General features: G+C 32.6%; 8 protein-coding genes across 15 annotated transcripts in view; 7 read left to right on the forward strand and 1 right to left on the reverse strand.

Annotated features, from left to right (window-relative positions):
- Positions 1–518, reverse strand: part of LOC114164275 (26S proteasome regulatory subunit) — a 5,268-nt gene extending 4,750 nt beyond the window's left edge. Inside the window, exons 1-2 of the mRNA XM_028048880.2 lie at positions 263–518; positions 85–145 (exon numbers count right to left, since the gene is read on the reverse strand). Coding sequence (XP_027904681.1) covers positions 85–145; positions 263–403 — 202 coding nt within the window. The 5' untranslated portion in view covers positions 404–518. The remainder of the gene's footprint in view (positions 1–84; positions 146–262) is intronic.
- A 10,750-nt stretch (positions 519–11,268) lies between these two features.
- On the forward strand, positions 11,269–25,225 carry LOC114163215 (leucine aminopeptidase 1-like). The gene is made up of 10 exons (XM_028047389.2): positions 11,269–11,595; positions 11,677–12,094; positions 12,808–13,002; positions 14,260–14,485; positions 17,619–17,745; positions 23,435–23,530; positions 23,699–23,776; positions 24,169–24,229; positions 24,490–24,677; positions 24,949–25,225. Exons 1-10 carry the CDS (start codon positions 11,377–11,379, stop codon positions 25,075–25,077), a joined length of 1,737 nt encoding a protein of 578 aa, XP_027903190.1. The 5' UTR covers positions 11,269–11,376; the 3' UTR covers positions 25,078–25,225.
- An 8,499-nt stretch (positions 25,226–33,724) lies between these two features.
- Positions 33,725–38,694, forward strand: LOC114164860 (AUGMIN subunit 8-like). 2 transcript variants are annotated; one of them, XM_028049630.2, is made up of 7 exons: positions 33,736–34,265; positions 34,366–35,866; positions 35,960–36,079; positions 36,441–36,560; positions 36,642–36,731; positions 37,058–37,165; positions 38,339–38,694. In XM_028049630.2, exons 2-7 carry the CDS (start codon positions 34,535–34,537, stop codon positions 38,381–38,383), a joined length of 1,815 nt encoding a protein of 604 aa, XP_027905431.2. In that variant the 5' UTR covers positions 33,736–34,265; positions 34,366–34,534; the 3' UTR covers positions 38,384–38,694. The 2 variants fall into 2 exon arrangements, 1 of the variants encoding a protein (XP_027905431.2); XR_014984731.1 differs by lacking the exon at positions 38,339–38,694 and having other exon boundaries at positions 33,725–34,265; positions 36,479–36,560; positions 37,058–37,171.
- A 4,210-nt stretch (positions 38,695–42,904) lies between these two features.
- On the forward strand, positions 42,905–45,245 carry PUP5 (purine permease 5). Of its 4 annotated transcripts, none has more exons than XM_028049164.2 (2): positions 42,905–43,497; positions 43,979–45,245. In XM_028049164.2, exon 2 carries the CDS (start codon positions 43,984–43,986, stop codon positions 45,040–45,042), a length of 1,059 nt encoding a protein of 352 aa, XP_027904965.2. In that variant the 5' UTR covers positions 42,905–43,497; positions 43,979–43,983; the 3' UTR covers positions 45,043–45,245. The 4 variants fall into 4 exon arrangements, with proteins under 4 accessions (XP_027904965.2, XP_027904964.2, XP_027904966.2 ...); XM_028049163.2 differs by having other exon boundaries at positions 42,905–43,341; XM_028049165.2 differs by having other exon boundaries at positions 42,905–43,178.
- A 3,057-nt stretch (positions 45,246–48,302) lies between these two features.
- Positions 48,303–52,932, forward strand: LOC114163898 (uncharacterized). The gene is made up of 10 exons (XM_028048277.2): positions 48,303–48,389; positions 48,599–49,602; positions 50,771–50,855; positions 50,976–51,071; positions 51,178–51,330; positions 51,431–51,538; positions 51,665–51,784; positions 52,014–52,139; positions 52,495–52,578; positions 52,682–52,932. Exons 2-10 carry the CDS (start codon positions 48,620–48,622, stop codon positions 52,805–52,807), a joined length of 1,881 nt encoding a protein of 626 aa, XP_027904078.1. The 5' UTR covers positions 48,303–48,389; positions 48,599–48,619; the 3' UTR covers positions 52,808–52,932.
- Positions 52,933–54,142: 1,210 nt separating this feature from the next.
- On the forward strand, positions 54,143–79,697 carry LOC114164015 (DNA-directed RNA polymerase 3B, chloroplastic-like). 2 transcript variants are annotated; one of them, XM_028048464.2, is made up of 19 exons: positions 54,146–55,040; positions 55,698–55,901; positions 55,980–56,113; positions 60,887–60,956; positions 61,420–61,478; positions 61,793–61,910; positions 62,147–62,260; positions 66,855–66,986; positions 67,095–67,511; positions 67,842–67,892; positions 70,637–70,707; positions 71,004–71,088; positions 71,186–71,338; positions 71,902–71,976; positions 72,617–72,706; positions 74,363–74,410; positions 74,486–74,600; positions 78,731–78,834; positions 79,049–79,697. In XM_028048464.2, the coding sequence occupies exons 1-19, from the start codon at positions 54,273–54,275 to the stop codon at positions 79,157–79,159; spliced, it is 2,919 nt and encodes a 972-aa protein (XP_027904265.2). In that variant the 5' UTR covers positions 54,146–54,272; the 3' UTR covers positions 79,160–79,697. The 2 variants fall into 2 exon arrangements, with proteins under 2 accessions (XP_027904266.2, XP_027904265.2); XM_028048465.2 differs by lacking the exons at positions 71,902–71,976; positions 72,617–72,706; positions 74,363–74,410; ... (1 more) ...; positions 78,731–78,834; positions 79,049–79,697 and adding an exon at positions 71,706–71,858 and having other exon boundaries at positions 54,143–55,040.
- Positions 79,698–82,974: 3,277 nt separating this feature from the next.
- Positions 82,975–90,839, forward strand: LOC114162252 (phosphatidylinositol-glycan biosynthesis class F-like protein). Of its 3 annotated transcripts, none has more exons than XM_028046082.2 (9): positions 82,975–83,231; positions 83,317–83,382; positions 83,487–83,529; positions 83,922–83,976; positions 84,228–84,276; positions 85,742–85,809; positions 85,993–86,101; positions 88,774–88,915; positions 90,507–90,839. In XM_028046082.2, exons 1-8 carry the CDS (start codon positions 83,031–83,033, stop codon positions 88,885–88,887), a joined length of 705 nt encoding a protein of 234 aa, XP_027901883.2. In that variant the 5' UTR covers positions 82,975–83,030; the 3' UTR covers positions 88,888–88,915; positions 90,507–90,839. The 3 variants fall into 3 exon arrangements, with proteins under 3 accessions (XP_027901883.2, XP_027901881.2, XP_085522264.1); XM_028046080.2 differs by lacking the exon at positions 90,507–90,839 and adding an exon at positions 89,698–89,942; XM_085666138.1 differs by lacking the exon at positions 90,507–90,839 and having other exon boundaries at positions 82,978–83,231; positions 88,774–89,151.
- A 10,813-nt stretch (positions 90,840–101,652) lies between these two features.
- LOC114162877 (uncharacterized) lies at positions 101,653–107,753 on the forward strand. Its single transcript, XM_028046865.2, has 5 exons — positions 101,653–102,113; positions 104,954–104,990; positions 105,266–105,502; positions 105,602–105,649; positions 106,570–107,753. The coding sequence occupies exons 1-5, from the start codon at positions 101,815–101,817 to the stop codon at positions 106,849–106,851; spliced, it is 903 nt and encodes a 300-aa protein (XP_027902666.2). The 5' UTR covers positions 101,653–101,814; the 3' UTR covers positions 106,852–107,753.
- The last annotated feature ends 7,348 nt before the right edge of the window (positions 107,754–115,101 follow it).

The raw sequence follows: 115,101 nt of genomic DNA on the forward strand, positions 1-115,101 counted from the left end.
AAGAGAATACAGCATCAGCACGTTGACGCTTGTAAAGAAGCAATTGAACACAAACAACAGTGGTTCGAAGCCGAATCAGCGAACCTGCAAGGCGATGTCGTTCGGCTCGAACAACGGGGATGTCGATATCGGAACGAGGAAAGCCCTAAAAAATGAAGCAGCGGCGTCTCGTAAAGAATGAATGAATCAACGCTTATGCAAAGCTTTGGAATGAATAGATGGTTGAAATTAGCGGAGTGAGAAAAGAAAGAGAAGGGAAAACCTCAGAATCGACAAGACCGCCGGAGACACCAGGAGCTCCGGGCTGGGAGAGGCGAGCGATGATGGCGTTCATCTCCGCCTCCAGCGCGCTACGCTTGTCCATGAGAGACATGGTTTCTGCCTTCACGTTCGTCGCCACCATAGTCACTTCAAGAGAAACGATTTTTCGTTGTTCTTCTGATATAAAAATGAATGGTACAAGAACTTCTCCCTCTACCTGAGTAATGATGAACTGATGTATTTATCTAGGGTTTTCTTTTTCCCTATCCGTGCAGAGTTTTTTAATGGCTTTAACTTGTTAAGGAACTAATTACTTAATCATTAGTAACCATCACTTTAATTATATTCTTGTTATATCTGTTAATAATTAGTTTTTTTTTTAAATAAAAAAAAAATAAATACTAAATCAAATGAGAAAAATTTAAAGATACGTTTTCTAATAACTTCTTACATGCTGAATGTATTTACTTTGAAATTTATTATGAGGGATTTCTTTTGTGAGCAAATGAACAGAATATGAAATATGAAATTCTATCTTACAGCAAATGTCCATTTCAATCGGTTTAATTTAATCATATTTTACATTGTTGATTTGTTATTACATTGCAAATGACATTAGTATCAACTTTTAAACTCATTTTGTATGTTTTCTATAAAATGGTGTGATCAAGAATGAAAACACCATTCTCCTTGAAGCTTGCCACTTCCACGTGAACCCTTCCAAAGTATTAAAGGTAGAAATAAATGAATAAGAGACTTCAAAACTCATAACTCTAACACGAAAATGCAATATATTTCATCTCACGCAAAATTTACAAAATGTGAAAAAATTTGACCACATCAAAGATGGGACCTAATTAAGTTGTTTCTTACGAAAGTAAATAGCCTCAACAATCATGAATGTTTAAAGGGACAACGAGTTTTTGACAACCACTATTACAACCTGGCGTGGTGTTGATCAAATATTTCATTCTCAATTATTTTGATTTTTCATGTTGGCAAGGGAGGCGGAAAGGGTTTGAATGAAATCTTTCTTTAAGAGAAAGGAGGAAGTAGAAAGACAGAAAGCAAGAGAGCACCATCTAAAACTAGAGAGCACCATCTTAAACTAGAGAGCACTCTCTTTGTCATCTTCAACCGTTTTTTTTTTCTTCTTCTTCTAAAAACCCCTTTTCTTCTCCATATATTTTTTCTTCTTCAAGACAAAACCTCGGACGGTTGCGCCTTTGTATCCATTGTCGTCGAAAAGAGAGACTTCTTTTCATCTTTGTAGTGGCGTAAGGTTGTGGTTGTCCTCTGTTCCTTTAGTTGGTTGGTTGATGGAAGTTAATCGGGATCACTTCTACAAAAAGTGCATGGTGGCAAGTTTTATTTATATTTTTTTGGTGTTTTAGTGTACTGCGTATTGGTTGTAATGTTTCCTTTTTTCTATAAAAGGCAAAGACAAATATGGTTTTTCATTTCAAATGTTGGTTTAAGAGGTTAGGGTTAAGTAATTCTATTATTTGTTTGGTTCTTGTTGTCACTAAAATGATGTTAATGACATTAACTTTATTATTGTAGTTCTTGAATTAAAATAATACTTTACTAATCCATTATCGACAGCAGGTGCTAAGTATAATACAAATAAATGCTAACTTAGAATACATGTTTTGCATATGGAATAAAACCTCTTAGCAAATCAGAGGAAGTCTTTAGTTTAATCTTTTTTAGTATGGATGAAACTACCTTCATTTATGAACATGTTAAATTAAAAGAACATGAAAAACTAAATCAATCCATTGACAGACCTACATGCTTACTCAAAAGACCTAATTGATATTCAAAATCTCAAATTTCAATATTTTGTTTATGGACCATGAGTGTGTAGTGTGTTCATTAAAGAAAGCAAACCCTAAACCCTAACATGTATTTATGGAAAGAAAAGATACATGTTTATTAATGAGAGTAGTGTATATGTTTAACATGTTTGTGTATATGAATGACCTATATGTTAAATAATTTTGACAAATTAAAATTATTTTAAAATTTTCATAATATTTTTAAATATTATAATGTTATCTACTTTCGCAACCGAAATCACGACGGGACGACTAACAAAAGAAGAAACGAGTTTAAAAAGATATTGGAGTTGCCACTATAGTTATTCTAGAAAACTTTGGAAAACTATGGAAACCCATGAAAAAAAAGCAAGTCTGCAAAAAACCAGATTTTGGATTCTGGAGTCAGTTACGCGTAGAGAATGTGTTAGCACCCTACAACGCCCTTCCGATGACAGTACTTTTAATTAAAAATGCAAAGTTGATGTAGTTTTCAAAATGTTAATTTTCCCCAAAAATAATGAAACAATAATATTAAAAAGAAACAAAAATATATTTTGTTTTTGGGCCCGACAAGGATTGACTTTGGTCCTACGTATTCTCATTTAAAGTGGGAAATCAGGGTTATATAGTTCTTCAAAAGAGATTTGGAAAACTATTTAGAAAATGATTTGATTTTTTTTTTAGGTGAACCTGACAAGAACTGACCTTACTCCTACGTATCTCACAATAGAGAATTAAGGATAACGTAGTTCTTATAGAAATTGTTTGTTTGAAAATATTGATATTTTTATATTTTGAAAATTTTACATTTTTTTTTGTATTTTTTAATTACTTAAAAAGAGGTGTCACATGAAACGAACTGTCGGACAAACACCAAAACTATTTTTGATATTTTTGAAAATAAGTGTTACACGACGTGAGCGGCCAGACAAACACCAAATGAGAAATAAAATATTATTCATTTTTTTAGATTTTTTAGATTTTTGTGAATTTTCATGATTTTCAGATATTTTGGTTTTTCATTAAAAAATGTGTACAAAAAAATGAGACAAAAATAAAATTAAGGTAAAAAATAACAATAAAATAAGATAAAAGGATGAAATAAATCAAAGTAAAATAAAATAAAAAATATATACTTTATAATTCAGACGAAATTGAGTGTTGACACTTACGCAAGGTTTCGTATGTAAATTACATACGAAGGTTGTTGTAGATAAATTATTTATGAATGTTTTCATAGATAATTTATGTCAACAAATTACCTACAACAATTTTCTTAGATAAGTTACCAACGAAATATTTCTTAAAAAACTCCAATTGTAAATTTTTCACGACCATTTTCGTAGATAATCATGTTTGTAGGTTATTCATAGATAATTATCAACGTCTTTGTTTCATTGATAATATTCGTAGATAAGTGATGTACGAAACATATTTTTGTAGATAAAGTTACCTACTAGCTCAATACCTACGAAATTTGTTTCATGGATAATTCATAGATAACAGAACATCCTACGAAAATTTAGTGTAAATAATAAGTTGATTTCTTGTAGTGTGTACACCATTGCCACAAATACAAGGTGTAAAGAAGAAGAGGGATGAATGAGAAAAAAAGTTTTCAAAAGAAGACGAGTTGAAGATGAAGAGAAACATTTGAAGAAAATGAAGACAATGCTTTCTAGTTTGAGACGGAGCTCTCGCACTTTCTGCCTTCCACTTCCTTTTAAAGAAAGATTTCATTCAAACTCTTCATACTTCCCTTGCTAACGTGGAAATTCGCGAAAATTGAAAATGAAATGCCCAATCAACAACCACACCAGGTTGTAATGGTGGTTGTTAAAAACACATTTTCACACTATCATTTTCCTAAAACAAATCGTCGCCCTCTATCTTAGGTGCCATGTTACACCCTCACCTTCTATTTTTTCTTTGTACAGTAAACATCAACTCATCATTTCCTATAAACTAAAGATCGTCAACATATATGCTTACAATGAACATGTTGTCCCTTTTGTTTTGTTTAACCAAAAGAGTATGCTCATATTCAAATTTTTTGAAACCTTCATTGACAAAATATGTTTTAATATGGTTATACCAAGCACACAGAGTTTGTTTAAGCCCATAAAGCGATTTCTTTAATATGTACATTTTTTCTTCATTCCCCTTCTCAACATAACCACGAGGTTGCTCAACAAAGTCATCTTAAACTAATTTTCCATGTAAAAAGGCAGACTTCACATCTAGTTGATGTATAGCCCATCCATTTTGTGTTGTGAACATGATTACCAACCGCACGGTCTCCATACGAGTTACCAGAGCAAAAAAATTTGTGTAATCCACACCATAATGCTGAGCATATCCTTTCACTACCAGCCTTGCTCTAAATTTGTCAACTTCTCCCTTTTAATTCAGTTTAGTCTTATAAACCCATTTTACTCCAACTATTATAGCTCTTTTTAGTCGATCAATTAATTATCAAGTGCAATTTTTCTCAATTCCCCATTTTTTGCATCCATGACATTTCTCCATTTGTCAATATTCACAACTTATTCAAAGGCAAATAATGCTAAGTAAAATACAACCTTTTCATCAAGCAACCTTTCACCATGCATAGTCTCTTAGCCAAATTGATTGCTTTATACTCCCCCATTCCACGGGTCCGTTAGAATTTTCTTGATTAGTGGCAAAAGACTCTTCTAATTGTTCATCAACAACATCTTCCTCTACAGGAGATTCTTCTGAGACCACATTTTCACCATCTTCCCATTCTAGCTCGCATTTAGCAGTTGACTCATGTTGGTTGTCCCATTTCCATTCTTTATTTTCTTCAAAAACTACATTTATGCTTACTATAATCATTTGTGGGATAAGATCATAAAGTTTGTATATGTTTGATTCTTCGTTGATTTTGCGTAAAACACACCTCAAACTTTTCTCATCTAGTTTAGATCACAAATTATCAAGTACATGAGCATAAGAAACACAACTGAAAATTCTGAAATGTTGGACTAATGGCTTCATTCCACTTCAGGCCTCTTCGATTGTTTTCTCCTTCATTGATAATGTTGGACTACAGTTTAACACGTGCACAAACCAGTTTACTACTTATGGCTAGAGAGTTTTAGGTACTTTCTTTTATGATAGCATGTTGCGAACCAAATTCATGATTGCTCGATTCTTGTGTTTTGCAACACCATTTTTATTGTGGTGAATATGCAATTGTCAATTGTCTTTGCACTCCATGCGCATGGCAAAAATTGTTGAATGCTCGAGTTGTAAACTCTCCACCACGATCTGCGTGCAACCCTTTGTGTGACATATTTGTTGCTTTCTCAACATGTAACTTGAAGCTTTTGAAAATAGTAAAAGCCTATGATTTTTTTGTCAAAAAAATTAAACCTAAGTTTTTTTGGTTGAAATCCTTAATAAACGAAAGCAAATACCTTTTATTGCTATCTCGATGTTGTTTCCCCACCAAACAATCTTTAAACAACTTAGAGGGAGGCTTATGCAATGGTAAACCTTAAACCATACCTTTTTGTTGGAGAATATGTAAACCTTTAAAACTTAAGTGCCTAAACCTGGAATGCCACAACTACATTTCCCGTAATTGTGTTCAAACAAGTGGGTGCTATAGGCAAAGAGATGGTATGCAATATAAACATTTGATTCGATGACATATTAGATTTCATAATCAAACCTTTTTCTGGATGATATATTTTGTATTCGCCTTGCTAAAATACAATGCTTAGCCCCTTCTTCAACAAAACAAATTTCTAGGAAAAGAACTTAACACCATATTTTATGTTTTGTTGGAGAAATAACCGCAAAGAGTTCAATAAGTTCCTTTTGTCACAAAATTTCCTGTAATCCTACAACATGTGGTACAAAACGCACAATACAACATGGTTTTTTCTCTATTAGGAAGCAAAACAACATCGAAGGAGATCCAAAAATAAACAACAAAAAAAGATAAGGAAAACCTCAGACCTTCACTTTTTAAGGATTTCTAATCACTCACCTCGTATCGATAAAGAAAACAAACTACAAAGGGCACTTTTGAGAAGGGAGGTGGAGATGAAACAGACAACTGTTGACAAAAAGAAGAAGATGAACATCTTCCTCTAATAAGGAATTTTGATGATGATGATGACTTATGAAGAAGTATGGAAGACTTGATGATGATGCATGGAAAATGTTGAAGACTTAAAAGAATGCTTCGATTCAAGAGATTAATTGAAGACTTAAGAGTTTAGTTGTTTAAAGTCTTGTAATATGTGTACATTATTTAAGATAGTTAAAATAGTAGGTCAAGAGTCAAAAGGCAGAACCCAAACAACAGAGCACTGAGAGAAAATTCTTATTTTTACAAAACGCACTGTGATAATCGATTATCACTTATGATAATCGATTATCATAAGTTTTCTTTTAAATTTTTCAGAAACTGCTTTGAAATAATCGATTATTTCAGAGGATAATCGATTATCAGTACGAAACAATGTTTTTCAGAAACTGCTCTGGAATAAGCGATTATCACTTATGATAATCGATTATCTATGGCAGTTGTGACTTAACCTTTCATATTCTTAACCTAATTTCTAAATAGGCCTCTATAAATAGAGTGGTTGGCTTCCATTGTAAACACACAGAAGTTAGAGAAGTTTGAGTACTTGAGAACTCTCTGTGGGAAGGCTTTGAAAAACCTAGTGTGGGTAGAGCGATAACTTTCATCAAGTGGGATCTTGAGTGATTGAGTGCTGCTGCTGTTGCTAGGAGAAGCCGATCATCCTTTGTGGGATTCAAAAGAGGTGTTCATTCCTTGTGTGATTCAAGGAAGGTGTTTTCATCCCTTGTGGATTTCAAGGGAGGTGTCTTCATCTCTTGTGTGATTCAAGAGAAGTGTTTTCTAAACCCTAATATTTCTTATCATTGATTTAAGTTTGGTTTATTTTAGTGATTTAGTTAATCTCGTTTTTGAAAGATTAACAACTGGACGTAGGGTCTTTTGATCCGAACCAGTATAAATACTTGTGTTCAATCTTCCTCTCTATCTCTTTATTTCATCTATTATTGTGTTATAAAGAAATTAGTTATTGATCTACTTGATAAATTTTGAAAAATTTTAAAGTATTAATTTTATTATTCAAAAACCAATTCACCCCCTCTTGGTTTTGTCCGCACTCTCAAACATTCCGCTGCGCGATACCAACAAACTACGAAGGGCACAAAGGGCACTTTTGAGAAGGGAGGTGGAGATGAAACAGACAACGACACTTTTCTCCCACTTTTGTTAGTGATTGAGCAACAACGATGTAGACAAAACTGTAAAATTTGTACTACGGTGCACCTTCTTGCACAATGAACAACAAAATGGAGGATAAAAAACAAAAGCCTAGGGTTTCGTAAGCGATTCAAAGGATTGTGGAGAAGAACTATGCAAATCAAACCGTTGCTTAGTCTCGGTCCCTAACCATCGAGCATTAGTAACAATGAGAGATGAGAGACTCTTCAACAAACAAACACGCCTCTTTCACTCCCAAACTTATTGATAGCATTGAATTTAACAAAAAAAAAACAGTAAATAATATGTCACAACTTATCACGTCAATAAGTAATAGAAGTTGTAAAAATTTTGTTATTACTATATTATGAATATCCTATTCAACTCAAATTTATATTTTAATATTTATAAATTTATAAATATATTTTAAGTTTTAATTTTAATATGATATTATTTTGTTAAAATTTAATAGTGATTCATATAAAATCATAATCCATTTTAATAATAATTATTAAAATTATACATATATCATCTTTTAATTAAAGATTCACAACATTTATTTCATTAAATAAAAGTATTTTTTCATTAAACTTTTTTAATTTATTATAAATTTGTAATCCAAAAAATCTGATCAAATTAACTCAGAACATGAACAATCCAAATAGACTAATTCGAAATGGTCCTCATTTTCGTAGTGTTTGTTGTGGATGGTCTTTATTTGGACAAAATGTTTAAAATGATCCTCATTTTGACCGAATGTTAAAATGGTTCTCATTTTTGCAATTCGTGTTTTATTTGTTCCTTTTTTGTGACACCATTTAAATCAATAACGAAGCACTGTATAGGTGTAGGGATGGTAACGGGGCGGGACGGGGACGGGTTTCGCTATCCATACTCATCCCCGCATAAAAAATTCATCCACATCCTCATACCCAAACCCAACGGGTATCAAACTTTTGTCCCATCCCCATCCCCACCGAGTAACGGGTATAATCTCGTACCCATACCCGTACCCTGTTCTAACTACTTCAATATTAAATTTTATAAAAGAAAAAAATTACGGTAAAAAAAACATAATATTATCAAATATTCAAGATTAGGAGGATGATTGTTTCTTCCATACCAAATATTTTGAAATAAATTATAATTGTCAACATTTTATATTAGAATACCAAATAAAATTTTATGAGAACCAAAACATTTCTTAAATTTGCAAACTACAACATTGATGAACTTAGTTGATAAAATTAAAAAATATTTCAAAAAAATAAAAAAGAAAAACAAATATTCAAATTAAAATATATTTTAAATGTTTGTTTACTTCAATTTTTAAAATTTTAATGAATCTCTTTTTTATACACTAATAAAAGTTATAATACATCAAAATGACACAAAGAACAAATAATAAACATAATAATAAAATTTTGACATAGATTTTGTATCTTTTGAACTTCAATATATGTTGGATAGTGACAAAAAAATATTCATAGCAATTACATTAAATTTTTATATTGTAGTAAATAAAAGTTATTTATACAATTAAAGTGAAAAAATTACAGTATGATTAATAATGAGTTATAAAATAACAAATAATTAGATAAAATATATCGAAATATTATTCTATTGATGAAAATAAACAATAAATAAAAATATTAAAAAACTAACAAATGTGTGTTTTAGAAATAATTTGAGAGACTATTGAAAGAAATCGCACAAAGAAATTCAAATGTATAATTAATGTATGATAAGATGAAAAATACCTTAGAGAACTAATTATTAAAAAAATTATGTTTGAAGTGCTTAAATTAAATAGAAATATCATTAGTGACCAAAAAATTTGTCATTAAATTACAAATAAATTAGTAATTAAATTGGTCACAAATTAAGTACCGATTCGATCATTGAATCGGTCACTAATTTAATTATCGATTCAGATAATAAATCAAGTACTACCACCAATGACGAAAAATAGTGACTGATATGGGTTACTGACTAAATCAGTCACTATTTCATGTTTTTCTTGTAGTGAATTATTATATACTATTCCTAAATATCATTATATATATATATATACATATACATATATATATATATATATATATATATATATATAATTTTAACCACTTCAAACATAATTTAAAGTGAAAAAATTTATAGTATGATTAATAATGAGTTATAAAATAAAAAATAATTAGATAGAATATATCAAAATATTATTCTACATGATGAAAATAAAAACAATAAATAAAAATATTAAAAAATTAACAAATGTGTGTTTTAAAAATAATTTGAGAGACTATAAAAAAAAATCGCACAAAGGAAATCAAATGTATAATTAAGGTATGATAAGATGAAAAATATCTTAGAGAACTAAGAAAACTTTTCAAATATCAACATATATACTCAATGGTTGAAAAATAACGAAAATTATTTTAATGAAACAAAAGAGTTCTTCAAATTAAACAAAAAATAATAATAATAAGTAAATATTTTTTTTATATTACCTTAAATTGAGATATAAACATTCCCATGTGAAAGGAAAATATATAATAAATAAAAATATTAAAAAATAATATAAATATTCAAATGTGTGGCATAAATTATTTTTAATTAACATACATCATATTTTAACATAATTACATAAAGATTATGATAAGATAAAAAATATATTGGAGATGCGAATGAGTTTCATGACAAACCAAATAATTAAAAGAAATAAAAAATAGAATATATATATATATATATATATATATATATATATATATATATATATATATATATATATATATATGGTTACTTAATTAATTGTGAATATTTTAATAATTTAAACGAGAATAGAGATATGGCGGGGACGGGTATTATGGCGGGGATATGTACATCCCCATACCCATCCCCATACCCAACTAAAAAAGTCGGGGATTCCCCATACCCATACCCATACCTAGTCAATGCGGGGATTCCCCGTCAAAACGGGGATGAGTTCGGACAATACCCATGGGGATGAGTTTATTTGCCATCTCTATACAGGTGGCATTGTTTACGTTGCATTGGGGTGTGTTACGTGTACTGTACATGTGTGGTAATTTAGAAATCATGCAAAACATCACAACAATCCAAGCACAAACAAATCCCAAAATAGAATTACGAAAACCCTAACCTACGAGCAAACACAACCCAGAACACCCTAAACCCACTTACCTTTTTGATGATGATTAATTAGAAAATTGAAATGAAGAGCGCGACTGCAATCCAACGATGAAATGACAAGTATTAGTTGCTTCCTCTGCACATCCGAGCTCAAGAAAGACGAAGATGAAAAAATCGCCTCCAACGATGAAGAGCGCAACTGCAATCCAACTCAAGCCCTAATTGCAAAATTTTTCCCAGATCGAAAAGTTAATGTTAATTAGCCAACTGTACAGTAACACACCCTAATGCAACATAATACAAACAGTGCCATATGTACATTACTCCGTTACTGATTTAAACGGTGTTATAGAAAAATACCAAATAAAACACGAATTGCGAGGATGATGACCATTTTAAACATTCGATAAAAATGAGGAACATTTTAAACATTCTATCAAAATGAGAACTATCTACAATAAACATTATGAAAATGAGGACGAAAAAAGATATTTAAACCTATATAAATTTTAAAATATTAAGTTTAGATTATACTAAATTTACTAGTACAACCGGAACTTATACTTACCCTTACTCGTCATCTGATTCAACACAAATACCCAATTTAGATAGTTTATTAGTGTTTTAGTTAAAAAAAATTTAAATAAAAGTATTTAAACTAAATAGATTGAACTTTCAAAAAATTAAAAGCGCAAAAAACATAGCATTTAGGTAGATATTTCACACTGACCATGGCTACCACAGAAGATAGAATACCGACAGTGACTGCGAGCGTGAGTGCCATGCACTGTCAAGAAAGCCACCCGTCACAACACAATACCACTTTGCCCCACGATAAATAGATAGACCTTCCCACACCCGAAAATGGCTTCCATAGTTGCTGCCTCCTCTGCATTCTCCTCTATTCTCACCGCTCAATTTCTCATTCCTTCTTCCTCGTCTTCTTTCTTTCTCAGAACACTCACTCGAAGGTCCACCGCGCCGTCACTGCGTCTTTCATTCACGTCACGACGACCACTGCACAACCTCATGGCTCACGCCTCCCTTGGCCTCACTCGCCCATCCAACACCGAAACCCCCAAGGTTGAATTTCATTTCTCTTAATTTCAGTTGAATTTGAATTTGAATCGATGCTGACTTGACATGAAAGTGTGGAAATGGAAGATTTCTTTCGCGTCGAAGGACGTTGACGTGGTGCAATGGAAAGGGGACCTGCTCGCGATTGGCGTCATGGAGAAGGACTTGGCGCGAAACGCCGAAGCGAGATTCGAGAACGCGATTTTGAGTTCCGTGGATTTGAAGTTGGGCGGGTTGTTGGCTGAGGCTTCCTCCGAAGAGGATTTCACCGGCAAACCGGGCCAGTCTGTAGTTCTCAGAATCGCTGGTGGACTCGGGTCCAAGCGCGTGGCCCTGCTCGGCCTCGGCGCGTCCGCGTCCACCTTCGCCGCGTTTAAGTCTCTCGGTGAGGCTGTTGCCGCTGCCGCCAAGTCCGCCCAAGCCGGCCACGTCGCCGTCTCGCTTGCCTCTCCAGACGCGTTTTCCGTGGAGTCTAAACTTAACACTGCTTCTGCAATTGCATCTGGTATTTGTTTCTCTTGAGATCTGCGTGTAGCATTAAATGGTCATGTTTGATTAAATTTTTCAATAAACTCTGTTAGAGGAAAACAGGAAGTAGAAGAAAACCAAAATTGAAAGTTATTTGGATTTCAGTTAGGAAATTAAGTTGAGTTGGTGAAAAATAGTAACCATTGACGCTTTTAAGTTTACTAGAGTTTGAGGTGTTGCTTCTAAATCAATCTGGAAAAAAGAGTCAAACATACTACTGATACAGTGTTCCATGGAAACTGAGGTTTGTTTGGATGTTCCAACTGAAATCCTAAGGAATTGAGTTTCTCAAGTTAAAATTAACTTAAGATACGTTTCTACATCAACTTCTGCTGAAGTGTATAAATTATAGGAAACGTGTTTTTCTAGTTCTTGTTCTTTCAAATATGTTGGATTGCATATAGATGAAGGTGGTCTCGAATTTATAAGCCATTTGGTGAGAACAAATTCACACTTTTTTAGAAGTTTTAAACCAGGATCATCATTATGAAAGTGCACATACCTTGGTCACTTTGATCTATGAGTACCATAGAAACAGATTCTTTCCTTGAATCTTCTAGTTAACATAAGAAGCTTTGTTTATTTTACATTTTTTTTTCTTCTTATTAGTGCAAGTTTATCTAAATAGAGCCTATATGTTAATTGAAAGGTTGTGATTTTGAAATAAGATTGAGTTGTGTTGTGTGGCAGGGACGGTGCTGGGAACTTTTGAAGATAACAGGTACAAGTCGGAGTCTAAGAAATCGGCACTTAGATCAGTGGATATTATCGGGCTTGGATCTGGGCCTGAATTGGAGAAGAAACTTAAGTTTGCAGCAGATCTCTCTTCTGGAATCATTTTCGGAAGGGAGCTTGTGAATTCTCCTGCTAATGTGCTAACGCCAGGTTCATATTAAACTAATGTTTATATGTTGCAGATAGGTTAATTTAACTAAACTTCTTAACAAGCTCTAAAAGGAAAGTAAAATAAGGCAAACTTTTGACAAAATTTAAAATTAATTCATATATCTCAACTTTAGTCTTGTATTTTTTATTCATGGGTTTGGTTTGACCTCCCATATTTTTGTTTTTTTCTCTTTTTCTTTTAATAATATTTTTAATGTGATGAGAAATGATAGATGTATTTTGAGGTGTCAGACTAGCTGAGATGTTAAAATACATAGTGATGCCTAACATAAGCTTTTATAATAAAAAAACTTAAGTCTTCACCGTGCTACTTTTGCAATTAAAAAGTTATTGCAGATTGAAAGCTAATACAAGCTACACCATGCATACACATGCACACAAGGTTGTTAAATTCTACTCTTAACGACTTTCAATTTTATATTCCAACTCTATAACAGAGTAAATGAAATAACAATATAAGTCAATACCAGATGCAATGACCGTGATATGTGCATTATTTTGTAGTTTAAGCAGACATGATAAAGATATCAATGAAATTGTAAACTGAATTTCGTAAAATTATTCAAGTACTCCGACAAACATTGGCAACAATCATGCATTTTGAGGCTAAAACCATTTGAAAGTCTTTTAAATTCTGTAGTAGAATCAAGAATTCACTCTGTTAATTTAATTGTACTTGTATAAAAAATAAAGAGAGTAAACATGTTCTTATATGCAATGGTTGTAAGAATTTAATAGTAGATTCAAGAGGTTCAACAACCATGTGTATGGATCATATCATGCAAAAGTGTGAGAAGTTTTAACTTGACCACTTAATGTTGTGTTGACAGTAAATATTTATGCTCTCATTTGACACCCTCTATATGTATGCATTTTTCCTCTTTTTGAAGAGGTGAATTCGCCTTAGAGGGAGAAGACACAAGTTGTAGCTGTTGGTTTGAAATCAGTGGTTGAGATTGTGACAAAATGCATGATATGCACTTGTATACAAATTATGAGCCTATATTTAAATATATTATCCCGGTTTTCTCATTGATGGATATAATTTCTTTCTCTCTAAAGTGAATTTCTCTGTTCTAGGAGCTAGAATATAGACTAGAATATGGATGCACATGCGTCCTTGGCTTTGAAGTAACAGGGCAGTTAGTTGAACATTTCAATGTTCCATTGCTACATGTGTGATATACTTTTGCATTTCAAGGAATTGATGCGTCCTCAATGAATTATTTGGCTCAGGGGTATTGGCTGAAGAGGCATCAAATATTGCTGCAGCATATAGTGATGTTTTTACTGCCAAAATATTAGATGCTGAGCAGTGCAAGGAATTGAAAATGGGATCCTATCTTGGTGTTGCTGCAGCCTCAGCAAATCCTCCACATTTTATCCATTTGTGCTATAAACCACCAACTGGACCTGTAAATGTCAAGTTAGCATTAGTTGGAAAAGGTTTGACTTTTGATAGGTACTTGATTTAACCATGTTTCATTTTATTTTAGCTGCAACAGAAAACATGCAATGAGATTTTCCCCGATGTTATCCTCTGTATTCATTTTGGGATTATAACTCTTATTGGTTATAAAATTGTATATTTTCATTTCTCTGGGTGCTGTGTCCATGGTAGTCAGAATCTTGTTCCACTTTGAAGAATCACACGATTCTACATTTCTGTCATGCCTTAGCAAGTTTGTTCGTGCTTAGAGCTGCCGCTAAGCAGAATCGGTAGATTTGCCGTGTAGAATCTTAAAATTGGTGGAATCAAAGATTTTCCATGTTTTTGTGCGCCGACATATTCCTAAGCTGACTAATTCGTAAGGGCAACATATTCAACTTGTTTTTCAATCTCTTTCTGTAGGATGTATGGCTACTTGTAGGGTCTTACATTCACTGGACCACCTGTCTCTGTCTGGATTTTTTGTTGACTTCTCTTGGAGGCAAACCCGCTGACACTTTGTAAGTATTTTGTGGGTAAGAAAATCAAGCCCACCCCTCATAACTCAAACAAGAAGAAATCTTCTATCAATTCGAACTCTCCCATCTTGACTGCAATTTGTTTGCAGCAACCGTGTGTTTTCCTTTTCTATTTCCATCTGCTAAAATTGTGTCTGGTGCCATTGTCAATCAGAATCAACACTCTCTTCCTTGAATTATTCGTTCCATTTTCATGGTTTGGGGCTGTGTCAAATGCTCTAAAAAACACATGGAAAAATCCATCCATTGGCACAAAGCTTCTTTACCCTTGTGCCCTTCATCCCCACTTTCTAATTTTGTAATTTCCCGTTCATCATTAACATGTTCATCCTTTGCTAAAAGTAAATCCTCAAACTTCTCTTTAGATATCAATGTCCACTTACAAATGGTGACCCACTCTAATTGCGTAACTTCTCATCCTTCTTCCTAACATATTTTTTATATGGCAAATTACTTGTGCTCGATTTTGTTGTGTGTGCCGATTGTTGTCTTCTAGATTATGAATTGTAGTCATGGCTTTAGTTCCTCCTAGTAAACCTTTACCTTGATTCCAGAAGCCTTGACATCCTATTTGCCAATTTTGTCATGACTTTGTGTATGGAGATCATTTTACCTATCCCTATTGTGGGCATGTTTCCTCTCTTTAATTTTTCTCACTCCTCCATGTGACCATGAAAACTCTAAGTGTTGCTCGATCTAAATCTACTTTCTTTACTAACTATGTCAATGTCCCATTCTCCATTAACAAGTTAGATGCAATACACATGATATTTGGGCATTTGATACCAAAGCTTTGGCTTAAGAGGGAAGATTATGTTAACCATGTTACCCATAAAACGACCTCCATTGATGAAAAAGATGTCCATCATTGGTCTAAAGTTGATGCCCAAGTTTGTAGGTTATGAAGTCAACTATTCATCCTTTCTTGAATAGATATTTTTAGCTATGAGACATGAGCCAAGGTTTGGGAATATGCCCTCTAGTGATACTCAACGCCTTTATGGCGTTTGCCAAAATCTCTTGAGTATCATTGCTTCTGGACGTATTGATGGCTCTATGACTGATTACTGTGCAAAAGTTCATGGTCTCCTTCATGACGTCAACAAACTATTGCCACTCCTTCCTAGGATCTTTAGCAACAACAAACCTTCATGTTGTTTGTCACAAAATCGCTGGTGTTATGTTTTGCCTGGTTGTCTTCCTTGGTTGGCTATTGCTCAGGCAACCCCCCTATATCTCTTGATTCTGGTGTCTCCCCCTTTGATAGTTTTGGTTAGTTCCATTACTTCTGTTGTACATGCAAGCAATTCATTTGTTGGTCTCACTTAGTCCACCTCTGGTGACATGAATCATATATCTTTTAACAAGTTTCTTTTCTCATCTCTCTTCATTTTTCGGTTTTTATCCTTTGGCACTGTTTATCATATGGCTCCCAAGCCCATGGTATTGATATTGTCCATCTTCTCCCTTCTCTCTCCATTAGCAACGTCCTTTTGTCTTTAGGTCTCCCTTTGGCCACTCTTCAAGACCACCCATCATTGGCTGCTGCTCAACTTGTTGATCCATTGGACACATTGCAACAATGATGATCCTGACATAGTTTTGTACAATTTGGTATAGCTTATAAAACTTTTGTACATTTACATGCACATGGCACATGCCCATTTTTGCTGCATTAGACTTACAAAGAGTCTTTCTTGTTTATAAAATTAGTGTCTATTAAACTCTAATGTCTCAATATACTTTGATTTGATCTCTCTCTCTCTCTCGTTTTTCTCTTGCTTATAAAGCCTACATCATTAATAGAGAGAAAAGGAAAGAAAGAAAATGAAGGTAAATAAAATAATAAAGCCTACAATAGTAACAAAGAAAGAAAACCTGAGTGAAATATAGATAAACAAAATTTATAAAGCATGGCATCTATGTAATGCAAAATATAAAATATTGTTATTATATTCAAAGAAGCAAAAAATACCATCCTATTCTTCATTGACGCTTCTTTTCCTTTTCTTCATTTTTCATCTATGATACTTTGTTTGTTGAGTGGACCTACTCACCTTATGAATCATGCATGACAGTTGCTGAATCGCAAATTACACAATTCAGTTGCTGTATTGGGGGAGGAAGATTTTCTTGAATCGAGATTTGAATCACATGATTCTTGCTGTTCTAACTATACTGATTTATATTCATTTACCTACCAACTTGAGGGATAGTGTTGTAAATGGTAGATTATTAAGATAACAATATCCTCAATATCTCTATTAGTTAGGAAACAATATTGAGTCTTCCTCCTATTTGTTTAAGCATATTTTTATTCCTTATTTTAGAAGTTTGATTGCTACAAATAGAGGTGATGAAAATGTTATTTGTGTGTTTGTGATTAATAAAATAGTTCTTTATTTCCTTAAGCAGTTCAAGTTTTCCCATTACAATTTGTGGACAACTCGATGATTATAGGGCTACAACTAACATATCAATGTGGAATATGCTGAAATTGGTAGTTTAGGTGGTTTTATTGGATAGATAGATCATGGTGGAAAATGCAATTTCTCCTTTAGCTTCTTATTTTGATTTAACACTATAGTTGTTACAATTTTTCTTTGTTTTCTTTTTTGTTTTATTAGTGGTGGTTACAACATCAAGACAGGACCTGGTTGTTTGATTGAACTCATGAAATTTGATATGGGCGGTTCTGCTGCAGTTTTTGGGGCAGCAAAAGCTCTTGGTCAAATCAAACCTCTTGGAGTGGAGGTGTGATGTTTATATTATTGTTCATTTCTTCTCCTTTTATTGTCACACATTGTTTTTGATCCTTCTGACTTTCAAAGTAATGGTTAAAGCCTCTGCTTGGTAACTAGTTGGTGGTGACTTCATATAAAAATTATAGGATTTTTTTTATCTCGTTTTAGATGTTTTGCAGTTAAGTAATAATTATGAATTGAGTTGCCACTTTTCTATATGATAATCTGTTCTGTTGAATCACTTTTGAAGGTTTTGTGATAGAATATTAAAGGTGTATGTGAGAAGAAATAAGAACTGAGTTAGTTAGTTAGTTAGTCTGTTAGTAGGTTGTTTGGGAATGAAAGTTTGTTTTAGGAAAAGTATAAATAAGAAGGGGGGTAGTGTTGTAAAAGGGGGTATTCGTTTTGTTTTTGTAAGTGTAAACAGGAGTCATAACAGATCCTGTGAGGGGGGAATTGTTGTCTTTCCCTGGACGCATTCTTTGAGAGAATAATAAAAGTCTGTTTCTGTTTCTTTCTGTGTTGGTGTGAGTGAGTTCTGCCCGAGTAGCTTGGGTTTCTAGCTCTAAGAAACCTAACAATTGGTCCGACCTGCCGGATCCAAGGGCCTGTTATCATGGAGGGAAGAGTTGCTGCGTTGGAAAGGTGGACCAGCGAGAATGGGAAGATTATCTTGGAAATTCAAGAAAATCTTCACGAAATCAGAAATATGATTAAGAATAGCAAGAAATCAGAAGAAGGGTCTGAGAAGAGTTCTGAAAATGGGGAGAATTCTGTTAACAACAAGAAAGGAGTTGTAAAGATGATCAGAAAGGAGGAGTCTGATTCTGACAGTGAAGAAGAGGTCCAGAAGCAGTGGATGAAAAGGGTAGAGTTACCAACTTTTGAAGGTAGTGATCCTATGGGCTGGATTGCTAGAGCAGAAAAGTTCTTTGAGATTCAAAATATTTCTCCAAAAGAGAAATTACGATTAGCATTCATAAGTATGGAAGGAAACGCTAGTCATTGGTTTAGCTTCTGGAAAAAGAAATCCAAGAACCCATCTTGGGAGAGTTTTGTCGAAGCTTTGAATAAAAGATTTGGAGGCAAGGATAGGAGTACAGTCTTTGAGAAATTAGCATCCATAAGGCAGAATGAGGGAGTAGAAGAATACGTACAAGAATTTGAAAGATTGGTGGCTCAAATTCCAGATTTATCAGAAGAACAACTACTGGGGTATTTTTTTGCAGGATTACAAAGCCGGATCAGAAGCCAAGTAAAGCCACATGATCCAAGGGATTTAATGAGGGCAATGGAGATCTCTAGGGATGTGGAGGAGTCTCTTAATGAATCATGGGCAGGAAGAACAAACACCTATCGGACAACATCAGCAGCAGACACCAGATTTCAGAGAGGAATGGGTGTGGTATCAAGAACTGAGACTTTTAAAGGGGCTGGAAACTCTCAGTCTTCTCCCAGCAATATGAGTACAGCAAGGAAAGAAGGAGGGGGAACCTCATCTATGGGCTCTAGGACAAGTGGAAATCCAACAACAGGAGGGAGTAAAAACAGGGCAGTCAGAAACTTGCCTTACCCAGAGTACCTAAAGAGAAGGGAAGAAGGAAGATGTTTTCATTGTGGAGGAGCTTTTGGGCCAGGCCACCGCTGCCCAAAAAAAAGCTTGCGAGTGGTAATTCTAGCAGAAGATGAGGAGAATAGTGAGGGCAGAGAGGAGGATGGAGGAGAGGAGAAAATTGGAGTGTTGGAAAACAAAAGAATGGAGCTATCTCTGTTCTCAGCAGGAGGCTTAACGCAAAATAATACCATGAAATTGCAGGGAGATATCAATGGGCGAAAGGTACTAATTTTAATTGATAGTGGGGCGAGTCATAATTTTGTTTCAACACAATTGGTGACAGAATTGGGATTAATGGTGGAAGATACCCCTCCTTACTGTGTCAGATTAGGGGATGGACACAAGAAGCAAACACAAGGGTGTTGCAAAGATGTAGAAGTTAATTTGGAGAATCATGTTGTTAAAGAGACATTTTTCCTGTTTGAATTAGGAGGAGTTGATGTGATTTTAGGAGTGGAATGGCTAGCATCTTTAGGAGAAGTTAAGGTAAATTGGAACACCTTAACCATGAGTTTTAATGTGGCTGGAAAAGTGGTGAACATTCAAGGGGATCCCACTCTGACAAAAAGAATTGTGACACCACAAGCCCTGTTGAAGGAAACTGAAATTGAAGCAATCTCCTTAGTGTGGGAGTTGGGATTAACCAGTCACGAAGAGGAAGAAGGGGGGAAAGGATTGTCAGCCAAGCAGCAGGAGGAATTGGAGGAGGTTTTGCAGGAACATAAGATCATTTTCCAAGAAAAACTGGAGCTGCCACCAAGGAGGGGGATTGATCATAAAATACCTATCAAAGTAGGTGAAAACCCTGTCAATGTGAGACCATATAGGTACCCTAATCTGCTGAAATCTGAGATAGAAAAACAGGTGGAGGAAATGCTGAAATCTGGAATCATCAGGCCCAGCAATAGCCCATATTCCAGTCCAGTCATCCTAGTAAAGAAAAAAGATGGGAGTTGGAGGTTTTGCATAGACTATAGGGCCTTGAATAAGGTCACTGTGGCTGATAAATTTCCAATACCCGTGATAGAAGAGTTATTGGATGAACTACATGGTGCTACCTATTTCTCCAAAGTTGATTTGAAGGCAGGTTATCACCAAATCAGGATGTATGAAGGGGATATACAGAAAACAGCTTTCCGCACACATCAGGGCCACTATGAGTTCTTGGTCATGCCCTTTGGGCTAACCAACGCGCCAGCAACCTTCCAATGTGCCATGAACACAGTTTTGCAGCCATATTTAAGGAAGTTCGTATTGGTGTTCTTTGATGACATCTTAATCTACAGCCAATCATGGGAGGATCACATGGGTCACTTAAAACAGGTGTTGCATACACTGCAGCAGCAACAGTTCTTTGCAAATAAAAAGAAGTGTGAGTTTGGGAGACAAGAGGTGAAATATTTGGGCCACGTAATATCTAAAAAAGGGGTAGAGATGGATCAAGACAAGCTGGCAGCAATTCATCAGTGGCCTTTGCCAAAAAATCTTAAAGCCTTGAGGGGTTTTCTTGGGTTGACTGGGTATTATAGAAGATTCATCCGAGACTATGGAAAAGTAGCAAAACCATTAACACGTCTATTAAAGAAGGGATGTTTCTGCTGGAATGAAGAAAGCACTAAGGCTATGGAGGCTCTAAAGAAAGCTATAACAACAACCCCTGTTCTAAAACTACCAGACTTCAGCCAACCTTTTTCCATTGAGTGTGATGCATCAGGCAGTGGGCTGGGTGTTGTGCTAACACAGGACAAACGTCCTATTGCTTTCTTCAGCAAAGGCCTATCGGACACTTCCTTAACTAAGTCCATTTATGAAAAGGAGTTGATGGCTTTAGTTTTAGCCATACAGCATTGGAGACCTTATTTATTGGGGCAAAAATTTACAGTATATACAGATCAGAGGAGTCTAAGGTATTTGTTAGAGCAGCGCATCACCACACAAAACCAGCAGAATTGGTTGGCCAAATTGATGGGATATGAATTTAATATTGTTTATAAAATTGGAGCATCCAACAAAGTAGCTGATGCCCTTTCTCGAAGGGGGGAGAATGAGGAGGATGACAAAGAATTGACTATAATGTCCATACCATTCTGGCAGGACTTCCAGAAGATATTGGCAGAAGTGGAAGAAGATGCAGAATTACAGAAGATCATAAAAGGGCTGAAAGAGAATCCTGGGAAGCAGGGGCAGTATACTTTAGAACATGGAAGACTTCATCATAAAGGCAGGCTCGTGCTATCAGCCAACTCTGCTTGGATTCCAAGACTGCTGGCTGAATACCATACCACATCTACAGGAGGTCACTCAGGGGTGTTCAGAACTTACAGGAGGATAAGCCAATCACTATACTGGATTGGAATGAAGAAGATGGTAACAGATTTTGTGGCTGCTTGTTTGGTGTGTCAACAACACAAGTACCTAGCATCTTCACCACAAGGGTTGCTACAACCTTTACCCATACCCAATGCAGTATGGGAGGACATTAGTTTGGACTTCATTGTCAGGCTACCAAAATCCAATGGGTATGATTCAGTTTTGGTGGTGGTGGATAGACTAAGTAAATATGGGCATTTCATACCAATTAAACATCCTTATTCAGCCAAGAGCATAGCAGAGGTGTTTGCCAAAGAAATAGTGAGACTACATGGGATTCCTGCATCTATTGTTAGTGACAGAGACCCTACATTTTTAAGTCTCTTCTGGAAGGAGTTATTCAGAATGCAGGGAACACAGTTAAACATGAGCACTGCGTACCATCCTGAGTCAGATGGCCAAACTGAAGTCTTAAATAGAACCTTAGAAACATACTTGAGATGCTTTAGCTCAGAACAACCCAAATCTTGGTCTCACTTTCTCTCATGGGCAGAATACTGGTATAACACCAGTTTTCACGGGGCAGCCCAAAAATCCCCTTTTGAAATAGTTTATGGCAGACCACCTCCTTCCATCAGCAGATTTATTCCAGGAGAAACCATTGTGGAAGCAGTAGCACAAGATCTCATGACCAGAGATGAAGCTTTGAGCCAACTCAAGTTCCACCTCGCAAGAGCCCAAGAGCATATGACGAAATATGCGAATAAACACAGGAAACAATCCTCCATCCAAGTAGGGGACTGGGTTTTTCTGAAAATTCGCCCCCATAGACAGGTCTCAATGCCCACCAGACTGCACCCAAAGCTATCTGCTAGATATTATGGTCCTTTTCTAGTGCTGAAACAGGTAGGTCCAGTAGCCTTTGGATTACAACTTCCAGAAACTGCCAGGATCCACCCAGTATTTCATGTTTCACAATTAAAAAAAGCAGTAGGCACTCATCAAGTTGAGAAAGACCTGCCAGAAGGTTTGCAAGGCAGGACCTCTAATTGGTTCCCAGAGAAGATATTGGATAACAGATGGGGACCTATACCAGGGAAGGAAGATGCAAGACCGCAAGTCTTAATTCAGTGGAAGGATAAAGGGGTAGAAGCAGCTACTTGGGAAGACGTCACAACTATCCAACAACAGTTCCCTGACTTCAACCTTGAGGACAAGGTTGCTCAGCCAGAGGGGAGTAATGATAGAATATTAAAGGTGTATGTGAGAAGAAATAAGAACTGAGTTAGTTAGTTAGTTAGTCTGTTAGTAGGTTGTTTGGGAATGAAAGTTTGTTTTAGGAAAAGTATAAATAAGAAGGGGGGTAGTGTTGTAAAAGGGGGTATTCGTTTTGTTTTTGTAAGTGTAAACAGGAGTCATAACAGATCCTGTGAGGGGGGAATTGTTGTCTTTCCCTGGACGCATTCTTTGAGAGAATAATAAAAGTCTGTTTCTGTTTCTTTCTGTGTTGGTGTGAGTGAGTTCTGCCCGAGTAGCTTGGGTTTCTAGCTCTAAGAAACCTAACATTTTGTTACAGTACGGAGGTGAAAATCTTGTAGTACTGGTATTGATCACTAGTAATCTATGCAGTTGTTTTTGGTAGAATGCTTGTGTTTCTAATGTATCTCTTTAGCCCTTGCATATTTTTTCGGAATAGGATAGTACTTATAGCTTTTTTAAATCCCTTTGCACAAAAAGTACATTTTACATTAGTTTAAAAATCCTGAATGTGCAGGTTCATTTTATAGTTGCGGCTTGTGAGAATATGATAAGTGGAACAGGTATGAGGCCTGGAGACATTCTCACAGCTTCAAATGGAAAGACTATAGAGGTCAGGATTTCATTCATTGTTTTCATTTATACATGTTGAGAGAGAGAAAACTAGATGGAAGAAATGTAGTGGAAAAGCTGTGTATTGGCAACACAATGTCGTCCATTTTATATAAGATGATGTGATAGGCCAAGAGTATGAGCTCGGTTTGATTATTCTCTTTTATAGGTTAATAACACAGATGCAGAGGGTAGGCTTACCCTTGCAGATGCTCTGGTGTATGCTTGTAACCAGGGTGCTGAAAAGGTATGCTGCTAAGAATCTGAATCTACAATTACATAAATCATAATGTATTGGCATATAATTTAATATTTCCCACGTGTTAGATTTGACCAATAATTTAATATCTAATACAATTCTCGAAAATGTTGTAACCTTTCTAATTTGTCCTGCTGAACTAAAGTTCAATTATTTGAATAATGCTATTTTTCATTGTAAAAATACCTGCGTGTGGCGTTCCTCTACAGTCTGAAAAAACATTCATACAGAAAGTACTTTGTGAATTGTGTTTAGTAATGGCTAGTCGGTTGTCATTGTATTTTTTTGAATTTTGATTATGTATTTTGAAACAAGCTTACCACGTGTTAGTTGTGTAGTTTGGTTTTAGAACTCTAACAGGTTGGTTGACTGTTCTTCAGATAGTTGACCTGGCAACATTAACTGGGGCCTGTATAATTGGTCTTGGATCCTCAATAGCAGGTAATTTTTATATATGATCATTTTACCAATATTTGTTAGTACAATAGATGACCAAATATATAGCTGGCAACTTAAACTTATAATATTGTGGGAAAGAGGAGAGCTTGGAAGAACCTGAAAGTGACATCTGGAACTTGTGAAAGTTGCCACACGATGTTGTGTTTTCCATTGTTGGCAATTATTTTGTCATTAACTACTGAACTCATGCAAGGAGTTATTCATTATCAGCTGATTATTGATGCGAACTATTGTTTTCGAAGGTGTGTTTACACCAAGTGACGACCTGGCAAAAGAAGTTTTTGAAGCTTCAGAAGCGAGTGGGGAAAAACTATGGAGGTTGCCATTAGAAGAAAGCTACTGGGAGTCAATGAAATCAGGAGTAGCTGATATGGTGAACACTGGTGGTCGTCCAGGTGGTGCTATTACCGCGGCTCTTTTCTTAAAGCAGGTATGTGCTAATGGAACATTTTATGTTTTCATTTCTCTCTATAAAATAATGGTTTGTTGCTTCTAAGGTACTTATAATATTTAACACAATCACAAATTTTGGTATAAATGCTTGTAATTCTTATTTTGGATGGAGCGTTGTTGCACTTGAAGTGAAACTATTTATGAAGGGACTTATAAATACTGACGCGCATCTTAATTGGGTAGCTTTTATCTGCAATGTTCATGGAAATTTCTGTGAGGGTTTTATAAAACAATTGTGGTTTTTACAGTTCGTTGATGAGAAGGTTCAATGGATGCATATTGACATGGCTGGTCCAGTTTGGAATGAAAAGCAGCGGAGTGCAACAGGATTTGGTGTTGCTACTTTGGTACAATGGGTTTTGAGGAACGCATCTTAAATGCCAACTCAATTGTTGAAATCTTGTCCAATTTTAGTTTGTTATTAATTATTAATGAGCTATCTGAAGGGATGTAAAAGGTGTGGCAGCTTTTAGGTGTATTTAAACATGTATGAATAATGAATAAATACTGTTTAAATCGACTTCAGTCTGTTTGTTAATATTTTTTGCTTCGCTGATTCTAGTTAATGTATGTTCATCCAATGAAATTCTATCATCAACTTAGTTGAGATGTTAAAATTTGATAGTGCTGCTTAAAATAATTTTATAAAAAATAAAAGGTTTTCTCGAATTTTATAATTTGAATATTTTCAGGAATGAGCAGCTCAAAATAATAATTTGAGTTCTAGTATGATTGTGTATAAGACGTTCCAGAATATTAAATCTAACTTTTTATATCTTGATTAGAACAAAATAAATTTATAAAATCTTAAAAGACATTTCATTTGAAGAATTTTAAATTATGCTTTTAAGTTTTGGACTGAGGAATATTAACTATTTTTGGCATCTGAAATAATATTAACAAATCTTGGATTTGACTATTTAATTATTTTTTTTCATTTCTGGATTGACGTTAAAATTTGTTTTCTTCATCTAGTATTTACCGATCCTTGAGTAGCAACACTAACAAAAAAAAAAAAAAAAGTGATGACTCTGTTTATAGAGAGATCACTTAAAAGGCTAATAATAATAATTACACGTCCAAGTAAAACTATATTAAAATATTTTTAAGCCATTTATGATTTCGTTCTTCTTCTTATCTTTCATTTATTAGTCTGTTTTCCTTTTCTCTTTACATTTTGTTTGAATTTGTTTAGTGATTCTCTTGTAACATAGTCTTGTCACGGGGCATTTCTTCCTGTCAAAATGTTGTCATGATAGCAAAAGTTGATCCATAATTTGTAAGCATCAATGGTTTGAATTTGAAAGTTCACTTAAATTAGTGTTTTTTTCACACGAGTCATTTCGTTCTTACTGGAAACTTACAGATAGATTTCATTTGCAAACCAAAACTGGAAGGGAATAACTAATTCTGATGAACGAACATTTTTTTAAAATTAAAACAATTATTTATAATAAAATAAATAAAAGTTAGTTTTATTATAAAAATTATTTATATTTTTTTTAGGATAATGATATTTTGATTCATTTTTCTTTACTCATTTTTAACATACTACTTCAATCACTTTTCAATTATTTATTTTGATTTTTTAAGTGATATAATGTGATGATCTAAAAGTGATTGAAGTGATGAATTAAAAGTGAATAAAAAAATGAGTTAAAATATCATTATATTTTTTTATAATTATAATTTTATCTTTAATTAGTTTTTCAATTTATTTGTAAGTTAATATTAGTGGTTTTTTTGTATTTCAGGGTCCCTTTGACTAGAAAATTGTAAAGTGGGATCTGTTGATTTAAAAAAAAAAAAATGGATCAAGTCGTTATCTGAGAGGACGACTTCCAGGGTGAAGTCGTCCTCCCAAGGCCGGTTTTGTTTTTTTGTTTTTTGTCTAAATGAATGTTGTTGCGTCACATAACGGTTTTTGTTTAATAGAAAAGTGAAGTCGTCACGACTTCACTTTTCATTTTTTTTTAACTTTTCAGTTTTAAATATTTCTTTTTCTTTTTTCTTATTTTATTTTTTAAATATTTCAGATTTTTTTCTTTTTTTAAAATTTAACGGTTTTGTTTTTTTTTTTATTTTTCAGTTTTCGTTATTTGTTCTTTTTAAACTGATTAGTTATCAATATTTTTTAAATTTTTAATTTTTATTTCAAATTTCGTTAAATATAAAAATTATATGGATTGTATTTATAATTATTTTTATTCCTACAATAAAATGAACTTAATAAAATAGATTAGATAATATAAAATTACATAATAAAAATAAACTAAAAATAATTACAGAAACAATCAATTTTTATATCTAACAAAATTTGGAAAAAAAATTAAAAATTCAAAAAATATTGATAACTAATCAGTTTAAAAAAAAACAAATAACGAAAACTAAAAAATTATAAAAAAATTAATTAAAATTGAAAAATAAAAAATAAGCAAAACCCTTAAACTAAAAAAAAGAAAAAAAATCTGAAATATTTAAAAAATAAAATAAGGAAAAAGAAAAAGAAATAATTAAAACTAAAAAACTGAAAAGTTAAAAAAAAAAAAGAAAAGTGAAGTCGTCATGTTACAGGACGACTTCATTTCTCTATTAAATAGAAATCGTTATGAGACGCAACAATATTCATTTTAGAAAGAAAAAAAGCGAAACTGGCTTTGGGGAGGACGACTTCACCGTTGGAAGTCGTCCTCCCAGATAACGACTTGATCCATTTTTTTAAAAAAAAATCAACGATTTTCTGGTCAAAAGATCCTGAAATACAAAAAAGCGAATATTAGTTTATAATTTTCTTTTCCTAACGGTATAGTTTGGTGGAAAAGTTACTTCAAACTTAGTAAGTGGCGCGAAAAAAATTGGCTCCCTCCATTCCTAACTGAAACTGTTTTTTTATTTTTTTTTTTGTGACCTTATAATTTATTAGTTTTCATTTCATTTTCTTGTTATTTTTTAACAAAACTTTTGTGCAATAAAATATGATCAGAACTTTCCCTCTACTAATCATCATTCCCAGTTCATTGCAACAAAATTTCAAAAACACCTCTCATCGGACAACTCATCTCTGATATAGACTCTTTTCCCTCCGTCCAACTTTGGCGGCCTATTTCCTCCTTAGATTTCGGCAGAGAATAGTACGGTTATGTATTCTCTCCGATCGAATTTGCAAAATTTTGTGTAGTTGAAAAAACTTTCGCTTCTTTCTCGTTTTATATGTTTCTTTCAATTTAGATAATTGTTGGTTCTTAAGTGAGTATTGGTCAAAATCACGAATAATATGAAAAAGACGGCGGTAGAATAACATTATTAAAGTAAAGAGCTGATTTTTGAGTTGTTACGCAATTTAATAGGTCTCTTGGATGTATAAAGACTTGAATAGTTATCTATCATAGAAGATTTGCAGTTATGTTTATAAAAAATATTAGAAGAAAGGTATGCAATTTTGTTGATAAAAAGTTGTATGAAAATGTTTGCAATTGTTTTGTAAAGAAAATTACATGTTAAGCGATAATACTTATGTTGTTTTTGGTATGTTACCTTGATTGTTTTCTTGTATTCGGATTGTGGTGAAATGACCTAGAGTTGTTTTTGTGTTACGTGCAGTTTTGGGTGTGTAAATTGTGAGTCTTGGTTTCTTTAAATCAAGAAGCCTAATCACATACTAAAATTAACATTTACTCCTATGAAATTATGTGCTGCAAAGAATTAATGAAGTTACCTCTCTAACAACGTCAGTGTGGTTAGTGGGAATGGTGGTTGTCGTCACTTTCAATTTCTTTTTCAGATCCGTGACAAAAGTTATTCAAACAGATATGTTGGTACTTGTATCAGATGTATGTTTCAGAACATGTGAGACTTTTGGTGAATAGAGTATGTGTTGGTTCTCAAGTGAGTATTCATCAAAGTCCCCCATCAAATACTATGAAGAAAACTGTGGCAGAAAAGGTCTCGTTGGTGTACGGGAGACTTGGATAGTTGTGTGTCATTTAAGGGTTTGGAGTTTTGTCCATACAAAATTGTACGATAAGGGTTTACAACCAAGGGTTTCTAATCAAGGGAGGAAAATGAGAAGTTTGGCAGGTTGAACAATGCGTTCAGCGCCTTTGGAGAAAAGTTGGTCTTGATATATATACTGGCAATTGCAGGTATATTGGCAATTGGTTGTCATCGTACATACATGGCTCCAATAAATAATAGCTTAAAGGGATGGTCGCAAACTCTATATTGAGCTCTGTTGTTGAAGATTTTGAAGTTATGCATTATATAACTTTCTCCCTTTAGCTTGTCTTCCCACGTACTAATGTCTTCTTTCTTAATCATAGTAGGTATAACATCACCCTGACCAGCATAATCATGCATAAACGTTAAATATATTTATTTTTTCTTAAATATAAAATATGTAATGCACATAAACAATAGAATGATACATTACTTTTTGATCTGTCAGAATCATCTCCATATTTCGTTTAGAATCCCATGACTCAACAAACCACAGATCCACAATTCGGACATCAAGTTTCAAAGTCTCCCTTTTTCCATCAATATCCTTGATCATATCAAATTTCTTTGCCATCTAATATATCTCAATAAAATAAGTCAAACATTTTACAAAAAAAAAAACATAATAGGTATACCAAGCATAAAAAATGGCAACTATAAAAAATGAACACAACAACAACATCTAAAACAACAAAACATGTTCAATAGTTTCTTAAAACAAAAATATCAACCTTTTCTTTGACACCTAAAACATTAGAAAAATTGTATCTTTGAGCTTTACAATCAAAATGAAACAAACATAAATGAACAGAGTAAGAAGAAGAACAACAACAAAAAAAACATTTGATAAAAATACAACAAAAAATAAAGTACATCAACAACAACTTCAGTCAACCTTCAACAACAACAATGAAAAAAAAAAGATGAACAAAAAATTTAAAACTTAAGCTGCTGTGAAGAAGAAAAAAGAAGAAGCATTAAAAAAATATCTACGACCCAAAACTTTTGTGAACCTTCAATAACAATCAGCCAACAAAAATAAACAGCCAAAAAAAAATTAAAAACACTTACGTTGGTATGAAGAAGTAGGAAGAAGAAGCAATGAACTTGAAGAAGAAGAAGAAGAAGAAAGAAAGCAAAAGAAGGAGAGGAAGAAAGATAACGGAAGAAGAAAAAAAATCAAGTACCTCGACCACAATTAAAAATCCGTTATGAAAAAAACACATAATACATTATTTATTGTTCTTCTATATTCATAAAGAATATAAATATATAAAAAACTTATAAGATAAAAAAATAATATTTTATTTATCAAGTGAGACAACATACAAGAAATGAAAAAGGATAAATGAAAGCAAAAAATAATGAGTTTATGTCAAACTTTTTTTTTCTTCAAAAAGAAAAAGAAAACATATGAGAATGAGTGATGTTTGTTAGAATAAAGTAGAATATGGTCCTAATATTGATTCCGATAATCAATCATAAACTCATAAACAATATCCCATACTGATAATCATGTTGTAAATACATTGGCGGAAGAAGGTTATGACATAGGGGAGCCATGGCTCCCCCAACCATTTTTTTTTATTTAAAAAATAATATTTATATATTATTATTTTATTTATATTAATTGATTTTTATTTTATTTTATTTTTTACATATTTAAAAAAATATATTTATATATTATTACTCTATTTATATATTATTACTTTATTTATATGTTATTACTTTATTTATATTAATTTAATTTGAATTTTTTTTTAAATTTAAAAATCACATTTTTTTCTCTATTATAATTTCTTATACTTTTTTATTTGGTTTTTCTCTTCCGTGCTTCCATTTCTTTCTCTCATTTTATTTTTATCTCAATTTTCATCATCATTTCCTTATTATTTTCAAAATTAAATTGCACTACGACAAAATTGAAGAGTTAATGAACATTTTGGACTCAGCAATTTCTTCTTGTGAGTAAGTTCATTTTTTCCCTTCTTTTTTTTAATCAATTTGTTTTCCTCTTGTATATGGCTTTTCTATGCTCTAGGCATATCTCTATCTGTTAGAGATCATAAAATCATGCTTTAATTGTTGATCAAACTCTTCTTTGTGTAGATAGAGCTATTTTAGGCTTTGAAGTTGTGTAAGGGAAGAGCAAGATTAGGAATCTACTATAAGGTAAGGGAAGCTAAATCATTTAGAAGTTATTAGTTTTCTTAAAATATTGAGTCTTGCTTTTAAGATTTAATTTGAGGTATTCATAATTTTTTTTTTTTTTTGTAAAAGAATTGACAAATTTATATTAGAAAAAAATATGATAAAGAGTAAAAGAATTTATTCTTTTTTCAAGAGGAAGACTTGTGATGAAGATGAAAAAAATGCATCTACATCGTCTAAAATTGAGAAACTTCATGATAATCTAAATATTGAAGAAAACGAAAAACAACTCTGTAAGGTTCCTAAAGTTACATATAATGAATTTGAAAATACTTTAGAACGTGATCCGGGGAAGCGTCTTCAAATCTGACAATACCCACCAAATCAAATTGATGAGGTACGAATGGCTTATCTAAAATGGGATCCATATCAAATGCATCTAGAAAATTATCCGTTGTCTGGAAAGATGATCATCCAAGAAGATTTCAGTACACATGGTTTAGCTTATTTCCTTCATGGTTAGAGTATTCACCATTAAAAGATGCTACATATTGCTTACCGTGCTATCTTTTTAGTAAAAAACCAAGCGGACGACCTGACTTAGATGTTTTCATTGTTACATATAATTGAGTTTATTTTTATTGAATTCTAATTGGCAATAAGTTGATTGTCGTTAACATGTTTTAACTTTTTGAATGTTTTTTTATAGGTTTTAAAAGTTGGAGGAGCATTTTGACTAAAGGTAACTTTTGTTTTTTTTTTTATATATTATTGTTGATGATAAACTTTATATTACTCTTTCATATATATTATTATTTGGATTATATTGTCATGAGTGCTTATTTTGAATAAAAAATGATGTAAGAAATTAATTTTTTTAATTAAAAAACAATTTATATATAACAAATATAATTTGGCCCCCCTAAAATTTTTGATCAAGTTCCGCCACTGTGTAAATAGTAAACAGAAGCATATCTGAATTGGCCATAAGGATGATATTAGAGCATTACTGATATAGTGATCTTCCTCCTGTAGAGCAGCTTTATTTCTCTTTGGTCTTCTCACTTGATGGGGATAAAAAGAAAGGAAAAGGAACTTGAGAAGTACGTTATGACTCAGTGTGCTCTCAGAAGGGGATTACGACCATTTATAAACTAAATTACTTAAGTTTTAGTATTTCTAATTTGGCCCCTCATCAAATTAGAAATTACTAAATGGTCTCTACACAATATTTATTTTCATGACATATGCCTTTAGCCAAATCTTTAATTTAGTCATATCACTTTATTATTTGGCTTAATAAACCCTACAATTTTTGAAAAACTAAAAAGATAATGAGAAGGAAAATAAAAACTATCTTAATAAATATTTGGTTTAATTACTCTTTTTTATTCTTGTTTTTGTTTAAAATTCACTAATTTGTTTAGTTTCAATTAGGTTTTGATTTATAAAAAAACTAATGCAATTTAACTTTTTACGATAAATTTCGTTAAATATCTTGAAATGGATCAATAATTTTTACATTAAAATTAAAACTCTTAATATGGATGAGTTGTTTTATTGGTGTAATTAACATCATCATAATGTTAATCTTTAGACAAAAACATAACCTAAAGAAAAATTAAACCTAAATATTTTTATTCTTTATTATATTTAATTTTATGTCTCATTATCTATTAACATTAAATGTTGTGTTCTAAAAAAATAAAAAAATACATAATTTAATTTTTATCAATTTCTAAAATATACTACCTATAATTTTAAATATATATATATATATATATATATATATATATATAAATTTTAACATTTTTCATACCATAACCCCTCTCTGCTCCTAAAAAATCCGTCCCTGTCACGAAGATTAGAGTGGAAAGCAAACAAATTACAATAATATATAAGGATAAGTTGAAAGCATGACCAACACACTAAAAGAGTGAAGAGATATCAGTTGTGAAGCTTGTAATTTTACTCTTTAGTAATCCACCTTTTTAAATTCAAATAATTAACCACAATAAAAATTGATTTTCTAATTTCGTCCTTTTAATAATTATTTTTTTGAATTCTTATAACTATTTGGCTAGTAAAAAAAACACATGCATGTATTTGTTTGTGATCACTTTCTTTTATGATGACAAAAAAAAAATTATTATTATTATAATTACAAAAGTAAATTTAAATAATTTTTATAATTTCATTGTATGTAATATTTCTTCAAATAAATTTTTTTATTATAACAGTTATTTTTAGTTTATAAAAATAGTTACATTTTAGAAAAAAAACTGTAAAATTAAAAAAAAAATTACATAAAACGTAAAATTAGTAAAACACTGATTTTAGTTTAAAAATACACTTGAATGATAAAATTAAAAACAAAATATATATACCAAAAGGGGAAATGTCTTTATACAAAAATATTAATATAAAAAAAAGTATACAAATTATTTTTAATAAAAATTATTTATAATTTAATAATTTTTTCTACAATAATATATATATATATATATATATATTAGATATGAAAAATTATATGCCTAACTCGTATGAAAAAAATTTATTATAATATAGTTGTTTTATTTGTTTCTAAGTTGTCTTTGTTGTTATTAAAATTATACAATTAAAAGTAATATAAAAATAGTTAAAAATATAAATACATAGGGGTGGACATGTATCAGTTTATCTGTATAAGGGAATGTGGTTAGTTTTATAGGGATGGACAACCAACCCACTTGCACGTGGACATGCATACCACCTATTATTAAATTAAGAAAATTATAATAATTTCGCCAAACCTACACACAAAACAAAAGCTGTAATTTATAGGAAAATCATTAATGAAACAGTTACTATTTTTGTTTGTCCTAGGAAAAGTGTGCTAACAACAATGTATTAGTTCGGTTCGATCATCATCATTACGAGAGTGGTTTGTTGAAGGAGAACAACAGAGAGGAAGGTGCATTTTTATGTGAAGTGAACCCATTTGCCAGCACACACACAAGACCATGCCACTCTTGTGAGATAAACGAAAGGAGAATTTTTTTTTTTTTTTTTTCTATAGTCCGTACCTTACCCTATGCAGTTCCTCTTACACCGTCCATTGTCCTAGTTCACCCACCAGTATCCCCAATTTCCAAGGGGACCCCTTTTTTCCACTGCATTTTTGAATCCTCCTTTTAGTGCAGTTAAGCGATAACTAACCTCTAATGATCATAATAAGCGTTAAATGCACATCGAGACAGTTTCAGCAAGTTTCTCTCACCCATTACCCCAAATGTTGTTTTCCCTCTCTGGGTTTCACTCACCGTGTCCCGATCTGGTTGGGTTTGAGCTTTATCTGATGAGAAAAGTGAGAAAAGTTCCGATTCTTGGGCGTGATTGGCAAGTTGGTTCCCCAACAGATCTGAGTCTCTGTAAAGATGTGTGCTTTTTGCATTTATCTTTCTGTATCTCATACCTTTTTTGATGGATGAATTCTTTTTCCTTTTGTGTCTGACTTTTAAACTGTGCATTTGTGGCAGATTTGCAGAAAGGATCTCCTTTGTATATAATTTGGTACCATTCTTGATTCTTTGTTCCGCTGAACCCGGAACACATGATTGGCAAGGTTGTCTCTAAGGTTGTCGAATCTGGTTAGCTTGATGAAGTTTTCGATCAATGTGGTCCAATAGGGAAAGTTAGTTAGGGTGAATGGATGATTGTGAATCAGGGCAAGCATCAAGGAAGAGCAAAGCCGCGGAGAGCCCAAGAGTAAGACCACCGTTGGTTCTGGCAGAAAAGAACAATGCAGCCACAACAGCCACCACCAGGCGTTCGACAACAAGGGAAGTTAGTTCTAGATATAGGTCACCTACTCCTGCTACTCCATCTAGTACTCGTAGATGTCCATCACCAAACCTTACAAGAACAACCTCTGCATCAACCTCATCAACAACCTCGTCAACCTCACAGTTGTTTCCAAAGAGGTCTCTCTCTGCAGAAAGGAAGAGGCCTTCAACTCCTCCATCTCCAACTGCACGAAGACCTTCTACACCGACCAATGATTCATCTGGGGATGGGAAATTGTTGTCCAGAAGGGTCGCAGGTACAGGTAGTCGTTTGCCAGACAGTCTATGGCCTTCCACTATGCGAAGTCTGAGTGTTTCTTTTCAGTCAGATACCATTTCCATACCTGTTAGCAAGAAAGAGAAGCCGGTTGCTAGTGCTTCTGATCGCACTCTGCGACCGTCTTCAAATGTGGCGGCGGCGGCGGCGCACAAGCAGGCTGAAACTCCAACCGGAAGAAAGCCTACGCCAGAGAGAAAGAGGAGTCCTCTCAGAGGGAAGAATGCCTCTGATCAGTCTGAGAATTCAAAGCCAGTAGTTGATAGCTTGTCTTCTCGGTTGATAGATCAGCATCGTTGGCCCAGTAGGTTATCTGGGAAGGTTTTCTCTAATGCATTGAACAAAAGCTTTGATTGTGCTGCGATGAACAACACTTCAGTTTCTTCACCGAGAAGGTTGTCTATATCAGATGAATCATGTAAACCCTTGCAAAGGTCTTCTAGTGATGCTGTAAGACTGGTATCACTTGTTGGAAGTGGCAGGGTGAGATCAGTTGATGACTGCTCTCCACGGGAATTGAGACCTCACAAATCTGCTTCTGCAACTACAATTGCATTGGCTGGAGTCAGATCTCAATCCTTCTCAACAACTCCAGGATCACGAGTGTCTTCACCTAGTAAGACCTCAGTGCTATCCTCTTCTACTTCAAGAGGTGTCAGTCCATCTAGTTCAAGACCGTCAACTCCTCCTTCTAGAGGGGCCAGTCCGTCTCGAATTAGGCCAACCAATTCATCCATTCGATCAAACAATTCAATTTCAGTGCTCAGCTTTATTGCTGATTTTAAAATGGGGAAAAAGAGTGCATCCTACATAGAAGATGCTCACCAATTACGGCTTCTCTACAATAGATACTTGCAATGGAGGTTTGCCAATGCAAGAGCTGAGGATGTTCTTTATATCCAAAACGCAATTGTGGAGGTATTAATGTCTATTTTCGGCTTTGTATATGATGGTTTGTATCATATAATTTGCCTAATTTGTTCTTACAAAAATCCTTAATTAATGGTGCAGAAAACTCTCTATAATGTATGGATTACTAGTTTGTCCTTGTGGGAGTCTGTGCTTAGGAAGAGGATCAATCTTCAGCAGCTGAAGCTTGACCTTAAGCTGAATTCTGTTTTGAATGATCAGGTAATTTTTTTAATAAATGTATTAATTTTATGCCAGCTTTATTGTTGATTATACATTGTAGCTAATTTAATTCCAGGCAATTAATAGTGAAAATATAAGTAATGCAATATTGTTGTTTTGCTTCTTAAACGAGTTTAAATTTTTATGAACTAAAAGCTTTTGATTCTGTTTGTTTAGAGTTTTGGAAGGAGTAGAATAGAAATATCTGAAATAGAGGGTTTATCTTTGTGATTAGATATCGGTCATGAGATTCCAATCTCACTAGAGTGTGTGATTCTATTTTTCTCCGTCTTTTTAATTGTTTCCAATTTCAAGACTTAGCCATGCATTTTAAATGTGAGCCTTTTGACAATGACTGAAGCTGATGACCTATCTTGATGATTGGGCTGTACTTGAAAGAGACCATATTGATGCTCTATCGGGAGCCGTGGAAGATTTGGAGGCCAGCACTCTTCGTCTTCCTGTAACTGGAGGAGAAATTGTATGTATGCGTAGGATGTTTTTTTATTTTTTGGTCACTGAAGATGAAACAATGACTTCATTTTTGTATCTGCTTTTACAGGCAGATATTGAGCATTTGAAGGTTGCTATCTGTCAAGCAGTTGATGTCATGCAAGCAATGGGATCTGGTATCTGTTCCTTGCTCTCAAGGGTGAGTTAGCTGTTTTCTACAAAGATTTGTGTAGTATATATTAACAGTGATTGAAATTAATATACCAAATTAACTTCAATAATTTCGATCATTGCCTAGCACGTGTGTGTCTACTATTGTCTAAGCCAATATGTCTTTTTACATTTAAACCTTTGTTTTTCAGCGGTTGAAAATTGCAGATTTTAACTTTTTCTTCCTTTGATATCCAAATTTGTAAAATCAAGCAATTGAATATTGTTAAAGGCCTAACTGTAAATTTTTTTATCATGGTCAGATTATGAGGTCTATTCTTGGTTATCACACCATTGTTTTTTTGTCTGTGCTAGGTTGAGGGCATGAACAGTTTAATTTCTGAAGTTGCTGTCATAGCAGTTCAGGAAAAGACCATGCTTCATGAATGTGAAATGCTAATGGCTTCAGTAGCAGCTATGCAGGTGAGTTATGGTATATGTTTTCTAGAAAATGAGTTATGCTCTCAAATTTCTCAACTCAACCATATATTGCATATGGCCATAAATTAGTTGCAAATATATTTCAATTTTAAGAATCGTATTACTGATGACTACCAACTTACCAAGCATATCTTGGCACCCCTGAACTTGATTGAACCCCTTGGCAACCAATCTGGCTTTATATTTATTAACCGTTCCATCAACATTTTCTTTTACTTGAAAAACCCATTCACAACCAAGTGCCCTCCTGTCAGGGGTTAAAGAAACCAGATGATAAGTGTTGTGAATAAGAGCATCATATTCTTGTTTCAAAGCAGAAACCCAATTTGGATTTTTCATAGCCTGTGTAACACTAGAAGGTTCAATGTTCAATTTCAATTGAATACGCAAGGAGACACAAGATTCAAAAAATTAAAGCTACACATCACTACACTTCCAATTCTCACTTCACCAGATTTTGCTCTACCATTTTGTTTTGGAAACCGATACCCAAACCTACTACACAACACTAGAATGATCTGTCACCTAACCAAGTACCTACCCACAAAACAAACTTGCTTACTAAAGTGGTTGGTACAAGGGCCAAATGCTACTAGCCCCACACGTCCAATTAGATTAAGGATTACATTTAAAACAAGAGAGAATCTAATGGTGTTATTTTATTTTCACTTCTTTCAATGTTTTTAATTGTAACAAGGGTACATCACTGTGGCCCAAGAACTGCTGGTATTTATTGTTCATGAACAATTAAACATGGAAGTTTTCTTATAGTCTTTATAGCTTGGTGTTTTCCGCAACATAGCTTCCATCTAGGATTACCGTAGCAAAAACCTAACAAAACCAATGTCATTTTTCATTTCATTTCCTTACTCTTGCTAATGTTTTGGATTCATTGGTCTTTGATTTTGTTCTGCCTTTCTCTGATGATATCAACATACTTTAAGAATAGTGAAAATTTGCTGAAGATGCTTTTTGGAAGAATATATCTGTTCACATTGCATTCCCTTGTAGCATGACCCTTTGTTTCATTTTCTTTTTTGAGATATTGTAATATGTTTTATCATGCATTTGATGCATAAATAGAATAGAATGCAATTCTTCATCACCATCATTATCACACTGGTATCACTTTCTCATTAATTTTCTCAAAACCAGGTTGAGGAAAGTAGCCTTTTGACTCATCTTATGCAAATCAAGTAAGCTTTGGGGGCAAACAAGTAACCAATTTGGGAGAACCTGACCTGCTGCTTAGCTAACAAGTTATAACTCATTCCTTTCTGTTTCTGCCATAGTATCCATATCTAAAATCTTTCAGGTTATTTACTTTGTAAATTTTCGAATAGGTTTTTTTTTTTTTTTTTCCAGTTAAACATGCTGGAATCCATAGTTTTATTACCCCTTTTTTCTTCTTCTTTTCCCCCAATACTAGAGGCCATAGGTTTCGACTTGTAATTTTTTTACTAAGATAAGGAAAAGGAAATGAAAAGCAATGGAACAAAATATCATTCAAATTTATGTTTTGCTATTACCATATTTATCAATAGTCATGTAATTTTACAGCACAAAAACATCTCTGTTGAGGTTATAAGTTACACAAGTTGGCTTTTGCATATTAAACTGTAAAATGCCAAATAATATATTTTAAGAACAATTGGTTGTAGATACTGAATACAACAACTGTGAAAGTGTAATGTTTAATATTATTCATACCATATACGATTCCCATTAATATATTAGATGTGAGAGTAAATCTGTATCCATTTTTTCTTCAAAAGAAAAAAAACTGTATATCTAATCATTTTAAGCAGCATAAAATATTGAATGAACAATCAGATTTAATACTTTTTGATAAATTATAGTTTTGAAATTTAATAGTTTAAGAAAAGGGTTAACAATCAGATTTTCATGTCTATATATTATTCTGAACAAAACTTTACTAAGAGTTTGTGAAAGATTAAAATCAAAATTGTACAATATAAAATTAAAGAATGTTAACAATTTGTTATACATAATAATTAAACAATTATATGGTTAACAAAAAAATATATATTGTCATTATATATAGTCTTATAAAAGTATAAAAAATATATTTTTGAACAATATTGATTTTATATAACACTACATAGTTATAAAATATATGATAAAATCAATTAATTTATTATTATGGTTATTTTTAATAAATATTTTAAATATAAATAAAATAAATAAACAGAATGAGTGTTAATTTATCAATAATTTCTATTATAAAATTAGAGAGGATGAATATAATATAAGATCTCATAAAAAGATGAGTGTAACTTCCTACTTAAACTATTCTATGTTTTACTTATAAAATTTCAAAACTTTAGTTTTTTTAATTTTCATAATTTCTCATTTTGGTTTTAGGCATGAAAATGTTGATTTTGATTCTACTTTTAAATTTCATGCATAGAATTTGGTTATTAAAAAGTTTATATTTCTTTTACATCTGAGTGATGAATATATCTTACTTAAATAAGGAGGGGAGAATATGTAATAATGAAAAATATATTTTGAAATCCAAATTTTTTTTATTCTCGTGTGATATTATTTTCATTATTTTTTTATTTTCTTTTTCTACTTACAAATATAAAGGTTTATTGTATTTATGACCATTTTATTTTTATATAAATGTCAAATAGTGTCAAATATTTTTTTTTTAAATAATTATCAAAGTGATAATCAAGTTTCCTATATAAATGTCAAATTGTGTCGAGTATTTCTTTTTCAAATAATAATTGAAATAATCGAGTTTTCTAGATACATGGAATGTTAGAAGACTCTTTTTGATTACAACTGTTAAAACAGGTAACTCGTTTCGATCCAGTTCGACTCACCACAGATTGATCATTTAGTGAGTCAACCCAATCCGGTATACTTATTAGCAAGCCAAACAAATTCTAACCCGATCAGGTACACCGCGGATTAGTGAGTTAAACAGATTGACTCACGGACTCACTTAATTAAAAAAATATAATTTTTTCATTTATTTTTAAGTCAAAATTATATTATAATTCTAATTAAAATCTAAATAAATTTTTGGTCCTACATTAAATATGTTATATCATAAGTAAATGTAAAATAATCTTTTTGTCATTATTGGAGTAAGTAACCTTGTAAGATATTTTAAGTTTATAATATTGTTGGTTCATCACGTAAGACTTCAATTAGTCTTATTATAATTAATTATAGTCAGATGAAACCGTGTGAATACTTAAAATAACTCAGATTATTTAGACAATTATTCTTCTCATGTCCAATTTAATCTTTTTTCAATATTTCTTTAGAGTATCTCTGACCAAATCCCAAAGTTAGTTAAGTAATATTTGATGAAATGAGGTGGGTGAAGATTTTATATTCGAAGTAAAGAAATTTGATGAGAGGTTTTCAACGAAACATTTAATTATTAATTGTTAATTGAGATGAATCCTTCATGCTTAACACTGCTCTATAGTTTATTCGTAAAACATAGAAAAACTCGATCACTGTATAAAAACTTCCGATTGGAAAAACTGGGCCAAACAAATTTTGATATTTATGTATTCAAATGTGGTGATGTTTATCACTAATTTTCGAATTAACTATAGTTTTAATATCATTTTGAACTAAATGTATTTTTAATTTTTATATTTAGACATAAAATTAAAATTTGTATTTGTTTTAAATATAATAAAATTTAATTTTTAAATTTTGAAAATAAGTAAATATAGTCTTTCTAATTAAATTGTGTGAAATTGTTTTAAGTGTTAAATGACATTCTAATTCTTTTAAGTGTTAAATAATATTTGTTTGAATTATTTATATTATTTGATGAAGTTAATTTAAAAAATTAAATTTATTTATTTTTAAATTTTGAAATCAAGGTGGAATAGACATATTTTAATTTTATATTTAAATTTAGACTATAAAAGTAATTTATTAGTAAGTAGATATAAAGAGATGTTAAAAGAATTTATATCCGCAGATAAAACTTAGTTTTATACTCGTATGATAACCACGCGAGTAGATAAATCATTATATTTAGGTTTAAATAATTATTTGGTCTTAGTTTTTATTCGTTTTTTTTAATGTAGTTATATTTTTGTTTTTTTTTTAATTTGGTTTTAATATTCGTCAAATTTATTTAATTTGGTCATTTTTCGCTAACACCATTAAAATAGTTAATGAAATGTGAACAGTAATCATCACATGTCATTTTGTATTTTGTATTTTTAAATTTTTTTAAATTTTTTCTAAATTTTGTTTATTTTAAAAAGATGTACACGTGTGAAGCTCATATCATGTCACATGTCATTTTGTGATTTTTAATTTTTTTAATTAAAAAGAATTCACGTGTCAAGTCAATATCATGTCACATGTCAAGGTCAATTTTTAATATTCAATTTGGTCCTAATATTTGTTATTTGTCTTTAATTTGGTTATATTTTTTTTAAATTAAACATTTTTGTCCCTCTTCAATTTGAGACAAAATTTAATTTATATATAAATGTTATATGGATATTTTTATTAAAATGCATATTTTTATTAAATATTTTTAATTTAAAATTAGAGTTAGTTTACAATTAAATATTTTTAACCTCTTAAAATTTTAAATTAATAAAAATGTGCATTTTAATAAAAATATCCATATAACATTTATATACAAATTATATTTTGTTTCAATTTGAAGAGGAACAAAATTGCTAATTTTTTTTTTAAAAAATGATCAAATTGAAAACAAATACGGAATGTTAAGACCAAATTGAATATAAAAAACTGACTCTGACACGTGGCATGATATTGCTTGACACGTGGAATTTTTTTTAAATAAAAAAAATTAAAAATCACAAAATGACACATCGCATAATATGAGCTTGACACGTGTACATTTAAAAAATAAAAATAAAAAAAGATTAAAAAAATTAAAAATAAAATAAAAATAAAATAAAAAAGTCACGTGACAGTTATTGTTCACATTAACTGTTTTAACGATGTTAACGAAAATGACCAAATTGAATAAAATTGACGAATATTAGAACTAAATTGAAAAAAAAAAGTAGGACCACATTAAAAAACCGAAAAAACTAAGACCAAACCATTATTTAAGCTTTATATTTATATTTGTGATACCAATATTTTTTATAATCTAATTTAAATTAAAAAATTAAAAAAAATACATGATTAAAATATTAATACATTAATTATCAATTTTGAATGTATTATTTTTTATTAATTGATTGTAAAATATAATATTTTTTTTATAAAACGTAATTTAAATTTTATTTAAATGAGTTATTTATTTTTATTTAAAATTTGGGAGTATTATATATTATATTTTTTAAAACTTATGAATAAAATATATTTTGAAGTATTATATTTTTAAATAGCATTAATTAGCATAGGAATGTGTAAACAGGTACAGAAGTGTTAGAATATTAGAAAACTGCTAACTGTACAACTTTGTGCTTGCATGTAAGTTTCTCTTCTTCTTCCTCTTCCATATCTATCTATGTTAAGTAAGTATGTAAGTACTTAATCATCATCAATAACCCTACTTCTAACTTCAAAGATGAATCTGGGGATGGGTTCTGTGTGTATTAAGATGTGAGTTGGGTCTTTACACACCCACATTTCATTTTAATTTATCCCTTATATTTTATTTATTTATTTATTATTATTTTTTTCTTTTTTATTTTGAATCACTGATAAGGGAATAACTCCATTATTCCTGTGGAACACGAATATTAAGCATCTTACTGAAGATATGCTTTTTACAGGGATTCGTATTTAGAAACTCTGAAATTTCTCTCACACACCCTCAAGCCTAACGATTCTACCACTTCTGTTGGTGAAACCCTTTTGAATATCCCTTAGATTGATCTAGTGGTTAAGAACGCTGGTGTAAAAGTCAGCACTGTTCAGAGTCAAAATTATTCGGCGCACAGTGAAGTTTTTTATGATTTCTTTAATGGGAGGCTGACGCGCACATTGCCCACACGTGCGTTTATCTTTCTCGTTTTTTCCCTATTTTTTTCGGAGATCCGAGGGACTGTGTCGTAATGTCTGTAATTTCTGTGCCGCTGCTTGCACCTGGTTTGTTGTCTCCAATTTCTCTGTTGATTTCAATTTGTTTATTGTTACGGCGGTCGTAATTCATTACAGTGAGTTGAGAACTTTTGACATAACAAGAAAATTGTTTCAATTTTCGTATGTTTGCCTTTACTTTCTGTCTGAAAATTTTCAAGTTTGACTGGATGGGGAGTAATGACTGTTTTGCACTGCTGACTCAATCTTGTAATTTCTGGAGAACAATGATGGTTAGGTTTCATATCATTTTCAATTTTAACTCGAAATTTGTCAAATTGTTAAACTTAAGTTTGTCTGAATGGGAAGCAATTATGGTTTTGCAGACTTGAAATTTCTTATCAATATGATTTTAGATTTTCCTTCGTTTTATGTGAGTACTTGTTTGATTATCCCAGGCAGTTAAAAAATGTGGAATATAATTTGCTTTTATGATTTTTCTCGGTCAATATATTGATTGCTACAAGTCAAAGAATTAGTAAAAAAATCTTCTGCTGATTTGGTTGTGATATAAAGGATGGATGCTTTAATGGGTTAATACTGGATAGTCCTTGGTGAACAGGGAACTGCATGCTGCTTAGTTTTGCTTGAGTTATGTCTTGAAACTTAACTTGAAATGAGAGGAAAAGAAAATGATAACTGTTTTTGCATACTGAATTTGACAAAAGAAGTTCATTTAGAATACAATCTGAGTTATTGTGTGTGATGGTGTAGAAAGTATGGAGGCTGAAGCATCGATTCCCTCAGATTCACTCCGGGTTCAGATTTCCAAATTCACTATCTCCGCCACTGAAGCATACAAAAGAAAGCCAATCCATTATTGGATTTTTCTTGTTCTTGGGATCTTGGCAATGCTTGTGGCATTTCCTGCTTCCAGCATTCTGTCTCGTGTTTACTATGATAATGGTGGGAAGAGCAAGTGGATCATATCTTGGGTGGCTGTTGCTGGATGGCCCTTAACTGCATTGATACTGTTTCCTTCATACCTTATCAGTAAAACCTTTCCCACACCTCTCAACCTTAAACTGGTTCTGTCTTACATCGTTTTGGGTTTCTTTAGTGCTGCTGATAACCTCATGTATGCTTATGCTTATGCTTACCTCCCTGCATCCACTGCCTCACTTGTAGCATCATCATCCGTTGTGTTTTCTGCACTGTTTGGATACTTTCTAGTGAAGAACAAAGTGAATGCTTCAATTGTAAATGCTGTTTTTATCATAACTGCTGCATTGACCATCATTGCCTTGGACTCAAGTTCAGACAGGTATCCCAACATCACTGACAGAGAATACATCATGGGATTTGTGTGGGATGTTTTGGGATCTGCTCTTCATGGGCTTATTTTTGCGCTCTCAGAGCTGGTCTTTGTGATGTTGTTGGGAAGAAGATCCTTCATTGTGGTTCTGGAACAGCAAGTCATGGTTTCTCTGTTTGCTTTTCTGTTTACCACTGTAGGAATGATTGTGAGTGGTGATTTTCAGGGAATGGCACATGAAGCTACCACTTTCAAAGGTGGTAGAGCTGCTTATATTCTTGTTGTTATTTGGGGTGCAATCACTTTTCAATTGGGGGTGTTGGGAGGCACTGCTGTTATTTTCTTGGGTTCTACTGTGCTAGCTGGTGTGCTTAATGCAGTAAGAACACCCATAACTAGCATTGCAGCTGTTATTCTGCTGAAGGACCCTATGAGTGGTTTCAAGATCCTCTCGCTAGTGATCACCATTTGGGGATTTGGCTCGTATATCTATGGCAGTTCTATGAGTGAAAAAAATTCATGAGAGTGTAGCTGTATATTCCGGTTCATAAGATTCTCCTTAGATGTTGAAGGACGTGATTGTTGTAAAGTACGTATATAGTAACTCATGGTGTGGTTGTTTTAGTTTTATATTAATTACAATTCTATAGTTGAAAGATCATCATGAGGGAGTGTAACTATATATTCCACTTCTCAACATTCTCTTTATGAACCAGTGATTTATGATCCTTGTATGTGATATACTGTCTCATCTTTCAAATGCTCTTCATTACTCTTTTGAAGGTTTTTTATCGAGTTTTAACCTACCACTCTTATCACCCTTAAATCATCTATTTTAACTTTTTGTAATGATGTGATATAATGATCTAAAAATGATAAAAGTGATAGGTTAAAAGTAGGTAAAAAATATGGATTAAAGTATCATTATCGAACATCATACTTCCTTCACTACCTTCACCATTGGTAACGTAGTCCATAACACTGTTATCCAACTTTCAAACTGGAACCCTTAACACTGTTGCAATGACAAAAATCAAAATTTTGACACTCCATTTGCACTTTTTAAACTACTAACATGTAAACATTCTCCCACAAAATTCTTAGAATCACATCTTTGCTCTATTTGAAATCATTAATTTGATTTTTACTTAACAGTTCTATAATGCATCTTCAATTAGGATTGTTCGATTTGTTTTTTTCTCAATTATTTTTAGAAATTCACTAATTCTAGTCAAGGAACTACATTAATGAAATTTCCTCATGATTGTTATAAAATACACATAAATCACGAATTTTCTTCTCACAACCTATTATTACCAAATTCCGAAAGTCTCATGATTGAGTTCTATCAAGGGCAACTATTCTTCCGATTTCTTAAATTTAGAATCGGGTGTTGACTTTATGGAATAAACAATGGGTCAAGAGGGATTTCTCTTGTATAAGGGATTTAGGTGAACAAGTAAATAAAAATATAAGAAAATATGTGAGGAATTTTATGAAGACAATATGAATTTCAATGAGATGTTCTATTTTGGTTATGTTATTATTTAAGCTTGCATGATTTTATTTTGAATAATAATTTTTTGATTCATTTTTAATTTATTATTCAAATTATTCTTACATCATCACATTACATCAATAAACAAAATTTTAAAAAATAATTAAGAATAATTGAAATTATAAATTAAAAATAAGTTAAAATATCATTATTTTTTATCTTATCAATTATATCTAATTATTAGTGACCGAATATTATCATTAATATATGTTAGAGATAATATGTCACCAGAAACAAGACAATGCCACTTAAATGTCGTCATGTTTCGAAGGCTTCAAAAGCATAATTTTTTGTTTTTTTCCTTTCTAAATGATTATTCATAAATACAAACATTAATGATAGACTAATGATTACTCAAAGCAAATAGTAGTAAAATCTCAACCTCACTGACACAAATGTAAAGATTTGGCTTTCCATAAATAAATTGTAATAAATTGACATTATCAAACTAGTTCATTCTCAAAATAAAAAAACTAATCATCCATCAATTTTTTAAAAATAACCACTCGAATTTTGAGTTAAAAAACTTATATGCATACCCGTTATTGAGATATTCAAATTTATAGATGCTCTGATTATTACAAATAATTAAAATATTCAAATTTATATGTATTGTGATATTACAAAAATTAAAATTAAACACAGTTATTCGTTAATTATTAATGCAAAAAATTAAGTACTGAATTAAAATCCAAAATTCAATATTACATTATTTATTTACAAAGATTACATTTTTTATTGTTTAACATTACTATTCAAAGTTCAAAATTTCAAAACACACATGATATCAATATCAAAGGGAATATTAGTTTAATATGCAATTATTTATTATATTTACCATTTATGTCATACTTACCTTTTGTTTTTCATTCTATATATAATAAAATTAATTAAAAAATTTAATAATTGAGGAATCCAGTTATTTCGATAGTAAATGACGTTAAACTTCCATATTACTAAACTGACTGTTGAAATTAGTTAAGTAATAAAAGTATTTAATTCATTCTTAAAAAATCATTACTTATCCATCCTCTTCCCTTTATCATCACTAATATGTATTTACTAATTATTTTAATATAGAAAAAACAACAGTATGAAATTTTTTTATTCATAAATAAACACCATTTTTTTCCATGAAAAATATTACTCTACTTTTATTAAAATTATTAACTTTATATTTTAATTAATGTTTTACTAATATAAACTATAATTATTTAAAATGTTTATTAATTTTTATAGATAATTATATAGTGAACAATAAAACATATTTTTATACCATTAATTTTTAGATACATAACTTTAATTTCTATCCAGCACGTATTCTACATAATATATATATATATATATATATATATATATATATATATATATATATATATATATATATATATATTTATATGTTTAGTATTTTATAACTTTTTATTTATTCTAATTGAACAAGAATAAACTTTTTTTGTATTTATTTTAATTGAAAATATAATGAATTATCATTTTGAATAATTAATAAATATAACATTTTTATTCATAATTTTTGTAAAAGATCATCATATTTCTGAAACAATTAAATAAAAAATATTATAAACATATGTTTTATGATTTAGTATGTAGTTATCTATAAAAAAAATACTTATTAATACTTTAAAGAATTACATTTTAGATTATTAATAAACTAATTAAAATATAAATAAATATTATAGACGTTAATCATTTTAATAAATTGATAATATTATATTAAACCGATAATATTATTTATAAGGAATAGAGAGAAAATATTAATATTAACAAATATAAATACATTAAAAGATATGTGTTAATTGTTGCGTTAGATATATTTTTGGTCCTTAACTTGTGAAAATTGGAATTAGTTCTTCTTTGAAATTTTGGACCAATCTAGTCTTTCAACTTTAGAAACGCAAAAAAATTTAGTTATTTTAATCAAATTTTGTTAAGTTTATTTGACGTTTTAAATATATTTCATGATAATATAAACTTAACAAAATTTGGTTAAAAAGACTAAATACATACATTTATAAATATGAGTTAGTCTAAAGGTACGAACAGAGACCGATTTCAATTAACAGTTAAAAACTAAAAACATATTTAACCCATAATTCTTTAATGAAAAATTAAACACATTTATTATTTTAATAATTGAACAATCAATTTAAAATAAAATAAAACATTAAAATTAAAAATATTATTACAATAAATTAGATTGATACACCCAAAAGAAACTCAATAAGTTATTTCTATCTTAATTTTCTAGCATCCTTGTAGTAGAACGCGTTTCTTCAACCTGGGAGAAACAACAGGTACCTTTCTCTCACGGCCATGTTTTTCTGTGTTCTTTCAATCGAATTTCCTTTTTCTCGATTTGTTCAACGTAATAATCATCACCGACAACGAATTACCCGTTATAATGTTTCGCCGGTCTAGTATTTAGGTTTTTGAGAACCTGAAAAAAAAAATCGCATTTTTTCCTCTTGTTATTCATTCTTTGTTAATCTTGATTGATGAACAGGAAAATTGAAAGTCATCAAGGATGTTAGAGCAGTTACTGATATTTACAAGAGGAGGGTTAATCCTCTGGACATGTAAAGAACTTGGGAACGCTCTGAAAGGTTCCCCTATAGATACCTTGATTCGTTCATGTCTTTTGGAGGAGCGATCCGGTGCGGCATCATACAATTATGATGCTCCTGGTGCTTCCTACACCCTTAAATGGACCTTTCACAATGAACTTGGCCTTGTGTTTGTGGCTGTGTACCAACGGATTCTTCATCTCTTGTATGTGGAAGATCTGCTTGCTATGGTGAAGCGTGAGTTTTCGCAGATCTATGATCCCAAAAGGACTGCTTACCCTGATTTTGATGAGACCTTTAGGCAGCTAAAGATGGAGGCTTTGGCCCGTGCCGAAGATTTGAAGCGATCGAATCCAAATCCTGTTGCTGGGAATGTTAAGAAGCAGGTGCAGGGGAACAATAAATCGGGATTAGAGGGAGGGAATAAGAAGAAGAGTGGTGGTGTGGCAAAAGAGGGTGGTGGGAAAGATGGTGACGGTGGCAATGGACGGAGGTCTGAGAATGGGCACTCCAATGGAAATTTTGTTGTTGCTAAAGATGCTAACCTGAGTAGTGATGTGAATGGTAGACAGAATGGAAGTCCCAATGTTGGGGCTTTTGATGTACATAAGCTTCAGAAGCTTAGGACCAAAGGTGGGAAGAAGGTAGATAATGCTGCTGCAAAGGCTTCCAAGGCAGAGCCAAACAAAAAAGTCATAAAGAAAAATAGGGTGTGGGATGATGCTGCTACTACGGAAACTAAATTGGACTTTACAGATCATTCTGCAGAGGACGGGGACAGGAACATAGATTATGTGGTTGCTGATCAAGGTGAAAGTATGATGGATAAGGAAGAGATAGTTAGCTCTGAAAGTGAGGAGGAAGAAGAGGAGGAGGAGAATGTGGGAAAGAAGAGAAAGCCTGATGCCAAAAACAAGGGTTGGTTTTCATCCATGTTCCAGAGGTAAGACAATCCTGTGTATACTTTATATGTTTTCTACTTTCCTAGGGCTATTGTTTATCTTTTTGTTAAGCTCTCTGAATATCTTGCTGGAATTATCTGTAGTTTAACGTAAACTGTATTGATTTGTAACCACATATTACTACGGGGTTTTGCAGTATTGTGTTATTAGCTTTTGCTGCAATATTGTGTTGCAAACAGAATTATCTTCTGTAAATTTTCTTTAATTACAACCTTGTTGGTAAATAATCAGCTCATTATCATGAAAGATTTAGAAGTTTATATGCATGCATCGTCAAGAAATCCTTAGTTCACTTTGTATATTGTAATGCAATTAAATTGTTCTATCACTTTACCCGCAAGTTTAGGAATGGAGGTAGAGGGGGTAACAAAATAAATAGTTTGAAAGTTTGCCCTCTTGCATGATGAATCTGGTTTCATTGTGGATAAACAAGGGAAGCTATCTTATCTCCAGTCCTGCCTTCTTTTTGTTCACTGAGGTTAAGCATAAGACCAAACGAAATGTTTACCGAGTCCTAATATGCTGCTGCCATGCTCTTAAAAAGAAAACGAAATGTGGAATTCTACTACTTATTCTTAATGGAGGCTATTTATTGCATGAAAAAAGACCTACATGTTATTATTTGATTTCAAAGCTTAATGGCAAGGATGCAGATAAATTGAACTGTGTTTTATCCTCAAGTATTTTCTGTTATTTAGATTTCAAATTCCCTTAACATATATATATATTAAGGAAAGGAGGAGTTTGAAAATATATGCTTAAATATCTGTAATTTGAATTTAAACAGGTTAGTTTTTAGGAGTTTATTTTTAATGTTTCAAATGTTGAAATATTGATTAGATAAAGAGAAAGATATTAGGTTATTGTTTAGATTTGGGAATTAATGACTGTGATAGTTAGCATTTGATTTTTTGTGCTACATGTTTGTTCTCTATACATAGAGCCCATTAATAAAATATTGTTGAAGCTCCACATAATACATCTCTTATCCTTCTAAAGCATCTTTTTAAAACATAAAAGCCAACACAGCTTCTGTTCATGGCTGACTAAATTTAAACTTCTTGTTTAGTTTTTACAATTTGTATCTTATATTTTCATAATTTCTCTGAAATGACTAATTAGAACATTTTCACATATCCCCTGGTGCAGTATTGCAGGGAAGGCAAATTTGGAGAAGTCAGACTTAGAACCAGCTTTGAAAGCTCTAAAGGATAGGCTCATGACCAAGAATGTGGTATGTGTTTCTACTCAACATTCAACAGAATTATTTTTCTTTTCTTTCTGTATATCTTAATGGTTATCTGTTGGGTTCTTTACGTTAGCCAATACTATTTGCATTCTATGTCTCTTTTAGGCTGAGGAGATAGCTGAGAAACTCTGTGAATCAGTCGCAGCAAGTCTTGAAGGCAAAAAGCTGGCTTCATTTACAAGGATATCTTCAACAGTGCATGTTGGTTTCTGTCCTCTTTCATATATACATGTGTTGCTGCCTTTACTTTATGAGCTTACATGTATAACATTCACACTAATGGTATACTAAAAAAATACTACTGTAGGCGGCAATGGAAGAAGCTCTTATTCGAATTTTAACTCCTAGACGTTCTATTGATATACTGAGGGATGTGCATGCTGCCAAAGAGCAAAGGAAACCATATGTTGTTGTATTTGTTGGTGTTAATGGTGTTGGAAAATCTACTAATCTAGCTAAGGTGGGGTGAACCATATTGTTTCTCAATACGTTCGAGATTCCATATATACGCATTTCTTTTTTTACTAGAATAAGGTGATTTATTTTGTGTCACGTTGTAGGTTGCTTATTGGCTTCTGCAGCACAAGGTCAGTGTGATGATGGCTGCCTGTGACACATTTCGATCAGGAGCTGTTGAACAGCTGCGGACCCATGCTCGGAGACTTCAGGTTTGTGTTAATTTTACTGCTTAAAGATTGATGTAGTTCTATAACCTTCATATTCTTATTTTCCTAGTTCATGGCAAAGTTCTTTAGTAGAGGCATGCGTATGTTCTTACAAGTTCCTTGTTTCAGATACCTATATTTGAGAAGGGCTACGAGAAAGATCCTGCCATTGTAGCAAAAGAAGCAATTCAAGAAGCTTCACACAATGGTTCGGATGTGGTTCTTGTTGACACAGCTGGTCGTATGCAGGTACTTATTTAGTTATTATCTTGGTCATGAATCTGATTATTGTATCAGATTTTTGGGTCATTTATATGAAGATCGCTGGCATATAAGTACTATGAAACTCCGATAATTGGCATGCCTGTTTTTGTTCTTTTCTTTTAGTGGGATGGAGGAACACATATACATAATATGGGGATGGTGTTTATTTATTTGAATGCTTTTCTGTTCATCTAACCGTTGCTGCTGGTTTCAGGATAATGAACCACTTATGAGAGCACTGTCAAAACTCATCTACCTTAACAATCCAGATCTTGTCCTGTTTGTCGGAGAAGCACTGGTTGGTAATGACGCAGTTGATCAGCTTTCGAAGTTCAATCAGGTATATTGTTCATATTTGCTCAATATTTCCCATCTAATGCTTTTTCTTCCCTTACCTTTAATGATTTAACTAGACTATAATGACAGTGCAAAGATATTTATGTTGACATATGATGCAAAGGTACTTTAAGTTATGTCACGTATCTGTATTTGACTTGTATACATACATGTCTGATACATTAGGATATTTCAATGATATCTATCATTGAAGTATCTAATTTATAAAATACCGATACTTTTCTAATTTTAATAATTTATAAGCTTTTGTGTTTTCAATATTTAATACATATAATTTTAATTTGGATTCATACAATAATAATCATATAATTAACCTCAACTGTCTTGTGTCACCTTAGAAATTAGCCGACCTTGCAACATCACCCAACCCAAGATTGATTGATGGGATCTTGCTCACCAAGTTTGACACCATTGATGATAAGGTACGTGAATTCAGATTTTTTTTTGAAGAATGTATGAATTTTTCAGCTAACATGAAATGGTCGTTAGTAGTGTTTTTTTTTATACTATGGTTTCCTTTTTCAGGTAGGAGCTGCACTTTCCATGGTTTACATTTCTGGAGCTCCTGTGATGTTTGTGGGCTGTGGACAGTCTTACACTGACCTCAAGAAACTCAATGTCAAATCAATTGTGAAGACTCTTCTTAAATGAGGGCACAAAGTTCTTTATTTTCCCTTGAAATCTTGTAAACCTGTCTTGTGTTTCTGTTTGATGACGAACTCGTTGATCCCGTTGACCCTATTACTTTGTGAGAAAAAAACTGGCTTTGACTTTGAGGCATGGTTTGTTTTAGATTAAGGTTGTATTTGGTCAACAATTGTCCTTGCTTTTGGTAAGGGTGATAAAAAAATACCTAAACCTCAACAATCCGAAAAAATAACGAGTTTTGGGTGGATTCAGGCTATAATAATGGGTTTACAAGAATTAAAATGACCATTTTATCTTTTGAAAAATTGACATATAGATTACATGTTTCGAAAACTTTCCGGAACAAAGTTTCTTGGAATTTTCAATTTTTGTTTTTTGAAACAGAATTTTCAGAATATATGTAATGTAGTTTGGAATGAATTTTTCGTAATAAAAGTTTTGGAACACATGAATGAAATGTATTTTAGTTCTAGAAAGAGATTTTGTGAACAATTATTTTTTCTACCGTCTAAAATACAATTTTGTTTTTCGGATCATTCTTAAGATTCACTCTGCTTCTTGAATTTTAATATGAAAAATAAGAAAAAAATTAGGAAAATTGTGATTTGTTTCGAGAAAAGCCCTTGGATGTGCGTGGCTGCATAAAATCAAATACAAAAAAATACAAAAAATAAGTGAATGCGACTTTTTATATTTTGGTTCAAGAATCATGTTTCCAGTAATATTCTGGATTAATTATTCTGGAAGGTGGCTTAATTAGTGTTTTAGAATGGTCATTCCGGAACACCTTTCTAAAATGCACATTTCAAAACATGATTAACTTATAAATTTATCTATATATTTAGGTATATAAATTCATATATTCAAATTTCGTCCTAAAAAGACTATTTTATATTTCATTTTTCATTATTGAGCTTACACTTAAACTAAAGCATTTTCGATATAAACCAAGATAATTTCGGTTGGGGTCCTTCTTCCATTTATTTGTTTTGTTTACACAATGTCTGTTTCATCAAAACATTTATTCTAAAAATATCATTCCAGCTCTAAAAGTTACAAAAAAAGAAAATAAAAAAAATTCACAGATGATTTAAAATTTTTTAGTGAATTCTTGGAATAGCGATTTCAACGTACACAAAAAAAATTATCTACTACCAAGCGTTCCCATAAATTCTGATTTAAAAAAAAAATCTAATTTTAAAAAAATAACATAACTTTAAAGTATATATAAATAAAAAAAATAGTTTTCCTAATTAAAAAAAAAAAACTTAAATAAAAGAAAATGTGTCGTAAAAAAATATCTTGTGCGGGTCCATAACACATAGCATTGCAAGGTTTAAGAGAGGTTTGAACCATATCCTGTGATTTCTTTGATTCTCACTCCCAGCGTCGTTGGTGTTGGTAACGACGAACACAAGTTTCACCATTTTCATTCCTTCTGCTCGCTACTCCAATCCCTAAAAACGCAATGACATTGGCATATTCATTTCCCACTCCTCAGGTTCACGCATACCACAACCCAACCAGAAGAAGCCATTTTCAGATAAAACGCAAGCCTAACCGAACGCACCACTTTCTGTTAATACCAACTTCTTCACCTTCCTCGTTCCTCTTCTCTTGTTCCTCCTTTCCCCTCACATATTCCGATTCAACCCTACAGTTTCGCCACAACCACCTTCTCTCCACCGATGGCAATTTTGTGGTCGAAGACCTTGGTGCGGCGGTGGAGGAGGAGGCCAGCCAAACGGCGGCGAGGGTTTTCGTGCAGGAGCCGCCCTGGCTCTTCCTGAAGGGGTTGCTAATGCAGGAGGAAGAGATGAGGCGGAAGGAGGAAGAGATGAGGCGGAAGGAGAAAGAGAGGGAGAAGTACAATTGGCTGCGGCGGAGGCAGATTGAGGCGGAGACGGAGGCGTGGCAGAAGATGGTGGAGGAGTACAGGGAATTGGAGAGGGAGATGCGCCAGAAGATGTTGGCGCCCAATTTGCCGCACGTTAAGGCGCTTTTATTGGGCTGGTTCGAGCCTTTCAGGACCGTAGTGGAGGCTGAACAGAAAGCGCATCGCGCGCGTTCTAAGAAGCAGCAGGAATCTATTGCACCTCATGTCGACGACTTGCCGTCCGATAAGGTGGCGGTCATTGTGATGCATAGGATGATGGCCATGGTAATGGAGAATGAGGAAGGCTGCGTTCAGCTTGTTCATGCCGCTGTTCATATTGGCATGGCGGTGGAACAGGAGGTAATGTCAGTGTTTGGTTTTCAAATTACAAGAACGGGTTAGTTTCAGGTCTGGCATACTGTACATAGCTTGAAACTAACCTTGGGCATCAATGTAGTGATTGGGTAAAATCTTCCCCTTAGCTACCTTTTGAAATATTAGTCATTTTTGTCTGCGAAGTCCACTTGGAGTTGGCTTATACTTCGATGTGGCCAACAACTCTTGTGTAAGAGTGAGTTAGTTGATTGTGTCATGACACTAATGACGACAATGCAGAATAATAGAACTACATAAGCCTGTAAGGCCCAAGTGGTTTAGTAATGTATTGGACTTTGGAGTCAATTTGGATTAACTTCTTAGCAAACACTTGTGAGAAAAAGAAATAAGATGGATCAAGAAGGTAAAATGAATCAAACATTTTTCATCATTTTAACTTATACACTTCAAATTCTACCAAACGGAGAAAGTATGCTCTGCAGTTTTGTACAAATCTTTCTAATGTAACTAGAACACCAAGTCTTGCTTTAGGAAAGTCTTAACACAAGGGTTTACAATCAACCCAAACTGGACCTTATTCCAAGTCTGTAGAAAAGTTACCTCTCTGTATTCGTGGCTTGACTGAAACGTAATTGGTGCAGGTTTTTTATAGATGTTGATAATTAACTTGTTGTATTTCAGGTTAGGATTCATAAGTTCATTGAAGGAAGAAAAGCTAGCCGGAGTAACAAGATAGAGGCTGATGCCGAAGACAGTTTGGATAGTGATAAAGAAAAGCAAAGTAATCATTTGAACAGTTTGATTAAAAAAAGTAGACTGAAAGAAGTGCAGATGATATTGAAAAAAGAAGAAGGCAGTTCTTGGAGCCGGGACACGCAGGCCAAGGTTTCCTTTAGTAGTCACATATGTTGTATCTGTTTTGGTCATAAATATGGAATTTAACAAGTTAACTCTATTGTGCAGCTGGGAAGTCGATTAATAGAATTGTTAGTTGATACAGCATATGTACACTCTCCGGTTAAACAGTTTGGTGATACTCCACCTGATATCCGACCAGCTTTCAGGCACTGTTTTAAAGCCGCGCCGTGGCATCCAGGGTGAGGTTTCACTTTTTTCTTTGAGGGTGGGGCTGGGAGGTGGGCAGAACTTGATAATTAAGATCTAGGGCTTGAGCCCCCTAACAAATAAGTGACACTATATGATTATAGAAAGTTAAGATTAGTTGTTTCTGTGATCAGAGAAATTTGACTGTTATATGTAATGTGTCTTTAGAAAGTGAAAATACTTTAGATTAAGTAAGAAAGAGATTACAAGTTGACAATATAGTTGCAGAGCCTACCTAATGGTTTGAGAGTCCAATGCTCACAAAGGTAAAACACTCCCCAAGCTGCATATAAATTAAATGATTGATGTGCTCCAATCTTGTTATAAATAATCACATTCTAGGCTTCTAAGAGACTTGGTAAAAATATCAACTAGGTTAGATCGGTGTAATCGTAATGTAATTTGAGAGAATTTTCTTTTTGCTGAAATGACAATTAACTTCAATACTTTTGGTCCTCATGAAAAACTGGATTGCTAATGGATTGAGTGAAGTGACCAACACATTTCATTTTATAAGTTTGGCTTATTTTTGCTTGACTTTTGGGTCAAGTCACACGACTCAACAAAGTCATCTTCCTTTTGATAGATTTTTAAATGTCTTCCGCGATGTCTGCTTGTGATGCCATTACTGTGACATGTTTTGCAGTCACCATGGCTCAAATAAAAATTTCCTTGCCATTGCTATTTTATTGCAGCTAGTGGAATTTTTGCCATGGTGCTATTATAGTCACTTTTTAACAACACTGCTAATAGGTGCTAATAAATAGATGGAATGTTGTATCCTGTTAATTGAGAAGAGTTAGGACCTTTAGGGATTAAAGGTGCATATCCTCTAAGTGTCAATTTGATCCGAATGAGCTTGATTTGTGGTGGGAACATCCTTTGCTTGGGTGGTCAATTAAGTGACATGATCCTGGCTTTGAAACCATAATTGCGCAACAACAACAACCTAGTGTTGTAGTTGATTGTCTGAGCTATTTTTTTGCATGGGGTTAGTGGTACAATGGTAATAGTGATAGAAAAGATGAATTCAAGAGAGGAACCATGGTAAGCCATGAGTGATGAGGCCAAATAGGAAATGAACATGTGCACCATAAGAAGGGGAACATAATAGAGGGATTGTTGGATGGTGGGTTATGACAAAAATGGTCCACATGTTGATCATGTGTAGGTTTGTGGACCTCATGCTCCAACAAAGGTGGCATGTGAGGGTGTGAGCGAGTGCGTTGGGGGTTGTGACTTTGGCATTGTGGCTGCTGGTGGATGGCAACTCTAGTTGTGGAGGTGCTTAAGTGAAAAGCGAGGCAATGACAACGGAATTGTGGTTGATTGTGTGTGAGTACTATTGCACTGAAAATAGAAAGGGAAATAGCGGTATTGGAACAACCTAATACCATGTAAGATGTGTGTAGTGTAATTATGTGTATGACCACACTTGTGATTCTGTATTTTTAATCAATATAAAATACAAATTAAGGAAACCTATTGATGAGTATGATCTTTCATTTTAAGTTATACATATTTCCTTATTTAGATAATACAAAATAATATCTTTAATAGCTCTAGAGTCGGGAATCCAATGGGATGGAAACATTTTTGGGAGACTAAATCCAAATGATAGAGGAACCGTACTTGAATATGTTGAAGTAAAACTGCATCCTCCCCTTCCAAAGTGAACAAATACCAAAGGAGGCATTAGGAAAGTTTTGAATTGACTTCTTAGGATATGAACAAAGGGGAAGTTAGTTAAAATAGTTAGGATATAAGTGAGGTAGTTAAGATAGTTAGAATATAGATGAATTATTTAGTTATTTAGAGGGGTTGATTAGAAATAAATAGGGGAAGAAGGATGACAGATTCAGGTTTGGGGCTGTCATTGTAAATTGAGCATTGGATCTTTGTGCAAAGAGAAATCCTTTGTAAATGGAAAACCCTTGGAGGAGAGAATGTTCTCCTATTTCTTGTTCTTTTGTTTTCATCCCGTTCAATAAAAATCTTTCTTTTCTTTTCTCTGTTCAATTCTTGGTTCCCAAGTAATTGGTGCGACCTATTGGATTTGAGTTGTACGATGGAGAGTAGAGTGGGCACTTTGGAGAAATGGATCAGCGAATGTGGGAAAATGCTTGTAGATTTGAAAAAAAGGCATGATTTTTGTAAAGGAGAGTTTGTCGGACATAAGGCAAATCAAAGTAGTACTTGAATTCAAGAAATGAAAGGTGTTTTAAGATGTTGGGGAAAACTCAATCAACATAATTGCGAGGGTTGCAACATCACCATGCAACATTTTAGATTTGAAGCATAAACTACACAAGATACTGAAGTGTCAAGAAATCATTCTTGAAGAGAAAAGGGTGAAGAAACAACCCTCTCACATCAATAATATCAAGGGAATAAAGAGATCAAACTGTGGTTGGAGAAATGTATCTAAAAATAAGACGTCATGTTGGAGTACAAGATCACAAATAAGCAAAAAATTCAAGAGGAGATTGATCCCCATTCAACCAACCACGTCAAGAACACCATCGTATGCATGAATACTATTATAATACAAAGGTGTTTGTCTTGGACAAGAAAGAGAAACAAGACCTATTCTTGGGCAAGAAAGATGAACAAGACCTATAATTGGGCAAGAAATTTGAGGAAGCCACAATTAGCCCATTGGGTTGTTCCACTAATAAATCCCTCATGTTGTAGTTGGTGAATCTAACATAAACTCATAAATAATGCAATACTCAACTACTGTCACTTGATAGTGGGAGAATGGTGGAACAATCAATTACAACAGTCAACTTGTGAAAATCATAGTCTGAGTAATAAAGAAAATAATTAATGATGGAAAAATGTGTTGCGGGAGGCATGATGGAGGGGCCATGGAGGAAAGAGACAAAAAACACTGTTGAAGTATGTGTTTCAATGATGGAGCTATGGAACTCTTCGGTCTGGAATTGCTAGAAATTTCTTGCAGTTGTCAACAAAGTTTGTTAGTGGTTTTAAAGGTCGTCAAATAGTGGCCAAGTAAAATAATGTTCATTGAAAAATGTTTCTTGATATATTTTTTACTGTTTGACACATACCTATTAGAATCTTACTATACTTGCTTCAAATCTTACTATCGATACACTTTGGGTATCTACCAATCTGTATTCCAAGATTTAATCTTAAATAATTTTGTATCTTACAGTATATGTTTTTTACTTCCTCACCAATTCTTAAGAAAAGAAATTGAAAGTCAGGTAAACTTAAATTTTTAAATGAAAGGGAATTTGAAAAAGTACTTTGAACTTATCCTATTTCCTTATTGCATCTTTATATGTCATTCATTCAATGCATGTACTCTATTTAGCTATTTAATTTTGTTTTCATTCTTATAAAATAAAGGTTTCATAAACTTAATATAGCTAATATAGTTTTGTTTTGTACGTAGTAGTAAATAGTGTGTGATCGTGCTGCTATCACACTGGAGTGGAGCCGTAATAGAAGGTCTCTGTGTTCAACTTTGGTGTTGTGGTCAAGTTGCATTTTACATCCAAAATCAGAGAGATTGCACTGTTTTCAATGTTGTCTCAAAATTAGGGTAAAGAAAGAACTTGGACAAAAAATTCAAGGGTGTCAAATTAGATTTTTTTTATATATAAATTATCTTTTATAACTAAAAAAACTCTTTACTTTCTTTCTTCGTTTCTTCTGCTCAAAACAAGCACACATAGTAGTAGAATAAAAAAATATGACTATCATATCATAAAAAACTATTATTAAATGTCAAAGATTATGAAGCAACACTATAAATTCAAAATTTTAAAAATTTTACCATAGATAGCGAAAAACACAAAATTCCTAAATTTTATAATTTAGGTTTATACTAAATTGGAAAAAAATATAATTAGGTCAATTTCATAAAAGAATCCTTAAAATCATATATAGGTTCATACTAATTTGGAAAAAACTTAATTTGTGAGAAATATAATCATAAATCGAACATACATAACTCGTAATAGGATACTTAATATTGATCCATGAGAGATTTTGTGAGAATGTGTTCTTCAATCTCTATGTTCTCCAACTTCTGTTTCCCAATCTATCTATTTGTCTTTTTTTCTCTTCCCACATTTTCTTGATGACTTACGGTGAAAAAACCTTGAGGTTGGAGATAAAACCCTAAATCTTTTATTAACCAACGTTTCTATCAGATTGGTTTTTATTTTATTTTTTGTTATAACTTTCCATAATATAAATAATATAATAATATATAAATATAATTTTAAAATATATATAAAATAAAATAAAGAAACTTTGGGGGAGCCACGACTCCCCCTGTCATATCTATGATCCGTCATATCTATGATCCGCCACTGGTTGTGATATTTGTGGTAAGCACAACTCTTAGGTTTGGAGCTTTTATACATGTTAGTAGAGAAACAATTTTTTTTTTTTCAAATTTGTTTTAGTAGTTTTCTCACTCAGCAGAATGAATTAATTTATTTTCAGTGTTCTTAAAAAGATAATTTATGACAAAACATTTTACAAGAGAACAATTAGATACCACTACTACCTATGGTGCATTAAACCAAGCTATAACTCATATCTAGGGAAGTGGGAAATATAAACATTGCAGTTCTTGCTCCTCAACTATATGTATTTAAAACATGGTAGATATTGTTTACACTCTGACCAACTGTATATCTTGAAAGAGTAGGTAAGGAGTTATTCCTTTATCACACTTGCTTATAATCTGCAATTTCATATAACTTTTTTGTGCTTGTTTGTAGGCAAAAGTTTTCAAAGAAGTATGGTGTTATACAATGTGATCCCTTAGTCCTAGTTGGGCTTGAACAGTGTGTAAGTTGAGACACTGTCTTCCTTTCCTTAAGCAATATTATGTCATAGTTGAAGTTATTCTGTTCATAGGATAACTAAGTTATAGCTTCATGATTGTAAAGCCAATCCAGTATTATCTTACATGTGTGATTCTTGTAAGTGACAACTATTTTTTAATGTCATTCCCCTGTGCCAAAAGAACTAGCATTTGCATGCAGGTGAAGATAGATGCTCACTCCTTTGTTTTTTTGAATCTGTATAAATGTCTTTTTCTATCTAAAATCACCGAGTTTTGTTGAAATAGTGATATCTAGACTTCTCCATAATGTTGTTACTTTGTTCTGTTATTCTCAAATTTTTTTGCTATTAAGCATGCAATAGGCTTAAGCTAAACATCATATACTAATTCATTTAAGTCAGTCAGCATGCACTACAAAAAGGCGTGTAACATAAGGTTTTGACTTATAAGTGTCTTTTTTTGCAGGCTAAACATATGTTCATACCTTACATGCCTATGCTAGTACCTCCCAAAAAATGGAAAGGGTATGACAAATGGAATGAACGTCTCTCTTGTATTGTATTTGGAAATGCCTGCATTTTCTTTGATTTTATATCCTTATAACATGATTTATTATGTGGAGTTTGAACTCTTTCAAGACCCAGGAGAAAGAAATGTAACTAGTAAATGAACTTTTAGCTACTTCTTTTAAACTTAAAAATGAACCTGAATTTACAAAAAAAACAAAAGAATAGTGAAGGATGCAAGTAACTTTTAATTCTTAAAAAAATATTATAATGCTTCATAGTTTAGTTGCTTATGCATTTGTTTGTATAACATTTTATAACACTCTTTGTAGATATGACAAGGGCGGACATTTTTTCTTACCATCTTATATTATGCGTACTCATGGATCTAGAAAGCAACAAGATGTAATGAAGAGTGTAAATGCAGCGCAAATGCAAAAGGTTTTTGAGGTAGTGTATGTAAATTTCAAGTCCTTTTTTTCTTTGGGTTTATTGGAAGTGTGTGACAGTACTGTGTAAAAATATGATCTTTTAAAAGATTTGATGCATTGCATGCATTACCAAACCAGTCTTTATGAACAGTTTCAATTTTTGTAGTAATCTACGTTTTCAGATTCCCTGAGTTGTATCTCTAACTGCTAAGGGTGTAATGTTTTCATATCAAAAAGCACAATTGTTTTGTGCAGGCCTTGGATATTCTTGGAAACACCAAATGGCGAGTAAATAAAAGAGTGCTTGGAGTTGTTGAGTCAATTTGGGCTGGAGGAGGTAACATTGCAGGACTGGTTAATTGTAAAGATGTAAGCACAAATAAAGAATTATAGTTACTTATAAAATTTTTCTATATATGCAAATGAATATTTTTTATCTTTGCAAAAAATGGATAAACACGTTTCAAAATATAAAAGGGGATGGGGCAGATGTTGAAATCTTCATAAAAGATTGATTGTATTATCTATATTTTCCCCCGTTTACCTATTGCTTTTGCTGGCTAGAGTACAACGCTATGTAAAATGGGCGTTAAAAACTAACAACTTGGCAGGAATCTCAATTAGTTACCTAATACGAAGAAGCACATTAGGTAATAGGTGTACACTTAAAGTCCCAAACACATAGGGGCCTTAATAAGGGAAGGAGTGGAATGGGAGGAAGAAGTTAATTTTAGCAGTGAGAAGATAGTGGAATATATTATATAGGTCTTAACTCTTTTTTCTTGTATTGTCTTTAACTACATAATTGATGAATCTTGATTGAAAATTTCTATATGTGGTGTTTCGTTAGGGGTGTGTTAAGCTCTAGGGAAGAGAGAAACATTAAGCTGGAACAGCGTGTTTTTGAGATAACACAAATGTTTTATTTATATTGAGAAAAATGAATTAATACAATAAATAGAGGAGATATGACATCCTCCTATAACAAATGTATGATACGAGAATTAATCAAAAGTTCCTAATAATGCATACATAATCTAAATATTCCTTGCTATATAGGATCAACTCCTTATTTCTATAATTACAATAATATTTTTGACTATATAGGATCAACTCTTTATTTCTATAATTATAACACTCCCCCTCAAGCCGAAGCATATAGGTTGTAGGGCAGCTTGCTACAAATGTTATCACTCCTTGGTTCTTAGAGACTTGGTGAATATGTTAGCCAAAGAGTTGACAAATATAGTGGTGATGTCTCTAGACTCTAGTTTTTCTCCTATGAAATGACAATCCACCTCATTATATTTGGTCCTCTCATGAAAGATGGGATTAGAGGTGTTAGAAAGTGGAGTTTAAGCCTAAATCAACCCCTCAAAATCGGCTTAAACTCCACTTTCTAACATGGTATCAGAGTCAGGTTAAAGCCTATCTTAGCGAATTTTCTTGAACATTATGTTCCACCCGCTATCTCGGGCTGCTATCGGACCACCCATTTCTAGTCCCACGCACGAGATGAATATACCTCGGGGTGAGGGGGTGTGTTAGAAGTCCCACATCGATTAGAGATAAGCAGTGTTATTAGATTTCGGCCATGGCGGTGCCATGGCGGAAACTGGTAACGGTTTCCCAGCCTTCCGCCACGACAAGGCGGAGGCGAATCGGTTTTTTCATGGCGACTGCTTTTGGCATGGCGGGTGGCGGTGGCACAACGGTTGTGGCGAAAAAATTTGGACCCAAAAGCAAAAACCATGATCGTGAACTGAAGGGAAGAATGGTGAAGAATGGCAGCAGAAGAATGGCAGTGGCGGCAATGTGAGAGGGAGGAAGAAGATAACTTGAAACCCTAAATTATTCTTCTTCTAGTGTTTAATAAATTGGACTTGGCCCATTAAAAGACAAACCTCTGTAGATTTCTTACCATTCACTCTCATTTTTACCCTATTTTATTATTTCACTTAAGTTACTGCAATCACATAGCAGTGAAATTTCTTTACCTAAAAATTTTCTTACTTTTCTTTGACCAAAAAGTCCAAAGCATATTATTCCTTCACCACGGTACTGCAGTTACTGCCGCCAGTTACTGCTGCCAGCCACTGTCGCCAATTGCTGTCACCATCGGCCGCTGTCAGTTCCCACCGTCGGCGGCGGCCACTCCCAAGTTCTTTTTTTCATTTTTTTTTCTATTTCTCTACTTTCACTGTAATTATTTTACAAATAATATACCCATTTTCCAGCAATGGCCGATGATCATGATACTTCAAGAACATTTCATAGAAGTGACACTTGTTGAAAACATTGTCGTCCGATAAATGAATCAAATTTTTGCAATTATTGCAGGAAAGTTATGAAATGAGGAGTTCCTAGACATAATATCTACTTTTTCATTAAAAATTATGTGGTGGTATTTTATATATTTTTTTTACCACCATAACCCGTTATAGATTCCGATATAACTTTATAAAGGTTTTTTGAGTTGCCGATATTTTCTGTTATTCGATATCAATAACACTGGAGATAAGACAATTTTATAATATACAAGTGGGGTGCAAACCTCACCTTACAAGCCAGTTTTGTGTAGCTGAGTTAGACTTAAACTCCACTTCTAACAAGAGGCAATGTGTAATGTTGCTTGGCTCTCCCATACAAGGTGCATTTAAGATTTTTCTTCACAAGTGCCTAATGCCATTGTCCTATATTCCACTTCTGTACTTGACCTTGTCATAACATTTTTTTTTCTTACTTTTCCATGATTTTGAAATACCTCCAACAAGAACATAATACCTTGAAGTCGAGCGTCTATCACTTGGTTACTTGGCCTAGTTAGTTTTAGAAGACCTAACAATTTGAGTATTTCCCTTATCATTGTTAATGTGGCTTTTTCTGAGGATATTTATGATTGCATCCCAATTGTCTTGACAAGGAGTGTTTAAAAATTGACTTACGACTTGCAATGTAAAGGTGATGTCAGGATGGGTTGCAATGAAGTAATTTAGCTTACCAACTAACATTTTGTGTCTCCTAGGATCATAATAAGGTTTTTCTTGGTTAGGTACTAATTTGACACTTGGGTCCATTAGTGTGTCTACAAGCTTTACATTTGTCATCTTTGTTTCTTTTAGAATGTCAAGAACATATTTTCTTCAGATATGACCAAACCATCTTTGCATTATGCCACCACTTCTATACTAAGAAAATACTTCATGTGTCCAAGGTCTCTTGTTTGGAACATTTGAGCAAGGGTCTTATTTTAGTCATGCAATACCCTACTAATCACTATCTGTGATAAGAATGTCGTTCACATATACAATGAGATAGATATATTTTTAGAGAGAATGCTGATAAAATATAGAATGATGAGGATCATTTTGTATCATTCCAAATTGTTCGATGGTAGCTTGAAATCACCAAGACCATGCTTGGGGTGATAGCTTAAGGCCATATAGGCATTTGTGTAAACATCATACCATATAGATGACTTCCCTTGAGCAAAAATCCAAGAGGTTACTTCATGTAGACTTCTTCATCAAGGTCGAATGTAGAAATGCACTTTTGATGTCAAGCTGAAGCGGTGAGGCTACATGGGAGGGAGGTCGAATAAACTATGGAGCAAATTTATCCCTCCTGGCTTGAGGACAAGGATGATTCCAAAAGCAGTGGTAAAATGATAGGAACCTAAGTCTAATGGGTTTTGTGGGAGATCCCACTTCGATTAGATGAGGTCAATTTACAATATATAAGTGAGTGAAAACCTCACCTTTGATGAGGCCTAGAGATTGAGTGAGCCTCATGAACCACTAGCCCATGAAGTTAGTAAGGCAAGGTGGGGAGAAGTGTATATGAGAAAGAGGAATTGGATGGCTAAGGTGGCATGACTTAGTGGCAGAGTAGTTAGTGAAGAGAAAAGAAAAAATCAATCGTAGAGGGGGAATGGGAATCCTTTTCGTATTAGTTTTCTCAATTAGTTAGGGGAAGACAAGTTGTTTGGTAAAAACTGCTCCAGAGGAGCATAGCTTTGGGTAGTGGGATTTGTTATCCTTTTGTATTTTGCTTCCATTAACAAAATACTCAAACATCAATGTTTACTTCATTTCTTTCTTTTTCTTCTTGCTTTTAAGGTGTGGGTTTGTAACAACCTTACAAATCGATTTTGTATCGATTTTGTAGGGTTAAGTTAGGCTTAAAGTTCACTTCTTAGTATGATATCAGAGTCTATTGTAGTGTGGTTTGTTTTTTGTTCGGCTTATTGTACTACCCATTATCGAACCACTTTTTGACCACCAACAAATATCTAGTTCCATGCTTGAGATGTACATGCCTCGATGTGAAAGGTGTGTGTTAGAGATCTCACATTGACTAGAAATGAGGTCAATTTACAATATATATAAGTGAGTGTAAATGTCATCTTAAAAGTTGGTTTTTTAAGGTTGAATTAGGTTTGGAAGTCCACTTTTTAATAGGTTTCGGTTAGTGGTCCAAGTGGAGAAGCCTCTTAAGGTGTACACTGGAAGAGTCAAACATCTAGGGCTTTAATTCTCACTTTAGGTAAGAAGTGTAACGGTAGTGGAATCCATTATTTATGGAAATAATGTAATTTAGGGATAGTGAATTTTATTTTGAAAGATAATAGTATCTTGGGCTTGGTTTGCTGACTGTTTCTTCTTGTATTGCCTTTTACTGCAGAATATACTTTTTTGGTAGAGTTTTTCTGTAAAAGTTAAGCCTTATCCAACTAAGTGAGGTAAAAAGGGGCTTTTCATGAACTGAAAATACATTGATTTGACAACCTTATGACAGATTTTGTGAAGTTATAAATGGGACCAGAATGAATTGGGGGTAATTAATCACAGCATAAATTTCCAAATTCATCCAAATGGCCGAAATCCATACAAGTGCCTGGAAATTGTTTTATCAATCATATTATTAATTCTCAACTTTGCATATATTCTTGTTTGACTTGTAGGTTCCGTTACCAGATAAGCCACCTGTAGAGGATTTAAAGCTAATTCAGGAGTGGAAATGTGGTCTAAGGAAGGCGAAAAAAATTAATATGGAAAGGCATTCTCTAAGATGTGACACTGAACTTAAGCTTTCTGTAAGATCTTCCCTCTCATTGTAGAATAACTTTCATGTGATACATTTAATTCTATCCCATGTTTCACTAGACCAGTGATAATTAAAACAAAATAATTTCTTAAAACAGGTGGCAAGAAAAATGAAGGATGAGGAAGGCTTTTATTATCCGCACAATCTTGACTTCCGTGGCAGAGCATATCCTATGCATCCTCACTTGAATCATTTAGGTTCTGATCTGTGTCGAGGACTACTTGAATTTGCAGAAGGGAAGCCTCTAGGAAAGGGTGGACTAAGGTGGCTGAAGATACATCTAGCAAATTTGTATGCTGGTGGTATTGAGAAGCTATCTTATGACGGGCGGTTAGCATTTATAGAGAATCATATTAATGATATAATTGATTCTGCTGATAACCCTGTTAATGGAAATCGTTGGTGGTTAACGGCTGAGGATCCTTTTCAGTGTCTTACTGCTTGTATTAATCTATCAGAGGCGTTAAAAAGCTCTTCACCAAATTCTTTTATTTCACATCTTCCAATTCATCAGGTAAATTCTTCATTACATGCTTTTAAACAATGTAAAAAGGAAACTGTGCTCTTTTCGTGTTCTTTTCATATTAATCAAATTATGTCTAAGTGAAGACCCTGAAAACAAAATTAGATTTTCAATAAAGTTTTACCATCTGAATGCAATAAGAGAATGCCAAAAAACAAGAAAAAAAGAAAATATAAATTTGGTACTCAACCTCTTTAAGTGAACGCTCTGTGGGCTTTTTGGTGTTGCAAAACTCTATGGTATGAGATTACTTTTCAGTTTATAATTTTTTCTGTATGAATAAAAATATTTCTGAGTAATGCTGCTCTGATGAATTTTTAGGATGGTTCCTGTAATGGCTTACAACACTATGCAGCGCTGGGAAGAAATGAAGTAGGTTTACTTGTCTGACTTCTTTTGTTTTGCAATCACTCTTAATATAATCTGTTCTTTCGAAATTTCTATACTTTGTGGATTTGTTTATGATTTTTCTGTTGTATAATGTTTTTATATAGCTTTCTTCAACATTTGCACTCTGATTATTTTTCATTTTTTCTCTTTTAGCTTCATTCATGCTCAATTTCTTATTTAAAATCTTATTTTTGTTGTATCAGAACAAAATTGATCTGAAAACAATTTTTTACCGAACATACCCAATCAAATATTGATCTGATATATATATATATGTTTTACGGTACAATACACACACACATATACATGATTATCAAACTCGCGAGTTAACTCGTTAACTCGGACGAGTTTACATGCTCACTCATGCTTTCCGAGTCAACTCTTTCATTCTTATGCCCCTTATGCAAGCAATAGGAAAATTATTGTTGCCAATGACTCTTCGACAGTCGCAGGATTTGGAGATATCCATTTACCCTCCAAACCTATTCATAAAAATGTTCTGCATGTTCCAAAACTCTTGACAAGTATTTTCTCCATCAAAAAACTCTTGAAATATTTCCCCCATATTTTTGTGTTTTTCAAGAGCATGACTCAGGGAGGAGGATCGGACTTGATCAGCAAAGAAATGGGCTCTACTACCTAGAACCATCCCAAGAATCCAAAGTTGACCAACCCATGTCTCATCTCAATATATCAAATGAAGCCACTCTTTGGTTGTATCATTGTCGCTTAGGACATCCATCATTTTCTGTTTTTAAAATTATGTTTTCCCCTCAATTTTAAAATCTAGATACCTCAAAGTTGCTTTGTGAGGCTTGTGAATCAGCTAAACACACCTATGTGTCTTTCCCCATTAACAACAACAGAAGTTCACAATCTTTCCAATTAATCCATAGTGATATATGGAGACCATCTACTATATTTAATATCTCTGGCAGAGAGGAAAAATAGGCATTTGCTTAACACCACCCAAGCACTTCTCTTTCAAGGGAAAATTTGAAAAAATTGTTGGGGAGAAGCTGTCTTCACTGCTGCGTATATGATAAATGGGCTTCTCTCGCATAACCTAGAGAACAAAAGTCCACTTGAAACCCTAAAATATTATCTCCCTCACTTCCTGATCTCAAATGGCCTCATTCCTAGAATATTTGGATGCACAACTTTTGTACATATCCACAACCAAAATGGAGACAAACTTGGTACTTGGGCTGTTAGTTCTTGGTTATTCACCAACTCAAAAAGGTTACAAGTGTTATAAACTTTCTTCTAAAAAATTGTATATCTCCATTTATGTCACTTTCATTGAAACTTGATCTTTTTTCTGCAATGCTGGCTTCCAAGAAGTTCTTTCAGGAGATTGTGATGACCACCTTGAACCCTTTGTTCTGTCACATCACGTGCTCTAACTGAAGCCTACAAAAATGAACCTACAACTGAGCAAATTAATTCTAGGGCAGAGCACCCCAAGAGTTTGTACCCATAATTTTCCCAAAAAATACTGGAATAGTCAGAGCAGCCCGAGAGTTTGTACGCATAATTTTCCAAGATTCAAGAATGTCTACACAAAAGGACGGGCATACCAAACATGTGGCAAGTCCATGAATCAAATCCAAGTTCTGAACCTGAAACTACAAACATTTAAATCAGAATTTCTACACTTTGTTTACTAAACATTCAGGGAAAGTGGGGGTAAAAGTACTTCTAGTTTATGTTGATGACATTATATTGTCTGGAAATGATGAAAAGAGAAGGAAGACATGAAACAGAGACTAGTCCAGTAAATTGAACTAAAAGAGCTGGGAAGATTAAAGTAGTTTTTAGGTATTGAAGTAGCAAACACTAACCAGGGAATTTTCATATCTCGGCAAAAATATATAACTGTGTGACTTGTTATGCATAAAAAATATCTTAGATGACTTGAAGATTAATTTGGAGGGAACCATGAAGCTCTACTGTGATAATAAATCAGCAATAGACATTACACATCCATTGAACATGACGGAAAAAAACATGTAGAAATAGATAGACACTTAATCAAGGAAAAATTAGAAGAAGGTTTAGTATGCATGTCATACTTTTCTTCAAAGGCAATAGGTAGCTGATGTGCTGACAAAAGGACTCAATACCTCAGACTTCCATTATCTCAACCAAGCTTGAGAGAGGGTGTTGAAATATGGGTATTAATATTGCATTTACTGTACAATAAATATAGTTCGATTAGATAATAAATATATATATTTGTTTGTAAGAAATCCCTAAAATTAAGAGATTGGGATTAGGAATTTATTTGGTAGGTTTGCTCCATATTTAGAGTTTTTATGTCAAGAATTTATTTCCTTTACTTATGGAAATTTATTTATTTTATTTTAGGAGTTTTATTTCCTTTTAATAGGATTTCGTTTTTCCTTTAAAGACCTATTTATTGTTTCTTCTTGAGATTAAGAAAAGTAATTCCATAATTATTTCTTACTGCCTACACATTTTTTCACAATTGCAATGATTGATAATTACATTTGTATGACAATTAAGGTGTGTCACATTCTAAAAGGGCTACCATGGTAGTAGTCACTGCAGAGTTTATTAATCTTTGGCACCTACATATTTGGTTACTTTTCTTTTGATATGTTTCCTTCCATTACTAGGGTGGTTAAGTGATAACTTATTTGATTTTATTTTCTAATCTCTGATTTACCATTTTATTTACTGGAATAAATGTACTTTCTCAGCTGGAGGCTGCAGCAGTTAACTTAGTAGCTAAGGAGAAACCTGCTGATGTATACACAGAGATTGCTCTTAGGTATATTAAACTTATTTTAGCTACGTTTCCTTTTTGTTCTAATATTACAGTATATTCACCTCTGAGCATTTCTTGTTACTTCCGTACTCCCTCACCTTATAAAAATGTTTACATACTTTTCCTTTTATGGAGTAGTTGCATTTTTGTGTTATCTTACTCATGACCGACTATGCTTTTGTGTAAATTATCCAAACTCAGAACTTTTGTGGTCCATCATCCCATGTATGTCCAATTAATTCTTGTCATAATTGCTTTGGACAATTATTATTTTAATCACTTAATTACAATATGAGTAGGGTTTATGATATCATGAGACGAGACAGCAGCAAGGACCCAGATACCTTTCCAAATGCTTTGTTAGCAAAGGTGTTGATTGATCAGGTCAGTCTTTATTTAAATTTTCAAGGTTGTGCTGATTGCTAAATGATATTGATTGTATTTTTCGCTTTTCCTATTCTAAACTTTTGGAAGTATTCAGATTGATAGGAAACTGGTCAAGCAGACAGTAATGACTTCTGTTTATGGTGTTACTTTTATTGGGGCGCGGGAGCAAATTAAGAGAAGATTAGAGGAGAAAGGTGTCATTAATGATGATAGACTTTTATATGCTGCAGCTTGCTATGCAGCTAAGGTGGGTATCAACAACATTATATTCTAGGATTTTAGCTTTTTGAGATTGCGATAGCTTCTTTGATGGGCCATTATTAATCTATGATCATTGCTATTAAGCTATATGAAAGAGAGAAATTGAGATAAAGCCATGTATCAGACACCATATGAGAATGTTTTATGTATACTGAGAAAAAGGAGTCAAAACAATAAATAAAGGAGATTTAATATGGTATGAACATAAATAAGTGTTCCAAATTATAAAGATATTATATGAAATGTATTTGATTGCTTTCTCTCGATGTAAATTAAGTATTCGTGCTGTCTTAGTTACATACGATTTCAATTCAATGTCTCTCTTTCCTATAGTTTATCAATTTTGTTGTTAGGTCATTTCTTCCTGGAACGGTCAATTCATGATAGAATAGAACAATGAAGTTTGCTTTCGCTAAAATATCAGCATTTATGAAAAAAAAGGGAAGAAAGAAAAATCTTTATAGACATTTTCTTGATGTACTTAAACACTCTGTCTTTTTGATTCATGTTAGGATTTTTGATCAAAATTCTCAAACTTATTTTCGATAGGTAACATTGGCTGCCCTTGGAGAAGTTTTTGAGGCTGCACGTGGCATCATGAGTTGGCTTGGGGATTGTGCAAAGGTAGCTCTTTTGTCACTGTATGTTTGGTTCCAAATGATGCTATTAGCTCTTATGCATGTATTTATATAATGTGTATCTGCATTTTTGCTTTGTCTCTTTTCTTGAAAAGGGTGGCTTTGGAACTTTCTACAGGTTAGGGCTGTCTAGAAATAATTATGTGGAATTAAAACTTTTAATAACTTCTAAAGAACTAAACTGTCTTCCAAAATCAGTTTCAATACTGATTTGTTATAGAAAAAGGTCAGTGCACTTGCACTAAACCTAAAATATTTTCTATAGAAAAACAACTTACGTTGTTCGTCTCAGGATTTTTGCTGATTTTTATATTGCCCAAATTGTTGGAGACGACAACTAGAATATTAATGTTATAAGAGTTTTGCTACTTGTCTCTTCATTTTACATTATTAAAGACAACAAATTCTCTGCTAACTAACAGGATTTTTTTAAACTCAATTATTCTACTTATTTGTCGAGCTCAACGTATGAGTACTTCTACAATGGACAATGGAATATTAGTAACCACATCTGTGTATATGGTCCATTTTTCAGTTCTATTCAATTTGGATGAATTATTCTTACAATTTAATTAAATTTTTAAGAAATTGGTTCTGTTTAGTTATTTTGGAAAACTGTACTACAGGTGATTGCTAGTGAAAATCAGGCTGTTTGCTGGACCACTCCTCTTGGTCTTCCTGTTTTACAACCATACTGTAAAACTGAACGTTATCAGGTGAGTCTTCAGCATATTAATATTTTTTCATCTTCTTGGTATTTGTTGAAATGAAGAGAAACCAGGAGACATGAGTTATAAAAAGAAGAGACAACTGAATCTGTATTTTCTAAAAATGAAGTAACTACTTTATCTAATGTATTAATATGTCAAAAACTAACTAAATTTAAGATTACATTTCACTGAATTCTAAATTCTAATTTCTTCAAATTACAAAATCATACTAAAGCTTCCATGCTTGTATAATGACCTCTCCAGAAAAATGACCATCGTGTAGCCTTTGGCAGAAAAACTATAATCTTGAATTAGTTCAACTTAACAAGAAAAATAAATAAAATACTATAATCTTAAATCCTACAGTATGCTTCAAGAGAAATAGTGGTTGACCAGCCAACTTCTTGTTTAGAAACCGATTCTGTAAAAATATGCAAAACTTGTTACTTGATATATATTGTAAACATTGTTTGGTCATCGTATTGAGGCTCCTCAAATTCATACATAGGTCTAACAATGATGGTGAAGATGAATCTTTTAGCCAACCATGTGTAAAAATACATGCCTCCACCTTTTGATGTGATAAAGAACTACAATATGGATCAAACACTCTTCTTTCTTTGCTGGATGCAGACTTTAGAAATGTGCACAACACAACTAATAACTCACGTGCTATGTTTGAAAGGATTGGAAATATGGATGAATTAATTTTCCACCAATCTAGAATATACAAATCAGCACTTGTATCAAGTTCTTCCTTTAAAATACTTTTGAAGCTCCAATATATTTGAAGAGTTTTTAGCTTTGTTTGCAAATATTTATTTAGTTCATTCTTGCAACTAGGTTTGTCTACATGTGCTTGTTGTGTGACATTGAGTCCCCCCTTTATGACTTTTATATTCACCAAGCACCAACTTGAAAGAAATTCCCAATTTTGACTTTAACACATCTTTTATGTTTTTCTGGATCAAAAAGTTGATCATTTGTTCAATTCATTTATCTCATTTTATATCTAGGATCTAAGACAACAACAATTATTTGTAACATATTCAACGTGTTAGAATCACCTAATATTTCCCATCTTTTCAGCGATATTAAAATATTAAATGTTGTACTGTTGATCCATTTCAAAATCCTACCACCTCTAACATGGACATATCATTGGAAAGATTAGAGGCAGCATAGATGCTAAAGTATTTGTTGGAGATCTCACATCAGTTAAAGATATGACCAAATATATGAAGGGCGTGCAAATCTCACCTTAGAAATTAACCTTGCAATTATCCGAGCTCTACCAACATGTATTCTAAATCCAAAGTTTTGATTCCATATTAATGTTAATATTCGAATTAATAAACACAGGACAATTATTAAAGACCGAACACATGCTCAATTACTTCAAACATTAACGGAGTTCAAACAAAACTAATGGAATCAAAGTTTTAGTACTAAGGCTATTCTTTCTTTTTTCTTATTGCACTAAAAAATGAAACATGTCAATACTTAATGTTCTCAACTGACTATTTATCCAATATAAATTATAGAAAATATGAAACCATTGTCAGGTGCCAATAATTATCTATTTCAATCAAATTATATGGATTTAAAAGTTTTTGGCTGATCTCCATATGTTTTACTAATGAATCTCACCATTTACGGCAGATAAGAACATCTCTTCAGCTTTTGGCTTTGCAGAGGGAGGGGAGTGCTGTAAGTATAAACAATCTTTATATTCCACTTTTATTTTCTTTTTGAACTAGTTTAGTTATTATGATTGTATTCCAGGTATCTGTCAAGAAGCAGAAAAGTGCATTTCCTCCTAACTTTGTACATTCATTGGATAGTTCGCACATGATGATGACTGCTCTAGCCTGCAATGATGCTGGATTATGTTTTGCAGGTTTGAAATTCTCATTTTACCACAGAAGACAACAAATATATGTGAATTTTCCCTTTGGAGTAATAAATTAATAAATAGTAGTTGGTTCTTTGTTATACTCTTTAAAGGTATTGGAATTGTTTGTTTTGTCTTTCGTGTTTTTTAATTGTATTACGAAGTACAGATGGAGTTGAAATCAATTACTTTTACCATTGTGAAGAAAGTGTAGTTTTCTTGACTCTTGCGTTTAGAGGAGTTCCTTTCTCATGGAATCTGTGGAGAGAAATAGTCTATATTCATGTGATAGAATCCCCCCTAAGCTGAGGAACATGTATATACATATATGATATATATATATATATATATATATATATATATATATATATATATATATATATATATATATATATATATATATATATATATATATATATATATATATATATCATACTAGCATTACCTTGGGATGGCCCTAACCCATATACAAATTACATCTGAATACATCTAACAAATTCCATTTTTTCTGGTGAAGTTCATCAATAGAGAAACTTATATAATTGATATATGTATAATAAGTGACTAATTTTCTTTTTTTTTGAAAATTGCTTATTCGCTCTCTTTTTGTGAGACAGAAAATTCTATCTTAGTCTAGTAGAAGTTTGTTTAAACCAACTTCACTATAATCAACGTTGTCAAACTCGAAAGATTGCATAAATTCGTGGAAGCTTGTAAGAATTTACTTAGATAAAAATATTATTGAAATATCTATAAATAATATAATAATTTGATATTATATGATTCTATAAATAACTTTTTATATTTTCCTACTGGACTATTATTATTAGTTTATCATAGTATATATATATATATATATATATATATATATATATATATATTTTATTTTTTTTTGTTTTTTAAATATATATTTTTCTAATAATATTATTCTTTTATCATAACTACTTGGTTTTGTGATATATTATACTTTACATGTAATAAGGAAGTTTTTGAACCTAAATGGAGGTCCAACACTCAAACATAGAAACAGAGGAGTAAGAATAACAGAGCTAAAACCCGTGACTCAACCCTCTACCGCAGCCCTAAATCTGAAATTGCACGGGGAAATGGTAGTAGCGACAATGGCTCACGAATAGAGAGATCCTTCCACGAGAAGAGGGAGAGAGAGAGCAACGAAATACATTAGTAGACTTGTCTCATACATCATAACAAAACAGCATGTTGAGAGGAAGAATAGACATCTATTGAAGTTCCATGCTTTCTAATGTTCAATACAAATCTCTTGTACATCATTAGTGAGATGCAGTTCTCGGTGTTTGTTTTTTAATAAGTAAAATGCCTTCTTCATCTCTTGAAATCAAATTCCTCGGTCCCTTGTTTTTCCAAATGATCTTATTTCATATCTCTCCTAAGGTATTTGGTTGTACTTGTTTTGTTCATAATGTCTTTCCAGGTTTAGAAAAAGTTTATGCTAAGGCTATTAAATTTTTGGGATATTTTCGTTTTAAAAAAGGGATACAGATGATATTCTCCAACTACCAAAAGATAATATGTCAATTGATGTCAGTTGTTCTTAGGACAACCCTTTTCATGTCCTCCAAGGAAACCCCTATTTCCATTCAATAGGTTCTCCTTGTTCCAACCTTTGGTCCTCTAATTATTTTTGGTTCTGTTAACACCAACCCAACTGAATACCAATCTGACATTACTCCACTACCTCTCCTTACATACCAACTCAAGACACAAAGAGCTCCTCCCATTCTTTTCCAAATCTATCATGATCCATATCCTCCTCCAACGAATTCTCATACTATGGATCCTTCTCTATCAACTCGGAAAGGTATTTAGTCTACACGTAATCCATATCCTATATTTTTTTGAGTTACTAGTGTGTCTATCATATTCTTTTTTTTTCCTTTGTCTATCACCACTGTTCCTAAAAATGTGCATGAAGCACTTGATCATCCTAGATGGTGATTAACCATGATTGACGAAATGCAATAAATGTCATGTGGAAGGTTGGTTTCTCCCATCTTGAAAGAAGACGGTTAGTTGCATATGGGTCTTGCTATGCAAAGTGATGTTTATCACTTTAAAACTCAATTGGAAGCTAAAAGATATACACAAATTTATGGATTTAACTATTGTGATAATTTTTTCTCATGTGGCCAAGTTCACCATAACTAGACTTTTTGTGGCTACTATTTGCCATTGGCCATTTGACTAGCTTCATTATTAAAATGTTTTCCTTCATGGTGATTTTTGAGGAAGCAATTTACATGAAGCAACCACTTGGATTTGTTACTCAAGAGGAGTCTAGTCCTAATGTGTTAACTACACCAGTCTCTCAATGGTCTTAAGCAGTATGCTTGAGCTTGGTTTGGTAAATTCAGCCATATTGTGTTGGTTTTTTGAAACAAAGTGAGGCAGATCATTTAGTTTTCTATTGTTGTACTTCTACTGGAAGTGTGTTTATCTAATAGTCTATTTTGATGATATAGTTATCACATATATTCATACCACTAAGATCTCTAAACTAAAGGACCACTTACTCAACCATTTTCAAACTAAAGATCTTGGTTATTTGAAATATGTTCTATACATAGAAGTGCTCAATCAAAGGAAGGTATTTTTATTTCATAAAGAAAATATACTCTTGACATAAAGGAGATGGGGTTAGCAAATTGTGAGTGTATTAATATTTCTATGGATCCAAATCCGAAGTTGATGACCTAGGTGAAACTGTGTCAGATTCAAATGGTTATATGAGGTTAGTGGAAAAACACATTTATCTCAGTATTATAAGACCTATTATTTCTTATGTAGTTGGAGTTGTTAGTCAATTCATCCAAAATCTTCACACTGATCACTGGTATGATGTTGTTTGCATTCTCAAATATATCAAAAAGACTCAAGGTCAATGATTATTATATGAGGACAAAAGGAATACACAAATTGTAGGGTGTTGTGATGTAGATTATGTTGGTTGTCCTATTTATAGAAGATTCACCATACGATATTGTATATTCATTGGAGGGAATATTGTCTCCTGGAAGAGCAAGAAACAAAATTGTGTTGTTTGATCAAGTAGAAGCTAAATATAGATTTATGGCTTAAGCCACATGTGAAATTCTGTATATTAAGCAACTCCTTCAACCGTGAAATTTTGTGAAGTTGAGCATATGAAGTTGTATTGTGATAATCATGTAGCTCTTTGTATTGGTTCCAGCCCAGAGTTTCAAATAAGGACCAAACACATAGATAAAGATCTATAGTCATTTTATCAGGGGAGAAGTTGTTGTCCGAGGAAACTTAACTGGATTTATCAACTTTCATATTACCAAGTTTTTGAGAGGGTCTAGAATTCAGTTTATATGTTCTAAACACGGTGCATACAATTTATGTGCTCTAACTTGAGGGCAGTGTTAAAATTATGGTTGTTATTGTATTGTAGTATTGTACAACTTTCATAAAGCTGCTTTTTGGGTGTATGTACATAGTCTAAGGGTTGAGTGTTATATGATATATTTTTTCCTTGTAGTGAACTCTTCCTTTTTCTCATAATTAAAATTTACGTCACTGAGGTTTGGACTCACTGTTTTTTCGTCACATCTAGATTTGAGTATCTCATTCCTTTGAATTTGTCTTTGTTAAAATAGTGAACACAGACACTTGACTGAATACCGTGTGTAGGAACATACAGTGTATATGACTTTATATTGACTCATTACATCCATTATGCATGAAGAGAGAGGATTTTTTTCCATCTAAAATAAATAATGCATAGCTATAGCAAACAAAATATACTGTTCTGATTCTTAACAGTCTCATTAAATGCGTTCTGAATAGTGAATATACAGAAGTTCTTGAAACCGTGGTTGAATCAACTTGCATTTGAAATGCTCAAGATATCTACTCTAAAATACCAAGAACATTGAGAATATCTTAGCGTAAGCCATTTTTATGAATAAAAAACCAGTTTTAGCTTTCAGGTTCTATAAATATATTTTTACATTTATTCACATTCTAAGTTGAACTTCGATAAATTTGAGGGGCTGGGGTCAATGTCTGCAGAAGAAATGTCTGTTAAGAAGTGATATCTTAGTGCTTAATTATTGTGAAATTATTGTTTGCAGGGGTTCATGATTCATTTTGGACACACCCTTGCGATGTTGAGAAAATGAATCAAATTCTGAGAGAAAAATTTGTGGAGCTTTATAACATGCCCATACTTGAAAACGTAAGTACTTCCTCTGGCTCAAGAATTGTATGCTTATTTTCTTGAAGTACTTGGAGTAAAACTAATATTTTTTTACTCTCACTATCAAGTATATACAACGTTCAATTGACCTTAATTGTAGGTGGAATTAATGTTTTTCTAAATTTAAAACACCAGACTGGAGAAAACAAAAGTCATAGGCTATTTTCATGATGAAACTTTGATTTGTTGGCAGTTACTCGAGGGCTTCGAGACAACATATCCAGGATTGGCTTTCCCCTCACTCCCAAAGAGAGGTGAATTTGACTTAGAGAAGGTTCTTGATTCTCCGTACTTCTTCAACTGAACAATTCTCCAGTCAAAATTATAAGTTGCAGTCAAAGTATTCGCACTTCCAATGATGAACGTATGGGTTGCAATTCATCCTTTCTGGAAATGGGAATAATGATCCAACGTTTCCTCTGGAGAAGGCCAGGAGGGAAAGAAAACAGGTTCTGAAAATATTTTGAAAAAATTCTTGTTCTAGAATGCCTATAGCTGGTATCAAGATGTATTTAACACGAAGCGGCATAAGAGATAAGCTTTTATCTCGCATCAAATTTATAATCACACTTTGGAGAAGGAACTCGCCATAGAATTTTAATGTTGGTGATGTTCAATACCTGAATTGAGTTGCTGCTGCTCAATATACGTGGCTACTTCTAAACGCGTGCAGCAGAATCTTCTGTACAGTGCGGAGCTTAGGGCTAGTGCTAACCTTAACAGTTTGCTTGTAAAATTTATGTTAGTGTATTATATATAGTAGATCAGAGGAATATCATTACGGATACATTCAGCTGTGATTCTTTATTTCTAATAAAATTATTTATTTACTTGAACTTCAATTTAGAAGTTTCTTATTATATTTATTGAAAGAAAATGTAAAGGTTCGTCTATGTTATTTCTTGTCTAGGGTTTTGGGTTTGTGGTAAAAATGGGATGATGTTCATGTAACAAACTAGTGCCTTCCGAAGTATAATGAAAAAGCTATGAAATTCTTTGGCCTGTATTAGAGTTTCTTCAGAAAGAGGAAATGCACAAATATTCAGTCTTGTGACTGTAAATGTACAGAAAATTAAGTGTATTATATTGTCACTGGATAAAATACATGCTATGTTTTGTTCACATCAGAACAAATAAACAGAAAAGAAAAGATGTGACGGTTAGAAAACAGTTACTGATGGTTACAGAACACTTTAACCTTCTAATAACGGAATAAAAAAATACAGAACAGTACAGATGAGTGATAAAATGGCACTGTCAGTGCAAAGTTAATTAAAAACAAATTTATATAAAGAAATAAAAAAATGAAAAACTACTTAAAAAAATACTACTTTAAATTGTAAAAAAAATTATCAAAATTTAATTCTTAAAAATTATTTTTTTTCCGTATAAAGTCGCAGAATAAGAGTTTTGTCACTTCCGGAAAAGTGAAGGATAACACAATCCGACATGCTCATAGCACAATCGTGATGGTAGAAGCACGCAACCCGTACAACGATTCAGAGGTCAATCGTTATTTTCAGCATGGTCGGATGTAGAAAGCAATCATAGTCAATCTTCTTTCAAAACACATAGCATAAACTCAAATTATAGAACAGAATATGGACCTGAAAGTTCCACAAATATTTCAAATATAAACTTTAATAGAAAAAGAAGAAGAAAGAATTCAAGTATAATTCAAATTAAATTACTCACATAAATACTAATGCAAATAAATCTGTTTTTTTTAAGAAGTAAATTTAAATAAGTTACAACAAAATATATATTTTCAAACATTAACCTTTTTACAAATAACTCCAATTTCATTCTAACTAAAAAAAGAAATATATGTAGCCAACTTTTAAATTCTTCGATAATTAATATCTTTTTCACTTATGATGTTATTTTGATCACTTGAATTTAAAAAACATATTCAATTAAAATTAACTAATAACTATTAGAGGATAGGGAGTATTCTTGGATTGAATATCGTAAAATTCATATCATCTCATGAACAAATAAGTAATTAAATATTTGTTTCAATTTTTTATGAGTATTCATAAAAATATTCATTTAGTATTCATCATTAATTTTATTTACAAATATTCTTATATATGAATTTTTTTTTGTCATTCCTAAACAGAAAGAACAATGAGAATACAATGTAATGTAAACCTCTTTTAAGATATGTCAATATTCTTTTAACAAAGACATGATGAGATTCAAAAGGAGAAGTCTTAAAGTGACATGCATCATTGACAACAAAATTGGACTCGAGATGAGGTAACAAAATTGGAGTAAAGATGAGTTTTAGTAACATAGTGACAAGAAATATATTTGTTACAAGGAGTGGATTTAGTAACATAACTTTACCATATTTAGACGATTTGCACTTAGATATAATAAAAGATATTAAGATAGTAAGTTTGAACATAACTCAATCCTACATAACTAACTTAGTAAGATGAGATTTGTCCCAATTTATATACTATAATTTGATCTTGTTTTTAGTCGATGTGAAATCTTTAATATACAGCTCATGTTGAGGACATTGTGTGCACACACCGTAAACATCAATCATGGGAGGTGTGTTCGATAACAGGTAGCACAATAGACCAACTCTTAAGTCAGACGAACTCTTATGATTCTTATACCAAATTAATATAATTACTTTAAGCCTTATTCAAAACTACAAAATTAGTATAATAAAGCAGGATTTCCAACATAAGAGACAAGCTTGGATTTAAACCTATTAATCTTGGTTATCAAGTTTTTTGTTTATTTAATATCAGCAACATACACACCAATGGGTATATTATAGCAAAGACAAGTGATAATCATAAACATACACATACACACCAACAGAGCTCTAGCAAAGACATGACTATAAAAATAATGAAGAATGATATTTGTTGTTAGTAAAGCCAACCTAAAAAAATGGTGATCTTGATCTTTCAAACCATGTTTTTAAGTTTGTTTGAGAACATATATTGCTTTATTCAAAATAACAATGTATTAAAATATATTAGTTTGCAAAATATCAAAATATAAATTAATTTTCTTTTTTAAGTATTTATTTTATTATAAAATACTAATGATCAGTAAACAAATTATATTGGATAAAAATAAATTGTCAACACTCATAAAAAAAAAGAATAAATAGAATAAAATGCAAATGTCCGAAAAAAGAGAAGACTTTCTCCACACCTTGACATTAGAAAGAAAGTTTAACATACAAAACATTTCTGGCTTTTTTATTTTTATTTTTATTTTTATCTTTTAAATATTTTATGTTTTTGTTTTTCAAACCTGAATAACTTATCTTCAGTTGTGTTTTTCCGCGCTTTAATTTAAACAAGACAACTTTTTATTCAACTTTTATATTGTTTCAATATTTTAATACACTTCTTTGTATTTTGAAATGTCGAAATTATTGTTTGAACATGTTCAGACTTAAAGAAAGTGTGCAAATAGAAATGCTCACTTTGGGAATTTTGTTTGCACCTCATGGTTTGTAAAAAATAAATTTAATTTTGCACATTCGTAATTATATTTTTTCTTTTCACTCTATTTTGTATTGATTGTTCCTTTTCAAATTATATATTCTTATAATTTCTTAGATTGTTGTAACGGAAAATAACTATAGGATTGTATAATTTGTTTTAAATTTTGCAATCTACAAATAACTTTAAAAGACTGAAAATCTATTTTAAAATATACAATTCAAAAGTTTTTTTAAAATATTTCCTAATCTTGTAATCCAAACTAAAATTTTATAATCACTTATTTTTCTATCAGCAATATAAATATCAATATATCCATAATAGACTTAAAAAAATGGCTTATAGATTTATAATTCATTTTTAAATTGTAAAATCTAAAAGTAATTTTTTTTTTCAAAAATAATGACTTTTGGATTCTTATTTAGAATCGTTTCCCATGATATTTTTCCCGAATATCTACAATGTTCTCAAGCTTTTCGGCAAGACCTTCCTATAACAAGGACAAAGAAGGACTTTAACATGTGTGGGAGTGCAGCGAGAAAGCATGTGGATGTAAAAGGAAATCCTCCCACTTTCCCACCTTGAAGCCCAATATCTGAAGCGTTGTGCGATTGGGCCGAGCCCATAAGTAACCGGGGTTCAACCTCCACTTTCAATTCGATTCAAAAATTCAATTTGCGGAGATCTTCTTCAATGGATCGCCGGAAAAGCAGCGGGAAAACGACGGCGTCGCGAGCCTCAACCGTGGAAGCGCCACCTTCAATATCAGTTTCTGAGGCTTTTATAGTAAACGCGTTGTGCGTTCTCGGCCTGGCCTTCGCATTTTGGGCTGCCAACACTGTCTTCTCCATCGACCTCGTTTCTCATCCTTCTCTCACGCTCTTCCTCATCTCGGTACTTTCAATTCGTTTTTTTATGTTAAATTTTCGTTCATTTTTTTTGTTTCTTTCACTTTTTCTCATTCTACGGCGTCGTTTAGATTGCAGAGCTCCCTATCGTGATTCTTCTATACAGTCGATATCGACAAAATCCCCGACAATGCTCGGTAATTCGTGCTCCTTAATTTCTCAGAAACAGAGTAATTCTCCGAGTTCTGGGGATATGCTAAGTTTTTATGTTGTGTTTTCTTGTGATTTCTGTTCTTTGCAGTACCTGAGAGCTGTTGGCAGAGGTGTTCTAGGAGTGCCTGTAGGTGAGTCTAGACTTATTCTTTTTTCCCTTTTTTAATGATGGATTTTTCAACTTCAGGCTTAGTATAGTAAGTTGTTAAAGGCGAGGATTAAAGTTTGTCTGGGTAAAACACTGTTTTGGTCCTTGAAAATGAAATTCTATACCACAGTCTCTCAGATTAAGCACACTCAAATGAGACTTGAAAATGTTAAGTAGATCTCTATAATTACTTGTGTTCTTACACATATAAGATAATATTTCTATGAGTCACAACTTTTTTAATAATGGACTAAAGTGATATGGAGATTACACTTTCAGGGACTCAAATGGCGTTTTAGCCTAATTTAATTTTACTAATAAATCTTCTTCATGAAAATTTGTTTTTATTCATTCTAATATTTTTTTTATCTACAGGAGCATTGTTGAATTTTTTAGGAGCTATCGCTTTGGGGGCGCCTGTTAAATTTCAGTATGTGAAAGTAGTTACTTCACAGTACAGTGTTTTTATTTTTCCAACATAACTCTCCACATGGAGGTCGTTGTTGATTGGAAAAAGGATTATTGTAATTACTATTATTCCTTCACAGCGAGACAAGTTGTGTTTTCTTTAATTTGTTGCCTCTTCTATTATGTAATTAAACATAACTTATCATTTTTTATTTTGAATATCACCACAAATAACCGGAGCATGTTTTGACTTTGCAATTTTACTTGAGACAGGTATCTTCCCAAGACTATAAATTGGGCTCTCATGATGTCGGTATTCACGGTAAGTGACTATTTCATTTATGTTTTCTAGCATACAATTACAGCTTGCTGGAGATTGTTTTGGTGTTTTTGATTGGACTTGTGATAAGCACCCAAACATTTGGGGGAACCAGTCTTTAAAACTAGCCATTAAGGGAGGAAGAACCAAACACTTAAATACTCCACCAAACATATCATACTACTCAATATAGGAATTAGACACTCAATAGTATGGAAGTTCCTATCAATTTGTCTCATATTATTCAGCCCGTTTTTTATTCGTGATACTTTGCATTTTGTCTGGATATTCTTTTATTTTTTTACTGTTTGAAAAAAAGCCACCATCTGTGAAATCTTCAACTTATTAGTTATTTCTATTATAAAATAATTAAAATTGGATGGTTTTAACTTCATATCTGTTTAAGAACTTGTCTCTGCTCATTAGGCGTCAGCTTAATCTTTTACGAGGTAAAGAAAATCCCATCCATTTGCCAGATGCTACTTGTTATTCTTGATCGTGTACAATACATTTAATGCAATTGTAGAAGTTTCCAGATTGTAGCCCTTGTTCTTTTGTTTCTCCCAATCATAAATCATCTCACCTTAGATAAGAATGACAGCTAGCCAGCATATGTTGAAAATAAAAGTCAGTGAGTTTTATCCTCTTAGCTTTTAGATTCTTAGGTAAAGGCCATTGTAAAATTGCCTCAATCTTTTGTGGATCCGTAGCCATGCCCTCTTTAGATATAATTTGAACATGTATGGTGTTTGGACGAGACAATTCATGTCTTTTGTATATTTGTCTTGTAAGACTTGCTTCTGTTGATTAGATCTTCTATTAGAGCAATATGTCTGTTGATGGCATGGACGTCTAGTTTAAACATAGGTATTTAGCGCTTCTTACTTTTGATGCATTATTGTCACTCCCTTGTCCTTGTTTAACATTCGACTATTGCGAGCTCGTCTGATCTTGTGGTTTTTACTTTAAGGTTGACCTGCATCTTGTCAACAACTTGTTCTTTGTTCATGATCTAATACCGTCTTTTGCTTTTGTCTAATACTTGTTTTACACTGATTAGCTTTTATTAGACAAACCAAAAGTATCTTGTTTGGTATGATCAAACTTGGGTGGGAATGGCAAAACTATGAGAATAAGACTTGCGTCTTATAATGGCCTGACTTGTATTTTTTCTTAGCAGTTACAACTAATTACAATTTAACCCTTATGTTCCTCCTATAATAGACCTGTAAGGTCATTTCCACTTCATTTTGATACCATTCCCAACACAAACACCATATCAATTATTATGACCCACTAAATTTATATTTTCAAGTTTTTTGAAATTAGTTTTCAAAGTTTACTTATTATTCCTCTTCCTTTTCCGTGAATGAATTGCAAATTTACAACCTTTGTTGAGATAAACATTTTTTAAATTATGGTCCCATGTTTATGTGTACTTTATAAATTCACATTTAATGTTATTCAGACAGTTCCAGCATCATGTGTTCTTGGTTCATCTTGGGCTGATTGGAGACGTATCTTTGCTCAAACAAAGTAGGTTTCTTCTGGCTAATAATTTCTTATTCATAACATGTTTGTTTGTATGAAGTTTCTTTGGGATTTTGATGAATATAGTTAATGTTGTATGTTGAATACTTTTTTTTATAGTGTTGGGTTTATTTAGTCCTTCAATTATTTACTTCTAATTACATTATTGTTATTCTATAATATTTTTAGGCCTAATGGATCTATAGAGTACTTGATTTGTTTACCGGCTCATGGAGCAGTTATTGGGGCTTGGTTTGGGGCTTGGCCAATGCCACTTGACTGGGAGAGGCCATGGCAGGTAATTGACTTCTTTTTTATAGTCCTTTGTCTTTAAATTCATTGACCATTTTGTTAAGCAAATAGGAAGACCAATTCTTACCAAATTCATGTTATTTCACAAGCCTCTATACACAACCTCATCACTTGTTTTTATTATAAGTATTAATATTTTATCCGGTTTGTATTTTATTGGAGAACCCATTTCGACTAAAGCTATGATCCGCGTATAAAATGTTAACGGGTGACTTGTAAGTCACTTTTGTGAGATTGAGTTAGATTTAAAGTTCATTTTCTAAGATGGTATCAAAGTTAGTCTTAGTACTAGATCTATTGGGCCTATCATGTCACTCATTATCATGTTGTTGAACCACTCCCAAATACCTAGTTCCACACTTGAGATGTCTAGTCCTCAATGTGAGGAGATATATTGGAGATCACATATTAATTAGGGATATGACTAAATTATGGTATATAAGTGGTTGCAAACCTCACTGATTTTGAAAACATTGCTTCAAGGTTTGTTTTGGGAGTGGAAAATTTTTCATTAGCATGAGAGACAACAACAACTGTCAAGCCCGTTGAGAACATTTCTTTTTTGTCATTTTTTTAATACTATTGGGATTTGGCTATTGGCCTATACTACTGTGAGGAAGGTAAATAATACTTAAGTCTAGAATGTGGAAATATTGTAATTTAAGATATTGAGTCAAATTCATTTGTTTTTTTGTTTGGTGTTGTTTTTTTGTTTATTTATAGTCCAATAAATAGTATAAAATGCTCAGTGCAGTATCTGATTGTTTGGTTTTCCCTTAATAGTTAGCTTTTGAAGATAGATTCCCAATGTGCTTGGGTGTGAATCAATTGGTGGTGCCAATCTAGTTGTTAGTTTCTTGGAAAGAGATACCCCTCCTAGGGTTCTAACAAGTGAAAGTGTCATTGACTAAAGTGTTGTAGTGTTGAAGTCATTGAGATGCTAACTCATTAACGATGCTATGATAGGAATTTGAAGAATACATAAGAATAGAAAATGAATTAGAGAGCTTGATTCCCCTTTTAGTTCTCACATTTGTATTGATATTGATAGTTTAGATACAATGGATGAGAGGAATAAAAAAGGTCATATCTAGAAACTAGGCATAGGTAAAGCACATATCAACTTTTCAATGAACTCTATTTAAGGTGACCTTTTCTAACACTCCCTCCTTAAGCAAGAGCATAGAAATTGTATGTCCCAAGCTTGAAACAAATAAATTCAATCCTAGGTCCTTTCGAGGATTTTGTTAACACATCAACAGGTTGATTATTGGATTTGACTGACTCAGTACACATTTCTTTGGACAACCTCTTTTTCCTAAATAAAATGAGAATTGGTTTCTATGTGTTTAGTCTTCTCATAAGTTCACAAGTGAGAGATGCCAATTACCCTATACTCAGGTTCAACGGTAGATGGTGGAGCCGTTTTGAGGTACCTTGGAATGCGAATGACAACATTCCAATAATCAATACGAGGATTTTGCATAACAAATAAATAACTACATGCAACAAACAACTTGAATCTCTTTCGAAGTACAATGAGCACTAATATTTAGAAACAACATCGCTTTTGCATACCACAACCAATGCCAATTGCAAAAGACAACAAACATAGATGGAGCAGGAATATGAGAGAGGATGAATCTCGAGAGATAAAGGAGAGATATGCCTCTCAAGCAAGGTTGAGACAACATAAATAGGGGTCGAAACATGGGAATGGAGATTCGGAAAGCCTTATTGAGGGAGATGTGAAATTGCTCCATTGAGGGGAAGGTGGCATGTGGCTTGGACATGCCAAGCTGTAACAAACAAAGAAGCTGTGTGTGGCAAATAGTTAGGATGCGACCAAGAGGGTTGGACGTCACACAACGAGACACCAAATCTGGTGGTCGTCAAAGAAAAGGTGGTCAATGACGGTAGACGACGAATGACAATAAAACACAATGGTAATGTGTTACTTCAATGAGATAAACCAAACTAGGTGTTCATCGTACGACAACAACGAATGATGAGGATGGACAACCTCAAAACAAGTACAATGGGATCAATTTGCTCTGATACCAACTTGAGAAGAATACAAAATAATAAAAAATGAATTGGGAGCTTGATTCCCCTCGCTTATCCTATCATATTTATAATGACATTAGTAGTTTAAATACAATGGATGAGAGGAAAGAGAAAAGAAAAAGAAAGGTCATATCTAGAAACTAGGTACAACACAATGCACATTGTAGCTTTTCAATAAAATTTGGGTATTATGGAATGTCTAAGTCCCATGCAAGTAATATGATATGTTTGGCAAAGTATTTAAGTTTTTGGTTTATTCCTATAATAGTTAGCTTTTCAAGGTGAGTTCTTAAGTTCTTATCATCTATCTTTCTCAAGATACCATGATTATTAACCAAACCAAAACCTCTAAGATTGTTATAGTTGTATAAATTGATTGAATACTGGGTTAAATGATTTTCGAATTGTTAGATGGAACAAGCTTAAGTCCATCTCTTTCTATTTTCTTATTCATAAATACATAATCCTATGTACTTTACACACTTTAGAGATTCAACCTATGTCTCTTTCTTTTATTTTCAACACGAATGAAATAGTTATTTAATTTGTTGTTTCATAGCATTAAGTTATATATTTCATCTTAATTTGTAGGAATGGCCAATTTCTGTTAGCTACGGAACCATAGTCGGATACCTGGTGGCATTGGTTGCATCATTGGGGTTTGTTCTTGCGTGTTTTAGGTCACTACATATCAAAAATGAATAAAATGCAAAGTTTCTGGTTATTGTAATTGGTAAGCAACTTTACTAACATCTAATTTTTATTTGTTTTACTTTGTTGAAGTAATAGGCACAAGGTAGAAAAGAAGGAAAGAAAAAGTAAGACTGTTAATAATATATTGATAATGTGATTGATATCATATGGAACATTGATATTTCGTGAATTAACATGCGATGAGTCTCTTATGTTAATACTTATGTATATTTCATCTACACACATATAAAGGAATATCCAATATGTTATGCATAATGTATTACGTCAAATATTAATATTCTTTATTTGTATTTTGCTACCAGTGATAGAGATGTAAAAGCATAATCTATTGATGACCCAGACCTCGAAAGTTGACATCTTTAGGCGAAATGAGATACATACTATTCCTCCTTGTGCATTTCTTTTTTTGCATCCACATAATCACCATGTGCACCCCTATAAATTTTAAAACTCCAAGTCTGCCCTTGTGGTATTAAATTTGACAGCAGCTGGGGATTGTAGGTTTTGATGTTGTGTTGCGGTTTGTTGAGTGTTTTTACACACTTCATGTTTGTGGTGGTGATGCTTGAAGTGTAGAGTGAATATTGTCACAAGATTTGTGGTGAAGTGAGAATTGTGAAGGAAGGGAAGTTTGGATAGATAAGTTGCTCATTTTGTTTAGAAGTTTTTCTCTAGTTTACAATTTTGAACTTGACTTTCAGATTGTGCAATAACACTATATACAGAAGAATTTTAACTTCTGGATTGTACAATTTGTAATATCTTTCAGAAGTTTAAATGTATTTTTATGAACTTGTGTAGATAGAACTGCAAGATGGTTGTCCCACGCTGACTATATATTTTGTGGTCAACGTACTGCTATCTAGAGGCTAAGTTATGATCATCATCAATGTTAGTTGGTTGCAGGTATTTTTCCAACTATTAGGAGTTGCACATCATTATGTTGATCTTGCATATGATTAACTTATATATTGTATATGGGTTGGATTGTGTTAATTATTGACTTGGGACAAATTTGCGTTGAAAACTAGCAGTGATTTGTGTCATACTTTCTTTTTACTTCACCTTTGTCCGAAGTGAAAAAAATAAGTTGACAAAAATAATCAAACGATGATTGCCACATTAAGTAAAAAACCATCATTAAGAAGGATTTGAGTTCTATAACAAGTGTCCTAAAATTAATACATGAAAAACGAAAGTACATAAATATAGCATACTAGTTACTCGACATATATAGCCTTCTGTGTAAAACATTTGGTTGTTTACTATAAATTGTTCCCTTTTTTGTCACACCACGGGTTAGATAAAGTGTAGTCTAGATTCCCTTCCATTCTAGAGTTTCTTCATATATATGTTCACAGTCAATCATCCTTTGAAGTACTTTAGGTGACCCTTCTAAATATACTACACACTCAGTCAAATCACATGTTAGTCAATCGATCTTCCCGTCGCATGAAATATTTATTTGTGTGACACATATTTATACCACTCCATGTAACTTTCCACACACGCAAATGCATGCGTAGCCTTTATCAAACCCATGACGAGGTGGTCGAGTAAGTGGATCCACCTCTCATCTTTATCGACTATGATGTTGCCTTCAATTGCAGTGGGAGTTCATGGAATGGTCTGATGGTATCCATAATGACAATGTGTACAAGTACCCAATTGGATGTACCTAGAGAACATCAATGTGTACAACTTAATGCCATAACCTTTGATAGCAATCTTCAGCCAAATAGTATAGAGGGAACCAATGGAAGAAATAAAGCATATTCTATAATCTTTCTTATTGGAAGTACAATATTTACGTCATAATCTTGAGAAGAATGTGTGATAATGTGTTGCATTGATGATGAAAACTCTAAGATCTTTGGCATTTGTGATTGTCACATCCTCATGCAACATTTACTTATGCGCAATGTTAATGTTTTACTTGACCATGTGTGATTGCTTTGTTAGTACAGTTTTGCACATTCTTCAAAGATTTATGTTATAAAAGATAGAATGTCTTAATCTTGACAACCAACAACATTGTATTGTGGTTACTCTTTTCCATTTGGAATTTTTTTTTTCCTCCATTATTTTTCATTGTGATGATCCATTTAACTTGTCATCTTGTAAAAGAAGTGAAACTAGGAGTATCAATCTATTATTTGAATGTATTCAATTGAAACGTAACCACATGTTATCCTTTAAAGAAAGTACTTGTTAAATTATTTTCTCTTTTATCATAGCATGTTAAGGACATTTGATAAATTATAATATATAGGTTTAATCTTTCGGAATCTCGTCATTTTTGTTCTAAAATCTCAATTGGGTCATCAGATTTTAAGTTCTCCCAATTGAGTTCTATTCTTGAAAATTTGTTGCAATTTGATCTTTTTCGTTAGGACTTCATTAACAACATTAATTGTGTATCATGTGTCAGCTCGTGTTTTATTTTTATTTTTTTAACTTTTTTCTTAAAAGATCAATTTTATAACACAATTACAAAATTTAAATGTACAGTTTAAATGTTTTTATATTTGAATTTATAAAGTTATCTAAAAAGTATTAAAACATATTTTAAATAAAGTTCAATGCAAAATTTAAATTTAAATAAACTTAATTTTGTTAAAAACATCTATTATAATAAAAATATAATTATAATATTTATATAAAAAGTTAAACTTGGTCTCAATTTGAAAAGGTGAAATTACTCCGATTTTAAAAGAAATTAGGATTAAATTGAGAAAAATAATAAATAAAGAGATCAAATTGAGATTTTTCACATAAATAATTAATACTTATGTGAATAATTAACACTTGACAAGACCATAAATTGATGTGGCAATTTAAAAAAAAAAAAACACAAGCGGACATGTGGCAGAAGCCTAATTTGACATGTGATAGTTGTTGTTTTAAGAAAAAACAAAGTTAAAAAAAATTACAAGTTGATACTTGGCACATTGTTAATGTTATCAATGATGTTCTAACAAAAATGATCAAATTGAAACAAATTTTCAAAAATATGACCTAATTGGAATGACTTAAAATTTGAGTATCCAATTGAAATTTTAAGACAATGATATTTCGATGAATTAAATCTAGTATATATTATATCAACTTTTTGATAAAACTTACTTATATTTTGCACAAGTTTATTAATTAGTTATTTTTTTATTTACAAAATAAAAAAATTACACAAGGAAAAAGTCAGAGTGTCCATATTATTGAAATTTCAACTAATAAGTGCATTAGTAAAAATTAGGGATGACAATGCGAATGCGATATGGGTCATGCGGTAGCCTGCTCTTAGTAAAAATGTGAAATTGATTGACATTTTGAACCTGTTAGTCCATATAAGCTTGATCCGTTAACTTGCAATCTGTGCGGACCTAAAGCGAGTGGGGTGAACTGGTCCGCATAACTCTTTACATATGTAGTTTGATACATATTTTTTGAAGTGTGGGATTGATAGTTAAACTTTAGCTACAAATTTATTATATAATATTTTTTTGTTAAATAAAAATAAAAATATTTAATTACTCAAGAAAAATAGATCAGCTCGGGCCTGTGAGCTAATACTAATGTAGGGTGGCCAATATTTTTAGATTATACTATTATTGCTGGATGAACCAACTTGACCTATATTTTGTGGGTCAAGTACGGGTGATTCTAAACGCACCGTATCATATTATCGTCCCTAAATAAAGTGTTAATAATTTGAACTTGTAGGAGACCTACGAGCAAAAGCCCACTACGATGTTGCATTTTAGTCTACCACTGAATTTAGTAGTGTAGCGTGTAACTTCAGAGGAAATTATTAGCTTAAGGAAAGTTAACAATTTTTGAAAAAACAAAAAATTCAAGACACTAAAAGGAGTTATGTTTTATATATGTAAATGACAAGGAAAACATATTCCTCTTTGGTGGGATATCATAATATTTTACACTAAATCAAGTTATATTTAGTAGAAGTTAATATCTCGTTTATATTTTTTAATCGTGTTAACATGATATAATTTTAATTTTATAAGATGAAGCAAGTGGAAAAGATAATATTTTCATGAAATTTGATATATATTATAATATTTCACGAGTGAATTGATTTGACATATACAATGTCATGTATCTAAACTGCATAAAATAATTTAACATGAATGTTACGGTACTTTTGCACTTTTTAAAATTATTTTACTATAAATATTCTATTAAAAAAAGAATATGTCACGATTTATAATACATTTAATTATACCCTTCATCAACTTGTATTATTTCGTTTCAAGAAATTAATGATTTAATCAGTTTTAAAAGAATGTTTAATTAATAATTTATATATAGTAACATTAAATGCATAAGAGTAACTATTTTACGATAACTACTTGTTATATTATACAATTACACCATAAATTTCTTTAACATGATACATTTATTTATCATTTTTTAAATTAATTATAAATAAAATAAATAATTTAATTATTGATTACAAAATTATTGAAAAATATTTAATAAATATTTTTCATAAATTGTTAAAATTTTGGTAAAAACATTTTGTTCAATAATTTTTAAAACCTTTGATAAATAGTAAATAATAATAAATATGATATATTTGGTAAAGATTGTTAATTATCAACATATAATAAATTATTATATAATTTATGATCGATGTAACACCCCATTTAATTTAATTATACGAAATTAAAGAAAGCGTTACAAAAAGATAACATAATAGCGTAGTCCTGGAGTTTAAAACTCAACTCTGTCGGAAACTATGCTCGAAGGTACTCAATACAATCTCACGATCTCCTTAACGTATAGTTGGACCAACTTGGCCATGGACATCCTCAAGTTCAACGCCAAGAAGTGGACACTCTTGGTTAATCGATCCACTATCACCCAGATGGTGTCATGTCCTCTAAAAGTCCGTGGCAAATGGGTCACAAAGTCCATCAAGATGCTGTCCCATTTCCACACTGGTATCTCCAAAGGTTGTAGAATCCCACCGGACCTCTGGTGTTCCACCTTTGCCTTTTGACAGGTCAGACAGGCTGATACAAATTGTGCCACGTCCTTCTTCATTCCTTGCCACCAGAAGTTTTCCTTGAGATCTTGGTACATCTTAGTCATGCTAGGATGCAGACTAAGACGACTCTTATACACCTAATAGACTCAGACCCCAACTTCACCTGTAGCCTCATGTCTCTGAAAATCTCCAGTAGTTCCACCTCCTTAATCATAAGATGTGCAGTATGCACTGTCTTCCTACTCAAGACATCTGCCACTATGTTCACCTTCCTTGGGTGGTATAGGAGCTCGAAGTCATAATCCTTCAGGAATTTCATCCATCTTCTCTGCCTCATGTTCAGCTCTTTCTGATCAAACAGGTACTTGAGACTTTTGTGGTCGCTGAACACATGTAATTGGGTACCGTAAAGGTAGTGCCTCCAAATCTTCAAGGCAAACACTATGGCTGCTAACTCTAGATCATGAGTGGGATAGTTTCTCTCATGAACCTTAAGTTGCCTTGAAGCATAGGCCACCACCTTCTTTTCCTGCATTAACACATAGCCAAGTCCTAGATGGGATGCGTCACAGTAGACCTTAAAAGGTTTCCCCACGTCTAGGATCACTAGTATCGGCGCACTGGTTAATCTCCTCTTCAGCTCCTGGAAACTCTCATCACACTTATCCGTCCAGGTGAAGGGTTGGTCCTTCCGAGTAAGCAAAATCAGAGGTGCCACTATCTTGGAGAATCCCTCTATGAATCTCCTATAGTAGCCCGCCAACCCCACAAAACTCCTAATCTATGTGGCAGATTTAGGACTTTTCCATTTCACCACTGCCTCGACCTTCGCTGGGTCCACTACAATCCCCTACGCGGATATCACATGCCCCAAAAACTGAACCTCACCCATCCAGAACTCACACTTGGACAACTTGGCGTACAATTGCTTCTCTCTCAAAACACCAAGCACCAACCTAAGATGTTCTGCATGCTCCTCCTGAGTCCTGGAGTAGATAAGGATGTCGTCTATGAAGACTATGATAAACTTATCTAGGAAGGGCTAGAAGATCCTGTTCATGTAGTCCATAAACACCGCTGGAGCGTTAGTCACACCAAACGGCATAACTACGTACTCATAGTGGCCATATCTAGACCTGAAGGCCGTCTTCTGTACATCATCAGCCTTCACCAAAATCTGGTGGTATCCCGACCGTAGATCAATCTTCGAGAACACTGATGACTCATGTAGCTGATCCATCAAGTCGTCGATTCTCGAGAGAGGGTATTTATTCTTGATTGTCATTTTGTTCAACTGTCTATAGTCCACACACAGACGTGAACTCCCATCCTTCTTCTTCACTAACAGCACTTGTGCTCCCTAAGGCAAAGTTCTGGGTCGTATAAATTACTTCGGCATCAGCTCCTCAATCTGCTTCTTGAGTTCAACCAACTCCGTCGGAGCCATGCGATATGGGGCCATTGACACTGGACATGTCCCTAGTACTAGATCAATAGAGAACTCCACTTCTCTATTGGGAGGCAACCCTGGCACCTCCTCCAGAAATACATCTCCAAAATCTTGCACCACCGGTATTACTAACGTCGTCTCTCCTCTCTCTACCTCCAGATGTGTGAAGATTATGTAACACTACGCGCCGTCATGGAGTTCCTTCATAACGCCCTGAGAGGATACCAACTCAGGCTCTTCTGAGTTGGGAAACAACAATCTTTTCTCTCGGCAGTCTATAAGAATGCGATTGACAGAGAGCCAATCCATCCCTAAGATCACCTCCAAGTCTTGTAGGGGTAAGCAGATCAAATTCACATTGTACATGCGTCCCTCTACCTCCACTGGACACCTAGCACATAAGTACGACGTCCTGACCAAACCGGACGCCGGAGTAGACACCGCAAGCTCACACTACAGCTCGCACACCGGCAGACCCAACCGTTCCACACATGCGTTTGACACAAAAGAGTGTGTCGCTCCAGAGTCATATAACACACAACATCTCACCCCAGAAATCACACAATACCCCATAACAAGGTTACCTAAGCTTGTAGCCTCTGCTCCTGTCATCGCGTAGACTCTGCCCGTCGCCTGAGGCTTGTTACCTCTATCTCTCTGCTGGTGCTGGTGGGGAGTCTGGACTGGAGGGCATGTCATTGCCCTGGCAAGGTTGGGGCAATCCTTCCCAAAGTGGCCTTCCTTGCCACAGTTGTTGCACCGACGATAACCCTCCATACGTGAGCAAGCGTTCCTCAGGTGAGGGCCGCCACAAATGTAACACTGCACCCGACCCTGCTGAGGAGAGAAACTCCTAGACCCCTGAGACTGATGGTGAGGTCTGTCATACGGTCTCCTCTGCTCCTCATGCCTAGGTTTGGACCCAAATGGTCCATCAATCCTCTGAAACGGTTGTGGCTGCTGTGGGCGGATTGAGCATCACCCTGGGAGGATTGAGCATTCCTACGGTGAAGTGCCATAGCTCACTGGAACATAGAAAATCACTTGGTTAGGCTTGGTAATATAGGATTTTAACTAAACACTCAGAGACACACAAAGAAAGCTAAGCGGAGAATCCAAGTCCATAGACCTAAGGAATGACCACTCTGATACCATAAATGTAACACCCCATTTAATTTAATTATACAAAATTAAAGGAAGCGTTACAAAAAGATAACATAATAGCGCAGTCCTGGAGTTTAAAACTCAACTCCGTACAAACTAAGGCACACCACGATGCCCAAAAAAAAACTGAATAAAAAGATTACAAAGAAAGTATGTAGATCCCAGGGACAAACAAGTACATGGGCCTTAGCCCTAAAGAAAAGTCCAAAGGAAACTAAAAACAAGCCCACGCGAACTATACGGCGAAACCATCACCTCCTTGTTTCCCACGGGTGTTCCTCGCATCTGCTCACACCAATAAGTTGATGATCATCGCAAAAGAGAGTACCACATAGCAGAACACACAACAAAGAAAGTACGGTAAGCTAGAGCACAAAAGATTTCGTCCATCAAATTAGATATATTTTCACCAAATCATACACCCAACTCAACCAAGCATGTTATGACTTTCAGGCAATACAATACGACCCGACTCGACTCATCCGGATACATATAACTTGGTCGGATTTAGCAGATGCTTGCACTTGTGGTGGATACCTCTGCTCACCCCCGAGTTATGTGTTACAAGTGTTACAATGAATCAGTTTTCCCTCACCACAAGGTTAGCCCTTAATGAATTTCAGGCCTCCTGCTACTCTCACCACAAGAGTCAGTCCGCTCTAGGTGAGACTAACTAACCCCTTAGAGCGTCAGGATGCAACCTTACCTTGAATCCTTACCTAGTTATACAGATAGGGCACCACTATAGACACCCACTAACAGGGGCCATGGAATTACGTCCCGACCACTGAAGCGCAACCCTGGAGGTCTCACCTAGAGACTCCAAGGAATTACACACTGACACAAACTAAAAATCATAAATCAACAATGAGGGAACACTAATCATGCTTACAATTTCATACCAGCCTCTGAAAATAATTCCTCATTCGTATCACATGTTGAATCCTTACCACTAGTCATTACCATCTCATGTGTATGGGGCCTCCTCTCATATCAATACCATGTCCCATTAATTCCAACTCACTCATTAATTTCACATGCCAAGTTTCCACGATTTCCATCATTCCATTCATGAATTATGTCACGCATACATCGCAATCCATTATATATATACATATCTCAACATAACAATCATACACAAACAATTACCAATCATCCAAGAGCAACCAAGCAACCAAACCACGCAGTGTCTCGCCCAGCCCCTCGTTCAGGCTGAAGGGTCTCACCTAGGCGAGACAGTCTCGCTCAGGCGAGTCCCTTTCGCCTAGGCGAGGGCTCGAAAAAGGAAACAGGAACCAACGCGGGATCTCGCTTAGGCGAGACCCCTCTCGCCTGGGCGAGTTGTTCGCTCGCTCAAAATAATGAGCTGGTCGCCTGGGCGACCTTTCGCGAAAAAAAGGTTTAGGCGAGTCCGACTCGCTTGGGCGAGATTACTAGTTCTCGCCCTGGTCTCACCTGCAACAGATGTATCTTTCAACCCAACAAATCATACAAAGCATTCCACGCATCAACAACAATGATTAATCCATACAAACATTTCGCAAGCTCAAGAACAGGCAGAAATAAACAACTTAAACTCGAACCCTAACTTCCCGTACCTGGAGAAAGGGTTAACAGAACTTTGACGGCATGACCGTAAGCACTGCAGCTCTAGGAACGAACTGACGAGCTGAAAACAGAATGGTAAACGGAACAAAAGGCGGATTGTTACGAAACTCTAGCTGTGAACTACGAAGGAATAACAATGGAACTGTTATTCCATTGTTATTCCATACAATCTAGAAAGGGGCACTTACGTGGAGTAGGAACTGTTTCCGAGTCGGTTCGAGAAGGCTTAGGGCAAAACCCTAGCGAGCGTCCTATGAGAGCAAAGAGGGATGACGGCTGGTTCTGTGGAATAGTGAGAGTGAGTGGGTTAGGTCAGATTAGGGTTTGGTTTTATCACTTGGGTCAGCCCTAGGCCCAATTACAAGGGGCTAGGCCCAATTACAAGGGGCAACCCTTTACTTTAGGCAGAAAATAATAAAGCAAATTTTAATGGGCCTTACAATCTAGATCTATATTTATGTATAAAGGGATTTTTCTTTATGGTGTTCATTCTTTTTTTTTTCTCTCTTTTACACGATATCGTTTTATTTGAATTTATCTGATTTTTTAAATTTAATCACTCTATTAAATTTAACTATTTTTTATAATTAAATAAATAGAAATTATCTATAATTAAATAATGAAAATTATTTATATTTCTTTTTAATTATAATTTATTATTTTTTTTGTTATCATAAAAAAAAAGTGAAACATACGTATGTATTTTTACCGGTTATTAATAACAAATTGGTTTCAATAAGGGTTAGATAACCGTTTTTTTTAGACATTTTTGCTGTCTATTTTACCCTTATCAATATAAATTACCTTATTAATCATTTTATCATTTAAATTTTACAAGTATTTTTTATAATTAGTTTTTAAGAATATACTTTTTTATAATTTTAATAACATTTTTATTTTAGTAATAATTAGAAGAATTGACTTTTATTTATTATCATAAGATTAAAGTCAACACACATAAAGTTATTATAGTTTGAGTAAATGTTTTTCTTTCCTAACGTTAACAATACTTTTGTTTTGATTTTTTAAAATATGTGGATCTGATTATTATTTTTCGCTAAATATTTTATTTGTAATAGTTTTTAAATGTCAAAATTTCAAATATCAATTTTTATTGCTTAGTTAATAATCTTCTCTTTTATATATTGTTGGTGTATGGCCCGACCCAATAAGGAACAAATGGACAGGATCACTCCGGCCCAAGTATGGAGCGCTCTCGCGCTCTGGCCCAGTTGCTAGAGTACTTTTTCAACACAACACAGATGGTCCAATAAGTGTGATGGTCGGGTATATCCCAGTCCTTTTGGTTGTGTATATCCCGACTCAATGATGTGACAGACGAAAAATAGGATTATAGCGTAGAGGTACAAAGAAGCAGCGTGCAAACCAAAAAGGAAGGAGTTGATGTTTGGAGGAGTACAGACGAACAAATCTCAACCAAGAAGGACATAGTTGATATTTGGAGGGATACAGACGAACGAATCTCAGCCAAAAAGAAAAGAGTTGATATTTGGAAAAGTACAGACAAACGAATCTCACCCAAGAAAGAAAGAGTTGATATTTGGAGAAGTACAAACGAACGAATCTCGGCCAAAAGGGAAAGAGTTGATATTTGGAGAAGTACATACGAACAAATCCCAAACGTAAAAGGAAAATGTTGATCTTTGACAAAGTGGCAACATGCAATCTCCATCAATAAGGGAAGAACTGACGCGTATAAACTTAGTCAGAAAGGAAAGAGTGAATCCTCGAATACAAACGACCCGCAAATAACAATAACAGGTACCCCCACCCTCAAAGTTCATACAGCAAGCAGAGCTAGGAGGAGTCCAAAGGAAAACAGAAGGAGATTCGACACAAAAGAATCTTGAGATCGTCTGGTTCCATACTAAAATAATATTAATCAGGTACAATTAACTAAAATGGTACCAATGAGGTACATCTCTAATATCTAACTTTTAATTATGGAATGTAATTTCTCTACAAATTATAAGTTAAAAAATAGCGACTTGGTTGGTGTAATTAGTGTGTCCTGTGTTCATTTTTCATCTTTCTTTTCATAAATATTTTCTTATACGTGAATTAGTTTAGTTGACAACTAGTTTAATTTTTTTTTTCTTTTTAATGCCATGGGGTGTTTTCCTATCACAAATTGTCAAAATTTTGTGTAGGAAAGATTAATAAGCAAATTCAATTTATTTTATATGCTCATAATGTTTTTAATATAAAGATATTGGATTTTATCCATTATGGCTTTGCAAAAAGAAACGATCTTTTTTTAGCATGCAATAGTATCAGATAAATTTTTGTCCGTTCAATCAATCACTGTAAACAAAAGGAAGAAAACATAATAATAAAGGCTTAGATGACAGAAGAATAACGTATCAGACTATATGAATAAAAAATCTTAAAACTAAAACGATAGGTGTAAAACACATCAGACAAAAAGTTAAAAAATTTGAAAAAATGAAAAAAATATTATTTAAATATATATATATATATATATATATATTAATTTATTATAATTATACTAAAATATATACTTATTTTATTATCTATAACAATATATAAAGGGGATTTCCCTTTTTGTGTCCACTTTTTAAAATACCGATTTTACCCTTTAAATATAATAATTTATTAAATTTTTAAAAATTGACCGTTATTTTTATAAACTTTTCCTTTTATAAAATCAGATGTCTCTATTTCTTCTCTTCTTTTTTATTTATCAATGGTTATTCTTTTATTTATTCTGATATATTTCACTTTATTTTTAATAAATATAATTTATATATATATATATATATATATATATATATATATATTTAAAAAATACATACACAAACGCTATCGCACCTGTGTTACGCTAGTATTAATAACAACAATAATAATACATATATAATTTTAAATATACTAATTTAAATCCATCAAAATTCTAGAGAAGATATTGGCAGAGAAACAATTTGATATACCTTGATGGATCTTTGGTAGATGCCTCTTTCCAATTTTTTCGTTATTATTATAGATATAAAATAGGAATATTTTGAAAATTACATTTTGATAATTATTTTTTTTATAATTATTAAATGATTTTGGAATATAAAAAGATGAAGAAATGAAAAAAAAAATGAAAAGTCATTAAGAAATATCACCTCATTTTATAAAATTATTAAAATTTAATTATTAAAAATCATTTTTTTATAATATGTAATTTTCATATTTTACTTTGTATGTCAAAGGAAAATGCATGTGTTTATGATTAAGTAAGAAAAAATGCAAAAGTCGTCACAAATTCCATGTGTTGAAAATTTAATTACATAATAAAATTAAAAATGAACATTTTTAATCGTAATTTACTATATAGATTATTTTTAACTCTTAATATTTATGCATCCATGTTCTTTCATGAATTTACAGTAGGAATATTTATTTTAGTTTTTACAATATTATTATTATTATTATTATTATAAATTTCTTTTAATTTCTATAATAAGTTTAAATTCTGGGGTAAGAGTAACGGTTATTTCGGATCTATTTCCCACCACTCCTCACTTATTTCCACCTTTCATCTCATTTCATCTCATCACACAAAACCACTTTTCCGGTGAAATTCTCTTCCAAACGCAAATGTAAGAAGAAAGAAGAAGAATCATCGAGGAGTGGAAGATCCTTGGAAATGGTGCGTTTTTGAATGGGCAATGTTACAGGACCGGTGGCGGCGAGATTGGCGTTTTTCCCGCCGGAGCCAGCGACGTACGAGATTTCGCGGGAGCGGGACGGGAAGGTGGTGATTTCTGGCGTGAGCGGGGACAAGAACTTGGAGGCTCACGTGCTGGACACGAAGGGTGGAAACAAGATCGTTGCGACGTTCTGGAAGCATCCTTTTGCCAGGTTCACCTTGCTCTATTCCCATGGCAATGCCGCTGATTTAGGTCAGATGCATGACCTCTTCCTCGAACTCAGGGCACACCTCCGCGTCAATATCATGAGGTTTCTTTCTCTTTTTTTTCTCTTCTCATTGAAACCATGATTGCTCCTATGTTAGTTTATTTATTATAGGCTTTTACTTTTTCCACAGTTTCAACAACTATATATGAATGAATGTTTGTTCAAAGAAGAGATAATAAAATATTATGTAGAGAAAGAAGATTCGGGTGGAGGACATTTATATAAATAATATAAAATTTTAATAACATTGATATCAGGTATATCATCTAATTATTAAATATTAATAATAGTCAGATTAGTTAAAGTAAATTACCATTAGCTATGTTGTTGATGCTAACTTAATAAATGTAAATATCAAAATTGAGTAAGATGTTATGTTACTAACTTTAATAAGTATTAAAAATAAATTACATTATTAATGTTGGTTAACTCGACACAGAAATTAATATATGTTTAGAATAGGTGTAAGTGTTAAGATCTTAACCAAATTGGTCATAAAATTGACTTTAACTCAATTTTTGGTCAGAAAATGTCTAGGTCACTAAAGGAAAGATCAAACAAATTCCTCTTTCTCAGTTGTAGGCTATATCACAATTCTTACCTGGATATTAATTTATAAAAGAGTTTTTCCATCACAATTAAAATTATGAAATCATTATTTGGATGATCAAGCCAAACAAGAATTAATAATAGGCTTAAAAAGGATAATATAAATGACATGTGTGAGGTTGTTACATCAACTTCTAGCAACATGGTGTTCAATCGCTCATGACTTCACACTGACAACACAGACTGGAAAAGAATGACTAAGGATCAAGAGCTTGGAATACACAAATATTCTTATGTGTGTCTTTTAGTGGCCTAGATTGATTCACAAGATTCTTTAACCCTAAATTTATAATAGCTGGAGTGGATTTTTTCTTCGCAACCGGTTCTCATACTCTCTCCTTAGGTCAAGTAACAACATCAGTTGTGACAAATAAAAACAACCAAAATGTAAAATTATAATATAAAATAATGAAAATTGAATTTGACCAAAAAACTTGTGATAGAGGCCGGTTTCTTGTGATAGAGGCCGGTTTCTTGATTTAGCAATATATTTCTAACATATTATTGGTTGGGACTAATTTGTGGTTCTTGGATTCATTTTTAGTTTTGATGCTCTTGGAGAAGATTGGAATGACCCAAACTCTGAAACCATTTGATGGAAACTTAATCAATACTAACAAAATATTACCAAGGATCGTCCAAAACAAGCTACAAATATAAATATATAAAAAATAAATTACGTCTCTAAGACTTGATTCTTGGATGTAGTTACAAATATAAGATTTCTTGGGTGTATTGGAATGCTCTTTATGAAGTTATTGGAGAAACTTTAAAAGAAGTTGGCAAAAGCTATAATCCCTAAGTTGATAACTCCAATCACTGACAATGTAACTATTGATCATCCACCCCTTTTTCTACAAAATTCTCTTTTTGTAATATAACTGCACTATCTACTCGACCTCATTAATAAGTTCACGAACGGCAAAAAGAACAACCCTCAAACTCTTCTCTGACTTATGATTTGGACCAAACGATTTGTCACACCAATAATAGAGATTCATGTCACTTCTCTTGATGTATTCAAGAAATGGAATATCCTTGGTTTCTGTAATCCCTGATATTGTTTGACCCGAACTAGGCTTGCTCACTGACGATCTTAAGAACGATTCCCCACTCCATTGCCATATTTGTCTAAATTCATTGAACAAGTTAAGCTCTTTGTGCTTCCTTCAAATTTCATTCAAGACATAATTCCCTTCCACCTTAATAACAGAAACCTAAATAAGGTTCTTGATACAAAGGTACATTGATATATTGCTCATCCTTCATAGCAACCGCCACATCTTGTACAATTTTCAAGGCCCAAATCAGGTCTTTTAGGTTATGTGGACGAACCTGATTTCGAATATTCTGGCGTAACCCTTTGAGGAAATACCCAATAAATTCATCTTCCAATGTCTCATTTGCTAGTGAGACCAAGATTTCAAATTTTTCGATGAAATCTTCGCTCAAATGCCATGCTTCACTTTTTCTTCCAAATCTCCTTTGTAGTGTTGTTGCAAGATGCTCCCAAGATTGGTTCTTGGATTCTTATCACAAAATTTGAACTAATGTGATGCAATCCTTAAGAGATGAAAGGATCTTGATCAATTCAAAAGGTGAGAAAAGAAACTCCATGAAAGAACATTGAGAGGTAGAGAAAACATGGGTTCCGTGGTGATTTATTTTCACAACAATGGAAAAGCAAGATAGAAACAAGCACAAATTGCAAAAGGAAGAGACACATGGTAGTTCCTAAAATTAGAGAAAAAATTATTATTACACTTCCAAGAAGTACATGTGGCACATGAAAAAGGTAAAAGTGATCTGAAGTGCAATCACATCTTGTAAATCCTTTTCACTGGATTATTCAAGTTACACTTCTCTTCTCTCTAATCTAAAATAAATTGTGTTTCTTTTCCTTTTAAGCTTGTTTTTAATAGGCTTCTTTGTGCTAACAAACTATTAACTATAATAACTACCTTTCAACTGTAATTTTACTTTTTCATTTTAAACTCCTTTCATGATAAATCTGCCATCCTGCCTTATCATTTTATTGTTGTGCTTGCTCCTTCCTAAAAGGATAGGAGGCTCGGTTTTGAATCTTATTAAATGCAAAGTTAATTCCTCTCTAATAAAGGTTGTGTCTGTTTCCAAACCAGTTGTTTGTGTCTTGAGTTATATATTTTTGTTCATCCTAATAGTTCATAAATGTTATTGAACATACTTGTTTGAAGTAAAAGAAGTAATATTCCTTTCGGCATATAATTTTGAAACTTTATGCTACAATGCAGCTATGACTATTCAGGATATGGAGCCTCTACAGGTAAGGTAAGTATCACCCCTGATTCCTTTGCCCCAACTTTTACTTCTCTTTTTCTTACTTTATTGGGTTATTTCCAAACAAAATTTACAAGGGAGAATTGATCTTAGATGTCTAGATTGTCCTTAGGTTTGGGATTGTGCATATCATGAAATAGGAAATAAAGAAGCAAGATCAATAGATTAGATAATCCATTCCATTTGAATTCTACATTTTCTCCCAACATTCTTTCCACCAATCTAACTGAATCTGTTATGTGTGATTATCTCTCAAACTTTGATAGCCATCAGAGTTCAACACATATTATGACATAGAGGCCGTGTATGATTGTTTGAAGAGAGAGTATGGAGTTGAACCACAAGAGTTGATTTTGTATGGCCAATCAGTTGGTAGTGGGCCCACAATACACTTGGCTACTAAGTTACGGAATTTGAGAGGTGTTGTTATTCACAGTGGAATCCTTTCAGGGATAAGAGTCTTGTATCCTGTCAAGGTCACATTTTGGTTTGACATATTCAAAGTAAGTTTTTTTCTGAGTGATCTTCCTAATTTTTAATCAGTACCTATATTGAAATTTATCAGAGTTTTGTATTGACATGCTTCTCTTTACTAATTTCAGAATATAGACAAAATAAGGCATGTTGACTGTCCAGTCTTAGTTATTCATGTAAGGTTATCTTTCTATCTATTTTCCTTATTATAGTTTCTGCATCATGTCTCTTGCAGGTTCAAAAGAGCTCATTGGTTTGTTTCTTCAGGTTTCCCTCCTTAATAGATTATTGTTTCTTTTACTTTTTGAGTACATGATAAAGTTGTTCTATATAGAATTTCATATTTGCTTGCTATATTTATCGACTAGGTAAATATGAAAACTTGGTTGAACCCGACAAGGAATTATTTTCCTGGTACTGTAGTTTATTTGACTAAAATATTTTGCCATTATACTTCTCACCAGTGTGCAGAAAGTCTTCAGATCTTGTTTCAATAATTTCAGTGAATCAGTTCATATTTTTAACAACAATTGTTTTGCTGAATACCTCTACAAAGTGCAAACAATAGATTTTAGTTCTGAAATTGAAACTAAAATGGCTAGCAAAGGATACTATCATATCTTAAGCTCTGTTTTCAGGGGGTATCAGTCAAATTTTCCATTCTAACCTGAACTTAAAAAAGCAATCTATGATTCAAATAAAAATTTGAAACATATGCAGAATGTTGAATATGAAATGTTACATTCGAAACAGTTCTCGAATTATGCTTTTATTTGTCACTCACTTGTGTTCTGCTGCTATTGGAAGAGGATGGATCCATACAACACCGTGCTATTATTTCTTAATCTTGAAGCCTATGCATAATATAATCTATGGATATATTTTAAAAAATACCAACGCATTTTTTCTTTCCTTAGGTTGTTGTGAAACATTGCCACGACATAAGACCCTGTTGTACATAAGTTCTTACTAGATAAGACCACAGAGCATAGTATGATTATGTGTGACTATTGATGATTTGACCTTATCTTTGATTAAATAATGCAGTTTCCGTGTAAATAGTAGTTTTATTTGTCTGGTTGTATTTTATGGGCAGGGAACTAATGATGAAATCGTTGACTGGTCCCATGGAAAACGATTGTGGGAACTTTCGAAGGAAAAATATGACCCTTTGTGGGTGAAGGGTGGGGGTCATTGCAACCTTGAGGCTTTTCCTGAGTACATCAAGCACTTGCGCAAGTTTCTAAATGCGATGGAGAAAATCTCAATCACAGGAGAGACAAACAAACCACTCGCCCAAAATCCTCCTAATACTGAAACCAAACATAATTCTGAATCCAAACAAAACAAATGTTTAAGATTTGGTCTAATGAGATAGCTGGATCTGTTTCAGCTTTTAAAAGTAGGAAAGCAGAACCATGGCTTCATGGCAAATTCTTCATACACCTTCACATTTTCCTCCTCCATGTAAAAATTCTAATTTTGCCCCTTTTAAATTATGTGATTCTGAAATTAAAAAAAAAATGATTTTGAAACTGTACAATTCGAAAAGTTTTCAAATTAGAAGTCATTGTTTTTTAAGATTTTTAGACGAAGTTAAAAAACTTGTACCTGTGTGAATTGCACCACGTGGAATCTATTTTCTCTATATATAAAAAAAAAAAACGTTTGGATTGTAAAATCTGAAATGTAGAAACAAAAAATGACTTCTAAAAGTAAAGAAGTTTAAGAAAAAAAATAATTTTTAGATTGCACAATTTGAAAATCGTAACTTTTGGGTTGTACAATCTAAAAATCAATTTTGGCATAATTTGAAAGTCATTTTTAATTTTTGGTACAATCTGTTAGTTATTTTTGACTTCTAAATTACACAATCCAAAAAATCTATTTTTAATTTATGTTTATAATTTAAAACCTTTTTTGTAAAAAAAACAAAGTGAGTTTCAAGTGAAAGTACAGTTCAAAAGTCATTCTTGATTTTTGGATTCTAAAATCTGAGAGTTGTTTTTTACTTCTAGGTTATATAATCCAAACAGAATAAAACAAGAATTTGAATAAAAACAGGACCGTTTATATTCATACGTAGCAAGATGAAAAATATGGAGGTGCGCGAAGAATTTGCCTGGTTTGGTTGAAGGTTGAGACCCAAGATTTGGATACTTGAGTGGAGAAAGTAACAAGTGGTGGTTAATTATAGTGTAGATATATCTAGCAAAGTTGAGTTTATGAATACTATTGAGAGTGGATAAACATGTGTTTTTGTATTCTCAGCATGCAATTATTATAACGATATACTCATTGCACTCGAATATCTCACTCCTAATCACATTTTAAATATTAATAAACTTTAGCTTGTAGTCATTAAAGTTTATTTAAAAACAAAAAATCTTTCTATTTAAAAACAATTATTTATATATAACATACTAATCAGTATAGAATTATTTTTATACCGTACAAAACAAGCTACTAAGGTTTTTGCCACAAGTAAAGGGACAACACTCATTTTGATGTGAAATCATTAACGAGTTCAAAATAAACAACTGAATTTAAAGTTATACATTATTCCACTTGACTTCCAAAAGTAACAAATTTAGTTTTGTTCTAAGAAAAATATTAAATGGTAATGCCGTGAGATCACTAGCGGTCATAGGGATGGTAATTAGGGCTTGATCCGCGGGCCCGACCCGCAGAAAAAACACGGGTGAGCCAAGGTAGTGAGCCTGCAGGTCCGCACGGGCTCGGCCCGCATAGGCCCGCGGCCCGCGCGGGTTCGGCCCGCATAGGCCCGCGGTCCGCGGGTTAGTCTGTGGTCCGCGTGGGCCGGTCCGCAAGCCCGCATAAAATTAAAAAGAAAAAAACTTGTACTTGTGTATATTAATTACTTCTTTTATGGAATCTTGCATTAACGTTTCAAATTCTTGTATAACTGGAAAAGACAAGTATTATGTAATTTTTAATGTGCTAATATTTAAAGAATACATTGTGTATGTCATAGAATATGATGAAAATGTTGAATTATCGATTTATCATCTAATTCTCCAAAGTCTTTACTTAATTTTGTGAACTTCTTAAAGTTTTCCAATTTTTAAACATTGAAAGTTTTATCATAAAAATTAAAAAAAATTAAAAAGAATTAAAAAATTTAAGAAAAAAAAAGAAAAAGCGGACCAGCCCGTGGGCCTGCGAGTCAAGGAGTATGCGGGACGGGCCAGTCCGCGTTGTGCGGGCCTTATGTGGGGCGGACCGGCCCGCATTGCCACCCTTAAATGGTCATAATATATATACATACATACATACATACATACATACATACATACATACATACATACATACATACATACATACATACATACATATATATATATATATATATATATATATATATATATATATATATATATATATATATATATATATATATATATATATATATATACTTATTAGTAACTCTGCCTTTTAGCTTTTTTATAGAAAAAAATTAGAGTCAGAAAGAATAAAACTAAAATAATAATAGTGATAAATGTAGTAGTAATAAATAACAACAATGATAATTGTACCGATAATAGTATCAATAGGAATAATAACAGGAGTAATATAATAATAACAATAATCATTATAATAATATTATCATTAGTTCTAATAATAATAATAATAGAAGTTGTGATAACAGTAATACTAAAAATAGTAATTGTACTGTAATAATAATAATAATAATAATAGAAGTTGTGATAGCAGTAATACTAAAAATAGTAATTGTACTGTAATAATAATAATAATACAAATTGTGATAGCAGTAATACTAAAAATAGTAATGTAATACTTGTAATATGATATATACAATTACAAGATAACTAACTTTAGCAAAATAATTATGTTTGACTATAACAATTAATTTAAAAATTAAAAATTCAAGAGATGTTAAAAAGGAAAAAACATTGTGAAAGCATGTCTTAATATTAGTTAATTCCTGATTTAGATCAGTACGTGAGTTATTCCTTAAATCTAGAAAGTAGTGAAGTAGTTATTTTATTTAAGGAAGAACTTATGATGACTCGAGGCACCAATTATTTTGTAAAAGATACAAGTTAGCTCATAAAACTATGAAGGGTCAAACAATCATAAGTAGTTGAAAGGGATAAGTGTTGGTTATAAACTTTCAAAAGATACTCTAAACATACTAACTTTCAGTCAAGCTCAAGAATTCTTTTGGATTATAAGATATTTCAAAATCATCGATGGATATCATATAAGGATTCTACACATTTACGCATCTTTCTATCTCTTCTTCCGTATTTTTTAGTCTTCCTCTTGTAAATCTTTCCTATTTTCTCTTTTTTTGTATGTCCTTCTTTTGCCACATGCTTCTTGTTTTCATTTCTTTTTGCTTCTTTTCTCTATCTTCAACAAGTTATTCCACACCCTTATTTACATCTTTTATCCTATCTAAGAGGGAATGTGCCTGCAAATTCAAAAGTCCTACATCACATGGAGAAAAATCATAAACATTAAAGTCATGACTCACACCATACTCCTTAAGTATATCTAATTGGTTTGCATTGTTGTTTATTCTCTTCGGGAGTCGAAAAGGGTTTTTGGAGCTTAGATTTTCTTTGATTTGGAAATTTATCTCTTCTCAAGTGAACCCAAATCCAATCCTTAGGTTGGACCATAACCTCTTTTCTTCTTTTATTAGCATTGCTTACATAATTTTCCACTTTCCTTTTTATCTCATTCTTTACCTTGTCATGTAGTTCATTTATAAAATTTGCTCTTGTATTTGCATCATTACACATCATGTCCTTTGGAGTGGGAAGGGAAACAAATATAGAAGGATCAAAGGATTAAACACATAAACAATCTCAAAAGATGAGTGAGAAGTGGTAGAATAAATAACTTTATTATCTGTAAACTCAAGATAAGGTATGCGTGTTTCTCACTCTTTGAGATTTCTAGAAATCATTCATCTAAGAAGATGGTTGTGTGACACCATTCATCGATCACTTTTTTTTTATCTTTGTATTTTCTTTTATGGTTATCTACTGTGTTACTTGGTTGCACAACTTTTCCATGTTTCCTGCTAGGTTGACGAAAAGATTGTTCATAAACAAACTTGTTAGAGTCTAGTAAGAGTCAAATGTGTTATATATTTGAACAAGCTTGACATTACCCAAAATGATTTTCGTTAAGTGTTTTACAAAAAAATATGAAACATAAAAGTATATTGCTTGTTCAAGTATCATATCTCATTAGATGTATTTGTTTGATAAGCTTGTACTTAGACAAACAATAAGATATGTAATCTTTAGCATTTCATAGTACAACATAGCCTATAAATGTTTATATTATGGCTTCATAATAAAAGTTCTCCGTTTGACTTATCTCATAAGAAACGCCAACATAAAAAAAATCTTTCAAAAACTGTGTTAAAGTTGTCAAATATCAAGAACTTCTTTGAAAATACTATTCGACACATCTACATAGTCCACTCATCGTGTATGGTCCTAAGTTGTACTCATAATTAGATAAAAGTTATCTGCCTAGGTCTGATAAGTCATGACAATTATCACATATTTCTTCAAGAAGAAGATTGCATTTAATGTTCAATGAAGAGCCTTTATTGCAACTTTCTTTATCTTCGAGGTCAAACACAACTTGAAAAACACAAAATTACACAACAACCAGTGGCGGAACTTGGACAAAAAATTTAGGGGCGCCAAATTAAATTTGTTACATTTTTTTTTAGTTAGAAAAAAAAACTTTTCATTTTTTCTCTTTGTTTTCTCTACATAAAACAAGCACACATAATAGTAGAATTCAAAAAAATATGACTATTATTTGTTATTATATCATGCTATTATATCATGATACCAAACCATGAATACCATTTTGATAAGCTCTTCATACCTCATCAATTTGATTTGGTGGGTACTGTCAAATTTAAGGACGTTTTTCCCGGATCGCGTTCTAATGAATCTTTAAATTCATTATATGTAACTCTAGGAACTTTAGAAATTTGTTTTTCATTGTCTTGAATTCTTGATGCTCATGAAATTTCTTAAGTTTAGTTAATATAGATGTTTTTTTTTTCATCTTTATCACAAACCTTCCTCTCTCCAAAAAAGAATCAATTCTTTTACTCTTTATCATAATCTTACTAATATAAATTTATCACCTCCCACCTATTTAGAAAAAAAGATAAGATTTATATTCACAAATCACAATTATCACAATGCAAAACATAACAAAACTCATTCAACTTTAATTAAATAAGCAACACTGTATAAATTCAAAACTTTTAAAAAATTTACCATAGGCAGCAGAAAACATAAAATCCCTAAATTTCATAATTAATGGTTAAAATAATTTAGGGAAAAATTATAAATAAGGTTCATACAAGTTTCATAAAAAAATTCCTAAAATCATAATTAGGGTTTATACTAATTTGGGATAAACTTAATTTGGAAGAAACATCCTAAAAAGAAAAATAAATTTAACATATATAAATCATAATAAGATACTAACCTTGATATGTGAGAGATCATCCGAGAATGTATACTTTAATCTCAATCTATGTGATCTCTAACTTCTGTTTTCTAATCTATCTCTTTGTATTTATTTCTCCTCACACACTTTTATGATAATTTACATAATGAAAAATTCTTATAACGAGAAAAAAAAAACTCTAATCTCTTTTATAAATTAATATCTCCATTAAATTTTTTATAACATAAATTTAATATAAATAATATATAAAAATAATTTTAATAAATAAATATATATAAAAAATAATTTTCAAAAATTTTGGGGGAGCCGTGGCTCCCCTATGTCATTAAGTGGTTCCGCCAATGACAACAACTATAAAAGATTTACAACAACTAGAAAGGATTTATAATGGCTATATTTGTCGAGACCTTTATAAATTGAAGACATATTCAAAAATAAAGGTTGACACAAAAAAAAAAAAAAGAAACTTTAACCGAAGATGCTAACGACAATCATGTGTTTTTGCTTATGCATTTTCTTTTTATACAACACCCTAATGTTCTTTAGCAATATGAAAGAGTGAACTTAAAGTTATTTGTCAAAGGACGTAAACTCTCTTTTAGTTGGCATGGCATATTTATGATCTTTTGATTACTTTATTGCAATCATGTCTTAACTCAGAGTGACTATTTATCCAAACAATATTTAACTTTTAACTAGGCATGGTTGTTTGTAAAAAAAAAGTACAAAGTTTTTAGTAGGGAGTGATTAAGGTTTAAATAATACTCAATTTGTTCATTGCAACGTGAGTCTACATAGTGAAACTTTATAGAATTGATCAAGAATAGATATAGACTCGTTTATATATGAACAAATATAAAAATCTAAAATGTAAATCTTTCTTATCCTTTAAATCTTTCAAATTACATATAATATATCAAACTATTGACTAATGTGTTAAAGAAGGAGATACTTTTTACAAGGTTTGTGAAAATCCTTTTATCGATGATCTTGTCAATGAAAACTTGCGCCTAATCAATTGTTGGACTTAAAAATTTTTATTTTCATTATATTAAACATTGCTCTTTTTAATTGTTGTGAACAAATTTAATATACAACCAATCCTTCGTTCTTATGTATTTGATTTGTTTTCATAGTGTGTATTGACACTCTATGGTGGAGGTTAAGAATGTTGTGTGATGCTTTAGCAAAACAAGTTATATAATTGATGGAGGGTTCAACTTCTCCTTGTGTGTCACTATTCAAAGAGATTGAGTTTATATGACTATGGGTTCATTGTCTGAAACACAAGTTGAAAACCTTATGCAGAAGGTTTTGAAATTACTCTATTACTTTTCTTGGTAAGGAATGATACCATTATAATGTCAATCCTTTGAGGGTAGTAGGAAACATCGTGCAATGCACCTCCAAGTTATTGGAAAACAAATTCACTTGTGTCATATATGCCTTCAGATGCATCCCTAGGTTTGGTGAATCGTCATATTTCTCAATATTGGAATACTTCCACTTTTGACAAAGCATGATGCTCAAAATTTTAGGGTTGAACATATGAAAGTCATCAAGAGTTCGCTTGATAAAGTCATTCAATAGGTTGATAGAATGAATTTAAAGTGTTGTTTTTGGTCATATTCACAAGACTCCTTTTGTGACATGGAGCCATAATCATGATTTAATGTTCATGGTTCAACGTTGATCCTTTACGTGCATATATACTTCAACGTTTACACCTTAACAAATATTTCTAAGATTGGACTTTGATGGTTTGTCACCTAACAACCTCAGTAGTTTTTTTTTTTCTTATCACTAGGAGTGTTATAGGGGATGAATTTCAACAACTCATTCTATACATTAAACCCTACTTTATAAGCCATCCTAAGAGACCTTGATGTTTGTCTATCATGAACAAGTATGGTAGGGTGATTATATGGAGCTTACAACTCAGTCCAATGGGCTTATAGTTTAGTTTGACGTTGGTTGCACACGAGCTCCATGTCATGCAATTGGTCCTAGATTTGTAAGTTGGTGATTGTATGTTAAAAGGTTTATTCATTATTTTCCTTATGTGTGTTTAAGGGTATTGATGGATGATATGTCTATATCAGAATTGAATGAAGACACAATAATAATTTTACTTTTAGTAATAACAATACAATTAGTGGTATGGAGAAAAAAATCTTAGGTCGACAATTAATGTAGAATGTTCTTACTAAAAGGAAGTGTTGCACCTCAAAAGTAGAAGGAACAATGTCATAAGAAATTGAGTTAGTCCCTCCAATATATCAAAATTCTACTATTTTAAAGTTTAGGAAAAATTAACCTTTAAAAGATATTTTACACCCAAATCAATATATTAAGCGAAAAAAAAAGTGAGTGATTATTATTTTTTTTTAATTTTGAGTCTATGAAATAAAACTTAATAATGGAAAGATACATTTAGTTAATCAAATTCATAAATAATATCTTATATTTGTTATTCATTATCCAAGTTATTCATATATATATATATATATATATATATATATATATATATATATATATATATATATATATATATAATAATTATATGTCCATTATATATATGATTATATTTCAGAATTACAGGTACAATTATTAGTAAATATTTTTTATAAAAAAATATAACAGGTCACAAATTTTAATATTGAATATTTTTTCCCGGTATAATCAATCCTTTAGGCAAGAAAAGGAATCAAATTGGTATTCCATGTTACATTTTCGTTTATAAGAAAATAAATTTAATTTCAAAATATAAGCAGATCTTATCTAATTTTATTTTATTTGACAATATTTTTATTTAAAATAACCTAATTTTAATTAAATTTTGATATTTGACTGCATCATCATTATCCGTATTTTTTTTTATTTTATGACGAAAAAATTTCATAAAAATATTAAGATATTAGAAATTGTAACACTTCATTTAATTAATAAACATAATTAAAGGAAACGTCACACTAAATAATATAGCAGCGCAGTCCTAGAGTTTAAACTTAACTCACTACAATTATCCAAGGCACACCACGATGCCACAAATGAACCAGATATAAAGTTTAATAGAAACAAATAGGAATTTTAAAGACAGACTAGTACATGGGCCGCAACCCTA

Source organism: Vigna unguiculata, chromosome 9 (assembly GCF_037176805.1).
Source record: "Vigna unguiculata cultivar grain cowpea cultivar isolate G323 ecotype 2 chromosome 9, ASM3717680v1, whole genome shotgun sequence".
Classification (NCBI taxonomy): Eukaryota; Viridiplantae; Streptophyta; class Magnoliopsida; order Fabales; family Fabaceae; genus Vigna; species Vigna unguiculata.

Coding starts and splice junctions, on each gene's coding strand:
- LOC114162877 (XM_028046865.2), top strand. CDS start 101,815: ATGGGCAATGTTACAGGACCGGTGGCGGCGAGATTGGCGTTTTTCCCG. Junction 105,503..105,601: donor TTTGGTTTGACATATTCAAA/GTAAGTTTTTTT, acceptor TACTAATTTCAG/AATATAGACAAAATAAGGCA. Junction 105,650..106,569: donor GTCCAGTCTTAGTTATTCAT/GTAAGGTTATCT, acceptor TTTTATGGGCAG/GGAACTAATGATGAAATCGT.
- LOC114162252 (XM_028046082.2), top strand. CDS start 83,031: ATGGATCGCCGGAAAAGCAGCGGGAAAACGACGGCGTCGCGAGCCTCA. Junction 83,977..84,227: donor GGGGCGCCTGTTAAATTTCA/GTATGTGAAAGT, acceptor TACTTGAGACAG/GTATCTTCCCAAGACTATAA. Junction 85,810..85,992: donor CGTATCTTTGCTCAAACAAA/GTAGGTTTCTTC, acceptor TAATATTTTTAG/GCCTAATGGATCTATAGAGT.
- LOC114164860 (XM_028049630.2), top strand. CDS start 34,535: ATGGATGATTGTGAATCAGGGCAAGCATCAAGGAAGAGCAAAGCCGCG. Junction 36,080..36,440: donor ATTCTGTTTTGAATGATCAG/GTAATTTTTTTA, acceptor CAATGACTGAAG/CTGATGACCTATCTTGATGA. Junction 37,166..38,338: donor CTTCAGTAGCAGCTATGCAG/GTGAGTTATGGT, acceptor TCTCAAAACCAG/GTTGAGGAAAGTAGCCTTTT.
- LOC114164015 (XM_028048464.2), top strand. CDS start 54,273: ATGACATTGGCATATTCATTTCCCACTCCTCAGGTTCACGCATACCAC. Junction 55,902..55,979: donor GCCGGGACACGCAGGCCAAG/GTTTCCTTTAGT, acceptor TCTATTGTGCAG/CTGGGAAGTCGATTAATAGA. Junction 74,601..78,730: donor TGCTGGATTATGTTTTGCAG/GTTTGAAATTCT, acceptor TATTGTTTGCAG/GGGTTCATGATTCATTTTGG.
- LOC114163215 (XM_028047389.2), top strand. CDS start 11,377: ATGGCTTCCATAGTTGCTGCCTCCTCTGCATTCTCCTCTATTCTCACC. Junction 17,746..23,434: donor TCAAACCTCTTGGAGTGGAG/GTGTGATGTTTA, acceptor CTGAATGTGCAG/GTTCATTTTATAGTTGCGGC. Junction 24,230..24,489: donor TCTTGGATCCTCAATAGCAG/GTAATTTTTATA, acceptor TTGTTTTCGAAG/GTGTGTTTACACCAAGTGAC.
- LOC114163898 (XM_028048277.2), top strand. CDS start 48,620: ATGTTAGAGCAGTTACTGATATTTACAAGAGGAGGGTTAATCCTCTGG. Junction 51,785..52,013: donor ACACAGCTGGTCGTATGCAG/GTACTTATTTAG, acceptor TGCTGGTTTCAG/GATAATGAACCACTTATGAG. Junction 52,140..52,494: donor AGCTTTCGAAGTTCAATCAG/GTATATTGTTCA, acceptor GTGTCACCTTAG/AAATTAGCCGACCTTGCAAC.
- PUP5 (XM_028049162.2), top strand. CDS start 43,240: ATGTCTGTAATTTCTGTGCCGCTGCTTGCACCTG. Junction 43,274..43,978: donor TGTGCCGCTGCTTGCACCTG/GTTTGTTGTCTC, acceptor GTGATGGTGTAG/AAAGTATGGAGGCTGAAGCA.